The sequence below is a fragment of the Myotis yumanensis genome, unplaced genomic scaffold (assembly GCF_028538775.1).
Source record: "Myotis yumanensis isolate MYYU_CA2020_CCGP unplaced genomic scaffold, mMyoYum1.0.hap1 SCAF_1, whole genome shotgun sequence".
Classification (NCBI taxonomy): Eukaryota; Metazoa; Chordata; class Mammalia; order Chiroptera; family Vespertilionidae; genus Myotis; species Myotis yumanensis.
The window spans coordinates 131,168,968-131,289,277 of record NW_027223752.1 but is presented as its reverse complement, the minus strand read 5'-3'; the positions used below and the strand labels follow the sequence as shown (position 1 = coordinate 131,289,277).

The 120,310-nt window shown below is 42.5% G+C and overlaps 1 protein-coding gene and 3 pseudogenes across 1 annotated transcript; 1 reads left to right on the top strand and 3 right to left on the bottom strand.

Annotated features, from left to right (window-relative positions):
• The first annotated feature begins 7,516 nt into the window (after nt 1–7,516).
• LOC139014547 (jun dimerization protein 2 pseudogene) lies at nt 7,517–8,076 on the top strand (annotated as a pseudogene).
• A 5,415-nt stretch (nt 8,077–13,491) lies between these two features.
• On the bottom strand, nt 13,492–79,579 carry LOC139014453 (sodium/hydrogen exchanger 9B1-like). The gene is made up of 11 exons (XM_070421443.1): nt 79,511–79,579; nt 76,689–76,824; nt 58,698–58,868; nt 57,418–57,560; nt 56,039–56,166; nt 30,946–31,121; nt 23,950–24,056; nt 22,450–22,599; nt 16,127–16,235; nt 15,432–15,568; nt 13,492–13,689 (listed from the first exon to the last, which is right to left on the bottom strand). Exons 1-11 carry the CDS (start codon nt 79,577–79,579, stop codon nt 13,492–13,494), a joined length of 1,524 nt encoding a protein of 507 aa, XP_070277544.1.
• Nucleotides 73,854–74,782, bottom strand: LOC138998803 (2-aminoethanethiol dioxygenase-like; annotated as a pseudogene).
• Nucleotides 79,580–109,219: 29,640 nt separating the features above from the next.
• Nucleotides 109,220–111,801, bottom strand: LOC139014364 (heterogeneous nuclear ribonucleoprotein M pseudogene; annotated as a pseudogene).
• Nucleotides 111,802–120,310: the final 8,509 nt, after the last annotated feature.

Here is a 120,310-nt window from a genome sequence, read left to right as displayed (position 1 = left end):
GGTCTACTTTAACTTTTAACTTTTAACTTTTGCTCCAGTTTCATAAAGTCATGTAGCAAACATTATTTTAATATAAAAAGTAGGCAGTCCATATTAGGTGCTGTACTAGCAATTATATTAGTCAATTTTATATTAGTTATGGTCTTGAAAGCATTGAGAATCTGTTAGAGGCATATTTATTTCAGTCAGAGGACATCACTCTCCTTTGGTTTCAATGCTGATTGTTTGCTTACAAAGTATCTGTGACTCTATTCTCAGAGCTCTGTTGTCAAACAGATCAGCCACAATGTTAACAATTCCTGATCTCTGTTCTAAGGCTGTAATTTTCCAAAATAATGTAGAAAAGGGTAATAAATTGCATAATTACATAGATGAATCCTGTACTAGTGAGAAAATAAAACTGTCAACAATTTACTAAATTTTTAAATTTCCTGTAATTTTTATTCCTCTGCATTGTCACATTAAAGATAGGCATCTCTAGCATCCATTCAACAAATTTAAGAAACTCAAAACCTAGAAGTACAGAGTTTTCAACTATATTGAATGCTGTCAAGAAGTGAAATAAGATGAAAATAGAAAAATGTTCAATTTAAAATGCTGTGTGCAACTGCAAAGCAACACATAGGAAAATAGAGGAAATGCATAATTTCCTAGAAAAACATGAATGATGAAAAGTAACCCACGGTGAAATTTAAAATGTTAATAGGGCAATATCAAGTAAGAATGGAAAAATGATTTTTTAAAATCCATAATTTAAAAAGCACTAGGGTTGCAAGAAAGATAATTCCAATTTCACTTAAATCTCAATTTTTTTTAAAGGGAAAAAACTTCCCAGTTTTTTCATTTGGCTAGTATATTATTAGTATAAAAAGCTGATAAACACAAGACAACACTCCCCCCGCAGAGCAATGCCACTTATACACATGGATGAAAATACTAAATAAAATTGTGCACTGTAAAACAAACAATAAAAGTCTATACATGATGGGAAAGAGGAAGTCTTCCAAGAATTCAAGTGTTTTGATCTCTCTTTAATCCCTGCTACTAACACCCACTATACCATCCTAAATCTCAAAAGTGCCTTTTTCTATTCCCCTTGCAAAAGACTCCCAAAACCCACTTGCTTTCACCTAGATAGATGCTGACACCAATCCATCACAGTAGCTAACCTGGACTGTCCTACCACAAGGATTTAGGGACAGTCCTCACTTATTTGGTCAAGCCTTAGCCTCAGATCTTCAACACCTCGACTGAACTCCCAGCATCCTCCTCCAATGTCCATGACCTTCTGCTATGCAGTCCTTCTCGAACTTCCACACAACTACACACCCATACCCTTCTTAATTTCCTGGGTGAACGGGGCTACCGCACATACCCTCATAAAGCCCAGTTGTCCCTAACCACAGTCACCTACCTCAGTTTCACTCTCAATCCACAAAGCCAAGCCATTACCTTGAACTGTAAATGCCTCATCTCCTCCATGACTGTCCCCTCCTCTAGACAAGAGATACTCTCCATTCTTGGGCTTGCTGGGTACTTTCACCTCTGGGTTCCCAAGTTTAGTCTTCTCGCAAAGCCCCTCTATGATGTGGCAAAGGGACCCCTCACTGAGCCTTTAGGTCCCAAGACCAGCATTCTCAACCTCTATAATGCTCTGAAAACTGCTCTTACCTCAGCGCCCATCCTAACACTACCTGACCTATCCAAATCCTTCATTTTATACATGGATACATGGATAAGAGCATCATTCTTGGCCTCCTGGGCCAGAAATCGGGGCCAGACCTCAAGGTCATTGCCTATCTTTCTAAACAGACCCCACCATTAGGGGCTGGCCTGCCTGCCTCTGGGCTCTAGAAGTGCTGACCCTTCTGGCCCAGGAAAGTCAGAACTTAGCTTCTCCCAGCCAATGATGTGCACTCTGAACTTACCTCCACCAAACCGCCCTCTTCCTTTCCCCTCCAGGCTCCAGCCCATTCACCTCACCCTCATGGAAGCTCCCCATATCACCTCATGCCGCAGCACCTCCCTGAACCCGGCTTCCTTACTCCTGCTTCCACCTTCAGATGACAATGAACAAAACTCATTCACAGACCTTAGATTTTAAGCAGCCCTATTTCCCACACATCATCGATGCACCTTTCCCCGAGGTAGCAGACACACCTGGTTCATAGATGGCAGTGCCAATAGACACAACGGGCAATGAGTGGTCAGTTATGCAAATGTCTCCAATACCCAGACTACATAATCAGGGGCCCTGCCCCCCAGCCCCGCCTCCAAGAAGGCAGAACTTATAGCCCTTCCTCAAGCATTAACTCTAGCAACTGGACAGATTATCAACATCTACACCGACTCCCGCTATGCCTTTCACATCCTCCATTCACACGCTACAGTCTGGGAGGAGCGGGGCTTCCTGACAACCAGAGGGTTCCAATCACCAACGCCAATCTTATTCTCCAGCTCCTTCAGGCTGCAAGACGCCCTAAAGTGGAAGCAGTAATCCATTGTAAGGGGCATCAATGATACGGACTCACTGCCCTAGAAAACAACAAGGCAGACAGGGAGGCAAAACGGTCAGACACACACCAGTGTCGGAATCCCAGCTATTAGCTATCCCCTCCTCCTCCACTGAAGAAATCTCCAGACTCACACAGGCAGGAGCAGTTTGGGAAGGGTCCTGGCTCATCACCACAGGAATACTATCCTCCTACAACATACACCCCAAATCCTAACCCATATTCACAACTCCCTCCAGGTAAGATATAGGCTCCTCCTTAAATTCTTTCAATCCCTAGTCACTTGCCACCAGATGGCCACACACCTTAAGAACATTACCAGTCAATTTCACTTGCTCTCAGACCTTTCCCCAGGGTGCTCTCAAAATGCCCCCATCTTTTCCCACTCACCTGGCCAGCCAGAGGACAGGTTCCCAGTCAACATTGGCAGGTGGACTTCACACACATGCCCCCTGTAAGGCATTTCAAATAGCTACTAACCTTTTTAGACACTTTCTCTGGGTGAATAAAGGCCTTCCCCGTCACCTCAGAAAAGACTACCAAGGTAGTTACGGCCCTCGCTGAACATCTCATTTCCCACTTTGGCCTGCCCACCTCCCTACAGTCAGATAATGGTCCAGCCTTCATCTCTAAAGTCACCCAAGGCGTGGCCACTGTACTACAGGTCTGCTGGAGCCTACATATCCTTACCATCCTCAATCTTCTGGCAAGGTCGAGAAAATGAACTCAATCCTGAAACAATATTTCACTAAACTAAGTCTTGATGTCCAAGAAACATGAATCACCCCATTTCCCTTAGCCCTCGAATTCGATCAACCCCTCGAGCCCCAACATTCCTCAGCCCTTTTGAGCTTATGTATGGCAGACCGTTCCTACTTGGAAACGTCCCAATTGCCTCCAGCCTTTTGGAAGATAATCCTCCCACCCTCAATCTCACTGGCCACCTCCTTTGGCAGCATGCCGACCAGTTCTTCCCAGGCCTACCACTGACTCTTCCCTGATCCTCCACTAGAGCCGGGAGATTGGGTATTCCTCCAGGCATCCTACTGCATGGGGACACTGAAGCCCAAGTGGACAGGCCCACACCAGGTACTGCTGACCACACAGACGGTGGCCAACTATGAGGATATCTATCCTGGGTCCACTCCTCCAAGTTGAAGCGAGCCCCTGCACCCCAGGCTCCACTGCCAGTCAGCTTGTATATGCATGTCAGTCTTGGACTGACTCATCTCAAACTTACAAAAATTCCTGAGGAACTAACTCATCTCAAACTTACAAAAATTCCTGAGGAACCATAAGCCCCAGACCCCTATGAACCAGCTTCCCCTATCACCCTCACTGTCCTGTTTGTTCTGGTCCCTGTCTCTCAGTACCCACCCTGGCCAGACACCTCCCTACCCAATGAGCTACTGCAGAACAATTCTATGATCTTATCCTATCCTTACTCAAAGAAGTCCCTTCTTTCAATCCCAGTACTGAAACACAGTTATTGACTTTCTTGTGAGATTGTTATCTTCAGGGAAGATTTCATAGACTTTTCCTGGGACCAAATAACCTCCTGTCTAGAAATAAACTCAGGGGATTACGTTAACTAGAATTTAGCCTGGGAGGCCCTTACTCAACCTTTATTCTGGCTGGTAGTACTCCTCAGGATCTCCCATGTCATTTTTGCTTTTCAAATGTGCCATTGCCTTATATCATCTGGTTGGTATTATGCACATCGCTGTTAAGAGTCTGACCCACTAAGCCTTCTTCTCCTCTTATTCTGTATGCATGTCTACACAAACCTCTTAAACATCTCCTAAGTCTTCACTCTCTCTCTTGAACCATCAACCTAACACATCACCTCCTCAACACCACCAGCCCCATTCTCATGCCAGACTGCTGGCTCTGTCTTCCTCTCTCATCAACTTGCTACACGGCAACCCCAACTTCCTTAAAAGCACGAGCTGACTCCAGTCTATCCTTCCACTATAAGAAACATAGAGAGCCCCTGTTCTAACTCATGTGCCTCGATAAACTTTATAACTTCCAAATCATAGAAATGGCAAGAGGAAAACTCACAGGAAGAGCCATTCAGTTACACCAGTCATATTTATAAATTTTTTGTTGTTGTTGTTAATCCTCACCCAAAGATATTTTTTTCCATTGATTTTTAGAGACAGTGGAGAGGGAGAGACACACAAAAGAAACATTGATGTGAGAGAGACACATTGATTGATTGCCTCCCCCACACACCCAACCAACCAGTGCCGGGATCGAGCCTGTAATTGAGGTATGTGCCCTTGACTGGGAATCGAACCCAGGATCCTCCATTCTGAAGACCAATGCTCTATCCACTGAGCCAAGTTGACCAGGGTTCCAGTCATATTTAAACAATATAACTGAACACTCATCCAACAAATTCCCCATTTTAGGACCAGTAACGACCAACACTGTCCTAGCATATCAGGCACCTCTTTACATCAACAGAACATTCTCTACAGGAAAGGTTTTAGGATATCTTGATCAATGCTTATGAAACTTTACTCTCAACCTTCAGCCTTCCTCTGGCTGGGCTGTTTTGTCACCCAAATAGCCCCTTTTCGGAAATCCGTTTGATTCTCAGCGTGGCTATCTCAGTGACCTTCTCAATGACCAATACATCTCAGTTCTATTTAGATAGATCCCTTCCCTCCGATGGCTATTTCCCATGGCAGAGTTACAATTCACAATTACAATCTGTCACCGACTCCCCTCGCATGGCCTCACCCATTCTGAATTTTGGGTGGAGACTGAGAGGAAATATGTATTTTTTGAGAATACCACCACCGGGACTACACAATTCAACCCCCAAAGGCCCTTTTCAGCCCCTTATGGGGGCAACCTTAGCTGGAATGTTCTTTGTTTGGGAAAATGAGAACAACAAGGTTACTCACCTCTTCATCACTGAGAACAATTTCTGCTTAGAAAAGCAGGGAATCTCCTTTCTGTGCAGTACCAATACCTATCTCTGTCTCCCAGCCAACTGGACTAGGACCTGTACCCTAATCTATCTCACCCCTGAGATAGACATTGCCCCTAGTAACCAGTCCTTTAAGGTTCCTCTCACTGTTTACCCTCAAACCAAGAGGGGAATTTCCCCCCTTCCCCTCCTTGCTGGCCTAGGATTAGCTACAGGCCTAGGCACTGGGAGAGAGGGACTGGCAACCTCCCTTTTCTACTATCAGAGCCTGTCCAAAGAACTTGCAGACAGCTTAGGGAAATTGCCCGAAGTATTGTTGTAGTACAGGACCAGATAGATTCACTGGCAGCAATTACCCTCCAAAATCAGAGAGGACTTAACCTCCTCACAGCTGAGAAAGGAGGGCTATGCCTATTTCTAGAAGAAGAATGCTGTTTTTAAGCCAATCAGTCTGGCACAGTAAGGGAGGGGACCAAGAAGCTAGTTGATAGGAACTCAAAAGTCCGAAAACTTTCAGAATCCTGGGCACCTGGCTACAGAATCTTAACTGGACCTCCTGGCTTATACCTCTAGTTGGACCTCTCTTACTGCTCTTCCTGGTACTCATCTTTGGCCCATGCATCCTAAGAGCCCTTTCCTCCTTCCACAAAAACCGAATTCAGCGACTAAAGGGTGTCCCAAAATTCATGCAAGAAGTAATTTTGATAGAAAACACAGATTTATAATTGTAAGTTTTTTTTATTGATTCATAAAGTATATAGGGTTATGTATGGAATAGCATATCAGGTAAATGGATTATCATGTCTCGATAGCGAGCACCATTAACTGTTATTGCCTGAGCAGCCGCATTTTCAAAGAAGAATGGTCTGATGATGCCTCCAGCCCCAAATCCACACCAAACAGTGACACGTTGTGAATGCATTTGTTTCTCAACAATCACTTGTGGATTTTCTGATCCCCAAATGCGACAATTTTGTCGATTAACCAAGCCATCCACAACGTGTCACTGTTTGGTGCGGATTTGGGGCTGGAGGCATCATCAGACCATTCTTCTTTGAAAATGCGGCTGCTCAGGCAATAACAGTTAATGGTGCTCACTATCGCGACATGATAATCCATTTACCCTATATGCTATTCCATATATAACCCTATACTGTATACTTTATGAATCAATAAAAATTTACAATTTTTAATTATAAACCTGTGTTTCCCATCAAAATTATTTCTTGCATGAATTTTGGGACACCCTTTACCAATAGATCCATAGGGGAAATGATGCTATTTCAGACCTACACTAGAGAGCATCCCCTCCCTCAATAGCCAATTAATTAGGGACATCTCTACATCCCACCTAAGCTTGAAGAAATTACAGAGGAACAACCCCAGCTTGCAGGAACCCCAGCTTATAGGAACCCCAGCTTACAGGAAAGAGAAGAGAGAGGCTGGAATGTTAGGCACATCCTTACATTATGCCCCAGTTGGGGCTCTTGCTTCTCCCAGCGGTTTCCTGTTATTTTCGTTATAGGTTAACAGCCTTCAGTTTCCAGTAGACCACCTCACTCAGTTTCCAGTGGACCGCCTACACCTGGCCCCCACTTGCACCTAGTTCAACCAGCTCTCTGGCCTTTACAGGAGATACACATATCCCACTCCCCCTACTCTGCCCGGCTGATGCCATTTGGGTCTCAGCTCTTCTGCTCGAAGGTGTAACAATCCTATATGATAAAAGCCCAGTGACCAGAACGACCAGAGACCAGAACCACCTTAGCCCCTCACTGGGCTGGCCCCGCCCCCCAGCAAATGGTTAGGGGTGATCAGGTAGGCAGGCGAATGGTTAGGGGTGATCAGTTAGGCAGGCGAGTGGTTAGGTGAAATCAGGTAGGCAGGCGAGTGGTTAGGAGCGATGAGGCAGGCAGGCAGAGGCCCGCAATCAATCGCCTCAAAGAGGGAGACCCAGGCCACAACCTGTGGGAGGGACACTGGGCAGCTGCGATGGGAGGTGCTGGCAGTGGTGGATGCTGCAAGCCAGGGCTGGCGCCACAGCGTCTCCTGAGTAGGCATGGTGCCTGCAGCCTGGCCCATGCCCCACGGTTGCAACCTCCCGCTGTGGCTTCTGCAGGGCTGGACTGCCACTCCTCCTGCTATGATGCCGGGCAGATCCCAGACCCTCCCATGACTGCGGGCTCTCTGCCAGGGCCTGGCCCCCTGACTGGACTCCCCAGCTCAGCCCTGACTGTAGAGGGTCTGAAATCCGCTGACATCCACAACACTGGGGCTGTGATTGCCCCTTTGCACTTCCTAGAGGTGAAACTTGGCAAGAGGACTCAACCTGTGAAAAATGAGCTAGACAAGGAAGAGGAGCAGAGGAAAAGGCACCAGGAAAAGAACAAAGTGGCGGCAGCCCCATGCCGGAACAAGATGAAGTAGCGAAGGGAGTTTCTGCAGCAGGAATCTGAGTGGCTGGAGCTCATGAATGCGGAGCTGAAAACCCAGATGGAGGAGTTGAAGCAGGAGTGGCAGCAGCTCATCCTGATGCTCAACTGGCAACGTCAGGACCAGCAGCATTAAGACCCCGACTCAGAAGGCAACCCACTGCTGGAACAGCTGGAGAAGAAGTGACCATGGGCTGGGAGGAGGAAGTGGAGGAGGAAGAGAAGGATGAGATGCCGAGAGGGAGGAGGAGGAGGGTCCCAGAGGGCTCTTCCTTGCTGTATGAAAAACTCTACTATGAGGCTCAGCGCAGCCACCATTGGCCAGGCTTTTTTGTGAAACTCAGATCAGCCACACCAGGGCAAGAAACCCAGGCTGACGAAACCCAGGACCAAGTGCTGAGACCAAAGTAGTCCTGAGGGGGGGCTGTTCTGCCTGGGGCCAGGCTTCCAGGAGGCAGGACAGAGGCTCTGGGCCAGAGAGGCACCCAACTAGGCATCTGTGGGCACTTCTCCAGCCTTTCCGCCAGGGCACCCACCCAAAGGACCTCTGAGCAGCCAGGAAAAGCCATGAGTTGCAACCAAAATTAGGCTGAATATGGAACTCAGAGTGAAACTGCAATCTGCCTGCCCCCAGCCCTGACCCTGACCCTAATGCAAGACTGGAAAAGGGCACAGTGCCAGGCCCTGCTGTACCCACTGTGGTCCAGCTCAGTCCTGCCCAGAGTGGCAGCCAGGGCACACACTCATCGGCCCTGCTGGAGTTTCTGTGGGCACGAGGTACAGGTGCCCTTCCAAAGCACATACTCACTAAATATTTACAGACTGGCTGTCCTGGCAGGGCTTTCAACTGCACATGTTTTTCATACTTTCTTTAAAAAAAAAATACATTTTACAAAAAAAAAAGATTTTATACAAGCAATATATAAATTGATTGCTATAATCACTCGATGTGATACAGTATAAATATGCTGTGGTTTGTTGTTATGAACAGATATTCAGCAGTTATGGCCATTGCATGTAACTTCTAAGTACTGTAGCCTCTGGGTATTGGGGGTGGTAGGGGCAGGGTGCAGTGCATTTCCATCCTGGTAAACCCTTCATAGTACTCAACTCTGTATCACTCAGTATACATTACTGTTACTAAAAAAAAAAAAAAAAAGGAAAAGAAAGGAAGAGGGAGGCCCAGGCCTCCAGCTGGCGATGCTGTGGCAGGTGTGCAGCCGGCCAGCAATAGCCCACAGAGGGAGGCCCAGGCCAGCCAAGCCATCATACCCCATGCCTGTCACCTATAGAGGGAGGCGACTGGTTGCAGGGGAGTTGGCGGGCAGTGCTGCACAGATGGCAAGCAGTGGCAGTGGTGGGATGAGGCCAGCTGCCTGCAGCCAGGGGAAGGAAAGCTCCGATAGGCCCTAACCTCAAGCCAGGCCTAGGGACCCTACCCGAGGGGTCCTGGATTGTGAGAGAGTGCAGACTGAGCTGAGGGACTCCCCCACTGAGTGCACGAATTTTTGTGCACCTGGCCTTTAGTAAGTTTATAATTCTTTACCACTTTTTGCTTTGTGTGTTCCTCCTTCAGCGACCCTAACAAATACCAATAAGAAAACTTAAAACATTAATTGGATTTGATAACATGAAGGCCATTGATTACATTACTAAGAGCAGTTTTACTTAAGTGAGAGCAAAGAATGAAGTATAATTTCTATTAAAGCAGTTTGAGTAATAAATAAGTAGTAAGATAGTGGACTATGATAAACTGAAATTTTATCACAATAATACCAATAAAAACAAACCTTAAAAAATGAGTATAATAAATAATGTGATTGGGAAAAAAAAGATAAAGAGAATCCACTACCTTTTGTGTATATTAGGTAAAGATAGCTTCTGTATATTGGCCCTGTGTTATTTATTTACAAGAGGCTGAGACCCACTAGCTGAAAAGCGCCGTGGCATAAAACCAAAACTTTACATATCAGTTGTTTCAAACATAGCCCAGACAGGCAGGTTTTTAGCCATTTAGAGCTTGCCTGCTTTGCTTAACATGAAACTGTGTCCAAAATCCGCTTGCCACACACAAAATCAGCCTTGGGCTATAAAGATGCTAAGTTGCTGCTACCCTTTGGAATTTTCTGACTTAGCATCTCCCTGCCAGGCTGTATGCTACAGCGTGACAGCATACAGAAGCCCTCTAGACACAAAACCCCCTCTCTCATGCTTCTATACCCCAGGAGTTCCCTTACCCCCTCTCCTGCTGGATGGTGACTCTCATGACCTTAAGCCTCTGGATGGTCTCACACTATTAGGGCCTTCTGCAGACCTGGCAAAGTATTGCCCAAATAAAGCTTGTGTGATAGTGCCACCTCGTGGCCATAGTTTTTTTTCTTGATCAGTCCTGAAATGTTCAAATTCACCTCCTTACACTACATCATAGTAAAAATAAAAACTCTCTGGGAGAACCAAGATGGCAGCATAGGTAAACACCTGTACTTGCTGCCTTCCACAACCATTTCAAAATTACAACTGAAATACATGACAATTATCATCCAGAACTGCGGGAAACCTGGCTGAGTGGAAGAACTACAACTAGAAAAATAAAGAAGAAAGAGCATTGAGACTGGTAGGAGGTGCAGAGGCATGGAGATGCAGAAGGGGCTGGCACCGAGGTGTTCCACTTTTTAATCGGGAGGGAGATACAAACTCCCGCATACTCTGAGCTCCAGTGTCGGGCGAGACTTTGGGGGACTCAGACACATATGGGGAGAAGCTGAACTGTCTGGCATCAGGGCAGGAATGCAGGGGCAGCTTTCTTCCAGATGGAGGTGCGCACAGCAGCGGTCAGACCTCTCCAGTGCAGGACTGACTGGCAGCCATTGCTGTTTGCTCCTTCGTAGAGACTCCCTGAGACCGGCCCACACCCGCCCCCAATTTACAACCCTACCCAAGCTGTGTGCAGTGGCTTTTGCATATGAATGGCCTGTCCTTTCTCAGCCTAAAACCCGTCAAACTGCAGGTAGGTCAGAGAGCCCCAAAGCTATCTAGAGAAGGCAAAGGCCAGCACTGGTCCCCACAGCCTATTGGCCTGGAGGGAAACAAACACAGGAAAGCAGCCAAACTGTGGAGACAAAGAAACGTGTCACAAATGGAAGAAAGCAAACTACTGGATATAGAGTTCAAAACCACAGTTATAAGGTTACTCAAGAATCTTCTAGAAAGCTCCGAGAAACTTAGACCTTCAAGGAACTTAGTGAGACCTTCAAGGATTTTAGTGAGAATGCCAAAAAAATAAAAAAGGACCAGTCAGAAATTAAGGATACACTGACTGAAATAAATAATAATACACAGAGATTCAACAGTAGAGTAGAGGATCCCAAGAATCAAGTCAAAGATTTGAAAAACAAGGAAGCAGAAAACACCCAACCGGAAGAGGAAAAAGAAAAAAGAATCCAAAAATATGAAGATAGTGTAAGGAGCCTCTGGGACAACTTCAAGCGTACCAACATCCGAATTATAGGGGTGCCAGAAGATGAGAGAGAGCAAGATATTGAAAACCTATTTGAAGAAATAATGACAGAAAACTTCCCCTACCTGGTGAAAGAAATACACTTACAAGTCCAGGAAGCACAGAGAACCCCAAACAAGAGGAATCCAAAGAGCACAAAACACCAAGACACATCATAATTAAAATGCCAAGGGCAAAAGACAAAGAGAGAATCTTAAGAGCAGCAAGAGAAAAGCAGTTAGTTACCTACAAGGGAGTACCCATATGACTGTCAGCTGATTTCTCAACAAAAACTATGCAGGCCAGAAGGGAGTGAAAAGAAATATTCAAAGTGATGAGTAGCAAGAACCTACAACCAAGGTTACTCTACCCAGCAAAGCTCTCCTTTAGAACTGAAGGTCAGCTTCACAGACAAGAAAAAGTTAAAGGAGTTCATCACCACCAAACCAGTATTATATAAAATGCTGAAGGGTATTCCTTAAGAAATAAGAATAAGAGGAGGAAGAAGAAAAAGGTAAAGGTAAAAAATTATGAACAACAAAGTGACAACAAATACATTATCTATCAATAAGTGAATCTAAAAATCAAATGAATAAAAAATCTGATGAACAGAATAAACTGATGAATGTAATAGAATCAGGGGCATGGAAATGGAGTGGACTGACAATTCTCTGGGGGAAGGGGATGTGGGGGCGTGTGGTAAGAGATGGGACAAGGATCTTATATGCATGTACACAGTACCTATGGACATGGACTGTGGGGTGGCGAGGGCCTGGGGTGGGGTAGGAACCAGGTGGAGGGGAGCTATGGGGGGGAAAAAGAGGGGTATCTGTAATAATCTGAACAACAAAATGTTTTTAAAAAAGTAAAAACTCTCTAAGAAGATACACTGATCCTAAAATTGTAGATACCTAATAACACATCCCCCAAATAAATTAAATTACAGTAATTTAATTAGAAGGAAAAATTGTAGAGATAATTTTTTAAAAAAAGATCAATGTTTGCAATTCAATTTCAATACAAAATGGAAGGAGAGAGGAATGTGTATGGCACACAAGGAATCCACTGGGGGATCTTTAGGTAACCTCTTGTTTAATTTTGATGGCTTGATTTAAGTAGATAAGTGCATGGTATCCAACATGCAGTGGAGAAGGAATAATGGCTTGGGCTCAGGCACCTCAGGGATGAGGATCTGGGTCTGTCCACCAGATAAGTGATAGCTGAGGGTGAGAGGAATGTAGAACAGACAGCACATGGATAGCAGAGGAGGGAGACAATCAGTTGAGGGTGTGAGACCAGCTGCTGAGCTAGCTAAGGCACTGTAGTTCATTCCACTAACGTTCTCTCATAAATTTCCCCAGCAAAAGAAACCAACCAGAAGCCTGGAGGAGCTTTTCTTAGATGCAGTGAAATCATATGTATGTAACAATAGACAAAAATGGCACAAGGGATGGACAGCAGTGTATTCTTTGGTGTATATAAAATTGAGGCACTCATTCCCCTGCCATCTTCAAGTGTTCTCTGTTGAGAGCTCATAATCAAGTCCCTCAGATAAAAGGAACTGTGTCGCCCAAATTACACTTCCTCCCAAGGACAGTACACATCCAATGGCTACTTGATGGGAGTTTATATTAATTGTTGCCAACAGACTTTTAAGTAATATGTTGTGAGTGAAAGAAAAATTGAGTTAGATGAGCTGTTGGGGAACTGTTGGTGAGCAGACAAGAAATAATGATCATGTGGTCAGTGGGGGCCACTGAAATTCAGAGGGTTATTCAAGCAAAAAGCAACTGAGATAGGTGCCTATTCTGTATTAGGAAGCAATTCAACCTGATGGATTACTTTAAACATTCCAAGGGTATTTACAGATTTATTTTGTTCTTGAAATATGTAAATACTAAGAACACATTCTATTTTACATTTTTTATTAAATTAACTTTGCAATAAAAATCATAGAAAAGTTCTGTAATCAAATCACATGTTTATTCAGTCCTTGCTTCTGTGTAGTCTTCACATATTTGTATCTTTTAATTTTTGTCTCGAGTAAGAAAATTCATTAGAAGAAGCAGGCAGGTGATGACAAATGAACTTTTAATGAAGTGCTCATTATGATAATTCTTGTTTCGTTTCGTTTGGACTACAGCGTGCAAGTAATCTGGGCCCCAGTATGTTAATAAGCAGAGCTCCATTTGGAGCTGTGATCAAGATGGCTAAAAATGCTATTGTCATCACATCCTTCGCATATGGTTCCAAGTGGGGTGAGCTGATTCTTGCAGTTTCTAGAGCCAGAGGACCTAACACAGCCTGCATTTGGGTGGTGGGTGGGTGGGGGAAGATGAGGCATAATGAAAAATGTTAAGCAAGTTAACATATAATAAAAGCAAATGACTGTTAAAATAAGCAAAACCTGGTACTAGGCTAGTGATTTTCAACCATTATGCTGCAACAATTTTTAAAACATGCAATATTTTATTATTTTAGTCAGAAGCACTGACCTCTTTTCCCTTAGATTGTCAAATTAAAAAACATGACAACAGCCAACACAATAGCTGTCCAATGTGAATGAATCAAAATTACACCTATTCTTTTTTCGTAAAATTAATAAAAAATATAATACACTTTTTAGTGTGCTACAGAATTTTAGTAATTAGTTTATGTGTGCTATGAGACGAAAGAGGATGAAAATAGCTGTACTAGACTACTAGAAAAGAAGCAAGACAAAGCACTGAGGAATTTTCATGAGTTACTCATTAATGCTATGTTCTTCTTAGCAAATATCTCTAGAGTAAGAGTGAAATAGTGACAAGTCAGCATGCAGACATTTTAGGGCTGATTTTGTATTTTTGTCATCTCAGCTTTCCCCTACTTAAATATATATATTTGAGTGCTCGTATGACTCTCAGAACCTTGAGTTGTAAGTGAACCAAGGTTTTGCTTATTTGCTATTACCAACAAGACAATCCAAATACAAAGGTTTCTTAGGGTTCACTAGGATTTTGTTGATCATATTCTCCCTGTTCTTCCTACTTGGGAGGCAGTGTGATATAGTAAAACTGACAAGGAGTTTGGAATCCACAAACTGGGCACAGAGAGATTATGAACTAACTTGACTAAGGTTATAGGCAAGTAACATGGTATTCAAAACAGGCAGTCTGGCCCCATAGTCTGCTCTCTAACTATAGAGAATTTTGTTGCATGGAGGCTCACAAGCTTTTGTTTTGGAATAACAATGGAGAAAAGAATCTCAGGGAATCAAGACATTATGCTGCCAGGTGAAAAAGTCTAACAATAAGTAGTAATACCTTTTAGTAGGAGGGACTGTCATTGAATTAGAGGACGAACTACATCATTCATTCATTCATTTATTCATTCATTCATTCATTCTTGTAGGCATGTAATGGTTATTTATTGTGTACTTCTTGCTTCCCTGGCACTTTGCTAAGTGCAAGGGAAAAACAATGGTGGAAACCCTAGACATGGTTCTTATCCTTTCTGTGTTATCTAGTGGGAAGATTCAGTCAGTAATCAAATAGTCATACAAAATAAATGTGTAATTAATAATAATATATGTACATTCATCTGTGGTGGAGTGGGTGGAAGGAGAAGAAAATATATATTTTAAAGAGAACCAATGTCTCTCTATTTTAATATCATAACATTTAGCTCCACAATATTTAGCAATATTCAGTCTGCAATGTATCTCTATGACTGTTCAGTCTGTAGGCTGATGCTCTAACCACTGAGAAAACTGGCTAGGGCAATTTTTTTCTTCAGATATACTCTTATTTTATGTTTTGGAAAAATAGAAAACATTTTTCATAAGTTAAGGAAGTATTTAATTAAAATTACACTTTTCAATTTCAGAAGAATTTATTTTAAAACTGAGATTTTTAAAGATTACATTAATTTTAATGAGTAGCTATGATCAATCAAACATTTTTAAAATAAGACTAATGGCCCACATATTATGATTGGACAAACAGTTGTCATTTAGAATTTTTAAAAATCAATACTAAAATTATTAGAATAACTAAATATGTTCTTACCTGGACTGTAGCTTTGGGTATCCATGACAGAGCAATAAATATTTTCTCCTTAAAATTAAAACCAGCAAAAGTCACCAAGAAAAATGTAGCAGAAATTCGAACCAATAAGGCCAAACTCATACAAGCAATAGAAATACCTACAACAGATAAAAAACAAATATAAATAACAAAATACTTGGGAAGAAGTGGTTCTTTATATCTAGAGATATGATCTGTAAAAGTATTGAAAACTTTTAAGACTATTCCCTCTTTCGGTTTTTATTTTAAGTAAACATAATAATCATAAAAAATACAAATATAATTGAGGCCTTTATGTAAAGCAGAAGAGGTTATCTGATGGTGGTGGTATCATGAAAAATAAGATAAATTGCATTTATTTAATTCTGAGCTAATAGACTTTGAACTTTTACTACAAGTGAAAGTATTAAACAGGTGCTGATAGTATCTAATATTTCCCCTCGGAAAAAAATTCTAATCTCCATTTCCAATCTCTAATCTTCCTCCATTAGGGAAGATATGGGACTATCTTTGGTAACAAAGAGCACACAGGGTAAAGAAGAACAAATGTATGTTACTGTCTCAACATGAGTTTCTGAAAAAGGCATTCAAAGACATACTGTAAATAAAAATAAAAATTATTCATAATTTTCTTAAATATTTTCAACTCATATTTTTTGTGCTATAATCATTCTTACCAATAGCATCTGATTTAAGAGCTTCAACAGATACTTCCAATCCAACCAAAGCAAAAAGAAGGGGTTTAAAAATATCCCATGCAAATGTAATAATTTTTTGAACTTCACTCTATAGAAAAGAGAGTATATTTTTAGTTATTGTGGCATATAAAAATAACTGCATTTCAGAAACTTAAAGTCTATTTTATTACATAAAATTAAGATATTTATTTGTAGAAGAAATGTTAAATAATAAAAATTGAGTTGGGTCATTCTTTTACTCAAACACTTCAGTAGAATTTGACTAACAGAAATTCCAAAGCTATAAAATAAAAATATTTGGTAATTGTGTCATGAAACAAGTAAGGTCTTTGGAGCCCCAGACACATTTCTGATGGTTCAGCAAGAGTTCTAGCTTTTGTTTGCAAGGTAACAGAATGGAGCCAGAACTACATCATGCCCAATGAGAACATACTCAAGATCAGGCAAACATTTTAGGTCTCAACATGAAAGTGAATCCTGATAGTCTTAAACTGTGAGGAAAAAAGTTTTGGTAATCTGTTAGGCTGTTTTGGAAGGACCCATTTTGAAAACTTGTTATTTTTTTTCCTTAAAGCCAAACCCAAAACATATTCAATTAATTAATTTATTGATTGATTTTTAGAGAAAGAGAGGAAGGGAGGGAAAAAGAAATAACGACTTGTTGTTCTACTGCACTTACTGTTTTTCATATGTGCCTTGAACAGGGATCAACCCACAACCTTGGCGTATCAGGAGGATGCTGTAACTTACTGAGTTACTTGGCCAGGGCAAACGTTTAGATTTTTACTTGGTTGCTTGCCAGACCTCCCTTTCTGGGAATAAATCTCTCCCTGTTCTATCTGCTAGTGATTTGGTTACAGCAAAGACCCTGTAGACATAACAGTGCTGGCTCTTCTCCAGGAACTTGGATGAAGAGTTTCAGCCTAATCTGAACAGAAAATACATCAAACTTTGATCTCCTTTGTTTGGGGCAGAAACTATATTTTTAACTATTCCTTTTTTGTCTGTATTTTCTGATTGCCATTTATAGTAAGAGTGAAGTTTAAAAGAGGGAAAAACAAAAAACCCCACCCACAATATTACTCTTCCTTGCTTATAGCACATTATTCTATTTGTTACTTTTGATTTTTACAGTCTATTTTCTTATTGTCGGATTTCCTTTATCACATAAAAATAGAAATCTAGTAGTTTTCATTTTATTTATCTAATTATAATTTGTCATTAACTATTTTTTATAATTATGGAATACTAAACAAAATGCCAGTATAACTTTTGGGTATGGAACTTCTCAAGCTGATTATAAAATTTTTCTAAAATTCAGGAATGGCCAAGTAATACCTTAAAAATAAATTCCATGGGAGGAAATCTATATTAAATTTTGAGACATAAAACTATGACCTATGATATAAAATAGACTTAGAGTATCTATAGGAAACATAAGTAGGATTAGGTTCCAGAAATGAACTTAGATATATTTGAGGGTTTAAGTCACATTAAAGAGGCATTTGAAGGTCACTGAATAATTAATGCTTAGTCAATAAATAATTCGGTAAAAATTGGCTATCCAATTTATACCCATTTCTATCCATATACAACTATTATATGTGTATATATGTATATCTATTAATACATATATAAACACATACATCTGCATCCTTATCTCACAGCATTCACAAAAATAAATTCCAGATGAATTAAAGAACCAATGCAAAAACAATAAAAACTACCAAAGTATGAGATGATAATATAGAAGATATTATAATGTTTATAACCTTATAATCTTGAGTAAAGAAATCCTTCTTTAATAACATACTGAATACAAAATAAAAAAGGAAAAACTGACAGGATTGACTATAGGAAATATTGCAATACTATTGACTATATTTCTTGTGCTGCATTACATCACTGTGACTTATTTACTAGTGTCCCAGTGAACAAAATTTGTGCACGGGAGGGAGGGTTGGGGTTCCCTCAGCCCAGCCTGCACCCTTTCCGACCGGGGGCCCTTAGGGGATGTCCGACTGCCAGTTTAGGCCCTGTGGGATCAGGCTTAAACCAGCAGTCGGACATCCCTCTCTCAATCTGAGACCACTGGCTCCTAACTGCTCACTTGCCTGCCTGCCTGTTTGCCTGTAACCTCTCTACCTGCCTGCCTGCTTGCCCCTAACTGCCCTCCACTGCCAGCCTGATCTCGCCCCCAACTGCCTCTACCTGTCTGATCGCCCCTAACTGCCCTCCCCTGCTGACCTGATCTCACCCCCAACAACCCTCCCCTGCCAGACTGATCTCACCCCCAACTGCCCTCCCCTGCCTGCCTGATCACCCCTAACTGCCCTCCCCTGCTGACCTGATCTCGCCCCCAGCTGCCCTCCCCTGTCGACCTGGTTGCCCCCAACTTCCCTACCCTGCCATCCTGATCTCGCCCCCAACTGTCCGCCCCGCTGGCTTGATCGCCGCCCCCCCCCCCCCACCATGGCTTCGTCCGGAAGGAAGTCGACATCTGGAAGGTGGCTGGTCGACCCGGTCTAATTAGCATATTATCCTTTTATTAGTAAAGATGGATTATAGAGGATAGGATTGCTTAAATGGGGAAGGAGCCTTTTTCAGCAGGAGGAGATGCTCTTGGCAGACAAACACACATAGTCCCTATATCTGGACTGATAGCCAGCCATATGCCCTATACTGCCAAGCCAGTCATTAAAAATTGAACCACTTTCTTACACCTTACACCAAACAGCTGTTGCTCTTAAAACCCCTTCTCAGCCCCCACCTTAGGTTCTGCCTTCGCAGTACACCCAGATTAGGTTCTGATTTTTTGGTTTCCATGCCAGTCAGCGTCAGAAGCTCCACCTCCTAGGCAGCCATTAACTCCTTGCAGTTCACCCAGATTTGGTTCTGATTGGTGGGTTTCTATGTCAGTTAGCATTGCCAGGCCTATCTCTGGGCCTGATCAGAGAGGCGGGGCTGATCAAGAGCCCCGGCAGAGGCCCGGAGAGAAATAGAGGTGCGGCTGCTGGCCAGGCCGGGAGAGAAAGAGAGTGGCAAGGGCTGACCAACATGGAGGCTACGAATCAGGCCCTGCTTCTCTTTCCAGGCCTCTCTCCGGACCTGATCTGCAGCCCCCTCGGCAGTCAGTGCTGGGTTGCCACACCTGCAGCAGCGGCAGTTAGTGATGGGTCACCACGGCAACCCAGCACTGACTGCAGGACTGACTTCTGGTCGGTCGAGCCTTTGGTCATTTTGGACGTTACGGACCCTGGGTTTTTATATCCTAATATATAAAAGCCCTGGGTCCATCATGACCAAAGGCTGAGCCAACCAGAAGTCAGTCCTGCAGTCAGTCAGAGCTAGGTTGCCGTGGCGACCCAGCACTGACTGCTGCGGCTGCAGGCACAGTGACCCAGCACTGACTGCTGAGGGGGCTGCAGATCAGGCCTGGAGAGAGAAGCAAGGACTGATCCATAGCCTGTGTGGCAGCTGTTGATCAGCACTTGCCTCTCTCTTTCTCTCCCAGCAGGACCAGCAGCCACGCCTCCATTTCTCTCCAGGCCTCCACCAGGGCTGCTGATCAGCCCCGCCTTTCTGATCAGGCCCTATTGATAGGCCCAGAGATGCTGACTGGCATAGAAACCAACCAATCAGAACCAAATTGGCCAGCAGGGGAGGGCCGTTGGGGGCAATCAGGCCGGCAGGGGAGAGCAGTTGGAGGAGATCAGGAAGAGCAGAGCAGTTAGGGGTGATCAGAAAGACAGGCAGAGGGGTTAGGGCAGGGGTGGGCAAATTTTTTGACTTGAGGGCCACAATGGGTTCTTAAACTGGACCGGAGGGCCGGAACAAAAGCATGGATGGAGTGTTTGTGTGAACTAATATAAATTCAAAGTAAACATCATTACATAAAAGGGTACGGTCTTTTTTTTTTTGTAGTTTTATTCATTTCAAACGGGCCGGATCCGGCCCACGGGCCGTAGTTTGCCCATGGCTGGGTTAGGGGCAATCAGGCAGGCAGGCAGAGGTAGTTAGGGGCGATCAGGCAGGCAGGCAGGCAGGCAGGCAGAGGCAGTTAAAGGCAATCAGGAAGGCAGGCAAGTGAGCAGTTAGGTCCTGCAGTCAGACATCCCCCAAGGGGTCCCTGATTGGAGAGAGTGTAGGCTGGACTGAGGGAACCACCCTCCTCCGTGCACAAATGTCATGCACCGGGCCACTAGTATTTGAAAAATTGCAAGTTTGTACCTTTTATTGTCCTTCACCATTTTCATTCATTCTCCCACACCACTCCCTTCTGACAACCATCAGTTTGTTCTCTGTAACTATGGGTCTATTTTTGTTTTGTTTTTTAGATTACACATATAAGTGAAAGAATATAGTATCTGTCCTTCTGTGTCTGACTTATTTCTTTCCTTTTTTTAAAAATATATTTTATTGTTTTTTTACAGAGAGGAAGGGAAAGGGATTGAGAGTTTGAAACATTGGTGAGAGAGAAACATCGATCAGCTGCCTCCTGCACACTCCCTACTGGGGATGTACCCGCAACCAAGGTACATGCCTTGACTGGTTTCGAACCTGGGACCCTTGAGTCCACAAGCTGACGCTCTATACACTGAGCCAAACTGGTTAGGGCTGTCTGACTTATTTCACTTAGAACAGTGCTCTCCACATCCATCCATGTTGTTGCAAATGGTTAAGATTTTGGTCCTTTTTTAGCTGAATAATATTTCATAAATAATGTTATATAGTTTTTTTTCCCCATCAGATTAAAAATAATAGAACTAGTGGTAATATTAGTGTGTTGATGGGTTGAGGTATTGGGTACTCTGCTAACCTGGTGGTAGTAAATAGTGTAAATATATAAAATCTTTTGAATGGAGAATTTGGCAGTCCCCATCAAAATAGAAATGTACCATTTCTGAAATTCAACAATTCTATTTCTAGGAATATATTCCTACAGAAGTACTTGTACACTTGCAAAAACACACATGAACAGGACTGTTCATGGCAGCACTGTTTATAATAACAAAAAGTGGAAATGATCTAAATGTCTACAAATAGAGGACTGATCAGAGGAAATAATTCTGAGATGGGGTGTTTGATATTTGGGAGTGGGGAGGAAAAAGGAGTATTTTACAATTTATTTTGTATGTGTATTGTTTAATCTTTTATGAGAATGTTTTCATGTCCTAACTGTATATCTACAATTTTAGTTAATAATTAAATCAAAAAGTTATATAGTCTTATTGCATAAAACTTGGGGGGAAATAGGCCTGATGAGATAACTCAACTCCTGATTGTGTTTTAGTGTATATGCAGTTCCTTTTCTTAAATACTTTATCTCCTTTATTGACTTATAAAGTTCCTCCAAGACATACATTTTTGGAACATCTTCCAACGAGAATGAGAAGGTTTCCTAAATGTCCATTATAATGTAAAAAAAAAAAAAATCAGTTGTTTTACCTATAAAAATTGTGTATTAAAAATATTCACCCCTCTATATCAAAATAAAAAGTTTCTGCACAGCAAAAGAAACCATCAACAAAACAACAAGAAAGCCCACTGCATGGGAGAACATATTTGCCAATGTTATCACCAATAAGGGTTTAATCTCCAAAATTTATAGGGAACTCTTACAACTTAACAAAAGGAAGATAAACTATCCAATCAAAAAATGGGCAAAGGACCTAAATAGACACTTTTCAAAAGAGGACATTCAGAAAGCCAAGAGACATATGAAAACATGCTCAAAGTCACTAATCATCCGAGAGATGCAAATCAAAACAATGAGGTACCATCTCACACCTGTCAGAATGGCTATCATCAACAAATCAACAAACGACAAGTGCTGGAGAGGATGTGGAGAAAGGGAACACTTGTGCACTGCTGGTGGGAATGCAGACTGGTGCAGCCACTGTGGAGAACAGTATGGAGTTTCCTCAAAAAACTAAAAATGGAACTCCCTTTTGACCCTGTGATCCCACTTCTAGGAATATATCCCAAGAAACCAGAAACACCAATCAGAAAGGATATACGCACCCCTATGTTCATAGCAGCACAATTCACCACAGCTAAGACCTGGAAACAGCCTAAGTGCCCATCAGTAGATGAATGGATTAGAAAACTGTGGCACATCTACACAACGGAATACTATGCTGCTGTAAAAAAGAAGGAATTCTTACCATTTGCAACAGCATGGATGGAACTGAAGAGCATTATGCTAAGTGAAATAAGCCAGTCAATGAAGGAAAAATACCACATGATCTCACTCATTTATGGATAATAAAGACCATTATAAACTTAAAAAAAATATTCACCCTATCTGTTGTCCAATGTGCTCCTCCAATGAAAGTCAACATTATTGTGAATAATCCTCCAGCTCCATGTGTACCGATGCTATTGCTGACTAAGACGGCAGTTACACATGAACCCAAAATAAGGCCTGCTCTCTTCATTGTAATATTTGTCTAGAATTATATAAATTTTTATAAATTATTTACATTAAACATATAATACAACATTTACATTCTCTATCATTCATTATTGACCTTTTGATACTATAATATGTTATATTAAATAATGTATAAAATTTTGGCTTTCTTCCTCACCAAATATTTTAGTAGACTTGACAATAAGTGACAAAATTTATAATTATTAAGTTTCAACTTCTGCCACATGTTGGTAACGCCAGTAAAATGGTTAAAATATTTTAACTGTAAGTGACAAAGGAAAGAAGAGAGTAATATAACCTGTAGTTCTATATAACATATCCAACAGATTCTTAAAAATAAATTTCTGAAAATCTCATTAGCTATGACAATTGTTAGAGGCAAATCAAAATGGACATTACAGAAATACAAGAGTAATGGCGCATTCTTTTTTTTTTTTTTGGCACATTCTTTAGGGCAGGTAAGGATTGAGTTTAATAGTGTTGCCTCAGTCAAAGAGAGTGGGAGTAAATTTAACTCAGAAAATATAAGGAGGTAAATGGGAATCTATCTCTCCTAAAATGTTCAAAGGAAAGTGTGAGTTAACAAAGATTAGAAAAAGTTGTCAGAAATCAGTAGGCAATTTAGTGAAGAAAGGTGTGGGGTGGAATGGAAATGGTATTCTGATTTAATTATATATATATTTTTAAAAAGTATCCATTGCAAAGTATTATGGCAGGGGTCCTCAAACTACGGCCTGCGGGCCACATGCAAATACAAATATTGTATTTGTTCCCATTTTGGTTTTTTACTTCAAAATAAGATATGTGCAGTGTGCATAGGAATTTGTTCATAGTTTTTTTTTAAACTATAGTCCAGCCCTCCAACGGTCTGAGGTACAGTGAACTGGCCCCCTGTTTAAAAAGTTTGAGGACCCCTGTATTATGCATTAGGAAGCTTAATTTTAAAACCAAAAGCATAGTAAAAAGATTTATTATCTCTGTCACAGCAGAACAGGTTTCAAAAAATATATTTTTAAAGGTTTTTAGTCAGTAAGTACATCATCCTTTATAAAAGGTGTATATATATTTTTTCTGCCAACACCTTCATTACATTTATAAATACAAGATTTACACAGCATTCCATCAAAAAAAATTTCCCTAATATTCCTTATTTGCCAAGTCCAGAAGCAAAGACTTTAGCCAAGGCCATTGACTCCTATCAATCAGAACTGTGCTCAGTTTAAAGCAAAGTAGGCAATGGAGGCTACACTTTTGGGGAAGGACAATAAATATTAAATGTAATATTTCATGGATATTCTAAAAGTTCAAATTTTGCAAAAAAATAACCAATACTATACTTCTAAAGGTTGACTAATTTTTTATTTACCTGATCTTCACTTGGAAAATATCGAAGACAAATTCCCCAAAATGTTCCTAGTAGCACACCCAAAATTACATCCCGAAAAGAATTTAAGAGATCATGAAGTATGCCACCTATAAGGGCACACATAAGGAAAAATGATCATAAGAGAAATATTTTTACATACCCAACACATCAGAAAATCAAACGTAGGTGATTTATGAAGAAAGGTATGTATTTTATAGAACAAATATAGAAAAATGAATATTTAATATTAACAAATATAAAAAATGTATGCAGATCTATTTGATACATTAGATGTGTACTCTTAAATAATTTAGTACAAACAATTCAGAAATGTTTATTGAATAAATAGGCCGGAAAACAAAGAACTAATACACTACAATGTGCTCCCCTTACACACCGTGACTACAAGATCAAGTGAGGTAGAAGAGTGGACAGAGATTGACAAAGAAGCACCTCTGGCACCTAGCACAAGGCTGGTAATATTTCTTTTCTGATGTATGATTATGGCAAAGAAAGAAATTATCTACACTAATAAAAGAGAAACATGGTAATTAGCATACAACCGCTACCCTTCCCATTGGCTAATCAGGGAGATATGCAAATTAACTGTCAGCCAAGATGGCGGCCGGCAGCCAGGCAGCTGATGCGAACAGGGAGGCTTGCTTCCTTCAGTGACAGAGGACTCCAACGTTCCCCACCTGCCTTGCCTGGCCTCTGAGCTTCAGTTGGAAACATTGTAACATTTATAGAAGATAAACAAAACCCCAGAAACCTCCTGTCAGTCAGCCAGGATCTCAGAGCTGGAGTCAAAACATTGTTTCGAATACAGAAAATAAAGGCCAGAAACCTGCTTTCAGCTGAGCCTGAGAGAGAAAGCCAGCTCTCAGCTCCAGTGACAGCCATAGAAGGTAAATAAATGCCAGAATAAACAAAAAAGAAAAAAAGGAGAGGTTTGGAGCTTCAGTTGACCGCCAGCCTGAAAACGGCCCTCAGCCCCTCACCCAGACTGGCCAGGCACCCCAGTGGGGACCCCCACCCTGAAGCAACAAGATGGCGGCTAATTTGCATACTGAAGGCAGGCGGCAGCAGGCAAGGCTGTCTGCGGTCTGGGACTCGGATCTGTGACCCTGCCGGGCGGGATCAGCAGAGCCTCAAGGCCTCCCGGCACCGGGATCAGTGTGACAGGGGGCAGCGCCCAAACCCTGATTGCCCTGCGGCTCTGTGTGTGACAGGGGGCAGCGCCCCAACCCCTTGATCGGCCCTGCTCTGTGTGTGACAGGGTAGAGCCATAACCTCCCCATCGGCCCTGCCCTGAGTGTGACAGTGGCGGTGCCCCAACCCCCTGATCGGCCCTGCTCTGTGTGTGACAGGGTGCGGCGCCCCAACTCCCCCCCACCACGGGCCCTGCTGTGTGTGTGACAGGGGGCGGTGCCCCAACTCCCCTGATTGGCCCTGCTCTGTGCATGACAGGGTGTGGCGACGCAATTTCCCTATCGACCCTGCCTTGAGTGTGACAGGAGGCAGTGCCCCAACCCCCCAATCGGCCCTACCCTGAGCGTGACTGAGGGTGGCATCGAAACCTCCCGATCCGCCCTGCGCTGTGCATGACAGGGGGGCAGCGCCCCAACTCCCCAATCGGCCCTGCTCTGAGCCTGACCAGGGGCTGCACCTAGGGATTGGGCCTGCCCTCTGCCACCCGGGAGCAGGCCTAAGCCAGCATGTCGTTATCTCCTGAGGGGTCCCAGACTGCGAGAGGGCACAGGCCGGGCTGAGGGACCCCCTCTCCCCCCCCCCACCCGAGTGCACAAATTTTTGTGCACCGGGCCTCTAGTTTAAATATAAAAAGAACAACCTGGCTGGTGTGGCTCAGTGGTTGAACATTGACCTATGAACCAGGAGGTCATAGTTCAATTCCCAGTCCGGGCACATGTCCAGGTTGGAGGTTTGATCCCTTGTGTGGGCATGCAGGAGGCAGCTGATCAATGATTCTCTTTCATCATTAATGTTTCTATCTCTCTCTCCCTCTCCCTTAATCTCTGAAATCAATAAAAAATAAATATCAAAAGAACAATATAACAGTAACAACATAAAAAAAGATTTATTCTAGGGTCAATCCTGGGACTATTCAAAGGTCAACTGAGTCATCAATATATTTTATGCAACCACACCTGTATAGAATAGTACTTAAAAGCGTGGGTCTGGGGTCAAACAGTCAGATTTATATTTTGGCTACCCTACTTAATGGATTTGTGACTTTCAGCAATTTATTTATTTATTTATTTATTTATTTATTTAAATCCTCACATGAGGATATTTTTTCCATTGATTTCTCTAGAGAGAAGGAGAACTGCCAGGGGGAGAGAGAGAAACATCAATGTGAGAGAGACACATTGACTGGTTGTCTCCCACATACAACCGACCTGGGCTAGGTCAAAACTGTAACTGATGTATGTGCCCTTGACTAAGAATGGAACCTGAGACCCTTTGTTTGACAGTCTGATGCTCTAACTCAGGGGTGGGCAAACTTTTTGACTCAAGGGCCACAATGGGTTCTTAAACTGGACCGGAGGGCCAGAACAAAAGCATGGATGGAGTGTTTGTGTGAACTAATATAAATTCAAAGTAAACATCATTACATAAAAGGGTACGGTCTTTTTTTTTTTTTTTTGTAGTTTTATTCATTTCAAATGGGCCGGATCCGGCCCGTGGGCCGTAGTTTGCCCACGGCTGTTCTAACTACTGAGCAAAACCAGCCAGGGCTGAGCAAATTATTTAACCTATGTTCCTCAGTTTCCTTGTCTACAAAATGAGCATAGCACTATTGTGACCATTAAATGGGTGGAAACATCAATGGAACTTAAAACAAGTATGAAGCAATTACCCAATAATATTGTTGTTCACTGTTTACCCTCAGTGTTTGCCATAATGCCTGGCACAATGGAAGAGGGAAGGAACACAGATATATATATACACATACATATTTTAGCTGATTTTTAGAGAAAGTGGAAAGGAGAGGGAGAGAGAGAGAGAGATCGATGAGAGAACTTGCCCTCCTGCATGCCCCTACTGGGGATCAAGAACCCCTACTGAGGATCAAGCCTGAAACCTGGATGTTGTGCCCTGACCCAGGAATTGAACCAAGAATTTTGGTGCATGGAACGATGCCCAACCAACTGCGCCACATCAGCCAGGGCCAGAAATATTTTCTGAGAGAATAACTGATACCATTAATGAAGGAAAAGATGACCAGATTTGTTAACAAAAATTTTAGAACTTCTAAATAGCAAAAAAAAAAAAAAAAGAACTCTCATAAATTTAAGTCAAATTAAAATTGGGGAAACCTAAGAATATAATACAAAGGGTTATTTTTAATTTTATAAAGAATCTTGGTAAATCAAAAAGAACAAAAGATTAACACACCTATAAGGCAAAAGATTCCAAGAAAAGCAATATAAAACATGACAAAATGTCAATGACCGATAAACATGAATACTTGTTTAGCATCACTAGTAGAAAAAGTACTCCATTTAAAGTGGTCTCACTTTTCACCTACCAAATTAGCAAGGGAAAAAGAGACGAATAATATCTAGTTTTGAAAAGGGTGAAGAGAAAGTGGCAAACTTGTGCACCATGGTAGGACATGACATTGCAGCAATACATTTCAAAAGCTTATTAACTCTATATACTTTTTAGCTCAATGATTATTCTTTTAAGATTAAGAAATTATTAATTTTAAGTACAACTTTAGTTATAAGATGTTCATGCAAATATTATTTTAATAGAAACTATAGGAGTCAACTTCAGTTTTGAACAAGAAATTGTGATACAGATAATTGAGTACTATGCAATCATTACAGTGTCGCAGAAATCTATTTACTGAAGAGAAACATGTGTGCAATATACAATTAAGTGCAAAACAATCCTATATAATAAAAGCCTAATATGCAAATTGTCACCATGGGTGGTCATTCAACCCGGAGAATGGGAGTTTGACCACTCTCTATGACATGCGCTGACCACCAGGGGATGGCGCGAAACATGGCGGGTGTCAGTGATGTGCTGCAACCTCTCACCAGCTACCTGGGGACGGAGTGACGGGGACAGAGGTGCAGTGAGAATGCGAGGTGTCTGCCGGGCTTGCTCTCACTCCTCCTGTTCCCCTCCCCTGGGACGCCAGGGCTTGCGCTCAGGTGATGGGCGCCCATGAGCCTGCCCCGCACCTGCACTGCCTCTTCACTCCCTGTGGGTTTGCGCAGGAGCTAGTCTGTGAGGCTGGCCGGGAGAGAGTGCACTGCCTGCCCAGCTTCCATGCAGCACCGCTGGGCAGCCAAGAGACCTACACTGCATCTTGGCCTGCCGCGTCCGGCCGCACTCATTGCATCTCCACATGGAAACTCAGGCACCATGACTCAGGCGCAGGGGGGTGCACAGGAATCTGGGGGCCCAAGTGCAGCCCAGTGCTCAGAGGTCAGCTGGGACCTGCCCTTCCATGCTAGACACTCATGCTTCGATCGCTGGCTAGGTCTAGGGACCGCACCTGTGCACAAATTTCATGCACCAGGCCTCTAGTTCAGGTTACAATCAAGTATGGTCAATGTTCAATAATTTTATAAGAATACTAGAGGCTTGGTGCACAAAATTCATGCACTGAAGGGGAGGTGTCCCTCAGCCTGGCCTGTGGCCTCTTGCAAACCAGGACCCCTCAGGGGATGTCCACCTGCAGTCAGACATCCCTCTCTGAGTCTGGGGCTCTCGCAGTCCCTTGCTCCGTACCACCTGCCTGCAGCGAAGGTGGGAGAGGCTCCCACTACTGCCACTTTACTTGCTAGCTGTGAGCCCGGCTTCTGGCTGAGTGGCACTGCCCCTGTGGGAGTGCACTGACCACCAAGGGGAAGCTCCTGCGTTGAGCATCTGCCCCTTGGTGGTCAGTGCATATCATAATGACCCATCATTCCACCAGTCATTTTGCCATTCTGTCAATTTGCATATTATGGTTTTATTATATAGGATTTGGAGCAGAGAGAAAAGAGAGAGAGAGAGAGAGAGAGAGAGAGAGAGAGAGAGAAGGAGATGATAGATAGGTAGATAGATAAATAGTTAGATTCTGGATAGACTTACATCAAAAGATTTGGAATTATTATTCCTGGGATATGACCATTGCAGTTTTATTTTTATCTTTTCCCTTTTTAAAATGTGTATCTTTTAATTTCAAGAGAAACTTTATACATTATTTTTAAACTTAATATTTTGGTGCTTCAATAATATAGGAGACTGAATTTCAAACATTGCTGATAACTAAAATTATTACTAAATGTGGAAATTTTTACTTTCACAATTTCTGTAGAGTGACATTCAAGACCAAATTAACACCTTGGGATTCAAAATTGGTGCAGGATCTTGTTCCACCACTACCAAAAGGTGCACAGTTGTCCACGCTCTATATATTTAACTTGTCTTAATAACAGAGCAACCATCTATATCTATATATATAAAAAGCCAGCAACCATAGCAATTTAACAACTGGGTGATTGGTTGCTATGATGCCCAGCCCCTGCCCCTGGCTGGCCCCACCACTGATCAGCTTCTCCCAACCCGATTGAGGTGGCCAACTTCCCCAGGGCCCCTTGCCCAGGCCAGCCTCACCCCCCAACGGGAACCACAACACCAATGGGGACGTCGCCAGCCTGCAAACTGACCATGGTCCCTTGCCGAGGCTGGCCCTGCCTCCCAGTGGGGATTCCCCCACCCTGATTCGGGCATCGCCAGCCTGAAAATCACCCCATCCCCTCGCCCAGGCCAGCCCTGCCCCCAGCAGGGACCCCCCCACCCCAATCAGGGGCGTGGCCCCTCACCCAAGCTGGCCTGCAAACCACCCATGGTCCCTGGCCCAAGCTGGCCCCGCCCCCAGAGGGGACCCCCACACCCCAATCAGGGGTGTGGCCCCTCACCCAGGAGGCCCCGCCCACAGCAGGGACCCCCACCCTGATTGGGGGTGTGGCCGGCCTGCAAACTACCCACAGCCCCTCACCCAAGGAAACCCCACCCCAACAGTGGGTGTGGCTGACCTGCAAACCGCCTACAGTCCCTTGCCCCAGCCAGCCCCACCCCCCACCCAGATCCGGGGCCCCCATCAGGGCAGGCCAGCTGGCCCCTCCCATGAACCAGGCCTCTATACTTTATAATAAAAGGGTAATATGCAAATTGACCATAAAGGCAGAATAATCAAAACAACCCCTGGACCAGTCACTATGAGGCACACTGACCACCTCTCAGTTCCTTTCCACACCCAGCATGCTACAATCACCTGATGATGAACGAGGAACCAAGCGTGGGTGGCGGGGGATGTGGACAGTGCCAAGCCAAGGCCTCCACCCCACTGGTCACCCCACACACAGAGGGCAACCCACAGTGGGGGCAGGGCTGGTGAGCAGGCAGGAACAGCTGACCTCTCAGTCCCTTCTTCTGGCCGTCAGGCACTGATCACCTTATGGCGAAAGGGGTGGGTGGCAGCACGGGTTGGGTGGCGGCAGGATTTGGGGCCAGCTGTGGGCAGCCGGGAAGGATGGCCCTGATCACAGGCCAGGCCTAGAGACCGTACATGTGCACAAAATTTGTGTGCTGGGCCTCTAGTTTATTTATAATGATGTCCAAAGGTATATTTCAAAAATATCTATTAAATATATTAGTAGTATTAATAATATTACTGCTTAAATTTTTCTATTAAAAACTGATAAAATTCCAAAGCAACTTGAGCAGATAAATGGTAATAAAATGGTTATCAAATTAATTGAAATATTGTTATTAAAATGAAATAATTTGCATTAAGTAGTGGTTTCTTAACCCACTGAAATTTCCTCCCTTGTCTAAAATGAGCTTTTTATAAAGAATAAAAATATATTAAATTTATAAAAATGTTGTTTAATAACTGAAGGAATAAATAACAATAACAACAAAAAGTTATGAATTACATGGCAATGGTTATATTTTCTTGTTTACCTGTAGAGAAGACCATGCTCATGAATATACTGAATCCAGTGATAGCCAAGATGTCATCCACACTGCTAGCAGCCATTAGTAAGGTTGGAATGCCTTTCTCAACACCATATCCGTCTTCTTGCAATTGTAGCATGGAAGGGACAACAACAGCAGGAGAGACAGCACCTACTACAAAACTGAGAGAAGACTTTGAACACCAATTTTAAAACATCCACTTTACCAAATAGTTAATTTTATTAAAATTTATAGCAGATATATTTTTATAACTTGATGTTAAGTGTAAAAATTCAGCTTTTGAGTGAATGCCATTAATGATGGTAAAATGTCTCTCTCACCCAGCCCCTGGCAATATTTGTCCTGGCTTATTTCACTCAGCATAATGTCATCAAGGCTCATCATGTTGTAGACCAGTGGTTCTCAACCTTCCTAATGCCGCAACCCTTTAATACAGTTCCTCATGTTGTGGTGACCCCCAACCATAAAATTATTTTTGTTGCTACTTCATAACTGTAATTTTGCTACTGTTATGAATCGTAATGTAAATATCTGATATGCAGGATGTATTTTCATTGTTACAAATTAAACATAATTAAAGCATACTGATTAATCACAAAAATAATATGTAATTATATATGTGTTTTCCAATGGTCTTAGGCGACCCCTATGAAAGGGTCGTTCAAGCCCCAAAGGGTCTCGACCCACGGGTTGAGAACCGCTGTTGTAGACAGTGACAAGATTTCTTTCTTCCTTCCTTTCTTTTTTTTTTTACAGCTGAATTATATCCCATTGTATGTATATACCACATTTTCTTTACCTATTCATTTGTCAATGGTTATTTGGGCTTTTCCCACCTTTTGCCATTGTGAATACTGTTGCAACATCTCTCTAAAATCCTGCTTTCAATTCTCTTGGTTATATACTCAGAAATAGGATTATTAATTTTATGGTGATTCTATTTTTGTGTGTTTTTTGTTTTGTTTTGTTTTTGTTTTGTTTTGGAAGAACCTCTAAACTGGTTTCCAAGTTTTATTCCCAATAGTAGTGCACAAGAGCTCCAATTTCTGCATATCTTGGTCAACAACTGTTATTTTGGTTTGCTTGTTGTTGTTTTTAAACATGTTTTTATTGATTTTGAGAGAGAGAGAAAGGGAGAGGGATAGAGAGATAAAAACATCAATCAGAGGAACATCGTTGATTGGCTGCCTCCTGCACTCCTTCTACTAGGGATCAAGTCCGAAACCTGGGCATGTGCCTTGACTGGGGATCAAACCAGCAACCTCAACCACTGAATTATATCAGCTGGGCTCTGTTTGTTTGTTTTTGAATAGTCACCACCCTAATCGGTGTGAGTTGATATTTCATTGTTAATTAGTATTTCTCTAATGATTAAAAATGTTGAGCACTTTCATAAGCTTGTTGACCATTTGTGTATCTTTTTTGGGCAAATGTTTATTAAAGTCATTTGCCATTATTTAGGTAGGTTTTTTTGTTTTTGAGTTGTAGGAATCCTTCATATGTTCTAAATATTAATTTCTTTTCAGATATTTGTTTTGCAATTATTTTATCCCATTTTGTATGTTGCCTTTTTAAAAAAATTTTTTTAATATATTTTATTGATTTTTTACAGAGAGAAAGGGAGAGAGATAGAGAGTTAGAAACATCGGTGAGAAAGAAACATCAATCAGCTGCCTCCCACGTACATGCCCTTGACTGGAATCGAACCTGGGACCCCTAGTCCGCAGGCCGACGCTCTATCCACTGAGCCAAACCGGTTTGGGCTGTATGTTGCCTTTTGTCTATGTTAGTGTTTCATTTGCTGTGCAGAAATTTTTAAGTTTTATTAAGTGCCATCTAATTTTGCTTTTGTTGACTGTGTTTTTAGTGTCAGATCTAAGAAATCATTGCCAAATTCAATGTCATGAAGCTTTTACATGAAATTTGCTGGAATACAGTATTCTTGGTTGGCAGTGTTTTTTTTCTTTTAGCATTTTGTTGTTGTTGTTAATACTCACCCAAGAACACTTTTCTATTGATTTTTTAGGGAGAATGTTAGAGAGAGGGAAAGACAGAGAGAAACATCAATGTGAGAGAAACACATCCATTAGTTGCCTTCTGAAAGTGCCCTGACCAGGGCTGGGGTCGGGGAGGAGCCTGCAACTTAGATATGTGCCCTTGACCAGAATTGAACCCAGGACCGTTTGGTCCACAGGCCGACGCTCTATCCACTGAGCCAAACAGGCTAGGGCTCTTTAAGCATTTTGAACCTTCCAGTACATTCTAGCCTACAAGTTTTCTGCTGAGAAGTGCAATTAATATCTTATGGGAACTCTTGCTTTTTTTTCTGCTACTTTCAAGATTCTATCTATGACTTATGACAGTTTGAGTATAGTGTGTCTCAGTGTCTTTTTGGTTTTACTCAAGTGGAACGTCTTTGAGCTGCTTAAGTTTGTATGTCCATTTCATCTCTCAATTTGAAAGTTTTTACCCATTATTTCTTCAAATAGGCTTTATGACCATTTATTTCTCTCTCCTACTCCTAGAACTCCCATAATGTATAGATTGGTCTATTAAATGGTATCCTATAAGTCCTTAGGATCTCTCCACTTTCCTTTGTTCTTTTTTTTTTTCTCCACTGACTTGATTTCAAATAACCTTGGCATCAAGTTCACTAATTCTTTCTTCAGATTGATCCAGTCTATAATTGATCCCTGTAGTCATTCCACCCATCCCCAATTTTGTTATTGTATACTACAGTTTAAAATTAATTTTTGTTCTTTTATATAGTTTCTATTTCTTTATTGGTAACCTCATTTGATTCATGCCTAATTTTCCTGATATGCTTATTTTTTATATTTTTAAATTTATCTTTTTCATTGTTGAAAGTATTACACATCCCCTTCTCCCCCACTGACTTCCTCCAAACTACCCAGGCCCCATCCCACCATGACTTTCACCACACTATTGTCTGTGTCCAAGGCTTATGCACATAAGTTCTTTGGTTAATCTCTTCCTGCCCTCTCTCTCCGCTTCCCTCTGAGATTCATCAAAAAAGTCTGTTCCATACTTCCATGTCTCTGGATATATATTTTTTGTCACTTTTTAAATTAGATTCTGCACATAAGTGAGATCATATGATACTTGTCTTTCTCTGATTGGCTTATTTTGCTTAGCATAATACTCTTCATGTCCCTCCATGTTGTCTCAAAGGGTAAGAGATCCTTCATTTTTATAGCTACATAGTATTCCATTGTGTAAATGTACCACTTCTTTTTTATTCACTCATCTACTGATGGGAACTAGGGCTGTTTCAAGATCTTAGCTATTGTAAATAACACTGCTATAAACATAGAGGTGCATATATCCTTTCTGATCTGTGTTTTGGGATTCTTAGGATATATTCTTAGATGTGGGATCCCTGGGTCAAATGGCAGTTCCATTTTTTATTTTTGAGGAAACTCCATAATGTTCTCCATTGTGACTGCACCAGTCTGCATTCCCACCAGCATTTCTAGCTTCTTGATGGTAGCCATTATGGCAGGTGTGAGGAATACCTCATTGTTTTAATTTGCATCTCTGATGATTAGTGACTTTGAGCATTTCTTCATATCTCTTGACCATATGTATGTCCCCTTTAGAGAAGTATCTATTTAGGTCCTTGACCCATTTTTTTAATTGGGTTATTTGTCTTCCTTTTGTTAGGTTGTATGAGTTTTTTATATATTTTGGAAATTAACCCCTTGTCAGATGTATCACTGGCAAAATGTTCTCCCATACAATGGGATCCCTTTCCATTTTGTTGATGGTTTCTTTTGCTGTGCAGAAGCTTTTTATTTTGATGTAGTCCCATTTGTTCATTTTCTCTTTTGTTTTCCTTGCCCTAAGAGATGTATCGGCAAACATATTGCTACAAGAGATGTCTGAGATTTTGCTGCCTATCGTTTCTTCTAGAATTTTTATGGTTTCACAACTTACACTTAAGTTCTTTATCCATTTGGAGTTTATTCTTCTGTATGGGGTAAGTTGGTGGTCTAGTTTCATTTTATTTTTTTGCATGTATCTAATATCCCTAACATCATTTACTGACAAGATTGTCTTTACTCTTCCTGACATTTTTAGATGTCTGTGTTCTCTTTTAGCTCCCTGAGCATTTTAAAGATATTAGTTAAAGTATTTGGTAAGTAATTCATACATTTCCATTTGTTTAGGAATGGCTTCTGGAGTTTTAGGTGTTCCTTTGATATGTCTTGTTATCATTTGGTGAAATTTGCATATTTGAAAACAGTCTTTATAGACTATCTTCACTATGGAGAGATCTTCACCAATCAGCCCAGCTAGAGATTCTAGGGACCTCAAACCTTTCTGGGATATATCTTCTCTGGGCTTGGGTGTGTTATCTACAGGTGAAGAGTTTTGCCTTTTCCTACTCTGGAGCATCCCCAGGGGTCTATCTGCAATACTGCAATACCTCTAGAGCTGTAGCAATCCATAGGACTCAGGCATCTAAAGTTTGCCTCTCTCTCTCTCTCTCTCTCTCTCTCTCTCTCTCTCTGTCATCCTCACCCATTGATTTTTAGAGGGAGTGGAAGGGAAAAAGGGAGGGAGAAAGAGATAGAAAAAGAAACATTGATGTGAGAGAGACACATTGATTGGTTGCCTTCTACATGTGCCCCACCTGAGGCCGGTATCAAAACTGCAACCCAGCTAAAGTGCCACATAGTAAGCACTTTAAAAGTGTTTGCTACTACTATAATTATTGTGACAAGAAACAATAGTGAGCAGTGAAATTTATTGCTAAGTCTATAGAAGCAATAAATTCATTGTAAAGAACTTAAAAATAATTTTAGTGAGGGAATAGACAAAGAAGTGGGGAAAGTGACAACTTGTTATGAATTAAAGAATGTGTTTTCCAAAATTATAGGTAATCATTAGGAGGAGGAGTTTCTAATTTCTAATCAGGATATGTTTTACTGATGTTTACAGAGAGAGAGGAATAGAGCGGGGGAGAGAAAGTGAGAAAAACTTCAATGTGAGAGAGAAACATCATTGTGATAGAGAAACATCAATCAGTTGCCTTGGGTACTCACCCCAACCTGGGATCAAATCAACAACCTGGGTATGTTCCCTGAACAAGAATCAAACCCTTGAACTTTCAATTACAGGATGATGCTCCAACCACTGAGCACACCAGCCAGGGTGAGTTTCTAATTTCTAAAGATTAAAGGAATAAACAAGCTCAAGACCCTACTATACCAAGAGAACTCAAATATCCCAAGTAGGGTTATCTCTAGAATGCCAAGCCCAGAAGACCTGAGAGATTGCACCACTGGGTCTCACAAAATATCGATTTAAGACAAACAAAAAAATCTGGGTGGCATAGCAGTTTGCTCTAATATATAGAAATAATCACAAAGGAACAGCAAAAATGGGGAGACAAAGAAACCACCCCTATATCAAAGAAAAGGAGGAATCACCAGACAAGGAAATAAATGAAATGGAGGCAAGAAATTTGTCAGAGAAATAATACAGAGCAATGGTTATAAGGATGCTGGAAAGGATGGAAGACAAATTCAACATGTGTAAGAATCAAGAGGAAATGAAGAATGACATAGCTGCAATAAAAAACACAATGGGAAGTTTCAACAGTAAACTAGAAGCTAAGGACTGCATCAGTGAGTTAGAAGACAAGGTAGAAAAAACACTCAAGCAGAGCAGCAACTGGAAAAAAAAAATCTTAAAAAGCAGGAGATGAGCCAAACGGACCTTTGGGACAATATGAAACAAAACAACATCCACATAATTGGAGTACCAGGAGAAGAGGAAACTGAGCAACGAATAGAAAACTTGAAGAAATAATGACAGAAAACTTCCCTGGTTTGGGGAAGAAAAAAGTCACACAAGTCCAAGAAGCGCAAAGAGTGCCAAACAAGATGAACCCAAAAAGACTGAAACCAAGACACATGATAATTAAATTGCCAAACATCAATGACAACGTAAGAATCTTAAAGGCTGCCAGAGAGAGATAGAAAGTTACCTATAAGGGATCTCCCATTAAACTATCAACTGATTTCTCAACAGAAACACATCAGGCTAGAAGGGATGAAGCTAAGAATACTATACCAATCAAGGCTATCATTCAAAATTGAAGGTAAAATCAGAAGCTTCACAGACAAAGAAAGGCTAAGGGAGTTTATTACCATCAATTCAGCAATGCAAGAAATGCTAAAGGGACTATTGGAAAAAGAAGAAAAAGAAAGGGAAGAAGGAACACAGGCATAAAGAATAAAAATGGCAACAAACAAGTACCTATCAATAATAACCTTAAACAAGGATTATATGCTCCAATCAAAAGACGTAGGGCAGTGGTCGGCAAACTGCAGGTCGAGAGCCACATGCGGCTCTTTGGCCCCTTGAGTGTGGCTCTTCCACAAAATACCGACTTCTGCTCATGAGCCATGAAGTTTCAATCACACTGTATGTGGGCACTCGCACATGGTATTCTGTGCAAGAACCACACTCAAAGGGCCAAAGAGCCGCATGTGGCTTGCAAGCCACAGTTTGCCGACCACTGACATAGGGTAGCTGAAGAATAAGAAAACATGACCAATTAATTTGCTGTCTACAAGAGATCCACCTCAGAAAAAGGGACTCACACAGACTGATAGTGAAGGGATGAAAAAAATTTTTTCAGGTAAATGGTCATAAAAAAAAGCTGGAGTAGCAATACTTCCATCTTACAAAAATATATATACAGATTCCAAGGAAAAAACTTCAAAATCTTCCTTGATTTTAGATGTACTTTCTCATTATTTATCAGTCATTAAATCCCATCAATTTGCCCTGGCCAGGTTTCAGGTTCAATCCCAGTCAGGGTGCTCACTGGAGGCAACCAATCGATATTTCTCTCACATCTCTCTCTTTCTTTCTCCCTTCCTCTCTCTCTCTCTCTCTCTCTCAAATCTATAAACATATCCTCAGGTGAGGATTTTAAAAAATCTTCTGAATTATATTTTGAATCCCTATATTCTAAAGTCACTACTACTTTATTATTATAAGAGAACTCATTAACTTATTGATATCTTTTATGAAGAGTTTTCAAACTAAAATACCCACTTCCAGCCTCAACTTCTCTCCACTTAATCCTGTATTCTATCAAATACATTTGTAAAATGCAGACTTAAGTATGTTGCCTGCTTAAAAACCCAACAAATTCCGCCTAGTATATAAGACCACTGATAATTTGGCTCCAACTATACATGTAGCTTTTTCTCTAACCTCTCCTTCTATGACATGTAATGTTTTAACCAAACTATATAATACTTCATCATTCTCCAAATACACCTTATTCATTCATTCTTCTCTGTGTTCATGAAAATCTCTCTTTTGGGAGCATAGAGATAACGCCTCCTTTGTTCATGTTTATTATTCTGTCCCCAACTAATTTTTCACATCCTTCAAGGCCTAGCTTAAATATCTATGAGATAGTTTTTTACATCCCTCACAACTAGAGGAATTTACTGCTCTTGTAGGACTTTATGGGTAATTCTATCATAGCAGTTATCATACTGTATGACAGTTAGCTATTACCTGCCTGCAATCCTGGAGAAACTGAATTTTTTTCAGGACAGAGCTATGTCTTACAAATCTCTATATTTCTGCTCTAGTAGTTTGGCTCAGGAGATAGAGCACTGGCCCATGGACTGAAGAGTCCTGGGTTTGATTCTGGTCAAGGGTATGTACAGCAGATGCAAGTTTCCTGGACCTGGTAAGGGTATATGCAGGAGGCAACCAATCAATGTCTTTCACATTAATGTTTCTCTCTGTCTCTCCCTCTCCCTCCCACTCTCTCTAGAAAAATGAAAAAAAAAATCAATGAAAAAATATCCTTGAGAAAGACAAGTCTATACCATCTATGGTGGTGGTATAGACGGACATGTCCTGTGCCTTGTCCCGGAGCAGATAGGGTGAGCAGCTGAAACAAGTAACATCCATCCCGAATTGGCAGAGGAAATTCAGCTGGGAGACAGTTTGCAGCTGGGAAAGGCAGAGGACTCCTGGAGAAAGGTAAAGTCAAGGCTCTGGGAAGGATATCTGGCCAGACCACAGAGCCCTGAGGATCAGAGAGAATCCACACAACACGGGCTTGGGCCACATCCCTTGGGATGGGCCCAGTGGAAAAAAAGGTACACAGGACTGCTGGTTGGCAGGGGATTCTAGATCTGGGTCTACAGTCAGGACAACATGAAATGAAACAACATACGAATAATAGGGGTGCCAGAACAACAGGAAGAAGAAAAAGGCTTAGAAAACCTATTCCAAGAAATATTGTCTGAAAACTTCCCGGTTGTGGGGAAGAAAAAAGTCACACAAGCACAGAGAGTCCCAAACAAGATGAACCTGAAAAGGCCCGAAAAGACCCACACCAAGACATAATTACCATGGCAAATGTTCAGGACAAAGAGAGAATCTTAGGGCTCCAAGAGAGAGGCAGAAAGCTTTGTACAAGGGATCTTCCATTAGATTATCAAATGATTTCTCAACAGAAACACATCAGGCCAGAAAAAAATGGACGGAAATTTACAAAGTGATAAAAAGCAAGGGGCTGAATCCAAGAATACTCTATCCAGCAAGGCTATCATTCAAACTTAAAGGGGAAATAAGGAGCTTCACAGACAAAAAAAGGCTAAGGGAGTTTACCACCACCAAGCAAGCAATGCAAGAAATGCTAAAGGGACTGATGTAAAAAGAAGAAATAAAAAGCTCAGTAAGAAAACAGCCACAAAAAAATAGAAATGGCTACAAACAAGTACCTTTCAATAATAACTTTAAACGTAAATGGACTAAATGGTCCAATCAAAAGACATCGAGTGGCTGAATGGATAAAAAAACATGACCCATATATTTGCTGTCTACAAGAGACCCACCTCAGAAGAAGGGACTCACACAGACTGAAAGTGAAAGGATGGAAAAATATCTTTCAGGCAAATGAAAATGAAAAAACAGCTGGGGTAGCAATACTTATATCAGACAAAATAGACCTCAAAGTGAAGGCCATAACAAGAGATAAGGAAGGCCACTTCATAATACTAAAGGGATCAATACAACAAGAGGATATAACTTTGATAAACATATATGCACCCAATGCAGGAGCACCCAAATACATAAAAAAACTCCTGGAAGATATCAAAGGAGAGATCGACAACAATACAATCATAGTAGGGGACTTTAATACACCACTGACATCACTGGATAAATCCTCTAGACAAACAATCAGCAAAGAAACAGCAATCCTAAATGACTCACTAGATCAGATGGACTTAATTGACATCTTCAGAACACTTCACCCCAAAGCCACAAAATATACGTTCTTCTCAAGTGCTGATGGGACATATTCAAAAATAGACCACATACTGGGTCACAAACAAAGTCTCCCCAAATTCAAGAAGTTTGAAATCATACCAAGGATCTTCTCAGACCACAAGGGCATAGTATTAGAAATAAACTACAATAAAAACAACTCAAAATACTCAAACACTTGGAAGCTGAATAGCATGTTATTAAATATTGATTAGGTTACCAATGAGATCAAAGAAGAAATTAAAAATATCCTGGAAACTAGTGACAATGAAAACACAACAATCCAAAACCTTTGGGACACAATGAAAGCAGTCCTGAGAGGGAAGTATATAGCTCTACAAGGCTATCTCAACAAACAAGAAAAAATGGTAGTAAATCATCTAAATCTACATCTGAAAGAATTAGAAAGAGAGCAACAAGAAAAGCCCAGAGTGAGCAGAAGGAAGGAGATAATAAACATTAGAGCAGAAATAAATGACATAGAGACCAAAAAAACAATACAGAAAATCAATGAAACTAAGAGCTGGTTCTTTGAAATGATAAACAAGATTGATGAACCTCTAGCCAGGCTCACCAAGAAGCAAAGCGAGAAGACCCAAATAAACAAAATCATAAATGATAGAAACGAAATAACAACAGACCCCACAGAAATACAAATGATTGTTAAAAAATACTATGGACAACTCTACTCCAACAAACTAGACAACCTGGAGGAAATGGACATATTCCTAGAAAAATACAACATTCCAAAACTTAATCAGGAAGAATCTAAAAATCTCAACAGGCCAGTAACTATGGAAGAAATTGAAGCAGTCATCAAAAAGCTTCCAGCAAACAAAAGCCCAGGACCAGATGGCTTCACAGGGGAGTTTTACCAAACATTCAAGGAAGACCTAAAACCTATCCTCCTCAGACTACTACAAAAAATCCAAGAGAAAGGAACACTTCCAAGCTCATTCTATGAAGCCAGCATCACCCTAATTCCAAAACCAGGTAAAAACAACACAATGAAAGAGAATTACAGGCCAATATCCCTCATGAACATAGATGCCAAAATCCTCAACAAAATCTTAGCAAATCGGATCCAGCAGTACATCAGACAGATCATACACCATGACCAAGTAGGATTTATCCCAGGGATGCAAGGATGGTACAATATCCGCAAATCAATAAACGTGATACATCACATAAACAAATTGAAAGAAAAAAACCACGTGGTCATATCAATTGATGCAGAAAAAGCATCTGACAAAATTCAACACCCATTTTTGATAAAAACTCTCAGAAAGGTGGGAATAGAAGGATCATACCTCAACAAAATAAAAGCCATATATGACAAACCCACAGCCAACATCATACTCAATGGACAAAAACTAACACCATTTCCCCTAAGAACAGGAACAAGACAGGGATGCCCACTCTCAACACTCCTGTTCGACATAGTTTTAGAAGTATTAGCCATTGCAATTAGACAAGGAGAAGAAATAAAAGGCATCCAAATTGGAAAAGAAGAAGTAAAACTGTCCTTATTTGCAGATGACATGATACTATACATACAAAACCCTAGAGACTCCATCAAAAAGCTACTAGACTTAATAAAAGAATTTGGCAATGTAGCAGGATACAAAATTAACGCCAAGAAATCTATGGCATTTCTATACACCAATAGTGAACTTGCAGAAAGAGAGACCAAAAAAACAATCCCATTTACCATCGCACCAAAAAAATTAAGATACCTAGGAATAAACTTAACTAAAGTGGTAAAAGACCTCTACTCAGAAAACTACAGGACGTTGAAAAAAGAGATAGAGGAAGACATAAACAGATGGAAGAACATACCATGTTCTTGCATTGGTAGAATCAACATCATTAAAATGTCCATACTACCCAAAGCAATCTATAAATTCAACGCACTTCCCATTAAAATACCAATGGCCTTCTTCAAAGATCTAGAACGAACTCTCCAAAAATTCAACTGGAATAAAAAAAGACCCCGAATAGCTGCAACGATCCTGAGAAAGAACAAAGTAGGTGGGATCTCAATGCCAGATATCAAGCTGTATTACAAAGCCACTGTTCTCAAAACTGCCTGGTACTGGCACAAGAACAGACATATAGATCAGTGGAATAGAATAGAGAGTCCAGAAATTAGCCCGAACCAATATGCTCAATTAATTTTTGACAAAGGAGGCATGAACATACAATGGAGCCAAGATAGTCTCTTCAATAAATGGTGGTGGGAAAATTGGACAGATATATGCAAGAAAATGAAACTAGACCACCACCTTACACCATACACAAGAATAAACTCAAAATGGATAAAGGACTTACATGTACGACAGGAAACCATAAAAATTCTAGAAGAATACAAAGGCAACAAAATCTCAGACATATGCCAAAACAATTTCTTCACTGATACAGCTCCTAGGGCAGTTGAAACTAAAGAGAAACTGAACAAATGGGACTACATCAAAATAAAAAGCTTCTGCACAGCAAAAGAAACCATCAACAAAACAACAAGAAAACCCACCTCGTGGGAAAACATATTTGCCAACGTCATATCTGATAAGGGCTTAATCTCCAAAATTTATAGGGAGCTCATACAACTTAACAAATAGAAGATAAACAATCCAATCAAAAAATGGGCAAAGGATCTGAATAGACATCTTTCAAAAGAGGACATTCAGAAAGCCAAGAGACATATGAAAACATGCTCAAAGTCACTAATCATCCGAGAGATGCAAATCAAAACAACAAAGAGGTACCATCTCACACCTGTCAGAATGGCCATCATCAACAAATCAACAAACGACAAGTGCTGGAGAGGATGTGGAGAAAAAGGAACACTTGTGCACTGCTGGTGGGAATGCAGACTGGTGCAGCCACTATGGAAGGCAGTATGGAGGTTCCTCAAAAAATTGGAAATGGAACTCCCATTTGACCCTGTGATCCCACTTCTAGGAATATATCCCAAGAAACCAGAAACAGCAATCAGAAAGGATATATGTACCCAGATGTTCATAGCAGCACAATTCACCATAGCTAAGATCTGGAAACAGCCTAAATGCCCATCAGTAGATGAATGGATTAGAAAACTGTGGTACATCTACATGATGGAATACTATGCTGCTGTAAAAAAGAAGGAATTCTTACCATTTGCCACAGCATGGATGGATCTTGGGAGCGTTATGCTAAGTAAAATAAGCCAGTCAATGAAAGAAAAATACCACATAATGTCACTCATTTATGGATAATAATGAGCATTATAAACTGATGAACAAAAATAGATTCAGAGAGAGAAACAAAGATGGCGGCATAGGTAAACACCGGAAAGTGCTGCCTCTCACAACAACTTCAAAAGTACAACGAAAAGACAAAACGGACATTATCCAGATCTACAGGAAGGCTGGCTGAGTGGAAATTCAACAACTAGAAGGAAAGACAAAGGCACACTGAGACTCAGAGGAGCTGCGGAAGTAAAGTGCGCTTTAGGAAAGGGGCTGGCACCTGAGGACGCAGCTGTCTTTTTTACTCGGGAGGGAGTCACAAGCTCCGGACTGCTCTGAACTCCAGTTCCGGGAAGTCTCCTGGGACCCAGGACTCATACGGGGAGAAATTGGACTGTCTGGCAGCAGGCAGAATTCGGAACTTGAGGGTGGCTTTCCCTCAGGGGTGCTTGCAGCAATTACTGGGACACTGAGACTCGGGGCCCCTTAGGGCAGGGCTGAGGATCAGCCATAGCTGCTGGCTCCACCCTGTTGATTCCCTGAGACCCCGCCCCACCCAGGCTGCGGCAGAGGCTTTTGCATATGAATGCCCTGGCCCTTTGCAATGTGAAAATTACCTAACAAATTACAGCTGGGCCAGACAGACCCAGAACTTCCAAGAGAAGGCCCAAGGCCCCACAGAAGCTTGCATTGCTTCACAGCTGGGCCTCATCTGGGCACCTCCAAACCCCCCAAAAAGAAAGGGAAATCTGCAGATCTCTTTGTAGCTCCTGCTGGGTAGCCTCAGGCAGAGGCTAAATTAGCACCTCCTGATATCCAAGAGCCAGTGTACCCAGTGGTCAGAGTGAGACCATCCATTTTACAACTCCACAGATCCATAAGGGACACACTCAGCAGGCAGACTCAGTGAGCACCAAAGCCCCACTGAAGCAAGTCTTGCCCCAGAAGGGTGTCTCCAGCACAGAAGTTCTCCCACCGTAGACACAGCTGATTCTCACAGCCAATTAGCCTGGAGGTCAGTTCCTCCCAGTGATAACTACAACAATCAAGGCTTAACTACAGCAAGACTACAACAAGACTGTGCACAAAGCCCACAAAGGGGTGCACCAAGAGTGTTCACCTCAGGTAAATGGGGAGGCTGAGCCACTGAGCCCTATGAGACACCTAGCACACAAAACCACTCTACCAACACAGGGAAGCATAAAAAATGTGGAGAGAAAGAAACAGGTCACAAATGACAGAAATGGAGGAAAGCAAATGACTGGATATAGAGTTCAAAACCACGGTTATAAGGTTTTTCAATAATTTTCTGGAAACTGCCGATAAATTTAGTGAGATCCTGGAAGATATGAAAAAAGACCAACTAGGAATTAAGCATACACGGACTGAAATAAAGCATAATATACAGAGATCCAACAACAGACAAGAGGATCCCAAGAATCAAGTCAAAGATTTGAAATATGAAGAAACAAAAAACAACCAACCGGAAAAGCAAAATGAAAAAAGAACCCAAAAATATGAAGATAGTGTAAGGAGCCTCTGGGACAGCTTCAAGCACACCAACATCCGAATTATAGGGGTGCCAGAAGAAGAGAGAGAGCAAGATATTGAAAACCTATTTGAAGAAATAATGACAGAAAACTTCCCCAATCTGGTGAAAGAAATAGACTTACAAGTCCAGGAAGCGCAGAGAACCCCAAACAAAAGGAATCCAAAGAGGACCACACCAAGACACATCATAATTAAAATGCCAAGGGCAAAAGACAGAGAGAGTATCTTAAAAGCAGCAAGAGAAAAAAAGTCAGTTACCTACAAGGGAGTACCCATACCACTGTCAGCTGATTTCTCAACAGAAACTATGCAGGCCAGAAGAGAGTGGCAAGAAATATTCAGTGTGATGAATAGCAAGAACCTACAACCAAGATTAGTCTACCCCAGCCATGGGCAAACTACGGCCCGTGGGTCGGATCCGGCCCATTTGAAATGAATAAAACTAAAAAAAAAAATAAATAAAATAAAGACCGTACCCTTTTATGTAATGATGTTTACTTTGAATTTATATTAGTTCACACAAACACTCCATCCATGCTTTTGTTCCAGCCCTCCAGTCCAGTTTAAGAACCCATTGTGGCCCTGGAGTCAAAAAGTTTGCCCACCCCTGGTCTACCCAGTAAACCAAGAATACTTTATCCAGCAAAGCTATCATTCAGAATTGAAGGTCAGATAAAGAGCTTCACAGATAAGAAAAAGCTAAAGGAGTTCATCACCACCAAACCAGCATTATATGAAATGCTGAAAGGTATTCTTTAAGAAGAGGAAGAAGAAAAAGGTAAAGATAAAAATTATGAACAGCAAATACATATCTATAAACAAGTGAATCTAAAAATCAAGTGAATAAAAAATCTGATGAACAGAGTAAACTCGTGAATATTATAGAACCAGAGGCACGGAAAGGGAGTGGACTGACAATTCTTGGAGGGAAAGGGGTGTGGGGGTGCAGGAAGAGACAGGAGAGGAATCGTACACCTATGGATCAGGACATTGGGAGGGGTAAGGGCAAAGGGTGGGGTGAGAACTGTGTGGAGGAGAGCTATGGGGGGCGGGGAAGGAGGAACAACTGTAATGATCTGAACAATAAAGATTTAATTTTAAAAAAAATAGATACTGAGGCAGAGCAGCATCGAACAGACTGTCAATCAACAGCAGAAAGTCTGGGGAGTGTTAGGGGGTGGGAGGGGGGGTGGTAAAAGATTAACCGAAGAACTTGTATGCATGCATATAAGCATAACCAATGGACATAAGACACTGGGGGTAGGGAAGGCCAGGGGGAAGGTCAAGGGGGCGGGGGAAGGAGACATATGTAATACTCTTTGTAATACTTTAAGCAATAAAACAAAATTAAAAAAAAAAAAGATAATGGGAAAAAAAAATCTACCCCCACCAAAAAAAAATATCCTCAGGTGAAGATTAACAAAAAATGATAAAAATAAAGAAAAGAATGTCCACTTTCAAAAAACATTTTCCATATATCTGTTGTAGTATCCTATCTAATAAAAGAGAAACATGGTAATTAGCCGTACCTCCGCTACCCTTCCCATTGGCTAATCAGGGCAACATGCAAATTAATTGCCAGCCAAGATGGCGGCTGACAGCCAGGAAGCTTGAAGCGAACAGGAGGCTTGCGTGCTTCAGTGACAGAGAAAGCCAACGTTCCCCGCCTGCCACTGCCAGCCTCTGAGCTTGCAGTTTAAGAAACATTGTTACAAATATAGAAGCTAAACAAACCCCAGAAACCTGCTTTCAGCCAGCCGTGCTTCAGCCAGCAGGACAGCAACATTGTTTCAATTATAGAACAAACGCAGATCCCTGCTTTCAGCCAACCGGGAGCTCAGAGCTGGAGTGAGCAGGACCGCAACAGTGTTACAATTATAGAACCCAAACAAACCAGATACCTGCTTTCAGCAGCCGAGGCCTCAGAGCTGGAGCCAAGCCTCAGAGCTAAAGCTGGCCCAGAATTAAAAAAAAAAAGAAAAAAAGGACAGGTTAGGAGCTTCAGTCACCCGCCAGCCCAAAAACGGCCCTCAGTCCCTCACCCAGACTGGCCAGGCACCCCAGTGGGGACCCCCACCCTGAAGGGGGTGTGATCAGCTGAAAACAGCCATCAGCGCCTCACCCAGGCTGGCCAGGCACCCAAGCGGGACCCCCACCCTGATTCAGGACACCATTCAGGGCAAACCATCCGGCCCCCACTCGTGCACCAGGCCTCTATCCTATATAGTAAAAGGGTAATATGCCTCCCAGCACTGGGATCAGCAGAGCCATGAGGCCTCCTAGCACTGGGTTCAGCGTGACAGGGGGCAGCACCCAAACCCCCTGATCGCCCTGCAGCTCTGTGTGTGACAGGGGGCGGGGCCAGAACCTCCCTATCCGCCCTGCTCTGTTTGTGACAGGGGAAGTTGCCCCAACCCCGTGATTAGCCCTGCTCTGTGCCTGATAGGGGGAGCTCCCCAACCCCCTGATCGCCCTGCGGCTCTGTGTGTGACGGGGTGGAGCCGCAACCTCCCCATCAGCCCTTCCCTGAGTGTGACAAGGGGGAGTGCCCCAACCCCCTGATCGGCCCTGCTCTGTGTGTGACAGGGTGCTGCGCCCCAACCCTCCCCCATGGGCCCTGCTCTGTGTGTGATGGGGTAGAGCCATAACCTCCCCATCAGCCCTGCCCTGAGTGTGACAGGGTGCAGTGCCCCAACCCCCTGATCCGCCCTGCTCTGTGTGTGACAGGGGGCGGTGCCCCAACTCTCCTATCAGCCCTACTCTGTGAGTGACGGGGGGAGCTCCCCAACCCCCTGATCGACCCTGCTCTTTGCGTGACAGGGTACGGAGCCCCAACCCCCCTGATGGGCCCTGCTCTGTGAGTGACAGGGGGCAGCACCACAACCCCCTGATTGGCCCTGCTCTGTGCATGACAGGGGGTAGTGCCGCAACCTCCCCATCGACCCTGCCTTGAGTGTGACAGGGGGCGGTGCCCCAACCCCCCAATCGGCCCTACCCTGAGCGTGACTGAGGGTGGCATCGCAACCTTCCGATCCGCCCTGCTCTGTGCATGACAGGGGGCAGTGCCCTAACTCCCCAATCAGCCCTGCTCTGAGCCCGACCAGGGGCTGCACCTAGGGATTGGGCCTGCCCTCTGCCACCCAGGAGCAGGCCTAAGCCAGCAGGTCATTATCTCCTGAGGGGTCCCAGACTGTGAGAGGGCACAGGACCGCCCCCCCCCCCCCCGAGTGCACAAATTTTTGTGCACCGGGCCTCTAGTATACAATAAACACCTAATAATAAGCATTAACTGGATCAATAGTGACAAATTCAGAACACAAGTTATTAGACTGGGATGAGCGGTGATCCCACAGAGGGAGCAGCTCTTCAGAGGGCAGGTGCACAGCCATTCAGCTGACCAGGATGAGTAGCTACTCCCACAGCGGGCCAATCCCCGCAGGCCATGCCCCGCACCAGTGCATGAATCCATGCACCAGGCCTCTAGTAGAGAATAATATTAAGCAGTTAACACATGTGCAATTATTGTCCTAGAAGAAAAAGTGAGGGTGACAAAATATTTAAGAATAAATGACTGAAAATTTTCCAGATTGAAAGAAAAACAATAAAACCACAAACTGCTATCACTACATACCCAGTAAAAACTGATAAAATTAAATAGACAGACACTACCGCATATTGGAGAAGATATGGATGTCCTGAAATTTCATACATTGTTGGTGGGAATATGAAATACAACATACTTTGAAAAGCTGTTTGGCAGTTTTTAAGTAAAATTCAACATTATTTTACCATATGACCTAGCAATTTTAGTCCTAGCTATTTCCCAAAAAAATGAAAATAAATGCCTACCCAAAGACTTGAATGCAAAAGTTATAGCTTTATTTGTAATAGCTCCAAACTTGAAATAATTCCAAAATCCACCAACAAGCGGATGAATAAAGTTGCTGGTATATTCATACCACGAAATACTACTCTGCGATAAAATGGAATGAACTACTAGCCATAATATGGATGCATCTCAAAAACAACTTGCTGACCAAAAGAAGTCAGAAATAAAACAGTAACTACTATGTAATTACATTCACTAAAAATGCTTTAAAAAATCTAATGTACTATGACAGAAAGTAGATTATGGTTTAACTGGAGCCAGGATGCAACTGACTGGAGCACATGAGAATTTTATGGGGTAATGAAACTGTGTTGTACCTCAATTGGCAGGTGGTTACACAGGCATATAAGCTTGTCAAAACTCACTGAAATGTTCACTGAAAATGGGTGCTCATTTTATTGTATGTAAATTATTCCTCAATAAAAGTGATTCTAAAAATTAATAACTTTCATATACAGCTAAAAACTAATTAGAAAACGTTATGAAAAATAGTTCATCTACAATATCAATAAACACAAAATACTTAAATTATGAAATAGTCTAGCCTTTATAAAAAGCATAAACACTGTAGTACTTAAGATAACACCTGAATAATTGAAGAAACTTTTCACATTTTTGTATAAAAGCTTTAATATTACAAAGATGTCATATATCCTTCCAATTAATTTATGAATTCAGTTCTATGCCAATTAAAATCCTTTCAGGGAGAAACCAAGATGTCGGCATAGGTAAACACCTGAAATTAATGCCTACAAAACCACTTCAAAATTACAACTAAAAGACAAAATGGACATCATCCAGAACCACAGGAAGGCTGGCTGAGTGGAAATTCTACAACTAGAAGAAAAGAGAATAGCACACTGAGACTCAGAGGAGGTGCAGAAGTAAAGTGCAGAGGTACAAAGGTGCACGGAAAGGGCTGGCAGCTGAGGACACAGTTGTCTTTTTCAATCGGGAGGAGTCTCAAGCTCCCAACGGCTCTGAACTCCAGTTCTGGCTGAGTCTCTGGGGACCCAGACTCAAATGGGGAGAAAGTGGACGGTCTGGCATCAGTCGGAACTCAAGGGCGGCTTTCTCTAAGAGGTGCTGGCAGCAATTACCGTGGGACACTGAGACCAGGCGCCTCTTAGGGCAGGGCTGAGGATCAGCCATAGCTGCTTGCTATGCCGTTGATTCCCTGAGACTCCACCCCACCCCAGCTTTGAGCAGAGGCTTTTGCATATGAATGCCCTGGCCCTTTGTAATCTAAAATTACCTAACAAACTTCAGCTGGGTCAGAGAGACCCAGAACATCCAAAAGAAGGCCCAAGGCCCCACAGAAGCTTGCATTGCTTCACAGCTGGGCCTCATCTGGGCACCTCCAAACCCCAACAAAGAAGAGGAATTCTGCATATGTCTCCATAGCTCCTGCTGGGTAGCCTCAGGCAGAGGCTAAATTAACACCTCCTTAGAGATCCAAGAGCCAGTGTACCCAGTGGTCAGAGTGGGACCATCCAGATTACAACTCCTCAGATCCATAAGGGACACACTCAGGGGGCAGACTCAGTGAGCACCAAAGCCCCACTGAAGCAAGTCTTGCCCCAGAAGGGTGTCTCCAGCACAGAAGTTCTCCCACCTTAGACACCACTGATTCTCACAGCCAATTGGCCTGGAGGTCAATTCCTCCCATTGATACCAACTACAATCAAGGCTTAACTACAACAAGACTGTGCACAAAGCCCACAAAGGGGTGCACCAAGACTGTCCACCTCAGGTATTTGGGGAGGCTGAGACACTGGGTCCTACAGGACACCTAGCACAGAAAGCCACTCTATCAACACAGGGAAGCAGCCAAAATGTGGAGACAAAGAAACTGGTCACAAATGACAGAAATGGAGGAAAGCAAAGTACTGAATATAGAGTTCAAAATCACGATTATAAGGTTTTTCAAGTATTTCCTAGAAACTGCCGATAAATTTAGTGAGATCCTCGATAAATCTAGTGAGACCCTCGAGGATATGAAAAAGGACCAAACAGAAAGTAAGCATACGCTGACTGAAATAAAGAATATTATACAGAGATCCAAGAGCCGACTAGAAGATCCCAAGAATCAAGTCAAAGATTTGAAATACAAAGAAGCAAAAATCACCCAACCAGAAAAACAAAAAGAAAACAGAATCCAAAAATAAGAAGATAGTGTAAGGAGCCTCTGGTACAGCTTCAAGCACACCAACATCCGAATTATAGGGGTGCCAGAAGAAGAGAGAGAGCAAGATATTGAAAACCTATTTGAAGTAATAATGACAGAAAACTTCTCCTACCTGGTGAAAGAAATAGACTTACAGGTCCAGGATGCACGAGGACCACACCAAAACACATCATAATTAAAATGCCAAGAGCAAAAGATAAAGAGAGAATCTTAAAAGCAGCAAGAGAAAAACAGTCAGTTACCCACAAGGGAGTACCCATACGACTGTCAGCTGGTTTCTCAACAGAAACTATGCAGGCCAGAAGGGAGTGGCAAGAAATATTCAAAGTGATGAATAGCAAGAACCTACAACCAAGATTACTTTGCCCAGCAAAGCTGTCATTCAGAATTGAAGGTCAGATAAAGAGCTTCACAGATAAGAAAAAGCTAAAGGAGTTCATCACCACCAAACCAGTATTATATGAAATGCTGAATGGTATCTTTTAAGAAGAGGAAGAAGAAGAAAAAGGTATAGATAAAAATTATGGACAACAAATACATATCTATCAACAAGTGAATCTAAAAATCAAGTGAATAAATAATCTGATGAACAGAATAAACTGGTGACTATAATAGAATCAGGGGCATAGAAAGGGAGTGGACTGACAATTCTCGGGGGGAAAGGGGTGTGGGGGTGCGGGAAGAGACTGGACAAAAATCGTACACCTATGGATGAGCAAGGGGGGGGGCAGTGTAAGGGCAGAGGGTGGGGTGGGAACCAGGTGAAGGGGAGCTATGGGGGTAAAAGAGGAACAACTGTAATAATCTGAACTATAAAGATTTAATTAAAGAAAAAAAGTGAGAAACCAAGATGGCGGCATAGGTAAACACAAGAGATTGCTGCCTGGCACAACCACTTCAAAAATACAACAAAAAGACATAACGGACCTCATCCAGAACCACAGGAAGGCTGGCTGAGTGGAATTTCTACAACTAGAAGGAAAGAGAAAAGCATACCGAGACTCAGAAGAGGTGCGGTGCTGAAGTAAATACAAAGGTGCAGAGGTGCATGTGGAGAGGGCTGGCAGCTGAGGACATGATTGTATTTTTCAATCTGGACGGAGGCTCAGACTCTGAGCTCCAGTTCTGGGCAAGTCTTTGGGGACCCAGACTCATACGGGAGAAACGGGACTGTCTGGCTTCGGTCAGAACTTGAGGGCAGCTCTCTCTCGGAGGCACTCGTGGCAATTGCCAGGACCTCTGAAGGCAGGACTGAGAGCAGCCATACTGCTGGCTCACTGGGCCCGCCCTGTTGGTCCCCTGCACTGAGGCTTTTGCATATGAAAGGCCGGCCTTTGGTAATCTGAAAATAACTTAACAAACTGCAGCTGCCCCAAGGCCCCAGGGCAACTTGCATTGCTTTACAGCTGGCTTCAGCTGGGTAGCCTCAGGCAAAGGCTAGATTAGCACCTCCTTTGATCCAAGAGCCAGTGTACCCAGTGGTCAGAGTGGGACCATCCAATTACAACTCCTCAGGTCTATAAAGGACACACTCAGGGGGCAGACTCAGTGAGCACCAAAGCCCCACTGAAGCAAGTCTTGCCCCAGAAGGGTGTCTTCAGCACAGAAGTTCTCCCACCGTAGACAAAGCTGATTCTCACAGCCAATTGGCCTGGAGGTCAAATCCTCCCAGCTTTACACACAACAATCAAGGCTTAACTACAACAAGACTGTGCACAAAGCCCACAAGGGGGTGCACCAAGAGTGTCTACCTCAGGTAATTGGGACATTTAGCAAAGAAAGCTACTCTATCGACACAGCGAAGCATAAAAAATGCCAAGACAAAGAAATAGGACACTCTCTTTGTCTTTTGACCTTGTCATTTTAATTATGATGTGTCTTGGTGTTGTCCTCTTTGGACAGAAATGGAGGAAAGCAAACTGCTGGATATAGGTTTCAAAACCACCCTTTTAAGGTTTCTCAAGAACTGTCTAGAAGCCGCCGATAAATTTAGTAAGACCCTCGAAAAGACTGGTGAGACCGCCAATAAATGTAGTGAGATCCTCAAGAAATTTAGTGAGACCCTCGATGTTATGATAAAGGACCAACTAGAAATTAATTATACACTGACTGAAATAAAGAATATTATACAAACTCCCAACAGCAGACCAGAGGATCCCAAGAATCAAGTCAAATATTTGAAATACGAAGAAGCAAAAAACACCCAACCGGAAAAGCAAAATGAAAAAAGAATCAAAAAATACAAAGATAGTGTAAGGAGCCTCTGGGATAGCTTCAAGTGTACCAACATCCGAATTATAGGGGTGCCAGAGGAAGAGAGAGAGCAAGATATTGAAAACCTATTTGAAGAAATAATGACAGAAAACTTCTCCTACCTGGTGAAAGAAATAGACTTATAAGTCCAGGACACAGAGAACCCCAAACAAAAGGAATCCAAAGAGGACAACACCAAGACACATCATAATTAAAATGACAAGGTCAAAAGACAAAGAGAGTATCCTAAAAGCAGCAAGAGAAAGAAATTCAGTTACCCACAAGGGAGTACCCATACGAATGTCAGCTGATTTCTCAACAGAAACTATGCAGGCCAGAAGGGAGTGGCAAGAAATATTCAAAGTGATGAATAGCAAGAACCTACAACCAAGATTACTTTGCCCAGCAAAGCTGTCATTCAGAATTGAAGGTCAGATAAAGAGCTTCACAGATAAGAAAAAGCTAAAGGAGTTCATCACCACCAAACCAGTATTATATGAAATGCTGAAAGGTATCCTTTAAGAAGAGGAAGAAGAAGAAAAAGGTAAAGATAAAAATTATGAACAACAAATACACATCTATCAACAAGTGAATCTAAAAATCAAGTGAATAAATAACCTGATGAACAGTATGAACTGGTGATTATAATAGAATCAGGGACCTAGAAAGGGAATGGACTGACTATTCTTGGGCGGGAATGGGGTGTGGGTGGTGCGGGAAGAGAATGGACAATAATAGTGCACCTATGGATGAGGACACTGGGTGGGGAGTGAGGGCGGAGGGTGGAGTGGGAACTGGGTGGAGGGGAGTTATGGTGGGGAAAAAAGAGGAACCAATGTAATAATCTGAACAATAAAGATTTAATTTAAAAAAAGAAAAAAAAAGAAAATCCTTTCAGGATTTTTCATTGAACTTTAATAACTGATTCTAAAATTTATTTGGGAGAATAAGAGCTTAGGATGAAAATCCAGTTAATGTAAAAACAACGTATTTTTGTGTGAAGTAAAATTGTTAAAAGTGTGTAACAGTGACTGAAATAAGACAAAATAGATTGGAGGAATACAGAATACAAAGTATAGTAACAATCTAAGGGATTGGTTACAGAATAAAATTGACATTTGAAATCAGTGTGGGAAGAAAAAGCTTTTCTATAAATGGTGTTGAGACATTACCTATTCATGTAGAAAAAATGTAGCTGGATCCCCACACATAAAAATTCTGTTTAAATAATTTTTTAAAACAGAGCTAGTGGAAGTAATAAGAATAAAATACAGAGGAATATATTCATCACTAGGGGCAAGACGGACCTTCTGAATGACTCATATTAAACATAAAGAGAAATATTGTTAAAATTTATTACATTTAAAACACTTTGGTATATCAAAAGCAGCTATATTCTGACTCCCTCTACTCACTATTTTTTATTTTCAAGGTCAAGTGAATGGTTTTATGTAGTGAACATTCTATCTGTTGGAAGTAATAAAATATTTTTAGATTTAAAAGTTATTATAAGCAAAGTTAAATATCTAGTGGTACACTGGGACTAGATATTTGCAATTCCTATAACACACAAAGATTTGATATATGAATGGAAAAGAAAAATAACTGAATAGAAAAATGGACAAAGGATATGTATGAACAGGTTAGTCACAGATAGAAGATATGACATATAAAAATATACAAAATTATACTCCTTCACGAAGATTTAGAAGCCTAGAATGATATAAACTCATAAGAGTTGTCATTGCCCTAACCGCTTTGGCTCAGTGGATAGAGCATTGGCCTGTGGACTGAAGGGTCCCAGGTTCGATTCCAGTCAAGGGCATGTACGTTGGTTGCGGGCACATTCCCAGTGGGAGGTGTGCAGGAGGCAGCTGATCGATGTTTCTCTCTCATCTATGTTTCTAACTATCCCTCTCCCTTCCTCTCTGTAAAAAATCAATAAAATATATATTTTTAAAAAGAGTTGTCATTTTGGGTAGGGGAATGGGCAGCAGAATTTTAAGGCATGCTCAAAAGGCTTTTTTAAAAAATAATAAAGTTTAATTTAAAAGATTCATTAAATTCGGCAGTATGTATATAATGGGTAAACTTTGCTATAAGTTTCATTGGAATGGATATGTGAAGGCAAAATTTAAATGGATGGAAAAATGAAGAGAAGTTCAAGATGCAGAGATAGGGGTTGCAGACTATTATTCTGAAGGATCTGGACATGAATGAAAATGAATGTTGGAAAATAATAGATGTGACACTGGATCTAGAGAAGAGTATTTTTTGCTTATAATATCTATCTGTACAAATTCCCTCACATATATGTATATGTTATACATACATGTAGTATAGAAGAGGCCATTAGATAGATTAAAAACAGAGAAAGATTACAATATAGGAGAGAATGAATAAATCAATGAGGTGAATTATATTAACATTTAGACATTATACATGCTTGTCAAGGATACGGTAATTTTAGAACATGACTGCTTCTGACCTACTGATTTCCAAGGTGTTCTACCACTATGAAAATGATTCTAATGAGAATCTTATCTGTGCAATATTCTGAGTATATCAATACTTTTAAATCAAATATCCTTAACTAAATATTTTCATAGGGAAAAATGAGAAAAAAATTACCCTAAAAGAAATCCCCATTGCCAGGGAAAATTCAAAAGGAAGTGGGAAATAACAGCAGTTGAAAATGCCTCCATGAGGCATGGCCCCATGGACAACCTTATGCAAACTGTCGTCAAACGCTTCAAAGCCTGAAATATAAACACAGTCATATTTAGACACACTTATAATGGCCAGCAAGAAAATTATTTAAGCAAATTTTAAAATATATAGTCTTAGACTAAATTAAGTCTTCCTGATTGTTTCTGGGATTGAAATGTTCATACAAATCATTTTATATGTCATGATAGATTGGATTACAAACCACTGCACATTTTATCAAATTTATTTTTAATTGATTTGAGAGAGAGAGAGAGAGAGAGAGAGAGATTGACTTGTCAATCCACTCATTTATGCATTCATTGGTTGATTCTTGCATGTGCCCTGACCAGTAATAGAACTAGCAACCTTGGCGTAGCAAGAGGATGCTCTAACCAACTGAGCTACCTGGCCAGGGCCAAACACTGTTGTATTTTAATTGTTAAAAAAGATCAATTTCTTTGTGCTTAAATAACTATCTCCCTTAATCTTCCTAGTAAACAGTATAATGAAAGTATAGGTTTATATCCATCAGTTAACTTTCAGAGATGAACTATTTGATTAACTTAATAATTGTAAATAAAAAATATCAACATGATAAAAAAGAAAATCACTTAAAAGCTGCATAATTAACTAAAAGGGAGAACATTAAAATTTTTTCATTGGTTTAAACTTTCTATTGGAGAACATAATTAATTAGCACTGTCTATAATTATACTCCTGAGATAGTACCACTAAACTTATATATTTGTCACATCTATTTGAGAAGCTGTTATGTGAATCTTTTTAAAACCCAAATAGATTTATGATCCCTAGATAATAATATTTTAGAAAATGTTAGAAAAGATTAGCTTTTACAATAATGCAAAAATAATCGGGAGCATACTTTTATAGGGAAAAGTCATACAACAAAAATATTATTGAAATTTTTAATCTCTCTGAAAAAAAACATAAAATAAAAGCAAAAAACTTTTATAGGGTACTTTATCCTTTGTTAACTAAAAAGCAAATAGTTCTACATAGAAGAGCCACAACTCCCAAATACAAATGCTGGATAAGGGCCATTTATCTCTATGCAAATAATTAAAGACTATCTCTAATGGAGATCTTTTCTCTTCATATCAGTAATAATGACAAGAAGTATAAATTAAGGTGCCAATATTTCTGCAAATTTTTGTTCTGTATCTTAGTTTTGCTTACAGATTCCACTTGAAATAGCTATAACAAAAATTCTTCCTCTTTTTCTTTTCTACCAGCCTCTAATATTTAAAGTAACTTTACTCACGGTACGATGGGAAATCTACCTGTAGATCGAGTCCAAGTCCAGCTTTTATTAGGATAAGGGTAAGGGCAATATTTCTTAAAGTTGAAGACCACTCCTTACTAACATGGATGCGCTCACTGATATATGGAGTATTCCTAATGGCAAAACCAGCCAATAACATCCCTTCAAAAAAGAAAATAAATCGTGTTTGATTCAGTTCATTTTTCCAAGAGGAAAACAGAAATGTTTAATTTCCCTTTTTCAAACACACTATGTCTTTCATTACTTTGGTGAAGGGCAAGTTACACACAAATAGAGGGGACAGCATAAAGAAATGGAAGTAAAAAATGATATATCTTAATGGAGGCAAAATGGGAGTGGGAGAATGGGCAGGAGAATGGGCCTCAGATTGTGAATATATATTCCCACTCCACACTCCCACCTGCTTTGGCAGAGTAAGGCACCGTGGGAAAGTTTTAAGCAGGAAGTGACAGAATGACTCTTGCATTTACTATGTGATGGTCTTGGTGAATAGACAGACATAAAATTGGAGGAGACACCATTGAAAAGCCTCTACCATAGTCCATAGTAGAGTTGGAAATATTGCTTAAGGTAGAACAAGAGTCAAATTTTGAAGAGGAGAAAAGAAGATTCAACGAATACTTAGGAAGTGCTGAAAGAGTGTAATGGACATAATAAGGGTGTTAGAAATAAAATGGAGATTATTACTATTACAATTTTACTGAATTTTTGGATGGACAGAATACTTAGAAGATATGAGACATCTCTGATAGTTCTTCATTAATTTCCCTCTGTCCACCTGGAGGTTATGTTAAAAGGTGATGAAGAAATAGGTATAAAACAGGTCAGGCAGATGATATATCTATGAATACACATAGTGGAGATGCCCAAACAGCTTACTCAAAAACTGTAAGACTTTTTGACACTATAATATTTGAATTTGTAATTGAATTGGGTTATCTACAGAAAAAATCAGTGTTTCCCTAATTTTTTTCTATGATACATTTAAAATTAAGTAAAAAATGTCCTATTAAATGATAAAGCAACAAGAATCATATACTGAGTATATTTAAGTTATTTTAAAAATATATTTCAGGAAAAATCTGTGGGTGTATATATAAAGAGAATACTTCTATAAATTAGCAATATATACACACATATACAATACATACACATATAAAGATGCTATGTAAATTATATTACATTAAAACATTTCTAAATTATATTTATTCTGACTAGAATATGCTCATAATTTACATGTAATCAATAAAAAGAAATTAGAGTTAATTATACCCTTACCAAAAAGAGGTGGAAGTGGAGGCACTGAAGGTATTCTAATGACTTCCAAAAGTTTCCCCCCAATTACGGAACAACAAAAGACAAATAATAGTTGAAATGAATTTTTATCAGGGTAATGGTCAGGGCTTGAGATTGATGAGATTGCAAACCATATCACAACAAGTAAAGTTCCTGAAATATAAAAAAATACATATATAGAGAGAGAGAGAGAGACACAGATATATACATCTGAGAATGGATTATATTTTATCAAATATCTTATTAATTGCCAGTGCTATCTAAAGATACATAGTGTAGACCACTGATTTTCAACTGGTGTGCCACAAGAATTTTTAAAACACGTAATACCTTACTGTTTAGTCAGGGGCACTGACCTCTTTTCCCTTAGATTGTCAAATAAAAAAATTACAACAGCTGTGGCCGGTTTGGCTCAGGGATAGAGCGTCAGCCTGAGGACTGAAAGGTCCTGGGTTTGATTCCGGTCAAGGGCATGTACCTTGGTTGCGGGCACATCCCCAGTGGGAAGTATGCAGGAGGTGGCTGATCAATGTTTCTCTCTCATCGATGTTTCTAACTCTCTATCTCTCTCCCTTCCTCTCTGTAAAAAATCAATAAAATATATATATTTTTTAAAATGACAACAGCCAACACAAAACTAGCCATTAGGTGTGAATGCTGTGTTGAAGCCCTGTGTTGAAGCATAAATATATATTACAGAATTGCATCTTACTGGTCACAATGCATAAAGTTGTGTATAATAAGTTAATTCTTGGTAACCAGAAATCTTTATATATAAGTATAGGCACCGGATTTTTTATTTTTATGTTTTAAATGTTTTTGTTGATTTTAGACAGAGAGGAAGGGAGAGGGAGAGAGGATAGAAACATCAATGTGAGGGAGAAACATTGACCAGCTGCCTCCTGAACACTCCCTCACTGGGGATTGAGCCAGCAACTCAGGCATGTAGGCACCTGATTTTTTAAAAGTCACTTTGCAGCAAAAAGGGTAGGTAATCACTATTAATCTTTTTGGGTAAATCTATTGAAATTACTCCTAAATTTTCTGTCAGAATGGCAAACAATGTATTTTTTGGTGTGCTGCAGAATTTTAGTAATTAGTTTCTGTGTGCTGTGAAATGAAAAAGGTTGAATATCACTGTTGTAAACTAATATCTCTTGCTAGTTTGGTTGAAGAAACATCTGTTTAACATATATTCTAAACTCTCTGCCAATTTATGAGATGAAGTTTTTTTTTATTGTTAGTAGTAGTACAGATAAGTACCCCCCACCTTTACCCCACTCTATGGGATGAGCTTTAAACAAAGTTTCTTATTTAAAAAATATTTCAAAACTTCCTGGACAGTGTGGTTCAGTGGTTGAGTGACGACCTACGAATCAAGAGGACACCAGTTCAACTCCTGGTCAGGGTACATGCCCAGGTTGAGGGCTCAATCCCTTGTAAGGGGCATGCAGGAGGCAGCTGATTGATGATGATTCTCATTGATGTTTCTCTCTTTCCCTAAAACTTCATAAAACTATATTAGAATATTTTAAAACTATATGTGACTCCTTTAGACTACTAAATATTTCTCAGATTATATGACATTTTTAAAATGTCATGGCAATATAATGACATTTACTTCTTTTTATATTTTTAAAGTAGTTTTTCCAAGAGGAATAAGATGATGATTGGTTGTGATATGAATTCTCAGATTTTTAACAGGAGCAGAATAAATTTTTGTATTGAAAGGATAACTCAGTTGATATCCTATATAATAAAAGCCTAATATGCAAATCGACCAAACATGGGAATGACTGGTGGAACGACTGGTCGCTATGACGTGCACTGACTACCAGGGGGGCATACACGGAGCTTCACCTAGCCTGCACGCCCCAGGCCAGCTAAGCCGGGTGCCAGCGGGGGCCCACTGATTGCTCCGCCAGTCGCCCTTCAGAGGACAGTGACCGGTGGTGGTAGGGGGCAGGGCTGGCCGACGAGCAGGCAGTGGTACAGGGTGGGGCCAGCCAGAGGGCAGCGGCGGGGAGTGGGGCCGGCCAGTGAGCCAGCCAGCACCGCCCTCCAATAGCCCCGCTGGTCACCTCCCGCAGAGGGAGGCGACTGGTAGCGGCAGTGGGGGCAGGGATGGTGAGCGGGGGGGGGGGGGGGGGGGGGGTGCCAGGTCAGACAAGGCTGGTGCCAGTGGGGACCTCAATCGCCCTGCTGGTCACCGTGCAGAGGGAGGTGACTGGCAGGGGGGTGGGAGCGGAGCCAGGGAATGGGTGGCATCAGGCCGGCCAAGGCGGGTACCTGTGGAGGCCCCTCCCCCATCACCTCACTGGTCACCCCACAGATTGGCCCTGATTGTCAGCAAGGCCTAGGGACCCTACCCATGCATGAATTTCGTGCACTGGGCCTCAAGTTTGGTATAAATTATTAAAGCAGATAAGGGCGGGACAAAAATGAAACATGGCCTTTGGGTGAATATAAAGTATCTTAGTTATGTACAGGAAGGAGAGGTGGGCAGGGTAAGAAAGAATAAGGTAGTAGACATCTTGTTTCTAGCAACTAGATACTAAGGAAAGGCCCTACTAATCCAAATGTGTTTGTTTTTTTATCTAACAGAAGTATTTTATTTTTTAACTGAATGTATTGGGGTGAAATTGGTTAATAAAATTATATAGGTTTCAGGTGTTCAATTCTGTAATAAATCATCTGTATATTATATTGTATGTTCACCACCTGATGTCAAGTCTCCTTCCATCACCATTTATTCCCCCTGTACTCTTTCCTTCTTCCTCCCACCCACCTTTGCCTGAGGTAACACCATACTCTCTACCATTCTGCCTGTGTCTAGGAGGGTTTTTTTTCTTTCATTTTTTTTTTCTTTTTGATTAATCCCTTCACCCTTTTCACCCAGTCCCAGGTGTTAGTCTGTTCTCTGTGTCTATGAGCCTGTTTTCATTTTGTTAATTTATTTTGTTCATTAGATTCCACGTGCAGTGAAATCATATAGTATCTGTGTTTCTCTGACTGGCTTATGTCACTTAGCATAATACTCTGCAGGCCCATTGTGCAACTGTACCATGATTTTCTCAGCCACTCATCTACTAATGGGCACTTGGGCTACTTCCAACTCTTGGCTATTGTAAATGATGCAGCTATGAACATAGAGGTGTATATATTCTTTCTAATTAGTGTTTCAGGTTTCTTTTTATTCCCAGAGGTGGAATTGCTGGGTCATAAGGCATTCTATTTTTAATTTTTGAGGTAGCTCCATACTGTTTTCCATAGTGGCTACACCAGTCTGCTTTCCCACCAACAGTCCACTAGGGTTCCTTTTTCTCCTCATCAGTACTTGTTGTTTATTGATTTATTGATGATAGCCATTCTGACAGGTGTGAGGTGGTATCTCATTGTCGTTTTTAATTTGCATTTCTCTGATCATTAATGGCATAGATTTTTATAAAGTATGAATGACTGTAAATTGCCATCTATAAATTAAACATCTACAGTCATTTACTAGGAATCATAGTTTCTAATGCTTTTTCAGGTTCTTAAAACAGCTTATGTGATGCCTTTTTGGCTTCATAGTATTGCCAAGGGTAAAAGCGGATGATTTTGACAAATTAAAGCAGGAAGTTAGAACTGAGATTCTTGTCCTCTCCCCTCTGACCATTTCTTACTCCACAAAACTGAACATTTGAAGGACTGAACTCTTACTAAAAGAATAGTCCAGAAAATGTTATTCTGCTGACAAAGAGAAAAGGTGGTTTGTCTGTCTTCACTGATCTCTGGGAGGTAAAATCACCTCTGAAAATCCATATATAAATTGGCCTCAAATAACTTATGTTTAAGCAGAAATGTATATGATTTGCATGGTTTTGGAGCCTCCAAACCGTAAGCCTACCATAAAAAGCATCTTACCACAGAACTATCCCTAGGGCAGTTAGTAGATGCTAGCTCAAAATAACCCTAATAAACACTACTGATTTTAGATGCATAAAAGCCCAAATATAAAGTCCCACTGAATCTGAAATTAAAATAAAAAGTTACAGAGATAGAAAAATGGTGACAGATTAAGTGGGAGCTACACTGACATTCTCCCAGGACCAAGCTGTAATTACAACTAAAATATAGGAAAACCATCTCAAACAATGAATTGAAGACTAGCTGGAAGGAACCTGATAACCAAGGATGGAAAGTGGAGACTGGATGGAGACTGTTAGGAAGGACAGAGGCACGAGAGGGCTGGCCAGGCTCCCACAGAGAGCAGCTGAAGTCCTGGAGGGCTATCTCAGCTGTGAGAACTCTAGAGTTTAAAGCCCAGGCTGGGCTCCCAGCCCAGAGCACCAGAACTGAGAAAGGAGTCCACATAACATCTGTCTATGAAAAGCAGCAGGGTGCTGTCTACCAGGGAGGGACAGCAGGCACCCTCTTAAAGGGCCAGTGCACAAAATTATGCATCAGTCACTCATCTTGGGCTCTCCGAGAGGGAGGGTAGAGTGGAGTAGAGCTGTGTGAGGAGAATCCAGGGTTGAGAGCTCTGGGGTTAGAGCTAGGAAGGCAGCCACCCTGGTTTCCTGTGCTGAGTCATTCCCATGTATTGCAGAGGATATATTTCTCAAGCAGACATTTACCATCCAGGCAGCATTTGCCTGGGGGGAAGCAATTGCCCCACCCTGTTGGAAAACCTTGCCACATCCTGTGTAGTCTATACCTTGCTGTGGTCTACAGCCTGAGGCTCATTAAGAAATTGAGAATAACAATCAGGCTGCAGGCAGAGGTGGATCTCTGGATGCTTTGCATCTTTGCCTGATCGGCTTCTAGACCCAGGGTGAGGAATAGCAGACTTTGGTGCACATCTTGGTCCTTTCCAAAGGTACCCAGCCCCAGTAGAGAGAACCACAGCTGTGGATTGCTGATAGGTTCAAGCAGGGTACTCAGAGCCAGTCACAAATAGCATCTGATATTATTCTGCACCAGAGACCCACCCTCCAAAAAAGTCATAGCATAGAAACAAACCTAAATAGGCAGCCCTAATGGGGAGAAAAAAAAACAAGCCCCAAATGAAAGGACAAAAGAATTCTCCAGAAGAGCTAAATGAAACGGAGATAAGAAATTTATCAAATATAGAGTTCAAGATAATGATTATAAGGATGCTCAACAGTATGAGAAAAGATATAAGAACTATGAAAAATTACAAGTTAGAAATGAAGAATGACATAGCAGTAATAACACATTAGAAGGAATAAAGAGCTGATTATAGGAAGCAGAAGATCAGATCAGTAAATTAGGAGATAGGATAGAAATAAATCACTCAATCAGAAAACTCAAAAGCAAAAAACAATTTAAAAACAGGACAGCTTTAGGGAGCTGTGGGACAACATGAAATATAACAATATTCACATCAAAGGAGTGCCAGGACATGAAGAAAGTCAGCAAGGGATAGAGAACCTGTTTGAAGAAATAATGGCAGAAAACTTCCCTACCCTGGTGAAGAAAACAGTCACACAAGTTCAGGATTTGTGGATATTGTACTAACCTTGCATCCCAGGAATAAGTCCTACTTGATCATAGTGTATGATCTTTTTAATTGTTGCTGGATCTCATTTGCTAATATTTTGCTGAGGATTTTAGCATTTATGTTCATTAGGGATATTAGCCTATAGCTTTCTTTCTTTGTCGTGCTTTTATCTGGTGTTCGAATTAGAGAATTAGGATAGTGCTGATATTTCTTGCAATACTGGTTTGTAGTATGAACTCCTTTGTGCCTTTGTGGTTGTTTTCTTTGGGATGGGGACATGGGTCTGGAAAGCTCTTTATTTCACCTTCAATTTTTAAATGATACACTTGCTGGATAGAGAAGTCTTCTTTACACTTGCTTTTCAGCATAAAAGTGAATTGTTTAATCTATAAGTATTTTGAGATTTTTCCATCTGCCTATTGAATTCTAGTTTAATTTTCATAAACCCATTTTGAATGATTTTAATACTTAAAAAGTTTTCATTTCATTTCAAAAATTTCAGTTTAGTAGCATAAAGATCTAATAAAAATTGATGTTTTATTTGCTCAAACTTAAAAATACCACTGCATTCCCTCTATTTTATTTATTTTTTTGTTAATCCTCACCCAAGGATATTTTTTTCCATTTCTTTTTAGATTGAGTGAAGTGGGGAGAGCAACATCAATATGAGAGAGACACATTGATTGGCTGCCTCTTGTACTTGCCCTGAGTGGGACCAGAGATCGAACCTGCAACACATGTATGTGCCCTTGACCTGGAATCAAACCCATGATTCCTCAGTGCACAGAAAGACACTCTAAACACTGAGCAATGCCAGCCAGGGCTGAATTCTAGCTTAAATCTATTGTGGTCTCACAGTATACACTGTATGACTGTAATTCTTTTAAATTGTATTGTTTTAATAAAATCCAAAAACTTTTGTTTAAAGTATTACATGTCTCCTTTTTTCCCCAATTAGCCCCCCTCCCAGCCACTCCTACCTCCTTATCCCCAAGGGCAAGCCCCCACCACCCCAGTGTCTGTGTCCACTGGTCATGCTAATATGCATGCATCTAAGTCCTTTGGTTGATCTCTATCCCCCCAACTCCCCTGCCTTCTCCACAAGGTTGGACGGTCTGCTCAGTGCCACCTTGTCTCTAAATCCATTTTTGTTCATCAGTTTATGTTGATCATTATATCCCATATATAAGTGAGATCATGTGATATTTATCTTCCTCCGACTGGCTTATTTGGCTTAGCATAATGCTCTCCAGTTCCATCCATGCTGTTGCAAATAGTAAAAGTTCCTTCTTTTTTTATAGTGGCATAGTATTCTATTGTGTAGATGTACCACAGTTTTTCAATCACTCATCTGCTGGTTGGCATTTAGGTTGCATCCAAATCTTAGTTAATTTAAATTGTGCTGCTATGAACACACGGGTGCATATATCCTTCCTGATTGGTGTTTCTGGTTTCTTGGGATAGAGTCCTAGAAGTGCGATTACAGGGTCAAATGGGAGTTTCATTTTTAACTTTTTCAGGAAACTCATACAGTCTTCCACAGTGGCTGCACCAGTCTGCATTCCTACCAGCAGTGAAGGAGGGTTCCCTTTTCTTCACATCCTCACCAGTACTTGTCATTTGTTGATTTATTGATGATAGCCATTCTGACAGGTGTGAGATGGTATCTCATTGTTGTTTTGATTTGCATCTCTTGAATGATTAGTGACTTTGAGCATATTTTCATATGTCTCTCGGACTACTGCATATCCTCTTTCAAAAAGTGTCTACTTAGGCCCTTTTTCCATTTTTTGATTGGATTGTTTATCTTCCTTTTGTTAGGTTGTATGCATTCCCTGTCAATTTTGGGGATTAAACCCTTATCTGAAATAGCATTGACAAATATGTTCTCCCATACAGTGGGCTTTCTTGTTGTTTTGTTGATGGTTTCTTTTGCTGTACAGAAGCTTTTGATTTTGATGTAGTCCCATTTGTTTATTTTCTCCTCAGTTTCCATTGCCCTAGTGCCGGTGACCAATTCCAGCATGTCATAATTTCAAGAGTTTCATCAAAAGGTTGAGACTTGGGGGCTCAACAGGGTTGAGTCACACATGTAGTCATCAGCTGGGAATGGCTAAAGGTATTTCCCCAAACCTGAATAGGAAACTGACTGTGGCTGCCAGTTAAAGGGCATCTTAATCTACATGTTATTGTCTCCTACTGGCCAAACACCTGAACAGCCATAGGCTATTCCCCAAACTGACAATGCTTCTGTACCCTTTGAAACCTTACCCTTTGAAGTGTATTATCTCCACCTTGCCTTAGGACAAATTGTGTTAATAAAAGCAAGGATCCTAGACAAGGAGGGAGTCTTAAGCTCCTTTAGCTAAGCTCCTCTGACCCCAATGCTTTTCAAAATTATATTTCGTCTCCAGATTCTCTATTAGTCCCCGGATTCCTATGTCATCTATGCACAGCCTTTTCCAGATTCCTGAACCCTTCTTGATGCTAGGAAAAGAACCCCAGCATCCTAGGAGCTGTATTGGTAAACATTGCTATGACATATGTCTGATATTTGCTGCATATGGAGTCTTCTAAGATTTCTATGGTTTCCCATCTTACATGTAAGTCCTTTAATCTTTTTGAATTTATTTTTGTGTCTGGTATAAGTTGATGATCTCGTTTCATTTTTTTTTTTTTTTTTTTGCATGCATCTAACCAAATTTCCCAAAACCATTTATTAAAGAGACTGTCTTGACTCCATTACATGCTCTTGCCTTCATTGTCAAATATTAATTGAGCATAAACACTTGTGTCAATTTCTGGGTTCTCTGTTCTGTTCCATTGGTCTGTTCTTGTGCCAGTACCAGGCAGTTTTGAGAACCATGGCTTCGTAATATACTTTGATTTCTGGTATTGTGATCCCTCCAATTTTGGTCTTCTTTCTCAGGAATGCTGTGGCTATTCAGGGTCTTCTTTTATTCCATAGGAATTTTTGGAGAGTTCATTCTAGATCTGTGAAATATGCCATTGGTATTTTTATTTATTTATTTTTTAAAAACATATTTTATTGATTTTTCACAGAGAGGAGAGGTATAGTGAGTTAGAAACATCAATGAGAGAGAAACATCAACCAGCTGCTTCCTGAACACACACACACACACACACACACACACACATACTTCTGAGGATGTGCCTGCAACCAAGGTACATGCCCTTGACCGGAATTGAACCCCGGACCATTTAGTCCGCAGGCCAACGCTTTATCCACTCAGCCAAACCAGTTAGGGGAACCATTGGTATTTTAATGGGGATTGCAATAAATCTATAAATTGCTTTGGGTAGTATAAACATTTTAATGTTGTTGATTCTACCAATGTTTTTCCATTTGTTTGTCTTCCTCTATCTCTCTTTCAATGTTCTGTAGTTTTCTGAGTACAGGTCTTTTACCTCCTTAGTTAAGTTTAATTCTAGGTATCCTAATTTTTTTATTACAGTGGCCAATGGGATTGTTTTCTTAGTTGTTCTTTCTGTGAATTCATTGTTGGTGTATAAAAAAGCCACAGATTTCTTGGTGTTAATTTTGTATCTTGCTACAATGCCAAATTCATTTATTAAGTCTAGTAGTTTTTGGGGTCTTTGGGGTTTTCTATGAACAGTTTCATGTCATTTGTGAATAATGACATTTTTACTGCTTATTTTCCAACTTGGATGCTTTTCATTTCTTCTTCTGGTCCAATCATTATGGCTAGCACTTCCAGTACTATATCAAAAAGGAGCAGTGCAAGTGAGCATCTTTGTCTTGTCCCTGCTCTTAGGGGAAATGAATTTAGTTTTTGCCCATTGAGTATGATGTTGACTGTAGGTTTGTCATATAGGGCTTCTATTATGTTGAGGTATGATCCCTCTATTCCCACTTTGCTGAGAGTTTTTATCAAGAAAGGTTGTTGGATTTTGTCAAATGCTTTTTTTGCATCAATTGATATGATTATGTGATTTTTGTCTATTTGTTTAAGTGACATATTAAATTTATTGATTTGTGGATATTGTACCATCCTTGCATCCCCAGAATAAATCCCAATTGATCATTGGTATATGATATTTCTAATACACTGCTGGATCTAATTTGCTAGAATTTTGTTGAGGATTTTAGCATCTATATTCATCAAGGATATTGGCCTGCCTTTCTCTTTCCTTGTGGTGTCTTTATCAGGTTTTAGAATTAGGGTAATGCTAGATTCATAGAAAGAGCTTGGAATTATGCCTTCCTCTTGAATTTTTTTGAAGACTCTGAGGAGAATATACTTTAGTTCTTCTTTGAATGCTTCATAAAACTCCCCTGTGAAACCATCTGGCCCTGGAATTCTGCTTGCTGAAAGATCTTTGATTACTGCTTCAATTTCTTGGATAGTTATCAGTCAATTAAGATTTTTTTATTCTTCCAGATTGAGTTTTGGAAGCTTGTATATTTCTAAGAATATGTCCATTTCGTCTAGTTGTCCATTTTGTTGTAACAGAGATGTTCATAGTATTTTTTCATAATCCTTTGTATTTCTGTGGGGTTGGTTGTTACTTCATCTCTTTCATTTCTGCTTTTGTTTATTTGGGTCCTCTCTCTTTGCTTCCTCATGAGCCTGGCTAGAGGTTCATCAATCTTGTTTATCCTTTCAAAGGACCAGCTCTTGGTTTTATTGACCTTTTGTATTGTTTTTTGGTCTCTATGTCATTTATTTGCACTCTGGTCTTTATTATTTCCTTCTTTCTGCTTACTCTGGCCTTTTCTTGCTGCTCTCTAATTCTTGAATTGTTGGGTTAATTTATTATCATTTTTCTTGTTTTTTTGAGGTAGAACTGTAGAGCTATGAACTTCCCCCTCAAGACTGCTTTCACTGTGTCCCATAGATTTTGAATTATTGTGTTTTCATTGTCGTTTATTGCCAGGATGCTTTTTATTTCTTCTTTGACCTCCTTGGTAACCAAATCATTGTTGTTGTTTTTTTAATTAAATCTTTATTGTTCAGATTATTACAGTTGTTCCTCTTTTGCCCCCCATAGCTCCCCTCCACCCGGTTCCCACTCCACCCTCTGCCTTAACCCCCACCCCCCGTCCTCATCCATAGGTGTACGATTTTTATCCAGTCTCTTCCTGCACCCCCACACCCCTTTCCCCCTGAGAATTGTCAGTCCACTCCCTTTCTATGCCCCTGATTCTATTATAGTCACCAGTTTATTCTGTTCATCAGATTATTTATTCACTTGATTTTTAGATTCACTTGTTGATAGATATGTATTTGTTTTTAATAATTTGTATCTTTACCTTTTTTTTCTTCTTCCTCTTCTTAAAGGATACCTTCCAGCATTTCATATAATACTGGTTTGGTGGTGATGAACTCCTTTAGCTTTTTCTTATCTGTGAAGCTCTTTATCTGACCTTCACTTCTGAATGATAGCTTTGCTGGGTAAAGTAATCTTGGTTGTAGGTTCTTGCTATTCATCGCTTTGAATATTTCTTGCCACTTCCTTCTGGCCTGCATTGTTTCTGATGAGAAATCAGCTGACAATAGTATGGGTACTCCTTGTAGGTATCTGATCGTTTTTCTCTTGCTGCTTTTAAGATTCTCTCTTTGTCTTTTGCTTTTGGCATTTTAATTATGATGTGTTTTGGTGTGGTCCTCTTTGGATTCCTTTTATTTGGGGTTCTCAGTGTCCTGGACTTATAAGTCTATTTCTTTCACCTGGTAGGAGAAGTTTTCTGTCATTATTACTTCAAATAGGTTTTCAATATCTTGCTCGCTCTCTCTCTCTTCTTCTGGCACCCCCACAATTCAGATGTTGGTACACTTGAAGTTGTCCCAGAGGCTCCTTAAACTATCTTCATATTTTTGGATTCTGTTTTCTTTTTGTTTTTCTGGTTGGGTGTTTTTTGCTTCTTTGTATTTCAAATCTTTGACTTGATTCTTGGGATCTTCTAGTCGGCTCTTGGATCTCTGTATAATATTCTTTATTTCAGTCAGTGTATGCTTAATTTCTAGTTGGTCCTTTATCACAACATTGAGGGTCTCACTAGATTTTTTGAGGGTCTCACTAAATTTATTGGCACTTTCTAGAAGATTCTTGAGTAACCTTATAACCGTGGTTTTGAACTCTATATCCAGTCGTTTGCTTTCCACCATTTCTGTCATTTGTGACCTGTTTCTTTGACTCTGCATTTTGGCTGCTTCCCTGTGTTGATAGAGTGGCTTTCTGTGCTAGGTGTCCTATAGGGCCCAGTGGCTCAGCCTCCCCAATTACCTGAGGTGGACACTCTTGGTGCACCCCTTTGTGGGCTTTGTGCACAGTCTTGTAGTTAAGCCTTGATTGTAGTTGGTAGCCCTGGGAGGAATTGACCTCCAGGCCAATTGGCTGTGAGAATCAGCTTTGTCTACAGTGGGAGAACTTCTGTGCTGGAGACACCCTTCTGGGGCAAGACTTGCTTCAGTGAGGCTTTGGTGCTCACTGAGTCTGCCTGCTGAGTGTGTCCCTTATGGATCTGAGGAGTTATAATCTGGATGGTCTCACTCTGATCACTGAGTACACTGGCACTTGGATCTCTAAGGAGGTGCTAATTTAGCCTATGCCTGAGGCTACCCAGCAGGAGTTATGGAGAGATCTGCAGATTCCTCTTCTTTGTTGGGGTTTGGAGGTGCCCAGATGAGGCTTAGCTGTGAAGCAATGCAAGCTGCTGTGGGGCCTTAGGCCTTCTTTTGGATATTTGTGTCTCTCTGACCAAGCTGCAGTTTGTTAGGTAATTTTAGATTGCAAAGGGCCAGGTCATTCATATGCAAAAGCCTCTGCTCACAGCTTGTGTGGGGCGGGGTCTCGGGGAATCAACAGGGCGAAGCAAACAACTATGGCTGATCCTTAGCCCTGCCCTAAGAGTCCCCAGGTCTCAGTATGCTGAGGTAATTGCTGCCAGCACCTCTGAGAGAAAGCCGCCCTTGAGTTCTGACTGATGCCAGACCGTCCAATTTCTCCCCATATGAGTCTGGGTCCCCAGAGACTCGCCCAGAACTGGAGTTCAGAGCTGTTGGGAGCTTGAGACTCCCTCTCGATTGAAAAAGACAACCATGTCCTCAGTTGCCAGCCCTTTCCTCGTGCAACTCCATACCTCTGCACTTTACTTCTGCACCTCCTCTGAGTCTCAGTGTGCTTTTCTCCTTCCTTCTATTTGTAAGTTTCTATTGACATATCCCCAAGTTCAGAGAGTCTTTCCTCAGCTGTGTACACTCTACTAATGAACCCAACAAATTCATTCTTCATTTGTTCAGTGCTTTTAATTTCTAGCATTTCCTTTTGAGTCTTTCTTAGAATTTCCATCTCTCTGCTTACACTACCAACCTATTGTCTACATTTTCATTGGAACCTTGAGTATGTCAGTCATAGTTGTTTTGAATTCATGGTCTAATAATTCCAATATCTCTGCCATGTCTGTGTCTGGGTCTCTTCAAAGTTGTTATTTTCCCTTTAATACATTGTACATATTTTTGTTTAAAGGTTAGCATGATGTCCTGGGTACAAGGACCTTTGGTACATGGTGGTAAAGTATGGTAGGAGGGTAAGAGTGTTGTGGCTCTAGGATTAGGACTCAGTCTTTTAGTGAGCCTGTGCCCTTGGCCTTGAACTTCACTAGTGCCTCTCAGGTTTTTTCTATCCTCACAGATTATACAGGATGGCTAGAGGGGTCTGGAGTTGGGTATTTCTCTTCTCCCAGATAGGATGGGCTCTGATAAAACTCCCATAGGTTAGGGGCTGATAAAATACTTTCTCTTAAGGACAGGTCTTTAGAATAGAATGCTGTGGTATATTTCATTGTGGGTACTTTACCCCCTCCCCTTGCCAGATGGCTCCTGGACAGAAGTGTGTCTGCTCACACCGTGACTGGATTCCCTCTGGAGTTTTTAACTCTTAGACTTGTTCACACTGAGCCTACAGCCAATTTTCCATTATAATTTTGGTTTTCCTGCTCTGGTACTGGTTCCCACAGAGGTGTCTTCTCTATTAGGTTATGATTCTCTGTATCTGCCTTCCCATATCCAATATTTGGTTACAAGGGCAGTAATTTGCCCTGTGACCTCATTTCTTTTTTTTTTCTTCAAATTTTAATGTGTTTATTTCTACAATTTGTTATTAAAAGATTGTGAAAAAAGGAATCCTATAAATAGTAAAAAAAAAAAAGGGGGGGGGGGGGCGTGGGGGAAACAATAGTGCTTCATGGCCGGAAGCAAATAGTGTCAATGTGTTTGTAAACAAGGTCAAGTTGCTCAGACTATTAAAAGGACAAAAATAAAACTAGTTACAGATAGCACAACTGTTCAAGAGGCTGGGAGTGTGGATATTTGATGCCCTAAAATGGCCAGCAGAATACTTAATTCTCCATTGCGGAGCCTGGGTCACCAGTGCCATCTCGCTCTCCCTACAGAAAACCACACCAGAGGAAGCAAGCATTGTCTCTCTCCTGCTAGAGGGAGAGTCGGTTCTGAGAACAGGGCCACCAATAACACAGCTAGAACCACCAGCTCTCTGGAACATTAGGTGTGAGAGAATTTGAAACAGTCAACATTTTCCTCTACTTTTGCAGGAAAATACTGGAAGTAAATAGGGACATGGAGTTCAACAGCTGGCCAGGGGAGAGGTGTTTTACATTCAGTTGTTTGGAAGCATACTGATTCAGTGCCTCTGACTCTTCTGGTTAGAAAATACAGCATTACCCTACCACCTCTTATACTATGACCAAATAAGTCACTTGAGGGTAATATAGGTTTTGCATTAAAGGTGAATCTGCAACAAAAAATCTGCTCAACTCACAGATCTGGGGACTCACAGGGAAGATAAGCTGTAAGTGAGAATATGTCACTGAGAAATGCAGGTGTGAAGTTCTTAGTGGATGTTGCCGGAGTAAACCAGATGTGACTACTGGGCAAGGGGAGGAAAGAAAATCTTGTCCTCTACATGCATAGTTATGTCCTGGGGATGATCCCCCAACTCTGGAAAATTGATTTAATTTTCGCAACGAATTAATCAGGCAGGGCAGCTCACTTAAAAAAGTAGCTCGTCTCTCTAAACCTAGTTTTTGACCAATGACTTGAACTAAAAACAATTCAAACCACTGGGTCATTGCAGCCCATGAGTTAAAACTATACAAGTAGCAAAGGGCATAAGGACATAAGTGGAAAGCAAGCCCTGTTTACCCAAGGCGAAGGCGATGAGGGGAGAAAACCTCTCATTGTATTTTGTATAGGATGGGAACAAAGAAAGAATATTTTCATTATGGCTTTAGGATGGAAGGGCTTCAGATAGTCCCCTGCTCCCCTTCCCCCAAATCAAAACCCTGGTGGCAGTGACAAAGCCAGAAAACAACCTAGCCTCCCCCGCCCCCATAACCGTGCCCGGGTGGCTGCGGTCCAGTTGCCCGCGCTTCCCAAGGCTCCCGATGAAGCACACCAGTCCACTTCAGTAGATCCAATGCCCAGGTGGCCTGGGGGTAGGGCGAAAGCCCTTGTGGTGGGTTGCTGGCAGCCAGGCCCAGATCTGAGTAGGGCAAGTCTTCAGCTCCCCTCTCCTGGGCGCCTGCGGCTTCAAGAGACGACCTTGGGACCTGGATAGGGCTCCCTCTTTCACCAGAAGTCATCGGCTTGAGGGGTCTCCGGGAGCCACACCTCTCGGGGCAAGTCCCAGGTCGATCCGGAGGCCTCCTTGGCCCTGACGGGGAGCCCCCTGTAATAATGGCAGTCCCGGTCGTCGTTGGGGTCATAGGACGGGGCCAGAATGTCCAGGAAGGCAGCGGGCCAGTCCACAGCATCGATCTGCTGCAGGTTGTCCCAGTGCGACGTGAGGATGCAGGGGCCGCTGGCGAGCTGAGCACGCCAGGCGGGACAGTGTCCCGCTCGCGGGGCTGCAGCGGCAGCTCGAACTGCTGCTCTGGCAGCGGGGCCCGCTGTCATTGCCCACCCGCCTCCAGCTTAATTCATTATATAGAAACACGCCCAGGCCCAAGCCATCCATCTCGTAGATGTGCATGTAGGTAACGGGTGGCAGGTTGGGTGGCCTTGCGCGGGGCGATATTCAGGTCCTCTGCACGGACCTGGGTTAGCAGGCTCTTCAGCTTTCTCAGGTTCTCCGGGAAGCCCTGCGGCATCGACGACACCTCAGAGCCTGGCACCACGCCACGATGGGAAGCGCTGCGTCCGCCCCCATGGCCTTGGAAGGTGAGGCAGGCCTGGCAGGCGATCCGCTGGATCAGGGAGGCCACGTTGTCTCCAGGTATGCACGGCGGTTCCTCCAAGTACCGAGGCCAGCCCCCTCCATTCCTCCACCCCTTGCGGTTATCTTCGGCCCCCACGGCTGTGAGCACCCCGGGCAGGAGGCCCCGCAACTACCGGCTCATGGGGCACGGGGTACCGCGGCCACTAACCTCTACAGCCGGTGCTCCTGCCTCACGCCCCCTCCGAGCAAGCGCGTGCCCAGCCCATGCCCGGCACTCGCGATTCAGGAGCAGGTACCGGCTTTGCAGGCCGTGGAGGGCTTGCCTTATCCGAGGCTCCATTGATGCGGCCCGTACCTATGATTATGGACAGGCGCCATGACCTCACTTCTTTGATTAAACCAAAGGTTGTAAATTTTTCAGTTTGTTCAGCATTTTATTTGTTGTTAGGATGGAGTGATGAAGCTGGACCACAATCTGGAAGGGTCTGAGATACTACCTTTGAGCTCTAAACTTCCAAGACTTCTTCCTTCATAAAACTGATAAGATTTTAATGCAGAAAGTCTGACCCTAAGACTGATAGTTAGATGTATAATAAAACTTTCCTTTCATTTATTTTAAGGGAAAACAGCTTCATAAAAATAAGTGAACTTAGTAAACTAAAAAGGACTTATAGCCTGAAACCTAAACCTATTGCTGTAGAATATCCATTTCTTTGGGATTAGGCAAGACACTTCCCCAGTACCAGTATAGGCTATAAATAGTGTGATTAAAAGTGATAAGATTGATTTCTGCATGTGGTTGAGAGTTTAGATTTCTATATAATGAATTAAGTATGATTTATAGAGAAACTGCAGCTCTATTTCTTTCAATTATCCAGAGTACATGCTGTTTTGAGGATTTCTTTAGTATGAATGTAGTGAGTGTGTGTGTGTGTGTGTGTTCGAGACAGAGAGAAAGAAACTGAAAGAATACAAGAATATACAACCCTCCAAATAGAAATATGGAAGCATATTTTTCTATAAATTTCTCTAAAATGGCAAAATCAAAACTGAAAGACAACAATGGAGGAAATGGGTTATAGATCTAAGTTTGTAATTTCAATACTGTTGTTATAAAACTCGTCAATTATTTCATGAGAGAACAGCAGTCCTCAATCTCAATGGAAAACCTTTGGTGACCAATACATTTTTCTCTCTTCCATAAGCCCTGGCCTTACTCCTAAAAACTGCTCTATAGAAACTGTCCACTAAATAGGGTCATGGAAACATGCAGGTAAGGCCTACATGCAGAAATTATATTTACAAAGAAGTCCAATCACTTACACTGGCAGATATTTTAGTTTAGTTTAGATTCAGGACCTTAAAAATAGTAATGTTAATTAAAAAGCAACTTTTATTAATGAAAAATCAATGAATAAAATTTGCTTTCAAAAGTTTAAAGTTACAAAGCAACAAATTAAGAAATTAAAAGTTTAAAACTTCAATTGCTTATCCTCATATTTTAAAATAATTTTTTGTTTTCTATAGGCTTTCTATTTTTGGAGGTCAAAATCTCTCTCTTTTAAGTTTAATCATATGGAACATCTAGGAAAAAAATCAAGAAAATCTCACACATATTTGGTGACAATGAGATACTTTAAACTATTAGTATGAAAGCAAGTTTTATATAACTATTTACAAGGCAACAGATGTTTTAAAAATTGCAGCCTAATGTAATAACTGTAATATTGCCAGAAATATAATATTCATTTTACTAACTTAAAAATAAATGTGGCTGGCTGGTATGGCTCAGTGGTTGAGTGTTGACCCATGAACCAAGAGGTCTGGTTTGATTCCCGCTCAGGGCACATGCCTGGGTTGTAGGCTCGATCCTCTTTTGGGGGTGTGCAGGAGATAGCTGATTAATGTTTTTCTCTCATTATGTTTCTATCTCTCTATCCCTCTCCCTTCCCCACTCTCTAAAAAAAAAAAAATTAAAAAAATAAATGTGAAAAGTAGGTTTTAAATAAAATGTTTAATCAATGCTATTTCTAATCTATGCAATTTAACATTAAAAGTTATAAAAACATAAAAATATAAATCTCTTAAGCAATTATTCTTTTGACAGATTCAAGGAAAAATTTTCTTTTTGTCCACATATTGACTCTAATCAAGCTGATAATCTCATCTGGGAGTACATAGATTTAACAGTGGTATTATTGGCTTGTGGTTTAATATTTATCAAACACATTTCTTATTTTACATACCATTTGTAATACACTTATTCAATCTTCCTTGTGGAGGAAAAGCATTTTTTGTCACCTGTGGTTTTGTTTCCTCTGTTTCTAAAACAACAATTTCCTTAGTTTCTTCATCTTCTCCAGTATTATCATCTTTGAGGATCTGAAGTAAAACAAAGGAATATTTTAAGAAATTTACTTTCCATACAAATTTATGAAGGTATAAAACCACCAAATCTCATAATTAAACTCTTATTATTACTGTCAACATGGAGAATTACACACACAAAAGACTATTCATGCTCTATATCAATATATGATATTGACATATGGGGATGTCATAGGTGTACATTTTATTTTGCAGGATACCTTGACTTAGCCTTTTTTAGACTTCAGGCCTGTCATTTTCATTTGTGATTTATATATATGAATAAGTGAGCCTATAGTGTGGATAGAGTAATGAAAAGTGTCCCTCCTCAATTTAATTCCCAAAGATTATCAAACTAACTTCTGTGGAATAAAAATACAACTAAATTGGAAAGGAGGTAAACATGGACCGATTTCATTTGAAAAATTATGTAACTGAAAGAAAAATTTTAAAAAAAACAGATCAAGCCTTCAGAAGGTGAAGGTTCAAGCTTCCACTATTATTTATAGATAACATATTCAGATAGTTCAGGGGTATACTTCAATCTTTCAGACTTTTAATAGTAGTTAGTCTAATTATGAAACTGCTGGTTTAGGGAAAAAACAGTTCATGAGAATACTGAAAAGCTTTTCCCGAGGTAAAAAACAAAATTTTTTAAATAAAAAAAGAGTCAAGTTAACCCTAGAACAGAGATCTTCAAATTTGCCTTACTGTCCTCATGATATGTATATATATGTGTGTGTGTGTATTGATAATACTTTGGGTCTTTGAGTGCATGAAAGAGAGAACATCACATTGTCACAAGAAATGGTAATGAAGGCTAGAGAGCATGGACAGAATAAGGGAAGGAAGAGGAAACATTTAATGGCTAGGGGGACAGGGGCACCATAGCAGCTGATGTAAACAAATTATGTAGCTCTTTAAGATCAAAGTTCTTTAAATCTAATCATGATTAATCTGTTTGAGTTCCCATGTAGAGATCTTTTTTTAAAAGTCTGTCACTATACAAAAGGGCCAAGGTAAAGACACAAAGATGAATTTTGATTAGGATAAGTAAAAGGTCATATACAGTAAAACCATATTTCTTTAAATTTTATTATTTCAGAATTTATAACAAATTGACATAAACTAAGATGAAGTCTTTTTTTGAAAATAATATATAAATTTATTAATAAATAAACAGTAACAAAAGGATATAACAACAACAGAGGCATGCTCTATAAACAACAAAAACATGATATGAAAACAACAAAAACATGATATAAAAACAACAGTGATGCAAACAATGACTGATAAAGTGATTAAACTTATTCTAATATCTCCCTGTATACCACATTAAGAGTGAAAACACTTTCAGAGTGCTTGACTAATTTCCCTTGTGATGAGGTACTTAGAACTTTAACTGTAACGTCACATGCTCTTCAAACTCGAGAGAAAGCAACATATAACTGACCATGTGCAAAAATGGGTTCAGGTAGGAACATGCCTACTCTGTCTAGAGTTTGTCCTTGTGATTTATTAATAGTCATCACAAATGCTGGCATCACAGGAAACCGTCGTCGAATCAATTTAAATGGGAGGCCAGTATCAGATGGGGACAAATTAATTCTTGGAATCAGAACAGCCTCTCCCTCTGCAGATCCTGTTAATACTTCAGCTTCAATAATGTTAGGTCGTAATCTTTTGATAATAAATCTGGTACCATTACAAAGACCCCATTTACTATTGAGATTTCTCAATAGCATGATGATTGCACCCACTTTCAATTTTAATTTATGACACGGCATTCCCGAAGGAGCAATAGTATTCAGAAATTCGATGGGGAAATTTTCCTTTGTTTCTTTGTTATGGGGTGGGGCCACAACATTAGTAACAAAGAAACAGAATTAAAACTTTATTGTGGGGAGCCACTGCAATGTTTTGGACAGGTTCAAGCCTTGGACTGATGAGAGGGCACAGTCCTCTCATTGCCACGTGCAAGTCCCAGCTTGGAGGGCAGGGCCCTCCCAAGATGAAGTCTTTACAGATAAAAATAATAATCGCAATTAGTGGTAAATATTTTAAATATTTAAAAGAAGAACCTTTGGCCCTTAAAAACTATAGAAGTCTCATTTTTTAAAAAATAAAAGATTATAGTACTAATATGAGCAATTATTATTTAGGAAAACTAGACCAACAAAGAGTCTACTGACTTATTCTATATACTTGCAAAAATAAAACTTGGGTCTCTTCAAATACAGAGTGGGGAAAAAGTAGGTTTGCAGTTCTTTGTATGGAGAATAATAAAAATAAATAAAAATATAAGAAAAACTGTGTTTCACAAATTCACAACTGTAAACCTAATTTTGCCTCACCCTGTATATAGTACAACATTTTAATTAGTTGGATTTGTCTTTACCTTTTGTAGTCTAAATTACTGAGTTGTTCCTGGACATGGCAAAAAATAAGAAGCTACATACAATTTCCAGTATTCCTAAAATATGCTCTCTTTAACTCGAAAATAATCTGTAGTCACCCCTTTCCATCTTTTAATTTCTTTTGTGCATTTCTTAGGACCCATTAAAACCAGCTATTTTAAAATGACCACTTCTCATTTTTAACCAAACATATAAGAAAAACCTAATAAATAAGCTTTAGAAATATATTTTATGATCAAGTTTATTTTCATATCATGTATTACAGTATAGTTTTAAGTTTTTACCTGAGGAGTTATAGATGATTGGATGTTTTTATCCTCCAACTGTTCATTTTCTAGTTCTGTGATGTCCATGCTAATATTTAAAAGAAAAATTATTTGAAAGAAAAAAACAGGACTATAATTCCATATGACAACAAACATAGTTAAGTGGAATTAATTTCTTAATGATTTTTTAAATAATAAAGTTGTATCATAGTCAAGTTAGGTATCTTTATAGTCAAGACAGTTCCAATATTCATTGTAAAGTTATTAACCAAAGTCATGTGCATAAGTTTTTAAAAAGGATCATACAGAAGTGTAATACTTCTCAATAGTTCATAATGCTGGGCATATCTTAAAAGCATATCCTAGAAAACATAGCTCTTTATTTCATGCTTGACATCATTACCACCATGGATTTACCCTATCTTCAGTCACACTCCTGCATAGGATATTTCAAGAAAATTTAAAATGAAACATGATCAACTATGTTAATACCTACATCTGTAAGTATTACTGGTGATAGTAGAAAGGTACTAACTGCAAATGGCATAAATAGTATTTGGAACTTATTCTAACTCTAGGTTTTCTACCTAGGCTGTCTAATTCCCATTCTTCTTGTTTTTCTCTCTCTCAAAGGCGGTTGGTAAACTATATCTTTACCCCAATAGCTTTAGATATATTACTAAGTTACAATGAAAAAAATCTCTTTTCCCTAGTAATGATCTTCCCATCTCAAAGTTTTATCTTTTGTAGAATGAATTTATCTAGGGCAGTGGTTGGCAAACCGTGGCTCACGAGCCACATGCAGCTCTTTGGCCCCTTGACTGTGGCTCTTCCACAAAATACCACGTGCGGGTGTGCACATAAGTGCAATTGAAACTTCACGGCCCATGCACAGAAGTCAGTTTTCGGCCTGGGCGAGTCTATTTTGAAGAAGTGGCATTAGAAGAAGTGGAGGGTGTCGGTCGGTTGGGCGACGGGAGAAGTGGCACAGGCGGAGGAGGTGCCAAGTATCAACAGTACTTAAACTATATAGGTAGGTTAATAACAATGTACCTACCTATATAGTTTAAGTTTAAAAAATTTAGCTTTCAAAAGAAATTTTAATTGCTGTACTGTTGCTATATGGCTCTGTTGACTAATGAGTTTGCCGACCACTGACCTAGGGGATCAAATATATATATATATTTGATTCATGACCAGATGGACGACCAGTCACCAGGAAATGCATGGAGCACCTTTGGGTCCCGCCCCTGCAGTTGAAAGGCTCCTATCACAGCAAGGCTGGTGGCTCAGTGGGCAGGGCAAGGCAGGCACCGACAGCAGGGCCTGGCTGCCAGGTGCTGCAGCCCACAGACAGACAGCAGGGCCTGGCTGCCAGGCACTGCGGCCCTCAGAGAGCAGGGCCTGCCAGCCACAGCATGCCAGCAGTCCCGCTTCTGCACATAAGCTACAAAGGAAACACCTTTTCTGACTGCTCACTGGCTTATTACTCAAGTTACCATTCACAGTGTTCTTGGTAACTTGGGTAATAAGAATCCAAGAAGGTGATCTAGGGTTTTTCCACCTCACTCCTGGAGGAAAAAACAAAGGTCCACTGCTGGAGGGGCTGAGAAATGTCATATCCTGCCCTAGCCGGTTTGGCTCAGTGGAAAGAGCCTTGGCCTACCAACCGCAGGGCCCGGGTTCAATTCTGGTCAACGGCATGTACCTACGTTGCAGGCTCCTCCCTGGCCGGGGCCCAGGTCAGGGCTCATGCAAGAGGCAATCAATCGAAGTGTCCCTCTCACATTGATGTTTCTGTCTTTCCCTCTCTTTTCCACGCTCTCTAAAAATCAATGGAAAAATATCCTCAGGTGAGGAGAGAAAGGAAGGAAGGGAGGGAGGGAGGGAGGGAGGGAAGGAGGAGGGAGGGAAGGAAGGAAGGAAGGAAGGAAGGAAGGAAGGAAGGAAGGGAGGAAGGAAGGAAGAAAGAAAGAAAGAAAGATCATATCCTATGAAAGAGACATCTTGAAAATGCATAAAGAAGGGACCTCTAAAGATGGCGGCATAGGTAAACACTGGAGACTGCTGCCACAAACAACCACTTCAAAAATACAACTAAAAGACAGAACAGACATCACCCAGAACCACAGGAAAGCCAGCTGAGGAGAGACTCTTCAACTAGAAGGAAAGACAACATCATACCGAGGCTCAGAGGAGACGCAGTGTGGAAAATATAAAGGTACCGAGGTGCGCGCCCAAAGCGGGCTGGTGGCTGAGGGCGCGGTTGTCGTTTTCAAACAGGAGGGAGTCTCAGACTCTGAGCTCCAGATACGGGCTAGTCTCTAGGGACTCAGACTCAAACGGGAGAAGCGGGATTATCTGGCATCAGTTGAAAAGTGAGGGCAGCTTTCTCTCCGAGGTTTGCAGCCATTGCTGGGGTTCTGAGAAGCAGAGCCTCTGGGAACATGACTGAGAGCAGCCATAACTGCTCCCTCCGCCCGCCCTGTTAAGCCTGCCCCGCCCAAGCCCTGTGCAGAGCCATTTGCCAGATAGCCTCAGGCAAAGGTTAGATTAACACCTCTCCAGAGGACAGAAGTTTTCCCACAGCTGATTCTCACAGCCAGTCGGCCTGGAGGTCAAATCCCTCTAGTATTAACTACAACAATCAAGGCTCAACTAGAACAAGACTGCGCACAAAGACCACAAGGGGGTGCACCAAGAAAGCATAAAAAATGCGGAGACAAAAAAACATGACAGAAATGGAGGATATAGAGCTAAAAAACGCAATTTTGAGGGCTTGCAATAATGTGCTAGAAGCAGCCAATAAACTTGATGAGAGCCTCACGAAAACTAATGAGACCCTCGATGCTATGATAAAGAAATTAAGCATACACTGACTGAAATAAAGAATATTATACAGACACCCAATAGCAGACCAGAGGAGCGCAAGAATCAAGTCAAAGATTTGAAATGCGAAGAAGCTAAAAACACCCAACCGGAAAAGCAAAATGAAAAAAGAATCCAAAAATACGAAGATAGTGTAAGGAGCCTCTGGGACAGCTTCAAGCGTACAAATATCAGAATTATAGGGGTGCCAGAAGATGAGAGACAGCAAGATATTGAAAACATATTTGAAGAAATAATGGCAGAAAACTTCCCCCACCTGGTGAAAGAAATGGACTTACAGGTCCAAGAAGCGCAGAGAACCCCAAACAAAAGGAATCCAAAGAGGACCACACCAAGACACATCATCACTAAAATGCCAAGAGCAAAAGACAAAGAGAGAATCTTAAAAGCAGCAAGAGAAAGAGACTCAATTACCTATAAGGGAATACCCATACAACTGTCAGCTGATTTCTCATCAGAAACTTTGCAGGCCAGAAGGGAGTGGCAAGAAATATTCAAAGTAATGAATACCAAGAACCTACAACCAAGAGTACTTTATCCAGCAAAGCTATCATTCAGAATTGAAGGTCAGATAAAGAGTTTCACAGATAAGGAAAAGCTAAAGGAGTTCATCACCACTAAACCAGTATTATACGAAATGCTGAAAGGTATCCTTTAAGAAGAGGAGGAAGAAGAAAAAGGTAAGGATACAAATTGTGAACAACAAACATGCATCTATCAACAAGTGAATCTAAGAATCAAGTGAATAAATAATCTGATGTACAGAATGAACTGGTGATTATAATGAATCAGGGACATAGAAAGGGAACAGACTGACTATTCTTGGGGGGGAAAGGAGAATGGGAGATGTGGGAAGAGACTGGACAAAAATCGTGCACCTATGGATGAGGACAGTGGGTGGGGAGTGAGGGTGGAGGGTGGGGCGGGAACTGGGAGGAGGGGAGTTATGGGGGGGAAAAAGAGGAACAATTGTAATCTGAACAATAAAGATTTAATTTAAAAAATTAATTAAAAAAATAAAATAAAATAAAAAAGAAAATGCATAAAGAAAATTGTCATTTTTTTTTTCGTTGAAGAGACTGGAGTCCATGTTGAGGAAAACACCTTGGTGGCTGCGGCAGCCAGCAGTGGCAGCAGCAGCGGGGTGATGGGGGCCTAAGCCATCAGTAGGACATCTCCTGAGAGTACAGGTGGGGCTGTGGCCCCCCCCCCCCCCCCACACACACACACACACACACACGAATTTCGTGCACAGGGCCTCTAGTTAATATATATCAGCTCAAATTAAGATGCAGACCCATAAACTTTCCTAAAAGTTTTTATTTCCTAAATAGATAGCTCTTCAACTATCTATGAAGAAAATAACTAGTGATGGAAAGAGATTAAACAAAGAACTTATATACATATATGCCCGTGGACCTGTGGATACTCAGCGTTTGAACCTTCTGGTGATAGTTAGAATGGGGAGACAACGAAACAATCCCAGAGGAATGAAAAAGAGAAATCACCACAAAAAGAAATAAGTGAAACTGAGGCATGAAACATGACTGAAAAAGAATTCAGAGTAATGGTCTAATGGTCGTACAGTTCATACACCGGATGGACGAAAAAATCAACAAACTATGCAAAAATGAGGAAGAAATCAAAAGTGAAATAGCTACAATTAAAAACACCATGGAAGGTTTCAACAGTAGACTAGAAGAAGCAGAGGACTGAATTAGTGAGTTTGAAGAAAAGGTAAGAAAACAAGCCCAGTCTGAATAGCAACTGGAGAACAAAATTAAAAAGGAGAAGAGCCTAAGGGAGCTTTGGGAAAACACAAAACGAAGTAACATAGTTTAATAGGACTGCCAGAAGGACAAGAAGAGCAGCAAGGATTACAAAATCTATTTGAAGAAATAATGACAGAAAACTTCCCAGATATGGGGAAGAAAAAAGTTACACAAGTCCACACAGTCATTTGTCCTCAAGCAAGAGGAAACCCAAAAGACCCATACCAAGACACATCATAATTACAATGACAAATGTTAATGACAAAGAGAGACTCTTAAAGGCTGCAAGAGAGAGACAGAGTTACTTACAAAGGATCCCCCATCAGATTATCAAATGATTTCTCAACAGAAACACATCAAGCTAGAAGGGAATGGAAAGAAGTATACAAAGTGATGCAAAACAAAGGACTAGGTCCAAGAATACTCTATCCAGCAACACTATCAATCAAAATTGAAGGAGAAATCAGGACCTTCTCAGACAAAAAAAAGGCTAAGGCAGTTTACACTACCAAGCCAGCAATGCAAGAAATGCTAAAGGGGATGCTTGTAAAAAGAAATAGAAAGGGAAGAAGGAACACAGGCATAAAGTACAGAAATGGCTACAAACAAGTATCTATCAATAACAACATTAAATGTAAATGGATTAAATGCTCCAATCAAAAGACATCAAGTGAATGAATGGATAAAAAAAATGACCCATATATCTGCTGTCCACAGGAGACCCAACTCAGAACAAGAGATCACACAGACTGAAAGTGAAGGGATGGAAAAATATCTACCAGGCAAATGGAAATGGAAAAAAATTAAAAAGCTGGGGAAGCAATATTTATATCTGACAAAATAGACCTCAAAGTGAAGACCATAACAAAAGACAAGAAAGGACACCTCATAATTCAAAGGCATCAATATAACAAGAGGCTATAACTCTGGCAAACATTTATGTACCCAATGCAGGAGCACCCAAATACATTAAAAAACTGCTGAAAGATATCAGGGGTGACATTGACAACAACGCACTCATAGTAGGAGACTTTAATGCCCCATTAACATCACTGGATAAATCCTCTAAACAAAAAATTAGCAAAGAAACATCAATACTAAATGATGCACTAGAGCAGATGGACTTAATCAACATCTTTAGAACATTCCACCCCAAAACTACAGAATATACATTTTCTCAAGTGCACATGGGTCATTTCCAAAGATAGACCACATATTGGGACACAGGCAAAGTCTCTCCAGATCCAAGAGGATTGAAATCATATCAAGCATCTTCTCAGATTACAATGGCATAAAATTAGAAATCAACTACAGTAAAAACCATCACAAAAATTCAAACACTTGGAGGCTGAATAGCATACTATTTTTTAAAATATATATATATATATATTATTGATTTTTTACAGAGAGGAAAGGAGAGGGAAAGAGAGTTACAAACATCGATGAGAGAGAAGCATCCATCAGCTGCCTCCTGCACACCCCCTACTGGGGATGTGCCTGCAACCAAGGTACATGCCCTTGGCTGGAATCAAACCCGGGACCCTTCAGTCCACAGGCTGATGCTCTATCCCCTGAGCCAAACCGGTCAGGGCTGAATAGCATACTATTAAATAATGAATGGGTTACCAAAGAGATCAAAGAAGAAATAAAAAACATCCTGGAAACAAATGAAAACACAACAATCCAAAATCTTTGGAACACAGTGAAAGCAATCCTGAGAGGGAAGTTCATAGCATTATAGGCCTATCTCAAAAAACTAAGAAAAACTGGTAATAAACCATCTAACTCTGCAACTTGAAGAATTAGAAAGAGAGCAACAAAAAAAAGCCCAATGTGAGCAGAAATGAATAAATAATAAAGATCAGAGCGGAAATAAATTACATAGAGACCAAAGTAAAACAATACAAAAGATCAGAGCTGGTTCTTTGAAAGGATATTTAAGATTGATGAACCTCTAGCCAGGCTCACCAAGAAGCAAAGAGAGTGGACTCAAATAAACAAAATCAGAAACAAAAGAGGTGAAATAACAACAGACCACACAGAATTACAAAGAATCCTAAAAAAAAAAAAATACTATGAGCAACTCTACTCCAACAACCTAGAAGAAATGGACATATTCCTAGAAAAATACAACCTTCCAAAACTCAACCAGGAGAAATCAAAAAATCTGAATAGGTTGATAACTATTGAGGAAATTGAGGCAGTAATCAAAAAACTTCCAACAAACAAAAGCCCTGGATGAGATGTATTCACAGGGTAGTTTTAACAAACATTCAAAGAAGAAATAAAACCTATATTCCTCAGACTATTCCAAAAGAGGAAGGAGCACTTCTAAGCTCTTTCTATGAAGCCAGCATTACCCTAATCCCAAAAGCAGATAAACACAATACAAAGAAAGAGAATTAGAGGCCAGTATCCCTCATAAACATAGATGCCAAAATCCTCAACAAAATTCTAGCAAATCAAATTCAGCATTCCATTAGAAAGATCATACACCATGACGAAGTGAGATTTATTCCGGGGATACAGGATGGTACAATATCTACAAATCAATAAATGTGATAAACCACATAAACAAACTGAGAGTTAAAAACCATATAATCATATCCATTGATGCAGAAAGCATTTGACAAAATCCAACACCCTTTCTTGATAAAAATTCTCAGCAAGGTGGGAATAGAAGGATCATACCTCAACATAATAAAAGCCATATATGACAAACCTATAGCCAACATCATACACAATGGTCAAAAACTGAAAGCATTGCCCCTAAGAACAGGAACAAGACAGGGATGCCCACTCTCACCACTCCTGTTCAACATAGTACTTGAAGTGCTAGCCATAGTGACCAGACAAGAAGAAGAAATTAAAGGCATCCAAATTGGAAAAGAAGAAGTAAAACTGTCCTTATTCGCAGATGACATATTATACATAGAAAACCCCAAAGACTCCATCAAAAAACTACTAGACTTAATAAATGAATCCAGCCGAAACCGGTTTGGCTCGGTGGATAGAGCGTCGGCCTGTGGACTGAAAGGTCCTGGGTTCGATTCCGGTCAAAGGGCATGTACCTTGGTTGCGGGCATATCCCCAGTGGGAGATGTGCAGGAGGCAGCTGGTCGATGTTTCTCTCTCATCGATGTTTCTAACTCTCTATCTCTCTCCCTTCCTCTCTGTAAAAAATCAATAAAATATATTTTTAAAAAAAAAATAAAAAAAAATAAATAAATAAAAAATAAATGAATCCAGCAATGTAGCAATATACAAAATTAACAACCAGAAGTCTATGGCTTTTCTATATACCAATAATGAACTCACAGAAAGAGAAATTAAAAAAGCAATCCCATTTAACATTGCAATAAAAAAATTAAGATACCTAGAAATAAACTTAACCAAGGAGACAAAGGACCTGTACTCAGAAAATTTTAGGGTGTTAATAAAAGAGATAGAGGAAGACATGAACAAAGGGAAGAATATACCATATACATGGATTGGTAGAATCCACATCATTAAAATGTCCATACTACCCAAAGTAATCTATAAATTCAATGCAATCCCCATAAAAATACCAACAGTATACTTCAAAGACCTAGAACAAATTCTCCAAAAACTCATCTGAAATAAAAAAAAAAGATCCCAAATAGCTGCAGCAATCTTGAGAAAGAACAATCATGTTGGAGGGATCACAATACCGGATATCAAGCTATATTACAAAGCCACTGTTCTCAAAACTGCCTGGTACTGGCACAAGAACAGACATATAGATCAATGGAACAGAACAGAGAACCCAGAAATTGACCCAAGCCATTATCCTCAATTAATATTTGACAAAGAAGGCAAGAGCATACAATGGAGTCAAGACAGTCTTTTCAATAAATGGTGTTGGGAAAATTGAACAGGTATATGCAAAAAAATGAAACTAGACCACCAACTTACACCATACACAAAAATAAACTCAAAATGGATAAAGGACTTAAACGTAAGATGGGAAACCATAAAAATTTTAGTAGAAGCCATAGGCAGCAAAATAGCAGACATTTGTCATAAAATATCTTTACTGATACAGCTCCTAGGGCCGTGGTCAGCAAACTGTGGCTCACGAGCCACATGCGGCTCTTTGGCCCCTTGAGTGTGGCTCTCCCTAAGCCTTAGGATTACTCTAATTAAGTTAATAACAATGTACCTACCTATAGAGTTTAAGTTTAAAAAATTTGGCTCTCTAAAGAAATTTCAACGTTGTACTGTTGATATTTGGCTCTGTTGACTAATGAGTTTAGGACCTAGGCAGCCGTGGGCAAACTACGGCCCACGCGGATCCGGCCTGTTTGAAATGAATAAAACTAAAAAAAAAAGACCGTACCCTTTTATGTAATGATGTTTAATTTGAATTTATATTAGTTCACACAAACACTCCATCCATGCTTTTGTTCCGGCCCTCTGGGCCAGTTTAAGAACCCATTGTGGCCCTGGAGTCAAAAAGTTTGCCCACCCCTGACCTAGGGCAATGGAAACTAAAGAGAAAATAAACGAATGGGACTACATCAAAATAAAAAGCTTCTGCACAGCAAAAGAAACCATCAACAAAACAACAAGAAAACCCACTGAATGGGAGAATATATTTGCCAATGTTATCTCCAATACAGGTTTAATCTCCAACATTTACAAGGAACTCATACAACTTAACAAAAGGAAAATAAACAATCCAATCAAAAATGGGCAAAGGACCTAAATAGACACTTTTCAAAGAGGACATTCAGAAAACCAAGAGACATATGAAAACATGCTCAAAGTCACTAATCACCCAAGAGATGCAAATCAAAACAACAATGAGGTACCATCTCACACCTGTCAGAATGGCTACCATCAAGAAATCAACAAACAACAAGTGCTGGAGAGGATGTGGAGAAAAAGGAACCCTCTTGCACTGCTGGTGGGAATGCAGACTGGTGCAGCCACTGTGGAAAACAGTATGGCGTTTCCACAAAAAACTAAAAATGGAACTCCCATTTGACCCATTAATACCACTTCTAGGAATATATCCCAAGAAATCAGAAACACCAATAGGAAAGGATATATGCACCCCTATGTTCATAGCAGCACAATTCACCATAGCTAAGATCTGGATACAGCCTAAGTGCCCATCAGTAGATGAATGCATTAGAAAATGGTGGTACATCTACACGATGGAATACTATGCTGCTGTAAAAAAGGAGTTCTTACCATTTGCAACAGCATGGATGGAACTGGAGAGCATTATGCTAAGTGAAATAAGCCAGTCAGTGAAAGAAAAATACCACATGATCTCACTCATCCTATCTAATAATAGAGAAACATGGTAATTAACCATAACTTCGCTACCCTTCCCATTGGCTAATCAGCGAGATATGAAAATTAACTGCCAACCAAGATGGCGGCCGGCAGCCAGGCCCCTGAAGCGAACAGGAGACTTGCTTGCTCCAGTGATGGAGGAAGCCAATGTTCACCACCTGCCGCTGCTGGGCTCTGAGTTGCTCTCTAAGAAACAATGTTGCAAATATAGAAGCTAAACAAAACCCAGAAACCTGCTTTCAGTCAGGCGGGATCTCAGAGCTGGAGTCCCAACAAAGTTTCAAATACAGAAGGTAAACAAAGCCCAGAAACCTGCTTTCAGCAGCCGAGGTCTCAGAGCTGCAGCCGAGCCTCAGAGTTAAAGCTGGCTCTCAGCTCCAGTGACAGCCATAGAAGGTAAATAAATCCCAGAATAAAAGAAAAAAGAAAAAAAGGAGCGGTTGGGAGCTTCAGTCACCTGCCAGCCTGAAAACAGCCCTCAGCCCCACACCCAGACTGGCCAGGCACCCCAGTGGGGACCCCCACCCTAAAGGGGGTGTGACCAGCTGCAAACAGCCATCATCCCCTCATCCAGGCTGGCCAGGCACCCAAGCGGGACCCCCATCCTGATCCGGGACACCCTTCAGGGCAAACCAGCTGGCCCCCACCCATGCACCAGGCCTCTATCCTATATAGGAAAAGGGTAATATGCCTCCCAGCACCGGGATCAGCGGAGCAGCCAGGCCTCCCGAACCTGGGATCAGCGGAGCCGCAAGGCCTCCCGAACCTGGCATCAGCGGAGCCGTGAGGCCTCCCAGCACCGGGATCAGTGGAGCAGCGAGGCCTCCTGGCCCCTGGAGCAGTGTGACAGGGGGCAGTGCCCAAACCCCCTGATCGCCCTGTGGCTCTGTGTGTGACAGGGGGCGGGGCCACAACCTCCCTATCCACCCTGCTCTGTTCGTGACAGGGGAAGGCACCCCAACCCCCTGATTGGCCCTGCTGTGTGCCTGATAGGGTGGAGCTCCCCAAACTCCTGATCAGCCCTGCTCTGTGTGTGACAGGGTGGAGCCGCAATCTCCCCATCAGCCCTGCCTTGAGTGTGACAGTGGGCGGCACCCCAAACTCCCAATCGGCCCTACCCTGAGCGAGACTGAGGGTTGCATGGCAACCTCCTGATCTGCCCTGCTCTGTGCATGACAGGGGGGAGCTCCCCAACCCCCTGATTCGCCCTGCTCTGTGTGTGACAGGGTATGGAGCCCCAACCCCCCTGATGGGCCCTGCTCTGTGCGTGATAGGGGGTGGCGCCGCAATCTCCCCATCAACCCTGCCTTGAGTGTGACAGGGGGTGGCTCCCCAACTCCCCAATCAGCCCTGCTCTGAGCCCGACCAGGGGCTGCACCTAGGGATTGGGCCTGCCCTCTGCCACCCGGGCGCAGGCCTAAGCCAGCAGGTCGTTATCTCCCGAGGGGTCCCAGACTGTGAGAGGGCACAAGTGGGGCTGAGGGACACCTCCCCCTTCTCCCCCCCCTCCACGCCCCCCCCCCCCCACAGTGCACGAATTTTTGTGCACCGGGCCTCTAGTGTATGGTTAATAAAAAAACAATATAAACTGTTGAAAACAGATACAGAGGCACAGAAGCATTGAACTCTGTCAAACGACAGTGGGAAGGCTGGGGCGGGTTGGGAGGGGGGCGGGGTAAGAGATCAACTGAAGGACCTGTATGCATGCATATAGGAACAACCAATGACGCAAGACACTAGGGGTGGGGAGGGAAGGGGTGAGCGCATGTGCGGGGGTGGGAGGGGGCGCGAGGGGAGGTATGGGCAGGGAGGTGGTGCGGGGGGTGGAGAATCCTTGGTGCCTTTCCCAGGACTGTGAAAAATGCCTGCAAAATCTCACCACAGGGTTTCTATTTCTCCTAAAAGCCCCCTAACTATCCATAAATGCCTTTTCCTGGGAGTTTTCTGTCCTTTTGCCCCGTCCGCAACGTGCTTTCTCTCGTCTTCAGGACAACTTCCAAGAGGAGGCCTGGGACACACGGGCCCAACAGGCCGCAGCGGCCATGGCCTCAGGTTCCCCGGGCGGAACCTACCCCAGGGGCTTCACAGGGAGCAGCTCACCACTTGGCCGACCCCGAGAAGCCCCCTCTGCTTGTCACCACCGAAAATCAGTCCCTCCTGCATGATAAGGTCGGGCCTCGAGTGATGCCTAACTGACCCCAACACCTCCTTTCCTTGTCTAAGAGGCCTTTGTCCCTCGCGTGGCGGCCCCCTCCCCAGTGACCAGGCCCCTCTAAAGCCATCGTACCCTTCGGCCTCCACCCACGGGTGGTGTGGAAACTGCAACATGGGCCTCGCTCAGGGCGTTCCCAAGGAGGCGCGTGTCCTCGGGTTGGAGGCTGTAGGCCCGGCAGGGAACGGAAGGACAGACCCCCAGGGGTAGAGCCACTACCTTTTCCAGGATGTGCTTCTCCTGCAGGGGTCAGCGCAGGCGCCAGGGACACCAGCAGCGGCCAGAGAGCAGAAGAGAAACGGGGCTGTGGCCAACGGTTCCCACTGAAAGTTCTGGAAGTTGGTTGGCTGGGCATGCGCAGAGCACAACTCGGCCACCATTAACCAATGGCTGGCAGGAGCAGAGCGCGCCTCGGCCCCCAGTGGTTGGCTGGGAGTCCGAAGCCCCGCCCACCGCCCGGAGGCGCATTGCGAGAGCCCCAGGCTGGCCTCTGCTCTAGGGGCAGGGGCTGCTGGGACCCAGGGCTCAGGGAGGAGCGGACTCGCCTGGGGGGCTGGCGCCTGGGGGGCTGGCGCCTGGGGGGCTGGCGCCTGGGGGGCTGGCGCCTGGGGGGCTGGCGCTGGAGAGCGCGGCCCGCATCTTGAAGGAGCAGCTCCCCGTGTACCTGCAGGGGCTCCAGTTCTCGACAGCATTACCAGGTTCCCGAGAGCATTACCAGGTTCGCTGGGCTCACAGGTCATCCCCACCTTCAACCCCGCGCGTGCCCGATGCGACGACCTTGGAGACCGGACCCCCCAGCCGCCGCCCCTCTAGATGGGCCTTGGGCAGCCTTTGGGCACTCGGGCCCCTCGCGCACCAGCTCTAAGGGGCCGAGCGACGACGCAGCTCACCCTTCCGAGTTGGGGAGGGTCCCGCCGGGCGGCGTCCATCCCTGGGGGAGTTGCGTGCATGTGGGCGGGTGCCGAAGCGGGGAGGTCTCGGAGGCCTTTCCTGCCCAGCGGTGCCCGCTCTCACCCCGCAGCGCTCTCTGTCCGAGTTCGCAGCCGGCAGGCGTGCTGCGCGGGCACAGTCGAGCCCGGCTTGTCCTGGGGGCGTTCCGCCCGCGGATGGATGGATGGACGGATGGACGGATGGATGGGCGAATGCACGGACGGACGGATGGATGGATGGATGGAGCCGCTTTCCTGCGGATGAGGGTGGCCTGTGGTCTCCCCGGTGGCAAGATGGGTCGCGCGGTGGGAGGAGGCCGAGGTGTGCGCTTGGAAGGATCGGCCGGCATCCCGGGCTCGCGGGGCCGCCCAGTGTGTCTGTGGCGGTGGGATCCCCGCGTGGTTCACCCGGTGGCCCGTCCAGGTCCGGCGCCTGACCTCCACGTCCACCCTCCCTTGTCGCGCCGGGGCCCTTCCTTCGTGGGTCCACACCCACTCACTTGCGTGCGCGACCCCTCCCAGGGATCACAGCCAACGCGCCCCCAGGACCCGCCTTCTGCCGCATGGGTGTGGCCCCTCGGCCCCCCACCTCCGGTCGGGCGCGGTGTTGGGGGAGGAGGAGTTCTTGGCCACTGGCGGCCCCCATCCCCTCTTGCAGATCAAGGTGGTGAAGGGCGCTCTCCCGTCGGGCTGGGCCCCCGCCAGACGGGGACGGGCATTCCTGGCGAATGGGACCCCTGTTCTTGCGCTGCCCCGGGCCCCCTCCTCTCCGTGGGATGGCGGTGTGTGGAGGGGAAGGGCTGCGGAACCGCCCCACCTGGGTTACAGGCCCCCGGTCTAATGCAGCCGGCACTCTCCGCCCGCCTCGCGGCGGTGCCTCCCGAGCCTTCCTCCCCGAAGCGGGTGGGGGCGTCCCGCCCTCGCGCCTCCCTGTTGGGCGAGCTGGTGCTGCTCGGCCTTGGCCCTTGGTGGTGCCCCTGGAGCGCTCCGGGACGTCCCTCAGGGCCCAGGCCCAGCTGGTGGGGACGGTTCCCGTTCCCCGCGAGCCCCTCGGGTCCCCGCTGCCCGGTGCCCCGGAGGCGCCTGGGGGGCTCTGGCCTGACAGGGGAGGCGCGCCCTCCCCCTCGCGTGAGAGGGGCCGTGAGCGATCCGATGGCGCGAGTCAGCGACGCCGGCGGCTGCCCCGGTTTCTGCGGGTTCCTCCTATGCCCTCTGTGGATGTCTGTTTGCTGGCCTCTGGCGGGGAGCGGGCGGCCGGGCTGGGGTTGGTGTCCTCAGTCTTCTTTTAAGGGTTTTCATCTGACTAAATCAGCCTCACCAGAATAATCCTCCTTTTGAGTAATTCAAAATTAACCGAATTCATTACATTTGCAAAATCCCTTTACAGTTGCATATTCTAATGGCTAGGGGCAAATCGCAGACCCTGCCCACACTCAAGGGAAAAGAATTGTAAAGGGTGAGACACCAAAAAGCAGATATGATGAGGTCATCCTATTCTGAGATCTGTCTGCTACAATTATGTGAAGTTCCCTGAGTCTTACCATGAATGAATGGTGAATTTTACTGGATGCTTATTTTACATCTATTAATTGTTTTCTAACTTTGTTAATGTGGGCTGTGGCCAGGTAGCTCAGTTGGGTAGAGTGTCATCCCTATACACGAAGGTTGTGGGTTTGATCCTTGGTCAGGGTACATGCAAGAATCAACCAACGGATGCATAAAAACGTGGAACAAGTAATTAATGTTTCATTCTCTTTCTCTCTCCCATCCTCTCTCTCTAAAATCAATCTTTAAAAATGTGTCCATGTGAATTACATTATTTGCTCTTGTTAAACCAACCTTGTGTTTCTCAGATAAATTGAACTTGGTTATGATATGTTTGTTGTTGGTTTGTGTTACACATTGCTACTTTTTCCTCTCTGTTCATGGATAATGATAATACAAGGAAGTGTAAATACTTTAACTCCATTTATACTTCTCCAGACTTATGTGCATTGTTGCATTATATTTGAATTCTGTCTTTTCTTTTTAATACATTTTTATGGATTTCAGAGAGGAAGGAAAAGGGAGAGAGAGTTATAAACATCATGATGAGAGAGAATCATTGATGGGCTGCCTCCTGCACGCCCCCTACTGGAGATGGAGCCCGAAACCCAGGCATGTGCCCTTGACTGGACTTGAGCCCAGGACCCTTCAGTTTTTAGGCAGATGCTCTATCCACTGAGCAAAACCAGCTAGGGCTTATTTTTTATTGTATTTATTTAGATATACTTTAGTCCGTTTCTAATGTTATGTGGCACCCTGTCCAGGGAGGCCTCCTGGATTTGAGCCCCAACCCAGCATTCTGCCCTGTCCTACCTTGTTCCACTGGTAGAAGACAGAGAAGTGGGCCTTTGCCTCCAATTCCTAAGGGGAGGGAAGTAGCTGAGGCCATGGGCTTAGGGTCAAACCCCAGCCTCCTTCCCCCCACCCCTCAGTGAACTTAGCACTGCCCCTTCCCACCTGAGGAGTATGAGGGCCCCTCCCCCGGCTCAGGGAACCACTCACCCGGGATATACTTATTGATTTTAAAGAGAGGAGAAGAGAGAGAGGTAAATGATGATGATGATGATGATGAGAGAGAGAGAGAGAGAGAGAGAGAGACAGAGAGAGAGAGAGAGAGAGAGAGAGATACAGATAGGTAGAGAGATACCTTTTGATATATAGGACAATGCTCCAACCAACTGAGCCACACCAGCCAGGGCTAATTTTGTCTTGTATTTTTTAATAACACCAGACATGGCCAGCGAGCGGGGGCTCCGCAGCCGCCGCCACCGCTTCTGAGGAGCCCAGGTGCGGGCCGGGAACCGAGAGGCCCCTGGACAGCAGTGGGCGCCCCCTGAGCGGCCCCTGCCCTCCACAGGAACTGGGAGGGCCCAGCGCGCGATGGGGGTTCCAGGTGGGGCTTTGGGCGGCCAACACTACAAGGGCTGGTGCTGCTGGGCCCTTGCTGCTCCTGGCGGTGCTGCACCTCTGGCTGCAGCAGCCCATCGCCCTCCTCCCGTGCTCCCCGCAGATCCATGGGCCCCATTTCCTCAGGAAAATCTAGTCACTGTGATGTGGTCCTTGAGTGCTGTCAGCCCGCAATAGCCATGAACTTGGGAATGCGATGGAAAGCGCCTGGCGGAGACTTTCAGTACTGCAGCCGCACTAAGGCCTCAGGGCCTGAAGTTCAAAGTCAGCTCCTGGCTGCTAGGTACCCTTGGAGGACCAGGGACCTACCCTGCAGCTGCTCCACATCTCAGACCCAGTTTGAATCAGGACAGTGAGGCGTCCGTTTCCTGCGGACCCTCCAGCAGGCTTCTCCGAGGACTGAGTCGTCAGCGGGAGCTGTGGGGTCTTTACCCCATCATGAGTAACAGGCCTGGGTGGAAGGGGCCAGCCCTGTGGGCATCCCAGGACCATCCCCGCCCCGCTGTCCCCAGCAAGGCAGGGGGCGGCCTCTTCCTCGCTGCTTTAGTCCTGACTGGGTGCGCAGGTGAACAGGCAGTCTCAGCAGGGAGCTCCGAAGGCATCTCCTGTGGGAGCCAAGACCTCCTGGCCAGAGACCCACCGTGCAGGGCGGGGTGGGGCGGGCCGGGACAGGTCCTCAGAGCCCCAAGGGGTGGGGAGGGCGTGGCCGCAGGACATCCCAGGAGGTGCAAGGTGTGGCAGGCAGGTCCTGATGGATGAGGGAAGGGGTCTCACAAAGCCTTCCTCCCCTGGGAGACATGCTGATCCCCTGAGGGGTCCCCTCCGGAAGGTGCTCCCTGAGAAGGAGAGCCACCTCCACCAGGACATTGTCTCCCAGGTGTCGCCCACTCTCATGGGAACGTCCCTGCAGAGCTGTGAAGCGTCTATACTAGTAAACAGCGTGGAGACACCAGCTTTGATTTGTGGCTGAAGACAGAGGATGGCTGTTCCGTGGACCTAGAAGCCATGGGTCATAGAATCAGCACAGAACCCTGAAGGGCCCGAATATTTGGTGGGGGAACTCCAGGCTGAATAGAGGACCCCAGCCCTGCTCACTGGCCTTTGCATGTGGGTGGGGGGGGGGGTCTCTAGGGACATCGTCCACTGGCTGGCCAGCAAGGCGGGGGCTAAAGACCCACCGGGGTGAAGAGTCAGCTGGGCATATGGATGGCAGCCATCGGACCTAAAAGGTTCCAGGACAACCTGTGGCTGTGAGAGAAGACGTGTGAAACAGGGATGCTGTCCTTCCCTTCATGTCCACAGGAGCTCATGGACCTGTGGGGACTCAGGGAATGGCAAGGACCGTTGTCAGTGTGAGGCCAGATGAGGGTGACTCTAAGGGAGGGCCGAGGGTGGGAGTCACCCTGAGGAGAGCCATAGGGCTTGATGACCTGCTCCCTCAGCAGCTCCAGGCCAGCTCTCCTGGGCCTACGGTGTGTCGCTTCATGTTCCGCTTCATGTTCGCATCAACTTTCCTTTTTAAAAATCAACCCTGACGCTGCAGCATAACAAACATTTTATTTATATATTGAAATATTTGAAAAATACCAAACAGCTCATAAAAGAAAGAATATTTCTAAATCCCGACGCATCGTTTCTAGTTGGAATTCATTACCTATCATTTTTGGTTACATTGGCTTGTTCAGAAATCTTGAGTGACTGAGAGTTGGACTTTCAGCCTGGATTGCAGAATAGCTTCCAGTCGCACGGTTGGGACAATTGTATGGGCCGAAAAACAACTCACAGAAATGCTGTGTGGTCCCGTGTTCTCTTCTGAGCAGTAGTCACTTATCCCAAAGCTCGAGGTTTCTGGAAGTAAGATCACTTTCTGTGGCTCTGAGTGAAGTGGGAAGCTTAGACTTGAAAGAACCCATTTAATCCTCAGTTCTGGACGTTGGTTTTAAAGTTCATTTATTATTAATGTGACTAATGCATGTTTTCTTTTGCCATTGCACATAAATCCTGGAAGTCACAGTTTAGTACTCCTACTGAAAATGCTAAATTTTTGTGAATATAAGTACAATCAAACACTCCCAGGGTTTTAGTGCCAGAGGGAAGGATAGTCCAAACAGTTGACACTTTGAAAGAATTTTGCTGTCACTGCCTAAAGTTTACCTAATATGAGTGAATTTCTATCAGAACTGGGAATCTTTGATAGAAGAATGTTGGCTCAGATTAGGTGTAACTGTAGGGGAAAGCATGTAATTAACTTTTGTAAGTACTCTGAAAACTGCAGTTGAGGAGAGCGATGGTAGCATATCTATTGTACATAGTGGAGGGTGTGCCCCTAAGTTTAAGGGACATTTTCCTAATGCACCAACCAAATCACTTTAGTAACCTTTTAAACTAGTAGTATCAAGAGAGAATTCCATTAAAACTGGTATTATGACAGACATGAACTGTGCTCAGGTTTTATTAGACTAGCTAGGTCCTATTTAATATTGAAATCATTACATAATGAAATGCAATCATGGACTATAAATATGAAATAAGATCAGAAAATCATTAGTAGGTACAAAGCCTTTATTGTTGCCTAGACACGGTCTCTTTCCTAAAGAAAAGTACAATAGAATTGCTCCAATAAATCATCACTTTGCAGTGACCCTGGTCACAGTAACAGTCTAGTCTCTGAGTTGTATTAGTTGGCTGTCACCATCACACTAACCGACAAGCTCCATTTTCCACAGAATAAAACTGTAATGACTGTTGATCATTTCTAGTTCAATCTGTGTGCCCGGCATCTAAAATTAGAAGAAAGGGTTGGGGTGATTAAGACAGATCTGACAAAGCATATTACGTGCACCTGCCCCTAAAACAGCTGTCTGGTGTCCATTGAGAATCAGCCATGGAGACTCAGTTTAACGGCCTGCCATCGCTTGTGGGGCTTTCATAGGCCAGCAGCAGGTCTGACACAGGAACCTTGAGAAGACGGGACAGCAGCCCTTTACCTTCTGAATTGTCATGGAGTCTGTCAAAGAAAAGAAACCATCAATGCTCTCAAATGACAGTCATTTGTCACATGTGCTCACAGTATAAGACCGCGGGTGCAGAGACAGCTGAAACTCATTTCAGTGTTGATCCACCCAAGTGACCGACGAGGCTAAGCCCTGGGGAGCACCGGGCCTGGTCTCAGCACTCACGGAGCCAGTGCTTGGCCCCAGTGATTCTGTCAGTGAGTTTTCACTCCATTCAGTGGTGCCTAACACTCCCTTCTCCATCCCAATAACCAGAAGTCATATTCTCTGCAGAGGAAATAATGTGAGGAGAATCATTAACTTTTCTTTTTAAATCTTTGTGGTTACGATGACCTAACTAAAGGGCCTCTGTGAAGTGAGGGAGACTACATGATTTGCTAAGACCTTCCCTGAAGGCAGCCAGCAGTTAATCACAGTGGGTTATTGTGCTGGACACATAAATGGTGACCATCAGGCTAAGGATGCAACTTAGTAAATGCTTTGGTTTGAAAATACCAATTTTCAAACAATTTTTTTCTGAACAATTTTTTGTTCAGAAAATACTATGTATGAGCTTTTCTCCAAAGATAGTTGTGGTAGATATTGAATATTTTGATTATGAAAAATACAGTTTCTTTCAAGCCTTAGCTGTGGTGTTCCTACAAATATCACATGGTTTCAAATATTTTTCTACCAAAAACTGTTTTTGTAAAAGCTGTCTGTTTTTATGTAACTTGTGATAATAAATGTTCTTTATTTTAGAAAAAATAAAATAAGAAGTAGAAACACTAGCCATTTTTATAACTCTTCATGTTGAGTCAGTGTTTATTTAAATTTACCTACATATTTAACTCTTTCCTTCCTCTGTTGTCTACTTATGTCTCACAACTTCCATATGGTCCAATTTTTCTTCTGTTGGTAGTGTCCAACCTCTGGAATTTTCATCAGCGAGAACTGCCAGGTAATGAATCTCTGTTTAAAATATTTTTGTTTCTTCTACTCTTGGCCCTAGTTTCGCTGCATAGAAAATTCTTGGTTGGTAGCTATTGTCTTCGATCATATGGAAGATGTCATGCTGCTGCCTTTTGGCTCCCATAATTGCTGTTGAGAACTTAGCTTTCCAAGTGTTCCTTCTTTGAATGTAACCTATTTCCACACTTCCCCTGCCCCCTTGAATCTTTGGTTACCTGGAACAATTTACCATTTGTTTTTTGTTCATATATCAGGCACAGTATAATACTCAGAGTGTAGGGCTCCTGTAGGGCCTGGCTTTATAAGTGTGCAGTACGTTGTTTTCTGCCATGTGATTGTAGCAAATTTGATTTCTTTCTATGCTCTCAGGATTTCAAGCAAACACTTTGCATCTTAGGCAATGTGAGATTTTGACATTAGTGAAGCACTGTAATTATGACCACTTTGATCACAAAGAAGTATTTTGTTTTGAATAGCAAAAGTGGAAACATATTGAAGAACAAGTGCAGACTCCCACGTGGGCAAGGGGAAAGAATCTCACAGCACAGACTCCCGCTTGCGGCGGGGGAAAGAGTCCCACCAGTTCCTGTCCCAAGGTTTATAAAGGCTGCAGTTCCTGTGAGGTGTTTGTTTTCATGCGGCCAGTGTGACAGAAGCTGGTCTTAAGCTAATGGTGGGCGGTCCTGGTGCCTAGTAGTGGCTGCCTTCAGAACTTAGATTTACTGTAGTTTTATTTTAAACTATACTGGTGTTTTGTTTGTTTTGGTTTACCCTCATCTGAGGGTATTTTCCCATTGATTTTTAGAGAGAGTGGAGGAGTGGGGGAGAGACAGAGAAAGAGAAACATCTATGTGAGAGAGATTGTTGCCTCCTGCATGTGCCCCAGGGCTGGGATCCAGCCTGCAACCGAGGTATGTGCCCTACACCAGGTATCGAACCCGTGACCCTTCAGTCCACAAGCTGACGTTCTATTCATTGAGCCAAACCCGCTAGGGTTAAGCTATACTGTTTTTTAATTAGCTTCGCAAGGGCTCTGCAGACACTGTGCCATTGGGGCCTAAATAACAAATGAAGATGAGGTAAGGATTCGTTTATAAGGACAAGAGCATCTTGGTTGGGGTAATTATCTGCTTCTTTCATAATTTGAATTTCAACTAGGTCTACAGCCAGGAACTTAGCGCAACTAAGAACTAGTGCAGTGATGGCAAACCTATGACACGAGTGTCAGAGGTGACACGCGAACTCATTTTTTTGGTTGATTTTTCTTTGTTAAATGGCATTTAAATATATAAAATATGTATCAAAAATATAAGTCTTTGTTTTACTGTGGTTGCAAATATCAAAACATTTCTACATGTGACACGGCACCAGAGTTAAGTTAAGGTTTTTCAAAATGCTGACAACCGAGCTCAAAAAGTTCGCCATCACTGATCTAGTGTATAAGTTAAAATGTGTGTACTGGTACAGGCTGGTTGCCCCACTTCCATGCCGTTTCTATGGAGGGGTCAACCCATGGATTCACATGGCTTATAGAGACTTTTAAAAGTCACTGCCCAACAAAACAACAAGAACGCCCACTGCATGGGAGAACATATTTGCCAATGTTATCACCAATAAGGGTTTAATCTCCAACATTTATAGGGAACTCATACAACTTAACAAAAGGAAAATAAACAATCAAATCAAAAAATGGGCAAAGGACCTAAATAGACACTTTTCAAAAGAGGACATTGAGTAAGGCAAGAGACATATGAAAACATGCTCAAAGTCACTAATCATCTGTGATATGCAAATCGAAACAACAATGAGATACCATCTCACACCTGTCAGAATGGCTATCATCAACAAATCAACAAACAACAAGTGCTGAAGAGGATGCAGAGGAAAAGGAACACTCGTGCACTGCTGGTGAGAATGCAGACTGGTGCAGCCACTATGGAAGACAGTATGGAGTTTCCTCAAAAAGTTATAAATGGAACTCCCATTTGACCCAGTGATCCCACTTCTAGGAATATATCCCAAGAAATCAGAAACACCAATCAGAAAGGATATATGCATCTCTGTGTTCATAGCAGCACAATTTACAATAGCTAAGATTTGGAAACAGCCTAAGTGCCCATCAACAGATGAATGGATTAGAAAATGGTGCTACATCTACACAATGGAATACTATGTGCTGTAAAAAAGAAGGAATTCTTACCATTTGCAACAGCATGGATAGAACTGGAGAGCATTATGCTAAGTGAAATAAGCCAGTCAATGAAAGGAAAGTACCACATGGTCTCACTCATTTATGGATAATAAAGACCATTATAAACTTATGAACAGGATGGCGGCGTAGGGAGTGGACCTGTGTGTGCTGCTCTCTCACAGCATCATTGAAACTATCAACTATGAAGTAAACAACCGCCACTCAGAACCATGGGGAAGTTGGCCCAGTGGGAGATCTACAACTGGAGGAAAAGAAAGAAGCGCAGTGAGACTGAGTGGGAGCTACGGAGGCACCAAAACCAGAGGTACTCAGTCACACGCCACGCGGGCTGCAAATGGATTCTCGGTTTTTTACAAACCCTCGAATCCTCTGGGCTTGCTCGGGGCGGGTCTCTGAGGCCCCAGATCCCACAGGGAGAGGCGGCCACGGCCTTGCAGTGGTTGGAGAGCGAGGGAAGCTCTGACACGCGGCTGCTCGCCGGCACTGAGGGACAAGAATTCCTGGTGTCCCGGGGAGGCGAGGGGCGCGGAGACGCCGCCATCGCTATTTCCTCCACGCTGGCGACTCCCTGTGACCCCGCCCTATCCTCAGGGCTGTGCCAGAGGCACAAGAGGGAATGACTGTGCTTTTACAAACTCTAAAATCCACTGAGCTGGTTCGGGCGGGTCTCTGAGGCCCCAGGCCCCAAGGCGAGAGACTGCACGGCCTTCCACCAGCGGTCAGAAAGCGAGGGAGGCTCTGGCGCTCGGCTGCTCGCTGGCACTGGGGGACGCAAAGTCCTGGTGTCCTGGATAGGCAAGGGGCTGCTGAGTCTCCACCCCGGCGACTCCCTGTGACCCCGCCCTACGCAATTTACATTCCCATCTGGGCTGTGCCAGACTCACAAGTGGGAACGCCTTTGCTTCTGCAAACTTTCAAATCCACTGAGCTGGTTCAGGCGGGATCATGAGGCACCAGACCCTACGGGGAGAGGCAGCACGGCCTTGCAGCCATCAGAAAGCGAGGGAGACTCTGTTGCACAGCTGCTCGCCGGCACTGGGGGACACAAAGCCCTGGCAGAGATTCAAGGGGCCGCGGAGACTCAGCCAGTGCTATTTGCTCCGCCATGGCGACTCCCTGAGTCTCAGCCCTAATCAATTTACATCCCCATCCAAGCTGTGCCAGGTGCACAAAAAAGACCCACCTGCGCTTTTGCAGCCTATCCCAACAAATTGCAGACTTCAACTGCTCGCAGCCATGGGAGACACACTCAAGAAGCAGACCCAGGAGAACCAGGATGGCGGCATAAGGAAGAGACCTGTGCGTGCTACCTCACACAACAACATGGAAACTACCAAATATCAGACAAACACCTATCATACAGAACCATGGGAAAGTTGGCCCAGTGGAAGCTCTACAACTGGAAGGAGAGAACGAACATTGAGACTGAGTAGGATGTGACACCAAGTACAGAGCCCAACCCAACAAACTGCAGATTTCAACTCCTCGCATAGAAAGAAGCGCATTGAGACTGAGTAGGATGTGCAGAGGCACCAAGTACAGAGCCCATCCCAGCAGGCTGCAGATTTCAGCTCCTTGCATCTGGGAGGGACGCAATCGGGGGGCAGAGTCGGGTCCGGGGCCGGCCAGGGCTGGGCCTGACTCGGCCGGCACTGTGGAACTGCTGTACCAGCAAGCGCACAAACATGCCCACTGGTCCCAGTCTCTTGTGGGGCGCTGGGGGACAGCAGACAGGCAGTCTGTGCACTTGGTGGAGGGCAGGAGTGCTGGATGTTCAACCACCAGGAACGCCTGGAGATTTTGTCTGGTGGGGAGCCGCCGGCAGCGGACAGAGGGCCAAACTTCCTGTTTCCCCGGTAAGGCTGGGATGGCCCCGGTGAGGTCGGGATGGCCCCGGTGAGGTTGAAACGGTCCCGGTGTGGTAGGGACGACCCCGGTCAGGTCAAAACGGCCCCGGTGTGGTAGGGACAACCCCGGTGAGGTTGAAACGGCCCCCGTGAGGTAGGGACGACCCCGGTGAGGTTGAAACGGCCCCCGTGAGGTAGGGACGACCCTGGTCAGGTCGAAACGGCCCCGGTGTGGTAGGGACAACCCCAGTCAGGTTGAAACAGCCCCGGTGTGGTAGGGACAACCCCGGTGAGGTTGAAACGGCCCCGGTGTGGTAGGGACAACCCCGATCAGGTTGAAACGGCCCCCGTGAGGTAGGGACGACCCCGGTGAGGTTGAAACGGCCCCCGTGAGGTAGGGACGACCCTGGTCAGGTCGAAACGGCCCTGGTGTGGTAGGGACAACCCCGGTGAGGTTGAAACAGCCCTGGTGTGGTAGGGACAACCCCGGTGAGGTTGAAACGGCCCCCGTGAGGTAGGGACGACCCCGGTGAGGTTGAAACGGCCCCCGTGAGGTAGGGACGACCCCGGTGAGGTTGAACCGGCCCCCGTGAGCTAGGGACGACCCTGGTCAGGTCGAAACGGCCCCGGTGTGGTAGGGACAACCCCGGTCAGGTTGAAACGGCCCCGGTGTGGTAGGGACAACCCCGGTGAGGTTGAAACGGCCCCCGTGAAGTAGGGACGACCCCGGTGAGGTTGAAACGGCCCCCGTGAGGTAGGGACGAACCCGGTCAGGTCGAAACGGCCCCGGTGTGGTAGGGACGACCCCGGTGAGGTTGAAACGGCCCCCGTGAGGTAGGGACGACCCCAGTCAGGTCGAAACGGCCCCGGTGTGGTAGGGACAACCCCGGTCAGGTTGAAACGGCCCCCGTGAGGTAGGGACGACCCCAGTCTGGTAGGGACAACCCCGGTCAGGTCGAAACGGCCCCGGTGTGGTAGAGACAACCCCGGTCAGGTTGAAACGCCCCGGTGTGGTAGGGACGACCCCGGTGAGGTTGAAACGGCCCCCGTGAGGTAGGGACGACCCCGGCGAGGTTGAAACGGCCCCCGTGAGGTAGGGACGACCCCGGTGAGGTTGAAACGGCCCCCGTGAGGTAGGGACGACCCCAGTCAGGTCGAAACGGCCCCGGTGTGGTAGGGACGACCCCGGTGAGGTTGAAACAGCCCCGGTGTGGTAGGGACAACCCCGGTGAGGTTGAAACGGCCCCCGTGAGGTAGGGACGACCCCGGTGAGGTTGAAATGGCCCCCGTGAGGTAGGGACGGCCCCGGTGAGGTTGAAACGGCCCTGGTGAGGCTTAGACGGCCCTGGTGAGGTTGAGATTACTCCAGTGAGGTTGGGACAAATAAAGGGGACCAGTATGGACTGATGAACAGGGGTAGATACAGAAGCAGAGCAACATTGAACAGAATGTTAAACTACAGTGGGAAGCCTGGGGAGGGTTGGGGGGGGGGGGATTAAGAGACCAACTGAAGGACTTATATGCATGCATATGGGATTAACCAATGGACACAAGACACGGGGCGGGGGGGGGGCGGGGGGTAGGGGCCGGGGGAATGTCAAGGGAGGGAAAAAAGGAGTCATATGTAATACTCTTTGTAATACTTTAAGAAATAAAAATTATTAAAATATTAAAAAAAAAAAAAAACTTATGAACAAAAATAGATACAGAGGCAGAGCAGCATTGAACAGACTGTCAAACTACAGCGGGAAGACTGGGGAGGGGGTTAAGAGATGAACCAAAGGACTTGTATGCATGCATATAAGTATAACCAATGGACACAAGACACTGTGGGTAGGGGAGGCCGGGAGAAGGTCAAAGGGGGGAAAAAGGGAGACATATGTACTACTCTTTGTAATATTTTAAGCAATAAAACAAAATTTTTTTAAAAAGTCATTGCCCACATTGTGGTGTCAACTTGGCTAAGGATTTCTTAATTTAGGTAAACTGTAATCTTTCTTTTAGGTGTCTGAGACCTAATCTATAACTCTGCCCATAGAAGGTGGTAGAACTTTATTAACAAACTAACAAAAAGATGTGAGCCTTATAAAGAAAACATGGCACATTCTTGGGTTGCAGTAGAAAAACATATCAGTGAAGCCATTTTAAGGCCAAAGTCCCCTAAAGCAACTTAGAAATCCTCTGCCTGGAGGGTTCAGTCTCAAGGAATCAGCTTTGCAAGGAGAAACTACAGTGGTTTGAAGAGTGTGCTTCAACTTTGCTATAAGAATAAATGCAATAGAATAATAAGAAGAATGCAGTAAAAAAATAAGGTTGATTTAGCTGGAGGAAGCAACAGATTCCCTTATGAGAAAGGCTAAGAGTTTGAGGGTCAGACTCCACAAAGTGAAGGGGCATTGAGCTCTGTAAGGTTAGGATAGACACATGTGGATGATGTGCCTGCTCTTAAACAGGGTTTCGGGAAATGGCTTGTGTTTTCATTGTTACTAGATCAGAAAGAGTGCCTGGGCCCCATCAAATTGAGTGATGAAGAGAGGCAGGATCCCAGCTGCCTGGACTGATCCCGACAGGGTGTGTCTGAAAGCTGCAGAAAGACTCCCTAGTGAAAACAAGGAGGGCCTCCAGTCACTTGGTGGGACAAAGATACGAATTGGCTACAGAATATCAGGCCAGGTTTGAGAGGGGAAATCAGGATAGATCCGTGTAAACACTCAAAAGTTACTTTTAAGGACACCACTCATTGTATGCTGTAAACTGGGGAAACATGCTCAAGAAATTATGGTGAAGATTAGAGGGAAGGCACAGAAAAGTAGCTCTAAGGAAGGAAGGAAAAAGGAAAAGACTATCATTGATTAAGTTATTGGTTTTGTTACTGATGTTGGTCTGATGGAATGATCTCTTCTGGGAGTGATTTTGGAAAAATTTGTTTAAACAGGAGATGCTTTTGGTATACCTAGAATTTGCTGTTTTCACATATCTCACTGTGGAAACTGCATAAAATAAAATCCAAAGCAATATATTAGAAGAAAAATGTCTCAAGCAAATATCAACAAGAAAGAAAGAGAAAACTCAAATCTGGCAAAGATCATGGACCTACATGGTCGAGAAGTAAAGAAACCTGTGAGGTGGTTTAGCCAGCTAAGTCTTACTGAAACTACTAGCAGAGGAAACGAAAGAGTACAGGCATCAGGCATGAAGGAAGCAGCAGATAGGAAACATGTCTGCAGCAGTGACTCAGAAGGCGCTGGGGTGCACTTCTCCAAAAGCAACTTCATTTCAGAATGGCTGTGGTTCTCCTGCTGAAACAGGAGAAGTTCTGGGCACCAAGCAGGTGGGAGAACATTCCCTGGGAAACAGGTTTCCCATAGTAAATGGCAGCAACCATTGTGGACCAAAAGTACTGGTTCATGGGAGAACGTGGAGACTATGTCACAAGATGGAGCCCACACACACGGCAGCATTAAAATGCCAGGAAGCTGCACTCAATGGTGAAGTCAAAACTGAGAGACTAAAAAGGCTGAATGGAAAGGACTTCTCAGTTAGGACCTGATATCTGGGACTACTTCCATTGCAAACTTTAAAGAACAAAGGCAGGACTATCTTAAATGATAATCCCTGGGGGAAGGGGGATGAGTGAATTACAGTCCCTATTATATCTTGGTTGCACATAAAGAGTAAACCTCACAGTGTCAAACTTAACCTCTTATGGGAGGATTTTCCCAATCGCTTTTTTTTATAAAAGTGGGATATAGCATAACATTCACTGTTTGAAAGTGTACAAATCAGTGATTCTTAGTATATTAACGATGTTGTAAAACCATCACCACTGGCTAATTCCAGAATATTCCCATCACACCCAAAAGAAACCCTGTTCTCATAAACAGTCAGTCCCAAATCTCCCCTCCGCAATCCGCTGGCCACGACAAAAATTCACTTTTTTGTATGGATTTGCCTGTTCTCTACATTTCATATCAATGGAATCAATCAATCACTATGAAGCCTTTTGTGACTGGCGTCCTTAACTTTGCATGATGTTGTCAAGGTTCTCACATATTGTCATGTGTTGCATACTTCATTGCTTTTATTTTAAGCTTTTATTTCTGAGAGTATTACAGATATCCCTCTTTTTTCTCCCGACTACCCACCTCCACCTGGTTCCTGCCCCATCCCAGGCCTTTACCACCCTATTGTCTATATCCATAGATAATGCATGTATACATATAAGTTCTTTTGTTAACCTCTTCCCAACCCCCTTCCCCCATTCCCTCTAAGGTGTCAGTATGTTCCATGTTTCCATGTCTCTGGTCCTATTTTATTCATCAGTTTATTTTGTTCATTAGATTCCTTGTTCATTTATTTTGATTTTTAGATTCAGTTGTTGATATGCATTAATTGCCATTTTATTGTTCCTATTTTTTGTCTTTTAATTATTCTCCTCCCCCTCCTTTTCCTCTTTCTCCTTCAAGAAGACCCTTTAACTTTTCATGTAATACTGGTTTGGTATTGATGAACTCCTTAGCAGATTTTTGTTGTATGGGAAGCCCTTTATCTAACTTTCAATTACAAATGATAGCTTTTTCAGGTAGAGTAGTCTTGGTTGTCGGTCCTTGCTTTTCGCTAGTTACCTACAAGAGAGCTCTCATGACTGTCAGCTCATTTCTCAACAGAAACTTTGCAGGCCAGAAGGGAGTGAAAAGAAATATTCAAAGTGATGAATGCCAAGAACCTACAACCACGATTACTTTATCCAGCAAAGCTATCATTCAGAATTGAAGGTCAGATAAAGAGCTTCACAGATAAGGAAAAGCTAAAGGAGTTCTTCACCACCAAACCAGTATTATATGAAATGCTGAAAGGTATCCTTTAATAAGAGGAGGAAGAAGAAAAAGGTAAAGATACAAATTATGAACAACAAATACACATCTACCAACAAGTGAATCTAAAAATCAAGTGAATAAATAATCTGATGAACAGAATAAACGTGATTATAATAGAATCAGGGGCATAGAAAGGGAGTGGACTGACTATTCTTGGGGGGGAAAGGGGTGTGGGGGATGCGGGAAGAGACTGGACAAAAATCGTGCACCTATGGATGAGGACAGTGGGGGGCGGGGGGAAGGTAAGGGCGGAGGGTGGGGGGGAACCGGGTAGAGGGGAGCTATGGGGGGGAAAAAGAGGAACAACTGTAATAATCTGAACAATAAAAGTTTAATTTTAAAAAAAAAGCAAAAGTGGGTGCCATGTTGGTAAATGCCAGAAATTCTGCTCTTGGCTCCTCTGAGCTCAGCATGTAGAACAAGCAGGACAGATGGGATGATGGGAGCGGAAGGCCAGCCTTTGCTTGCCACTGCACCTTCCATATGTATTCAGTTGGAGATCTGCCTCTGGGCCTGGGAGAAAATTTGGGAGGGCCCATAACTTTTTAGGCTCGTAGGTAATAAAAATCCTTTGATTGGTTTAAACTACAAAATAGAATTTTAATTCAGAAATTTTAATGTGAATGCCAATGATCAACACTTCAAGCTTCATTCAAAGATAGGCCTTCCCTCTACTTCCCCAGCTAGGGTCTGATGCAGGCAGGCTATGTTCCCCCAGAAAGGAGAAAAGGAGTCTCCTTTCTATCATGGGGCTATGGGACCCATGCCCTCCAGGCCAGCCCCCATGCCTGCAGTCACCATTTGCTCCATGCTCAGGCCCATGTGTTCCATGGCAGGGCCCATATGCTCCATACCAGAGCCCATGTGCTCAATGGCAGGGCCCACACTATCTGTGGGTGCCCATGTGCTTGAGGCTAAAGCTCATGCTGGCACCAATGTACTCTATGCCAGACCTGAGGTGCTCCATGACCAGGTCCATGTGCTCTATCTCAGAGCCCACAGGATCTATGCCATGGCCCAGCCCTGCACCCATGGACTCCATGCCAACATCCCAATGCGGTCAACGCGGGGGTGGGGGGCGCCCATCTTCATCCCAGGGACACTGCACATACCTCCACCATTTATTCTGTCCATGTTCATCCAGAATCCAGGTCGAACCATGTTTTCCAAACCACCACTAAAAGGTCCTCCATGCTTCCCATTTTATTTATTTCAAATCCTCTGCCTTGCTGGGGTCCAACCCCAGCGGGTCCAGGGGTCCCCATAGGTGTGGACGGAGTCGGCGAAGAAGAAATGACACGGAGGCAGCGTTCAGTTGATCAGCAGCCTAGCCAGGATCTCTAGCCAAGTTCTGTGTCCATGTTCTCTTGCTAGGTTCTCCAGCCAGGTTCTCCAGGTTCTCCAGCCAGGTTCAGTCACCAGGTTCTTTAGCCAGGTTCTATCCAGGTTCTTTTGCCATGTTCTCTGGCTAGGTTCTGGTTAGGATCTGATGATGATCTGATGAGGATCTGCTGTTTATTGTCTTGTTACATCCGTATTTATACCAGCCGATTTTAATCCTGTCAATTTCTATTACAAAGGTTAGGGCGTTTCTTATCTCCATTCCAGGGAGTAAAGATTATGTAGCTTAACTACCCGCCTGGCACTTAATTAAGGGGTTGTATCCCCTCCCTAACCTCAGGGAAAAATCCCCACCTGGGGAAACAACCTTTCTCGGAGAGGTGACCTTGGTTAAAACACATGGCACTAAGGAGAGCAAACATATTAAGAACAATATGCTATATATGCCAGGTCCTTTGAAACATATGCTGTGCAGATGTTTCTTTCCTGCAGCAACTGTGTCAAGCAGCAAGGATGGACCGGCTTCCGGCACTGCCTTCCATTCCTATTCCTGTGAGTCCTATGTTTCCCACACCAGTGCCTTTATTCAGGTGAGTGGCACTGATGGGCTGCCCTCCTGGTCCTAACTCCATGCCAATACCACCAAATCCATGGGGAAGGTGTTGTGGATGCTCAGGAGGGAAAAAATCTCCCATTGGAAAGGCCGTCTCATGCCGGGAGCCGGTCCATCCTTGCTGTTTCAAGGTACCTGGCATATATGGCATACTGTTCTTAATATGTTTGCTCCCCTTCTTGGCGCTATGTGTTTTAACCAAGGTCACCTCTCTGAGAAAGGTTGTTTCCCCAGGTGGGGATTTTTCCCTGAGGTTAGGGAGGGGATACAACCCCTTAATTAAGTGCCAGGCGGGTAGTTAAGCTACATAATCTTTACTCCCTGGAATGGAGATAAGAAACGCCCTAACCTTTGTAATAGAAATTGACAGGATTAAAATCGGCTGGTATAAATACGGATGTAACAAGACAATAAACATCAGATCCACATCAGATCCTCATCAGATCCTCATCAGATCCTCATCAGATCCTAACCAGAATCTAGCCAGAGAACATGGCAAAAGATCCTGGACAGAACCTGGCTACAGAACTTCACTGGAGAACCTAGACAGAACATGGCAAAAGATCCTGGATAGAACCTGGCTAAAGAACCTGGTGACTGAACCTGGCTGGAGAACCTGGCTGGAGAAGCTGGATGGAGAACCTAGCAAGAGAACATGGCACCAGAACTTGGTTGGAGATCCTGACCAGAACTTCTCTGGAGATCCTGGAGGGAGAACCTCGCTATGCTGATGAACTGAACGCTGTCTCCATGTCATTCCTTCTTCGCCGACTCCATCCACACCTTTGGGGACCCCTGGACCCGCTGAGGTTGGACCCCGGCAGTCTCATCCATTTGCACATGCATTGTTCTGTCAAACAGCAGTTGGTCATTTCACACAGATATAGTTTGCAGAGCTACAATGGACTGTTCAAAAGTAACAGTGCCTATCCCACAAGTTTTTTCATCTTTATTCTCCAGAATGTCTGTCCGGACCACCACACCAGCCACTAATAACTAATAACTCCCTTCAGTTTCTTCCAGCACCTTTATAATCCAGATTTGCTACAAACACTGAGCTTCTAAGCCTTCCAGCTTTTTGTGTAGCCTCCTGCATGTTCACCATCAGGATCTTTGACTTTCAGTGGTTCTCCACTTAGACTATGGTTGTTCCGCAGCTTTTTCATGCTCTCTCCCACCATGAATTCACCAGGGGCACACACCCTTTACTCTTCTTCAGCCCTCACCACCTTTTGCTTTAACCTGCCATTTAAGTGACTGCCATTTCAAAACAAAAGGTACCTTTGTAATGAAGGCTCTGTATCTTTTGGTTGGATTCGCATATGGCTCAAGGCAATTGCCTCCTCTCTATGTTTCTCTCCTCTCCCTGCTCATTCTGCATAGTTCATTCCCTTTCAGTTTGGGGCTCTGTCATCACCACCCAGGCTCCTGCTTTGACCTCTGCCACCATTGTCTCTGCCTCTGGGCTTTGTCTGAAATATTCTTTTTTTTTAAATATTTTTTATTGATTTTTTACAGAGAGGAAAGGAGAGGGATAGAGAGTTAGAAACATCAATGAGAGAGAAGCATCGATCAGCTGCCTCCTGCATAGCCCCTACTGGGGCTGTACCTGCAACCAAGGTACATGCCCTTGACCGGTATTGAACCTGGGACTCTTCAGTCCCCAGGTCGACGCTCTATCCAGTGAGCCAAACCGGCTAGGGCCTGAAATATTCTTGATTGAATTAGAAACAGCAGTTCACTGGACCTTTTGGGTGTGTGCGTGTATGTGTGCATGTGTACATGCGCATGTGCGTGTACACATGTGTGAGGGCACACATGCGAATGCGTATATCTTTGCGAAGGAAACTAACTTGAGCCAGCCAGAGAAAGATAAAAGGAAATTATCATGAAAATAAAAACATGTCTCAAGGATTTCAAGATGACCTCTTTAGAGAAATTTCTTAGGAAAAGACTAAACCACATATTAAAAAATTGCCAATATTCTAAGAAAATATGAATATGTAATGTCAATTTATTATAGTCTGAGCAATAGAATAATGTTAGAAAAATGTGGCTGCCAGGAGATCTCTATGTTTTGGAAATTGATGTTATCACTGCAAAAAGGAGAATGAATATTGCTGGACAGAAATCTCACAGGTGTCATCCTATCTAATAAAAGAGTAATATGGAAACTGACCATCACTCTAACACAAGATGGCTGCCCCCTGTGGTCAAAGATGGCCACCCCCATGTAGACACAAGATGGCCAGCAGGGGGAGGGCAGTTGGGGGCGACCAGGCGTGCAGGGGAGGGCGGTTGGGGGGGACCAGGCCTAAAGGGGAGGGCAGTTGGGGGGGGCAGACCTGCAGGGGGAGGGCAGTTGGGGAGACCAGGCCACCAGGGGGGGCAGTTGGGGCAATCGGGCCGGCAGGGGAGCAGTTAGGTATCCATCAGGTTGGCAGGGGAGTGGTTAGGGACTGATCAGACTGGCAAGCAGAAGTGGTTAGGGACAATCAGGCAGGCAGGCTGGCGAGCTGTTGGGAGCCAGCAGTCCTAAATTGTGAGAGGGATGTCTGACTGCCCATTTAGGCCCGATTCCACATTGGGCAGTCGGACATCCCTTGAGGGGTCCCAGATTAAAGAGGGTGCAGGCTGGGCTGAGGGACATACCCTCCCCGTTTCCCCCCCCCCCCCCCCCGCACAAATTTCATGCACCGGGCCTCTAGTACAAAAATATGTGAACATCTAATTTGTCTGAAGCTAAATCACTTGTTGGTCCTCATTCAAATAAACAGCAGCATAAAATCCTCCCACATTTTGAAAAGCAATTTTAATCTTTACTATGGCATAGTTGGCATACGTTGATTAAAGTTTCTTCTGTTCATATTCTCATACCCATTGAACAGCCCATTTCTCCCTCTCCCAGCCCCTGGCAACCACCATTCTACTCTCTGTTTCTCAGGTTGACTATTTTCAATATCTCATGTAAATGGAATCACGACTGGCTAATGATGGAAAGACATTCTCTGCTTATGGATTAAAAGACTTAATAATGTTAAAGTGTCCATGCTACCCAAAGACATCTACAGATTTAGTGCAATCCCTACTGAAGTCAACTTTAAAAAAAATAGAAACAGAAAAACAACCCTAAAATTCATGTGAAACCACAAAATACCCCAAATAGCCAAAGTAATCTTGAGAAAGAACAAATATAAAGGTATCACACTTCCAGGTTTTAAAATGTATTACAAAGTTATAGTAATTAAAAGTTGTAGAATGCTACTGGAATAAACACACATATAGACCAATGGAATAGCATGCCTATATGGTCAACCAATTTTCTACAAGGATGCCAAGAATACACAATGAGGAAGGATACTCTCCTCAACAAAAAGTGTTGAGAAAAGTGGATATCTACTTGCAAGAGAATAAAATTGGACCCTTCTCTTATACCATACACACAAACCAACTAAAATGAATTAAAGACCAAGGGACTCTGCTAACAGACACAGTAACTTTCTGAGCCAACATTATAAGAACAGGAAAAAGACAAAGACATAAAATAAAGTTAAAGTTAATAATCAGAAGGTGACATCATGGATAATTTAGAAATGCATTTTATTTAATATGCTTTACTTGGTTTTTACAATGATAAAAATTCATAGTTGCAAAATAAATTAAAATCTATGATATGGAAAATAAACATATACATGTGCCAATGATTCTCAATATTGTTAACAAATTTTACCTAAAGCAGATCAACACTTGCAAATCAAATACTTCATTTTCTATAATATTTTAGCAAAGCACCTTACTTATAATAGTAGTTTGATGAAATTTAAAGGACAAACTAGTAAATACACAAGTGCATAAAAATTACTTCTATAGTTTACATGGCAAACAAAAATACATATAAAGATCATGTAACTATTGTTTCCAATCACAAAAAGACCTAGTTAACCATTATGTGAAATAGATTTCTACCAAGAAGTCACTCCCATCATTTTTCAAAATGCTAAAAAATTAGATTCTCTACACAGCTGGACTTGGGTAAGCGTTTAATGAAATCCACTATTAGGATGGATAAAATGAACTGAGCTAGCAGGTATCAACACTATGCAGGTTTGTTGCTGTATGTTGTTAAAAGCCAATTTTCTCATTATTAGAATTTACTTTCAACACACTGTTAATGTAGTAAGAAACCCTGGAGGTCCTTGAAGGCTTTGAGACTTGAGTGTTTTTCCAGAACTATGAAAATAACTTTTATTATCCAAGGAGATATATATATATATATATATATGGCATTGCTTTGTCATTTTGAAAATCTCTTTTGTGTTTGGTTTACAGAAGAGAGTTTATTAATTCTCTTATAGTATCATACATCGTACAAGTTCACCTGGAAATTCCTTCATAATCACCTTTCTCCACTAATTCTCTATTATAAGCACTTGTTTTAGTTCTATCATTAATTTATTTCCCAAACTTGGTATGTTAATATTATGATAATGACATTGACAGTGTCTGTGGACCTTACCTTTTCAGTGTAGGAAACACAAAGATTGCACATGATTAGATATGTATCATTAGCCTATTACCCTTCTGAATTAGTGGTTCCATCTCAAATGAGGCAATAATTTTTCCCATATCTTACATAGTTTTTAAAAATGGTATATGTACAAAGACATACTATAGACTGTAATGCGCTGTGGGGCCCTGTCTAGGAATACACTGGATGTCCAAGGCTGCTCTAAGCATGAGCCTAATCGCGGTGCTCAAGGCCAACATACTTTTCAGCAGGTGCAAGACCACAGCACTCTCACGGTATACTGTGCCTGTGTGCCCTTCTGCAGCCAAAATGATTGACGCAAGTATTGGCACGAAGCCTTCTTTGCCTCTGGGGTAATATACAGGTTACTGCCCAGCTAGTCTGGAGTGTAAAGAAGATGAAGCTGGAGACCTGAGAGCTGGTACTGCTACAATGTAAGACCAAGAGCTCACAGAGAGCTCGGATATAGCTGCCATGTTAACCAGCCAGTGTGCTGGGCAGGGGAGACAGGAGAAGCTGCTGAGCCAGCGAGGCTACTGAGGCTGTAGCTCTAAGGGAGAGCTCAGGCACTATTGCTCTGCAAAGCTTTAGGTTTAGAGGCAGCATGTGGCTGCTCAGATAATAGCTGTGGGTACAGGGATTAATGCTGCCTTGCAGGAAAGACATGTATTTACCAGCTGGTGTATGGCTGCCTGCCTGATTGGGACACTGTTATGAAAGACCGTGTTGTCTGATGACTATATGGCCAGTGGCTTCTGCAATACAGACTCTTATACACCCACAACCTCTCACGGCTTCTCTAAGACCCGGCGTCCAAGGAGGTCCAGCTCCAGGCAGAGGGGCTTGGACCCAACAGTTGTAACTAGTGAGCAGAAGATAAAGGAAGAGCTTGGACTAACTTCCCAACAGTTAGTACAGTGGGCAGGGTTTGAGAAGGGACCTTCCCAGGCGTAGTCAGGAAGAATTTTGGAGAATATATGGACTCAGAGCAACTCAGAGCAGCACTGCCCGTGCAGAGCTTGGGCTGTGCTCTGACATGCGCTGTACAGATATAAGCTATAAATATTTCAGTAAAAGTGAACACAATACTCTTCCTTAGTTGTATGTAAATTCAAGTCACATATGTGGATCCATAAATAGATGATGCCTGGATCACTAATATCCAAACATTAGTGTGAGAATATGATTCCTGGTTGGGATTTGATCATAGCTTTTGGGTACTTGTGTGGTTTTTCCAGTTACCTATTGTGTTGGGCCAGCACAGCTAAGGGTTCAGTGAGCCTGAGAGGGGTGGTGGGGGGAGCAGCAAACGATTAAAGAAAAGACAAAGAGAATACAGTGGGGCTCGGTGGATCTCCTGTGCCTGGCTGAGTCCACAGAGAAGGATTCAGCCAGCAAGCTGAGGCTTTATTTTATAGCCAGAGGTAAACAAGGTAGTGGTCACCATAGTTACAATGTTCTTGTGAGTTTCACTTGTTTTGGCAGCACTTGCTGCAACTCCCACAGCCCATTAGCTGCCTAGAAAGGATCTAGGGGGCGGCCATAAGGTCAAGCTTAATTATGCTAAGAGGGCTCTGCCCTCTAAGCTGGGACTTGTTTGTGGCTCTGCCACAGGTCAATCTGAGGTTTAACTCTATAGCTGCTCCCTACAACCTATGGCACAGGAAACTCAGTTTAACTAGCCATAGATACTCATAGATTTAGTGGTTACTAGAAAATACAATTAGTTATGAAAACACTTTGGGACATTTTAATTTTGTTATATCTCACTTGTGATAACTGATAAGCAGGCAAGTGTGCATATGTAAAATGATGATTTGACATCATATTGGAACATGCTCTATTCCCACAACCCCTAGCCGTTCTAGAAACATAGTAACCTTTGCAAATGTGATATAATTTTTATTTTTTGCATCAATCTTATGGATTTAGTACACTTCTTCCTATTTCTCACTAAAGAACACTCTGGACTCTGCCTACAATGGGAAGTAAAAGCTAACTGCTTTGCAGTAGCAGCAATGAAATGCATTCTGTCACTCAGCTGATATCAGTGACCAAGTGAAATGAGATCATTTCCTAGCAGTGAACTCAAAAGGAAAGCTCTTAAATGTTCCACAGAAATCTTGGTGTGCCCTTGTCAGTATAATGTAGCCGATAGAGTGACAACCTGATTTCCCAGTAAGTATTCACTTTAGCCATGCCAGCTGCTGGGCTCTACCACTGAGTATGGCTTTGATATTGAGTAGAGATAGTCATCTTTGAAAGACATAAATTGATTTATTTATTACTGATGTTGCTGGTCTCATTTATTAAAAGAACTTGTCACAGCTGGAGAATGCAGCTGCTTTCTTTCCCCCTATTTTACAACATATATATATATATATATATATATATATATATATGATATGTATTTTATATATATATGAAATACATTGGATTGTAAAATAGTCTATTTAGTGTTTAGGCTGTCAGCAAGTTAGAAATATTCAGAAAATATGTAATTTAAAACAAAACCTATGCATAATGATCAATTATTCTAATTGTGTTGTAGTATTTATTTAGAAACTTTTCTTTCTAGTTAAGACAACCAAAATACCCATATTAGAAACTTTAGAAAAAAAGAGAAGCTTGTGAAATTGGGAATTCTTTGTGTAATCATCTACAAAAGATGATCATGGATGTAAATTTTTATAAATATGGTTAATCAGAGCGTGGCACATGTTAGCAAAGGGAAACTTGAAAACACAAAATATAATTGTTCCTGAATACGATGAACCAGCTTAGAACATCAAAATATGATTTACCTAAATAGCACTTGTGAAGTGGACAAAATGCTAAATTCTTATACTCTTAGATGTTTTCTAGAGTCAAGTATATTTGGACTTGGTGGTTCAAGGTCAGAGGGAATGCATGTGCGCAAAAGAAATGTATAGAAAATCCTCTTGATCATGACTGAATGATAAAACCCTAGTGTATAAAAACTTGTACTGGAAAAACATATCAAATATTTTAATATACATGGGAGAAAGTTTCCAAATAAATCAACTAAGTGTATTCTAATAAAATAATTAAAAAATATATCAGAGTAAAAATAAAACAGTAGTGTCCCTTTCTAGCCATGACAACGTAATGAACTGGATTAACCCTCTCTCATGCAAAAACAAAATCTAAAGGCAAACAAAAATATATGAAATAATTGTTTTCAGACAAATGCAGGGTAAATCTGTGATACTTTAAGAAAACAAACACGGTGAGTCCTATGTTTTCCCAAATTATTACCTGGAAACATCTTCCTCACTGCACACAAGAAGGATTTCTGAGTGTACAGTGGGGGTAGGTGAGATTTCACCTTCTCATGTTTTTATAGTCTAGAACAGTGATGGCGAACCTTTTGAGCTCGGCGTGTCAGCATTTTGAAAAACCCTAACGTAACTCTGGTGCCGTGTCACATATAGAAATTTTTTGATTTTGCAATCATAGTAAAACAAAGACTTATATTTTTGATAATTATTTTATATATTTAAATGTCATTTAACAAAGAAAAATCAACCAAAAAAATGAGTTCGCATGTCACCTCTGACACGCGTGTCATAGGTTCGCCATCACTGGTCTAGACCATCTGTCTGCAAAGAACTCAATAGTGGGGTATTTCTGGCCTGTGGTGAAACATTAAGGCACTGTTCTAAATTATGGAGCTGAGTATATTTGATCTGAATGAAAAATAACCATGAATTATGCATCTTAACTTATTAGTTTTAGGGAAAAAATGACGGAATGATAAATTCAACGAAAATCCATCAACATTTTGTACAGCAAAGTAACTGTATTTAGAATCAATAGGTGTAAGTCAGGTTTTAAAATGAATGATCAATGATCTTGGATCAGTCTATTAACTTTTCTAGATTCAGTTACCTCATATGTAAAATGAAATTGCTAAACAAGAGCAGTAATTGGTAATCACTGAAAGTAATAAGTACCATTATTGTGCACCATTTACATATCTCAATAATTCTCCACAGTATTTCTCTGAAATAAGAATTTCTGGTATTGCATTTTACAGTAAGAATAATAACCTGTCCCAGGTGAAAATAGCTAGTCGGTGACAGAGAGTGAATATGCACCCAGGTATATATGTTTCCCAACCCTGTGTTACTATTCACCAGATTATAATGCTTAGATATGAATTCACACAAAAAAAACATGTATTTGCACTTCATAATAGAAGGAATGGACAGTAGTAGGTGGTTAATGTTAATAATAAAAAAGGAAACCTACCCTCCTCAGACTACTACAAAAAATTCAAGAGGAAGGAACACTTCCAAGCTCATTCAATGAAGCCAGAATCACCCTAATACCAAAACCAGGTAAAGACATCACAATGAAAGAGAATTACAGGCCAATATCCCTCATGAACATAGATGCCAAAATCCTCAACAAAATCTTAGCAAATCGGATCCAGCAGTACATCAGAAGGATCATACACCATGACCAAGTTGGATTTATCCCAGAGATGCAAGGATGGTACAACATCCGTAAATCAATAAATGTGATACATCACATAAACAAATTGAAAGAAAAAAACCACATGGTCATATCAATTGATGCAGAAAAAGCATTCGACAAAATCCAACACCCATTTTTGATAAAAACTCTCAGAAAGGTGGGAATAGAAGGATCATACCTCAACATAATAAAAGCCATATATGACAAACCCACAGCCAACATCATACTCAATGGGCAAAAACTAACAACATTTCCCCTAAGAACAGGAACAAGACAGGGATGCCCACTCTCACCACTCCTGTTCAACATAGTACTGGAAGTATTAGCCATTGCAATTAGAAAAGAAGAAGAAATAAAAGGCATCCAAATTGGAAAAGAGGAAGTAAAACTGTCCTTATTTGCAGATGACATGATATTATACATACAAAACCCTAGAGACTCCATCAAAAAGCTACTAGACTTAATACATGAATTTGGCAATGTAGCAGGATACAAAATTAACCCCAAGAAATCTGAGGCATTTCTATACACCAATAGTGAACTTGCAGAAAGAGAGATTATAAAAACAATCCCATTTACCATCGCACCAAAAAAATTAAGATACCTAGGAATAAACTTAACTAAAGTGGTAAAAGACCTCTACTCAGAAAACTACAGGACGTTGAAAAAAGAGATAGAGGAAGACATAAACAGATGGAAGAACATACCATGTTCTTGGATTGGTAGAATCAACATCATTAAAATGTCCATACTACCCAAAGCAATCTATAAATTCAACGCACTTCCCATTAAAATACCAATGGCCTTCTTCAAAGATCTAGAACGAACTCTCCAAAAATTCATCTGGAAT

What these genes read in the sequence shown, in the direction of transcription:
- LOC139014453 (XM_070421443.1), bottom strand. Translation starts at nt 79,579, where the DNA reads ATGGACATCACAGAACTAGAAAATGAACAGTTGGAGGATAAAAACATC. An exon ending in TCCACTTCCACCTCTTTTTG is followed by an intron (nt 57,561 to 58,697) that starts GTAAGGGTATAA and finishes TCTTTTTTGAAG; the next exon opens with GGATGTTATTGGCTGGTTTT. An exon ending in GACTTGGACTCGATCTACAG is followed by an intron (nt 56,167 to 57,417) that starts GTAGATTTCCCA and finishes TTTATATTTCAG; the next exon opens with GCTTTGAAGCGTTTGACGAC.